General features: G+C 39.9%; 6 protein-coding genes across 7 annotated transcripts in view; 3 read left to right on the top strand and 3 right to left on the bottom strand.

Annotated features, from left to right (window-relative positions):
- wnt9a (wingless-type MMTV integration site family, member 9A) overlaps window positions 1-18,716 on the bottom strand; it is a 19,846-nt gene extending 1,130 nt beyond the window's left edge. Inside the window, exons 1-4 of the mRNA XM_030752355.1 lie at window positions 18,566-18,716; window positions 4,717-4,976; window positions 3,917-4,179; window positions 1-1,484 (exon numbers count right to left, since the gene is read on the bottom strand). The exon at window positions 1-1,484 is cut by the window's left edge and continues 1,130 nt beyond it. Of these exons, the coding sequence (XP_030608215.1) occupies window positions 984-1,484; window positions 3,917-4,179; window positions 4,717-4,976; window positions 18,566-18,657 (1,116 nt within the window). The 5' untranslated portion in view covers window positions 18,658-18,716 and the 3' untranslated portion in view covers window positions 1-983. The remainder of the gene's footprint in view (window positions 1,485-3,916; window positions 4,180-4,716; window positions 4,977-18,565) is intronic.
- A 10,728-nt stretch (window positions 18,717-29,444) lies between these two features.
- On the top strand, window positions 29,445-42,658 carry wnt3a (wingless-type MMTV integration site family, member 3A). The gene is made up of 4 exons (XM_030751828.1): window positions 29,445-29,572; window positions 34,289-34,530; window positions 40,619-40,884; window positions 41,010-42,658. The coding sequence occupies exons 1-4, from the start codon at window positions 29,451-29,453 to the stop codon at window positions 41,487-41,489; spliced, it is 1,110 nt and encodes a 369-aa protein (XP_030607688.1). The 5' UTR covers window positions 29,445-29,450; the 3' UTR covers window positions 41,490-42,658.
- Window positions 42,659-60,535: 17,877 nt separating this feature from the next.
- arf1 (ADP-ribosylation factor 1) lies at window positions 60,536-64,209 on the top strand. Its single transcript, XM_030751813.1, has 5 exons — window positions 60,536-60,630; window positions 62,033-62,233; window positions 62,327-62,437; window positions 62,553-62,677; window positions 62,787-64,209. Exons 2-5 carry the CDS (start codon window positions 62,089-62,091, stop codon window positions 62,943-62,945), a joined length of 540 nt encoding a protein of 179 aa, XP_030607673.1. The 5' UTR covers window positions 60,536-60,630; window positions 62,033-62,088; the 3' UTR covers window positions 62,946-64,209.
- Window positions 64,210-65,503: 1,294 nt separating this feature from the next.
- Window positions 65,504-70,599, bottom strand: c17h1orf35 (chromosome 17 C1orf35 homolog). Of its 2 annotated transcripts, XM_030751671.1 has the most exons (8): window positions 70,002-70,599; window positions 68,998-69,148; window positions 68,860-68,905; window positions 68,673-68,755; window positions 67,358-67,430; window positions 67,193-67,272; window positions 66,924-67,043; window positions 65,504-66,221 (listed from the first exon to the last, which is right to left on the bottom strand). In XM_030751671.1, exons 1-8 carry the CDS (start codon window positions 70,096-70,098, stop codon window positions 65,966-65,968), a joined length of 906 nt encoding a protein of 301 aa, XP_030607531.1. In that variant the 5' UTR covers window positions 70,099-70,599; the 3' UTR covers window positions 65,504-65,965. The 2 variants fall into 2 exon arrangements, with proteins under 2 accessions (XP_030607531.1, XP_030607532.1); XM_030751672.1 differs by lacking the exon at window positions 66,924-67,043 and having other exon boundaries at window positions 65,505-66,221.
- Window positions 70,600-70,609: 10 nt separating this feature from the next.
- guk1a (guanylate kinase 1a) lies at window positions 70,610-78,045 on the top strand. Its single transcript, XM_030751673.1, has 7 exons — window positions 70,610-70,767; window positions 74,629-74,742; window positions 74,929-74,970; window positions 75,066-75,301; window positions 75,499-75,583; window positions 75,668-75,753; window positions 76,050-78,045. The coding sequence occupies exons 1-7, from the start codon at window positions 70,740-70,742 to the stop codon at window positions 76,080-76,082; spliced, it is 624 nt and encodes a 207-aa protein (XP_030607533.1). The 5' UTR covers window positions 70,610-70,739; the 3' UTR covers window positions 76,083-78,045.
- A 1,032-nt stretch (window positions 78,046-79,077) lies between these two features.
- Window positions 79,078-143,531, bottom strand: obscnb (obscurin, cytoskeletal calmodulin and titin-interacting RhoGEF b). The gene is given in 85 exon segments (XM_030752564.1): window positions 79,078-80,769; window positions 81,494-81,536; window positions 81,744-81,837; window positions 82,323-82,452; window positions 82,571-82,673; window positions 82,810-82,977; window positions 83,072-83,185; window positions 83,282-83,459; window positions 83,556-83,714; window positions 83,796-83,960; window positions 84,104-84,220; window positions 84,412-84,571; window positions 84,653-84,823; window positions 84,907-84,983; window positions 85,076-85,276; window positions 85,664-85,803; window positions 86,486-86,542; window positions 87,550-87,648; window positions 87,765-87,817; window positions 87,923-87,956; window positions 88,069-88,287; window positions 88,390-88,488; window positions 88,572-88,604; window positions 88,712-88,909; window positions 88,983-89,104; window positions 89,212-89,293; window positions 90,413-90,694; window positions 90,876-92,213; window positions 92,659-92,688; window positions 94,449-94,739; window positions 96,074-96,346; window positions 96,468-96,743; window positions 96,975-97,241; window positions 99,739-100,011; window positions 100,167-100,433; window positions 100,638-100,895; window positions 101,378-101,656; window positions 102,088-102,354; window positions 103,286-103,555; window positions 103,978-104,244; window positions 104,500-104,766; window positions 104,907-105,173; window positions 109,143-109,238; window positions 110,101-110,166; window positions 111,949-112,215; window positions 112,381-112,647; window positions 113,812-114,078; window positions 115,243-115,509; window positions 115,663-115,929; window positions 116,068-116,334; window positions 116,477-116,743; window positions 119,016-119,282; window positions 119,472-119,741; window positions 119,818-120,087; window positions 120,180-120,446; window positions 120,530-120,796; window positions 121,608-121,874; window positions 121,982-122,251; window positions 123,248-123,514; window positions 124,729-124,833; window positions 124,971-125,132; window positions 125,232-125,385; window positions 125,464-125,576; window positions 125,665-125,931; window positions 126,469-126,735; window positions 126,830-127,099; window positions 127,183-127,449; window positions 127,563-127,835; window positions 127,921-128,196; window positions 128,379-128,660; window positions 129,775-130,032; window positions 130,477-130,788; window positions 130,881-131,162; window positions 131,303-131,578; window positions 131,670-131,951; window positions 132,275-132,556; window positions 132,646-132,921; window positions 134,898-135,066; window positions 135,980-136,086; window positions 136,205-136,471; window positions 136,565-136,870; window positions 137,203-137,463; window positions 137,720-137,989; window positions 140,581-141,676; window positions 143,290-143,531. Coding segments are annotated over 84 exon segments (20,334 nt in total). The 5' UTR covers window positions 141,668-141,676; window positions 143,290-143,531; the 3' UTR covers window positions 79,078-79,670.
- Window positions 143,532-144,179: the final 648 nt, after the last annotated feature.

The raw sequence follows: 144,179 nt of genomic DNA, 5'->3' as shown, positions 1-144,179 counted from the left end.
GTGGTTTAAGTTATTCCCTGAACACTGGCCGAGAATAGCCTAAACTGACTGGTTTAGTTATCTTCTGTTAATGTATTTACTAACAGCTTAATAATATAATATTACAAAAAAAAAAATTTTGTTCCTCCTCATGAAGGAGTAGTCCCAAAGGATCTATAAATTATCCACAGCAAAACAGTGGACACAAGCATGCTGCTTTCCAAAGGGCCTTGTCCACATGAATCAAGAAGAAAAATGAGCAAGAGCACACAAACAACAAAACATTTGTGTGGTTAGTGGTTTGTTTTAAACATAGTTAGATAAGTGGCTTATATAATATCATTACAATATAATTGAATTTATGTACATATATATGCAAACACACAATGTGTGTGAGTGTAAATATGTGCGTGTAGAGTAATTCTTACACCCTGTCTTTTTTTTTTCTTTTTTCAGTCTCTGAATATGGTTTTCATCGCCATAAAAAGTCGTCACAAAAATTCCGCTCCCCCCTCACTACCTACCTCATGCTCACATGCTTACAAATACTGTACACATATAAAAATTGACAAACTCTCTCTCTCTCACACACACACACACACACACACACACACAATTCCTCTTTGGGCAAAGTCCCAGAAATCAGTCTGTTGGTGTTAATGTCCTTGTGTTGCATCCTCATTAACTGGGTGTGAATCTGTTTTATTGTGAATGGAGGATAATTGATTTTTGATTTTTTTTAAGGAAAGTAAGAGCTGCTTTCTTCAAGGTCACGCTGTGATAAAAAGCTTGAGATGCCTGACCCAGTTGTCTGAGAAAGTTTTTATTCTGCAGGACCTCTGAAACCCAACCCACAGAAATCCCTCAAAGTGCTTATTGCTTCTTGGCTCGCTCCGTTTTGCTTGCAGAACACTGTTCCGACACTGAAAGCAGGACTTTGCATGAGAATAAAAACACTCCTCTTCAACACAACCACTGATAGAAGGGGCCGAAAGGTGCCCGGTTTACCCTTTGCAGGTGTAGACCTCCTCTCTCTGTGTGCACTGCTTGCATTCAACATAGCAGCACCAGCGCACCTGGCACTGACAGGGCCTGGTCACCTCCCTACTTTGAGTGTTGTGGCCTCGACCGCAACAGATAGCATCGCAGTTCTTGTCCTTGTAGCATTTGCGGGCTGCAGTGCCCGGTGAGTATTTGCTGGGTCTACAGAAACTGGGTGAATCCTCGATGTGGAGCAAGTCCATAGTGCGGGGGATTTGATCGTTCAGGCCGGGCAGAGGCTGTTGTTGCTGCTGCTGCTGCTGCTGGTTGCGGCCTGTGGAGATTTCTCCCTCTCCAGTGGCCTCATTGGTGGAGCTGCCGACCTTGACGGAGGTCTCATAACGCTGCTTCAGCTGCTTGCCGATCTCATGGAAGGGCAGGAGCTGCCTCCAACAGGTCTGGACCGTGCAGGAGCCAGAGACACCATGGCACTTGCAAGTGGTCTCCACTCCAGCCTTGATTACCTGGACCAGAGACAGAGCAATGCTGTTAGCCACTGTGAAACATTAAAGGCACATAATGAAAGGTATGTAATTTAACAAGCTTTTGTTTAGCAAGCAGCAGCTGAAAGAGCCAATTCACTAAAATATTCTCACAGCTAGATGAACTGGGTGGAGTACAGCAGTCTGGGAGGGATATAGACATATTTTACATCCATTGTTCTCTTTCATGTTATAATTAAAGGGGAAAATCAGCAACTTCAGTTATTGCTTGTGAACTAAAAGGAGGGGAACACTGTCTGAGGCATCACATAAAAGAAAAAAATTGAATTATAGTTTGTGGGAGGATTGATTTTGTTATGATAACCAGATGAAATTTTGATTAAACAGTTATGGTTATTATGATAAGTGAGGGGAGGTTATGGGCAAGAAGCAGCCACAAAACAGTTCATTCAGTCAGCCATGGGAACCTTTATTACCTCCTAGTATACTGGGCACTTTACTTAAATGCATTTTCTAAACCCAGAGATGATCAACTCAGCCTTCTAGTGTGGTAATTTTGGGATGACCCAGACAGAAGTCATGCAAACATTTGGAAAAAGAAAGAATACTGAAGAAACTTTTTTTCCTTGAACAAAATAACACATAATTGCAAGTGAAACCGAGAAATTATCAGCTAAAAAGACCACAACACGTTATTTTAATATCACTTGACCCCTTAGCAGTCAGCCAGAGTTCATTTCTGCATCAACCACAATGTTTAAAGCAGAGTGTGTGCGCGCGAGAATCAATGACAATAACATATTGTCTTATATGGGATTTGGAAACAATTTACAATTCTTTTCTCTGACTGTGAGAGAGATTGGGGAGCAGGAAGTGCATATTCATCACACCAGCAGGTCAAGAAAATTTGATAGGTCAGCCTTTAAAATGTCGGGGGGATGCAGAGGCTAGTGCATTCCAGTTTCGTCCTCGGTGTGGGAATTCATCCTGAGCGAATGCGATACACCTCACTACATGTGCAAATTACAAAAAAAAAAAAAGAGCCAAAACAACATTGTAAATCTTTTATCACAAATAAAATCTCCAAAGAGACTGGATTTAGGAGAGCCAAGTTGAAAAGGAAGAGCTTGCATTAGTTTGGAGGGGGGGAGGTTTTTATCTGTTAATATTTGGGAAGTGTGCTTCGGCCGTAATTCATTTTGAAACCAAAATGAAAAAGGCCACAACAGGCGCAAGGCACAGTAAAAGAAATATATTCCAGACCATTAGTTTGCTTTGGCTTGACATATTAGGACCATTTATTCTGCTATTAAAAACACTTCCAACATGAAAAACCCGTATTTGCTCACCACAAACAATCACTGCATTCTGCCAGAGCACAAACGAGACTCTAATCTGAGAGAGAAAAACAAATATTGACTAATGAACACTAAGACCTCACATAATTTACAGCAGCAATATTCCTGGTTTCTTTTAAACATGTTTGTCTTTTTTTTTTTAAACTGTACACTATTTTCAATTCATTTTACTCTCCCAAGGTATCCCAGTCAATATCATCATCCTGTGATGATATTCAGGTCCTCTCTGGTAATCATAAGTATGTATTTGGAGATAGTTAAGATGGAGCCCTTTGTATCAAACAGCAGCGCTGTAATGTTTAAAGTATGACAAAAGCAAAACTCAAGATATGGTAATACTATGTATCCGGGATAAGGCACAAAATGAAATGGTACTTCATGTTGATGTTTGCTGACACAAAGAACTCAGGCTATATTGTATTACTGCAGTTTTCCCATCATTTAAATGATTCATACAAGCAATTAGCCAACCCTTCTGTTTACATACTGTCTCTCCATATGAACTCTGACCCTCTTCAAACTGAAGTGTGTTTCCTAGTTAGATTCATGTGTGTCTGTGTGTGCATGTGTGTGTGTGTATTATAAGTCCGTAGAAATTATTACGTTAATAAAAGGCAACTGAAGCTGACACTTTGGTTAGATATACTTCTATGAAATGACTGTTTGATACATTTTTCTTTTCCTTTTAGTGTTACTCCTTAAAAGTTTTCTAACATTGCAGACATGTACATGAATAACTTTTCTGCCACAAATTAAAATTAAATTGAGTTTAACGTTTTGGATAAATTATTAGCTAATATTGTTGCTGATAAAGTCAGACAATCTGTGATAAAAAGCGAAGGAGTACATGGAAAATTCAATGAGGCCTTCAAGAGGCAACAATGTTGTAGGAGTTGGAGATCTGAAATGAAAGCAACAGATGTTGAGATATTCTCTTTTTTTTATTGCATTGGCTGACTTTTTGCTCGAAGCAAGTGTCAAGCTCCAAAAAGAATCCCCCCCATTTCCCATGGTCCAGCTAGATGGTGTCTTTGGTTAGACCAGTAAGTAAACAGTGCTATCAGTCAATACCTCATGTTTGTCTGACGCACTTACCTTCATGCCCACATTCGTGTTGTGCATGTCTACACGTGCACGTAGATCCTTGTTCGAGCGTTTGCCCAGGAAGTCCTTGACAAACTTGTTTGCGTATTTGAGGTTGTCTCCACAGCCTCCCCACTGCCACGCCTTACGGTTCTCCAGGTCAGGGGCCTCATCACATGTACAGCGCTCCATACGTCCTGCGCTGCAAGCTTTGGCCATTGCGTGAGTCAGACCCGCTGAGGAGATGGCATACAAGAAGGCTGTCTCTTTAAATCCTAGAGAAGCCCATTGGAGAGTGGCGAATGAGAGGCACGAAAATGACGTATTTTCAAAAGAGCTGCTCACTAACACACTTTCAGTTTTAAGTACACAAGAGTAAAATGCGCAATCAGGCAACTAACATTGTAACTGACAGCTCCCATGTTTTGCACACAGAGTATGCATTGTTGAACTCAGGTACTGTAGGAGGTACAGGGTGAACATACAAACACTCATTTGTACCTCCATCAATTGAACTCATCAATGAGTTAATGTGAAAGTACTTTTGGCTAATTTTGCAAAGCTTTTTACGAATGTATGTAATTTATGTATGTTGTTTTTTTTATTACTGATGTTTTGATTGTGTCTGTCTCACTGTATTTATTGGTCTGATTATTCTGAATGTTCTTATGCGTGCAGTGGTACCCTTCCCTCCCTTAAACCAAGTCAAATTTCTCCCAAGGGAGATAAATAAAGAATCTTAAATTGAATTGAATTAAAAAGAATTAACTCAAAAGGAAAGAAAAGAGTAGTAATAATTTATCTGCCCTTACCTCTTTTTAATATGTTGGCTCGGTGGCGCCCCTCTAAGGTGCAGTTCCACCTCTCAAAGCGGAATTGATACTGGCATTCTAGGGCGCTCATGGTGATGGCCTCTCTTAGGGTCTCCGCCACGCCCGGGTCTCGTCTGCACATCCTGCGCTGCTTCTTTTCCAGTTTGAGCCGGTCGCACAGCTTGTAGTGGGCCCTGCCTATGCTCTCCTCTGGTAAAGAGTTCAGTGGCAGGACAGACAACGGTTCATTACCTGTCAACCTGGAGAAAAATATCACAGACAAGCCATTTGGAAGCAGAAAGGGAATGGATAAGTCTTGATAAAGTATTCAAAAGCTCAGGATACTGATCTTCCTGTATAAACAATAAAAGTAGCAAAGATATACTACATAAACAGCACAGAAAGCACAGCTGCTCATATAATGCTCAAAAGTTTTGGTTAATGTTCAAATGAATTCAGCTGTTCGGTGGTTAATGTTCAGGGGAATTCAACATTTGCTGGAGATTGAGATCAACTCTCAGTGCAGGCGTGTCTGAGTAAAGAGCAACTTCTCTGCAGTGCTGGAAAAGTTAGGTTTACGATATAATTTTTCTGATGTAATTGTCGACCGAAGATCCTCTTGTCACTTGTAGGTACAGCAGAACACGAGAGTTATAATTGGCAGTTTTAAAGCAAAAGGGAAACAATATATTGTTAGCATTTTTGTAAGTAGTGGCTATCCACAGTATCAACAGGAATAAAAGTAATTATTTCTAGATACTGAAAAGTATTCTGTGAATTTTACTATCGTGCCACGTGCATGTAAAGCAGCAGCCAGCAAATGGTTAGTTAAATATTTATATCATATCTTGAAGGTGGGTAGTTGGATGTACATCATACAAATTTAAACATGACACACAGTATTTATTGCTCTTATTATAAAAGTCTTGAATATTGATTATCTATTTTATAATCAGTTTTAATCTGAGCCACAACCTAAGCAAAAAAAAAATTACATTAGTAGTTCTTAAAACACATTTCTTTAACTTAACTTATTATATCAGAAGATCAAAAAGTTCTATAGGGGGCGTAATGCACCAAGACTGTTGTGAACTTTTTAGTTTTGTCCTTTTGCCCTACTTCATTCATTACAGCAGCACCAAACTCCCAACCTGCTTCTTTGGCTTTGTTTGTGAACACACTTTTCAGTCCCTCAGTTATTCAGAGTTGCCAGATTTCATTCTCCTCTCCCCACACTGATCCTGTCTTTCAGAAAGTTTGCTTTCCTCTTTTGTCTTTCTTAGCTACCCCTGACTAAACCCTCATTTATGATGGCATCAAAGGACAGACTGGAACACTTTGATCAATATTATTGTACAACGAGTTTAGAAAATTTGAATGTCGGTGGCGAAAAACTTTGTATCTGCAAAAAATAAATAAATAGATAAAAATGCACAAAACCAACAACTAGAGAGTTATTGTGTTATTGACATGATACCACTATCTAATTTGATCAAATATCACTGTCATCATCTCTTCTGGTGTGTAGCAACACCCCCATCACTGAAACTGGTCCACTTTGGTGCGAGAGAGAGAAGTGCGCATCTGTCTTTGGGGTACGCGCTATGGTGCTGCGGACACCGTGGAGAGACCAGCAGTGACGGGTGTCTGACAGGTATGTCAGCTCATCCCTGCTTGCTATAATGTCACTGGTCAAGATGACTGTTCGAACCAGGACCCTCAGGGTACTGGGAAATGTCACGCTGCCCCAGACAGCCAGTCCACCACATGTGTCACTGGTCACTCCATAAACAAGCTTTAAAAAACTATGCTCACTACCATTTATGAATCAAACAAAGCCAAACCATCAGGCATGACCTCAAGACAAAGTTCAAGTGTGAATCTAAGAGCAGTTTTATAAATTAGGCACCTGTATTCACCCTAAAGCTGCAAAGCACTGGAAATATAACAAGTAGGAGTTTCTGTTCTAAACATGGTATGGAGAACATGTGGTGGACTTGCACTCCTTTCGTCAGTTTATTTAAGGGATGCGTATATAAAACACACAAAGCGGGGACTGCCACATAGCTGGCAAAACCTATAACCAGCGTTCTGAGGTTGTGATGGGGAGCACAGAGCATTACTTTCAAAAACACACACGGGGGACATGACTGTCAGCCTGTGACCATTTTGGTCACACCAACTGACAGGACTGGCACTGTAGTTGTTCATTATGTGTAATTTCTGACCTCCTTTACACTGTTAAAGTGAAACTGAAGAATAAATGGATTTACTGAACTCACAAAAGCGCAAGTCCTCTGGCCTGTGTGCTTTTGCAGCCGGACGTCAGACTTTTAAAGGATATTTGTGCATAAAGCGAAAAAAGTATTTATGAAGGACATTGTTTATCAGTGATTTGGACTTCGGTGAATTCGGTGTAGGCTGAATTTTCCAGACATGTAAAAAAAAAAAAGGTTTGCACTGAATATCTTACATAACACTTTACATACCTGAAAAAAGGTGTACTTGAGAGAGAGTAAGGAAATGTTTTATTTCGAAAAGAGGGCAGAGTGGCACATTTGAAATCAGAATTGTATTTAATTTTTTGGCATAAGCGGAAGTTTGATGTTTGTTGCTTTCAGCTGAGATTTCAAAAGACATTTAACATTTAAGATTATAATTAATACTTAAATCCTTCATATTTCCCATATCACAGCACTATGGTACCAGCAATCATAAATTGCTGGTACCATAGTGCATTCGGTCCCGGTTGCTAAAAGTATACATACAGCCAAAGCAATTAAAAGAAGTCCAACTTTATGACTGAAGCGTAACCACAGCAAATGGGAACACTGCCTCACAATTTTATACAGCCAAGTAGTTTAAAAAGAAAATGGAAATAAATTCTGCAATATTTTGGTAAAGGTGCAGAGCACCTGCTCACTGTCTACACCTGGTTAGTTAATGCACCAGAAGCGTTGATCGGTCATTTGCATTACTCACATTTTAGACTTCTTTATTATTTTTCAGAGAAAATTCTGTCACCACTCATAATCACTTGAGTCATGAACAGAAGGTCACAGGATTTATTCAACACAAGATTTGTTTTATTAAGTCCAATAACTGACTGAAATGTTTCCCCTTGAGTCCTCAGTTTAATATCAGTGAACTTAATAGTTCACAGATGTTATTTGATATTTTCTTTATAATAAATTCATAGTCTGGTTGAGAATCTGTGCAGTCAAATCAAAAAAGGAGTCCTCAGGGTTTGCTTTCAGAATGGGTCAAACAGTTTTCTTTTTGCAAAGTGTGTTTGCCTTTTCTTAACTTGTCTGACAGCGATTTCAAATGGAAACCTGGCAAGCTGTGTCTTGACAGAGACCGCTCTCCCAACACACTTAGAGAATTTTTTTTTTTCAAAAATGTATGGTTTGATGCATACAGAGCGTCTCTCTCCGAACAAGTGACATTTTAATCTAAACTGGTTCATGCTTTATTAAGTCACTCTGATTGCAATGTCAAGGAAACAAACATGAAGCCTCAAAACAAACAAATCCAGTGGGACCAGTATGTCACATATGACTGCCAACCTTTCCACAACATTTCTATGGCAAGCAAAGTTCAGGGATTGAATGACAGAGCTGAGTGGAGAACCTGTCGTATTAAAGAATATGTAAGAAATTTTTTTAGATCTGCACTACATTGTGCTCATGCAAAATTCTGCAAAAGAACTGATATCAATCAATTACGCGTGTATTGCTTTGAAAAGATGGCCAACTGCAAATGGTAGTTGAAATATACTAATACCACCAATATGCTGTGCACTCAGTGAGACATGCATAGTAACACGTATCAGCTCAGACCTTCCAAAAGCACACATGCCCGCAAGAGACCATTAGAATGACAGGCCTCGACTGTCTCTGTAACGTCTGCTTGTCTGAGACAAAACCGATGGTTCAAGTGAAGCTGGAGGGAAGCCAAAGATGATACAACACTGATCTCAGCACTGCTGTCTCTTTTTTAAAGAAAGGTATTTTTCTAGCTTGTTTTAAAGACAGCTTGAGGGCAAAGTGAGGAGGAGAGGGACATTAGAGCAGAGAAATAATTCTTCACATCTCTAGAGAAGAAACTACTGGCTGAAGCTCACTCTTGTGCAATGTTTCCACTCTGTGACAGACCAGAACACAGTCAAATAGTATCGCAGATGTACAGTTGTTTTTTATTTTTCTTTTATATTAAAAAAAAAAACAAAAACTGTTTACAAATGGATGCTCTTAATAATAACTTAGCAATTGCGTGGGGAGAGGTGAGAATTGTTCCTTTTAATCCGATTCAAATTTGCTGGATTCAAAATAATATTTTCCCTGGATGAAGGACGGTGACCCCTGCTATCACACAAAAGGGTTGCACATTCCAATAAGATGATCTGCAAAAAAAAAAAAATATCACTCTGCTGTTTGCTGAAGAATGAACTCATTCAACTCTTACTAAGAGGAAAAGAATTGGAAAACAGTTCACTGGTTCAATCATAAAGTCAAATCTGAAATTTGATAAACAGAAATTACTGGAGCTTTCCTGCAGCAGTGACAACAATCACTATGGCAATCGCTCACTCGATGAGAGTGTTTCTTTAAACCACTTGGGACCACTTTTACTTTAATAAATTGAATTCAAAGAAAAGTTTGAATGTGAATGAGAAAGAAAAACTTTAAATTTAGGGTGTCCTTGTTTAATAACTGCAAGTCAAATTTTTAAAAGTTATCTATATATAAACTGATAGGATCGGTGTTAAAATCAACACATCCAATAGCTTTGCCTTTGTGTTTGTGGGTTGAGCAGCAAGGTTGAGTATGTGGGTTGCACCCATGAAAAACTCTCTGTCAATTCCAAACAGTTTATTCTGCTATTGACTCTGGTTTGGAGCTTCTGGTACCCCAGGCGCTGACAACCAGGCTCGTCATCATTGGAGGTAATCTCAATGCAGAGAGATCTTGAGATGAGATTCTGCAACCAGTGGCAATCCCATATCTCCACAGTTGGGACTGTCTACTGACTACCTCTCGAATTTGGGAGTGGAGAGGATGGAATGGCCTGCCTGCAGTCCTGACCTCAACCCCACTGAACACTTGTGGGATCAGCTTGGGCACACTGTTCATGCCAGAGTGACCAACACAGCCACACTGGCTGACTTGTGACAAATGCTGGTTGAAGAATGGGATGCCATCCCTCAGCAGTGTGTGACCAAGCTGGTGACCAGCATGAGGAGGTGGTACCAAGCTGTTGTGGCTTTGTATGGTTCTACCACTTCCCACTGAGGCCCCCATTTGTTAAATGAATAAATTGTTAAATTGCCAATATGTCTTCTTTCTTTGGACTTCAATTATCCAATCCAATAAATGACAAAATATCAGAGTGAATAGCAGAATGAGCTGTTTGGCATTGCCAGAGAAGTTTATACCTAAGTTTGTTTTTTATAACATATCTTATAAAAGGAGATCCAGGTGATCATCATAAAACTTGCACAATTTAAAGCGATGCACATGCATCTTCACAGTATCTTCCCGACACGGAATAAGAAAGCACGAACATGTGTTTTCACATCACGCTCCATTTTCTGTAGGTGTTTTTGTTTGAGGTGTTGGCACAGCAACACCAATTACACACGGAATATAACACCAACATATAAAACTCATTATTATCCCATGTGAGGTGGGATTCCTGCTGATGTTTGCTCAGCTTTGCTTTTTCCATTCACACTCTTGCCTCTACACACTGTGCAGACATCGCTGACCTGCTCTCACGCTGCACCTCCTCCACTGTCTTTCACTTAGTAACAGTGGAGTTTGTTTAGTCCTTTCTCTTCACCTGTCAGCACCTCCCATTGCCTGTGACATTTACTTTATATACATTTTCCAATGCAGCAGGTTCAGCGAAAACGGCTCATTTCACGTGGCGGAGCCCAAGAGTCAATTCTTCAAGGAAATCATTGACTAGCTCTAAACTTTGCCATCATCACTCCCTCTCTGGTTTTACATTACACTCCTGGAAGTGACCCTCAGCTGGTAATTCTGCTCTCTCTTTATTAGTTTGGTATGTAAATAGTTAAGGAAGTGCAATGATACCTACTATCTATCATAGTCAAAAAAAAAAAACAGTTCCTGTTACTCCTGTTACTTGCTAGGTCTAAACAAATTATTTCTCAAACTACAAGTGCAGCTTGTTAATTGCTTGTTATTTATATACCCATATTAACAGAAACAGTTCAGTCTCTGTGTGTACATTAACCTCAAGTGTCTAAAGTTGAAAACTTTAGAAAAAATCTTCTGCTTTTTGTTAATGCGCTAGAGCAAACAAACATGCATGCTGATGATTAAAAAAAAAAAAAAGGAATACGCCTTCTTTTCTAGGGATGAGTCTTAAAGGGTTCATAAATTGTTTTGGGCTCAAGCTGTAGCTCTGTATGGATGTTTTCTATGTTCAAATCTACAACCTCTGTAGGAGGTCTGTAAACGTGATATTACACATCGCTGACCTAGTGTGCAATCTCCCCCTGGAGATAAGAAAACCACCTGTTGAGCAATATCAGTGTAAGAAAAACTTAAAACAAAACAACAAGTTAATACAGTTTTAAAAAAATGCTTTCAGTTTTCTGCTTTTTGTGGCAAGAATTCAAACAGTGAAGGGGAAAGTGTTTTGGTAATTACCAACCAATGTCTGTTTATCAACCGCAAAAGTCTAGGACATAATTGTGTATGCAGTTACATGCATGGATCTATGTGCACGTGGATATGGAGGCTTACAAACCTTAAGTCAGCACCTACAAGCCGTGGTTAAATGCACCCAGACAGAGAAAAAAAAATGCACAAAAGCCACAATTTCTCCATCAGCCTGAACTTGCAGGTTGTGTGGTCTAGTGTCTCCTAGATCACAACCAACCCCCCTCCTTTTTTCCCCCTTTTTCTCCAAACTTCCCCTATTCCCACTGGTCAATTACTCTAAACGAATGTCAATCATTCCACCCAGCTGTTGCCTCAAAACAAAACCTTCTCTAGACAAAACTATTGCCGTCTACGACCTTAACCTACACAAGCCAATGATAGACGTGAACATGTGTCCTGGAAAACTGCAACTGTGACGAAGACAAACTGCCATGCTCACTTGATATTAATCTATGCAAAATAAATACAAAATAAAACATATTACTGTGAAAATCTGAGTTTTGTAGGACATTAAGCTCGCCACTGGTGATCTCTTTTTTTTTTTCCTCTTTCACTTTTTCCTCCTGTCTTAACAGCATTTAAAACGCTCCTTTTGGGGGGGAGAAGTTGTGTGCTTTTCTCAGAAATGTTGGATGAACTTCAGACCACCCTGCCCAAGTCCCATCTGGTGTATCCCAGGCCATGCCAGAGGTAGTAGGAATGTGAGCGTGTGTAGTGTTTTCCCACTGGCCCTCTCTAACCATTGCTGACAATGTGCTCCACAGCTTAGACATGAATAATTGGAGAAACCATGAATCAGTGTCAAATGACTCTCTGGTTGCTATTGTCCACCTCCAAAAAGAAGTGTAAGGGAAGAAATTCTGCACTGAACGCAGACATTTTCTCCATGGGGAAACCGTTCATTCCCTGAAACATTAAAACCAAAAATGGGGGAAAGAGTAAATGACTGTGTATATGGCTAAGATAAGATAAGTCCCTGGTTGAAAGCACTGGGTGTTGTGATTACTTCTAACAAGCTGTGACTGACACAGTACAGTAACATGACAAAACAAAGTGGTACTGGCCTGGGACTTAGTAAGTCATTATTAGTTGAGTAATGAGCCTTTCTGCGTAGTGGGAACGTCGTGCAATGTCTAGAAGTGCTGCTGTTCACAATGTGAGGGGGGAAAGTCCGCTATCTTGTATGACTTAACAGGATATGACCCAAAGTTATGTCATCTGCTGTCCTTTCTGGTCATTTACAGCCCACAGAGGGTATGTCAGACTACTCCCATAAACTGTCTGAAAGGAACAGGATTCTGTTTATGTGGTCTTGATCTATATGACACTATGCATGGGTAAAAAGTTGTACTAGAAAATATTTTTCTTTTGCAGTTCATAAAATAGGAAACTATAGTGTCCAGCCTAATTTTTTAAATAAACTACAGTGAATGTGAAAACCAGTAGCCAAGCAGCAGCACTATAGGATCTGGTCTTGGGAATGGGAGTGCGGGGCATGGTAAGAGGTTTAACTGCTATGTGAGAACTCGAGGCTTCTAAGGTCAGCAGCTCAGTTATAGTCACTGTGTGACTGGCACAGATTGGGCGCGCAGCAGTGTCCGCATGACTCCCCAGTTCTAGCCCACACCATGGCACAGAGTAGCCCTGTACCAGCGCACCGACACACCAAACACACTCAGGCACACTCAGGCACACATACTGTACTCTCACCGATTCCACGTGCCGAGCCAGACTGTGCCTATTTGGTTAGAGAACAAGCCAATTTCACTCTAAGGTCAGAGAAATTCAATAAAGCAGATTCAAATTAATTTAACAATTTTAATGTCACATTTTCTTAAAAGGCCTTCAGAATTCACGCATACATGTTATTCCTTTAAATCTAAGCTCAAATCGTTTTTGTCACAGTATTTTTCAAAGTTAAAAACACAAAGTGTTGACTCACCACATCTGACAAATATTTCCTAGGATTTTTTTTTCCTGGTGTTTTTGTGCACGTCACATATCGTATATCAACAGGAGTGAAGAAAGTTTGAGTCTTGACAACTGCCTGATGAATAAAACAGCAGCTGAAAGTCATACAAATGGGTCACTTTCAATGTGAAATAAAATCTGCTCCAAGGTTAATCGCAGAACGTCTTAGGTGGTTTGGCCCATTCATGTTAGTGTGTGTTTGACTCTGTCCATTCTCAAACTAATACTCAGGCTTTATGGATAAATAGGCCTTTTGGGAAAAGCTTAGAGAATATAGCACCCATTTAGCAAGCACACCCATCCCAGTGGCATATCTGAGTGCACATCAGGTCAGTATAGGACTGAGTTTATGCAAGATAAACTCAGGTTAGAATGCAGTACCCTGCAAACAGGTGGATGAATCTGAAAAAGGATTTACGCTGACTGCTGCAGAAATAATCTGTTTGGTATTAAAAAAAAAGAAAAAAAAAAGTTGAAATCTCCATTTCTTGAATGTGAGGAAAGCATATATTCTCTGAAAGACCAAAGCCTTAAGTGAGGGTTTTGACAGTCTGCTAACTTTGGCACGTGTGAAGTGCCATGTCTCTTCTATCCCCACAAACTAGGCAGAGAAAACTCGCCTGTGGTCAAGGATGGAAAACACAGGACATAGCGGTCACACTAAGTAGCATCATCTCATCAATGCCTGGCCACTAAAAGTATCTTGAGTCTATATTAGTTTTCCTGTTTTGCAAATTGCCCATGTCTCCAGCTCCATCTGCAAAGATCATCATGTGTTTGCATTTTGACCAACAAGATTTTCCTCCCCGTATCTTTGAACTATTCATCAATGAAATGCACAGCTGACTGGTGGAACTGCCCTGGAGCTGCTGTCCTTTTATAATCAGACATCTCTTAATTGTGGTCTATTCGGCATGCTGATGACACAAGAACTGTACCGCTTTCAAAATGTGAGCATGCCAAAAAAGCCTCACCAAACCATGCAATCTTCAAAAATATCCAGTACAACCATGTTATTATACAGTATGAGCCCCATAACAGCCCACTGCAGAGACCACTAAAACCTTCATAACAAAGGTGAGTACCAAGCTCTGTAATTATTGATGATTCAAACCAAAAAATAAAAATCAGCAGCTAAGCTATGCATCTTTCAGTTTAAAGAAATATAAATCTGTGTACACTTTTGCTCCATAACCACAAGTTAGAAGATGTTTTGAACACATCATGCAGGATTACCATAAATCAGAGGCCATAAATCAAGTAATTTTTGCATTATGTTTACATTTTATGTTTTCACATTTCATTTCCTATTTTTACACAAGAAAGAGCTGATTAAGGACCATCCTGCACTCTCAGACAATACTGCACCACCATGTGGTACCCACTGACATAGCAGGCCTTTCCAGATGGATGTAATAGGACACAGAACTCAAAGCAAAGCCTGGCTTAGCTCAAATCTGGATGTATCAAACAGAAAAATAAAGAAAACAAAGCTCTCTCTTTTAAGAAGGACATGCGGTCAGCTATCTGAGCTTCCAGGTTTGTGTGATCTCACTACACTACACTGTCAAGAGAATCCTATCTTCTTGGCTCATGCTAAAGTGATACCCTTTGAGGTGTGGCTATACTGTAGCCACAGGATATCCTATGAAGTTGGGAAATCCCTCTATCAACGGCGCTCTCCGCCCTGCTGCACGTCAGGGCTAATCAGTCCTTAAGGCCTGGTAATGAGACGCCTGCCGCCACTGTCTGCCAGGCAACGCCAGCCTGAGCCCGTACTAACTCTGCTCCTTCTAATGAGTGGTAATCACCCAGAAGCTCCCCACAAACCACTGCAGGGATGCCAGCACGCACATAAGGCAGGCAATCCGGAAGACAGGAGGGGGAGGCAGAAGAGGGAACCAAAGGAAATGGTTAGAATGGAGCTGCTTAAAAAACAAAATTTTTACATTTTTGCGCTGTGCTCAAGAAGTGAGGCTCCTTTGAAACTTTAAAACACACTGCTGTTTGATGCCCACCAAGGACCAAGTCAGCAAAGTGATAAAATCCACTTACAGGCTGCATAATGAAGAAATCACTCCTTTTCAATAAATTTACATGCATCCCATTTGTTATCCTGTTGTTTTTGGCTCACTGCCTCACTTAATGGAGCACTGAAAACAATAACTGCATCTGAAAGGACATCAGCTCTGCTTCAGGAACAAACTGATGATAGAGATTTTAATGATATCACAGCAATTAAATAGCAACCACTATATTTGCTGCTTCCGGATGCTGCAGTGCATCTGTGATTGGTAAATCCCAGCTGCATGACTGTGGGCAGCCTTCCTGTATATGTCGCATGTGAACTAAATAAAAACAAACCCTTGACTCAGTGTAAGAACTCACATCCAGCACAGTTTACAAGACCGCAGAATGGCATGCCTTTTACCAAAACTTAAATTTAAACCAACAGAGCTGTCTCAGAGAGCACTCTAAGCCCTAGCAGGGTCACCTGAGCAAACAAATCACCTCCTGTGCTGACAGTTAACACCATATCTGATCAAGGTGCTGTAACCTTAAAGTAAGGAAAGCTCAGCGAGCATCTCCAATTCAAGTTCTAATGATAACGGATTTAGCAGAACCAGCACCTGCCACAACAGGCTTAGGGAAAGAAAATGAGTGTTCACATTCTTGTGGCAAAAGATGACAATTTAAGCGGGTGCTTTGCTACGCCTGGAATCCCACCCCACCCTCAGCTAAGCAGACTACACGCAGGAGAGATTGTGTTTATGTTACACTTATGCTCCACCACACTTTGGAAATTGGGTATGCAACATTGACCCTCTATTTTGAGTAAATCAGTACCCAGGGGGCCCTAAGATGCCTCGTGCTCATAGAATATTTATTTGAACAGGTTTGTGTTAGTATGTCCCCCGGTCAAAGCTGAGCAACACTGTGCTGGAGTGTCACCGGTGTCGAGTTTCTGGGAAGCCGGCCACAGGGCAGTCACATTTTGTATCAGTGTCACCTGTGCAGGCTCTTTCAGTATGTTTCATGTTCCTCAGCAGCAAGGCTAAATCATTCACTGACATTCATTCATATTCCCTTCTCCCTGGACCACAGAATAATAAATCTGGAGAATTGTAATACCACATGTCTCTCTGCACTGCACATGCCATAGATAGAGAACAGACTGACAGAGCAAATTGAAAACAAGTGTTAACTGAATAAGTAAATATGCATTGCCATTAGAACCATTAGGGGTGATTTTGATGCCAATTTGGCATGTCATCTTGAATACAACTGCCTGCCAAAGGGCGACACTGCAACAGGAGGGGAGATAGAAACAGAGAGCAGTATTACATTTGTCCTTCTAATGCAATTTTAGAAATGAATTGAAACCAAAGACCAAGAGAGACAGAGAAACTACTTGATACGTGCATGAGTATTAAACATGATGATGCTTTGCTCAGAGGGGCTGAGATATTTCCATCACACAGACCTGCTGCAGGTGTCATACAACTTGCTTGCATCACCCAGTTTCCAAAATTAGTGCCAACACTTTGGGCAGCACACCCTCAAAAAAAAAAAAAAAGAAAAAAAAAAAAAAAAGTTACCCAGAGATCTGAAAAACTGTCTGCAAGTAATCCAGTTTAGACAGATAGGTTTGACAGAGTGTTTTAGTACTTCCAAAACTGATGACCCTGTATAATTTTTTCCCCTTTTGCCTTTTCTCAAAAGCCAATACATATTATTCAGGGTAACCTTTGCCTCCAGGAGAATGTAAAACCCACTTCAACAGGTCGGCAGGTCTGACATACTAGGCTAATGGGCCCTTAGGGGACACTTCTTGTGCTCTTGCAGATTCACAACAGTTCCCAGATCGCCTAACACTGCTGGATCCTGCACAACACCCATACCTACCATAAATTTGACTCTGCTGGCAAGGCTTCAAGTGTCATCACTCCACAGTCTACAACCGTTTGTCTCTGTGTGTGTTTCTACACTATAGGAGAGCACTAACAGCACCCATCAACATAGATATTTGTAGATACTACAGAAAAGCGCTGAGATTGTGCTCGTGTTTCATGTGCATTGCCACTTTGACAGGTAGATTTCGCTTTGCCGGTTTCTTTTCGAATTAAAACTCTTCAGTTCCAGGTGAAACGTGGCTGCAGTCCCACCTGACATGCTGACCTCATTTGAATGACCTTGGCTTCCCAGCACTGTTAATGTTCTTCTGTAACTAAGACAGAAAAGGAAGTTCATATGAGCAAACAAAGTGCAGCATGAGTGCAGCCACTCTGAAGTGGAGATCATAGTGGGCTACACCTAAAATCCAAGGCGTTCCCTGTGAATGACTTGCTTTGAAATATACACCCTTATTCTCTTTCTAAATTAAACAATGTTATATATATACATGATTCATGAAACACTAAAAGTTTCAGATTAATTTCCTGACACGTGTTCCAGCTGTTTTCTTTATTATTATTATTATTTTATTTTAATCTGATGGAGGTAGAAGGGGGGAAAAAAACTGCCAGAGTTGTGTGATGTTTTTGCTGGATGGGGGAATTTTTCTGTGCAAGCTGAGCAGACGTTTCGGCCACCAGTTCAGTCAGATCGCTTTATTGTTACCAGCTGTTGAGTCAGAGGCATCTACACTCACCTTTCGCTCCGCGGCTGTTTTCAGAGTCGAGTAAGGATATGACTTTACAAGTGTTTCAGCAAAACAACCCCTTGACCGCTACCTGCCATTCAAACGCGCCAGTACAGTGGGCGCTGGCTCAATTGTCAGGGAAAGAATGGGGAGGGTGGGGGGAGACACTGCCCGGCCAAAATTATTCCGCGGGTACATGCATCCACCTATAATCGATGATGCGTTGCCTTGTTCAGTTTCATTCTAAGATACTCCCGACACTGCAACTTTTTTTAATTGCCCGCACCTTCAATGAGGTAAATCCTTGCGCAGACAACCTGCCGCAGACACCAGCTGTGAGGCCTCCAGGTGACACCGCTGACCCGCAGATATCAGTGCGTTTAAAAACAACAAAAACAACAACTTCGTTTTTGCATACTTTCTCAACTCACTTCGCACTTTTCAGTGACTTACGATACTTAAGAAAAAGTTACCAGTTTTGAACCAATCAAATCAATGAAAGTAGCATCATGGACTTACAGTGTCTGTCAGCTCTTACCCGAAATATGCAGTGGTGGGTCCAGGCAAGTTGAGAAGATACACTATAACTGTGAACGATAACCATCCCAGGAGTAGGTGTCCATCCAGCATTTTGCTGCGGCTCCAGGGCAGATCATTTCGTTTCTCCTGAGTAGCTGTGTAAAATCCCTTGTTGAACGTTCAACACTTCTTATACAGAGAGGAGCTGCTCTCTGCTCCTCCCATCAGCAGAGCGAGAGAGAGAGAGAGAGAGAGAAGGGGGGGAGAGCGAGAAAGAGCAGCATACATACAATACATACAGTACAGCCCAACTGATTCACAATTCCCCTCTCATGTTTCAGAAAGATTATTCATCTCAGTGCGTCTTAATTTATGATTGGTGTGACAGCTTCGCCTCTGTGGGCGTTTTGAGCACCATGCAGTCAGTGTTTGTGCAGACTGAGATCAGTCTGAGCTGGACTGGACGGTATGATAAAATACCTGCACTCAGTGACTGTTTATTTCCAGAATGGCAAACCAAGTATTGGGTTTAATGCAGCACAAGTAACATATTGCAGAAACACTATTCTAGCCTATATACTGCTTTACATAGAAGTCCAGATGGGCTTTGTTTTGGAGTCAGTGTTTTAAAATAGCTTACCTATGCACATGTGTTGGAAACTAACTATATATTATTATTAAAAGTACTGTGCTCAGATAATATTCTATAAGTATACTTAAGCATGCACAGCTGATGAAACTGTCCCACCACAAGGGCGACTCCAGGGCATCAGAACAGCTTCTGGAGTAGTTTTTATCATGAGTGCACTTTGTCTGGAAATTGTTTTGTGAACTGTTGTTTCATTCTTGTAGATCAAGAATGAACTAACCACTAACTGAATAAGTTAGCGGGTTTATATTGTTGTTATAGAAAATTAATTGTAATGCATCAGTATTCACAATCACTCACAGGGACTGACACTTCACAAGTTTAAGTTTACTCAGAATATTCCTGTTCAGTAGATTTTGGCTAAAGACCGTCTATTGAAGTTAAATATCAGTCGGGTCTTGCCTTTTGCAAGACACAGTGATCAGTTCTCCTAAACCAGCTGCGCTGAGGTGAGTTCATCCGCAGTTCACAATGAAGTAAATTTGTCCACAAATATAACTGTAGGCGATTTCACAAGAAATCTGAAAGCAGAGGATGAAACCTTTAATCACTTTGCAAAATATCATATTGAGCACCATAAATCAATTGGCAAGCTATCAATCATTCAGGGAAGTAATGTGAACCCTTTGGCAGGCCTGCTCCTGAAAAATATTTACTCTTCCTACGCATTGATTGCTTAAGATCTGGAGATTACCAAAAGTTTTAGCTATTGTCACAGAATGGCTTTTTTTAACATGCAATCCCTACTGTCTCAGTGAGTATTTGAAACATGTATGTTTGTAGAGCAAATACTGTGCACGGACAAATAAGACTGCAGAGCTTTATTTAATGAAAACACATTTTGTCTTCTAATAATACATGATTACATTATTGTTTTTTTCCAGGAACACTTGACTGGCATGACAACAATGCTGACCGATTTCTACACATTCATTGCAATTACAGTATGAGTGAGAAGCAGTATTGGTTGACAGAGCTGACCTCTTGATTTGTAAATAATATCCACTGACTGTTTGCCAGCTGAGAATGTCTTTAGGCATTGACAACCCTACTTAACTCCTGTGTAAACACCTTTCAATGGCTCAGCTACCAACTAACATCTTTTGTGTCCACACACACCTTGATTTCTGGCACGTAAACAGAGAGAGGTATCTGAACTTGGGAAGGGTCCAGGTTTTCCTCAGCTACACCTGGGGAGCGCTCCTGCCAGGATTCGAGATGAAGTCTATTCATTCCCAATCTCATACAATATCCAGCCCATTCACTGCAGATGGGCCAAGTGACTTCAATGAGCCAAGTTTCTGCTAACTGTGTGTAAACACAATGGCACCTCAAATTAAAGATTAAAGTGAGCAAGCTCAAAAATTATAGCTGCATGCTTCAGGTGATGTTGGATCTCTGCTGATCACTTCCCAAAAAAAACCCACATCAGTAGTTATTAATCTTTTGCACAGTTTATAAGTTTAGAGGTTTTAAGTGCTGACTGAACTAATGTGGAAAAATATTTATGAGCAGACATTTGGCATTTTGGGTGAAATGCTTATTAGTTTTCTGGGAAAGATAAATGAGAAAACAAATGCTACTCTCAAATCTGTCTGTTGAATATGCAGCTGTTACCTTAGCTTAACAGAATACCAACTTAGCTTTCAATTTGGCTGTTTAAAGGTAATAAATATTCTTAAATCCATCTACCAGCACCTTGAAATTTCATATATTGGTTTAATAATCCATAGAAAAACCAAGACAGATTGACATTTTACATGGATTTATGCATTGGACTATTTCTTTGCTCAGAAAAGCAAGAGCATGATGAATGAGTCCAGCACGTAATCCACATAAAAATGGACTGTTGATGTTTTTACACTCTGGATTGTGCATGGGTTGAACAAACAGTAAAAGCTTCAGATAGAAAAGAGGATTCTGTTAAATTTAAATACCAAGGCGAGCTCGAACCCTCTGCTCCCACCCTTTGTGCTTAGCAGCTGCTGAATAAAGCTTCATGTATATAGACAAAAACAGAGAGGAGCATCTTGCTGTTCACCAGAATGCATATTTTCATAGAAGTGATGATGCATATTTCTAGTCAGTTTGTAAAAAACAGATTAAACAAGACAGCTCAGGTTATAATTCTTATGAATTTACCTTTTCGGACCATTTCTCTTTCAGCTTAGACAATGCTCAATATAATCTGAAAATTCGCACAGGTGAGCACATGAAAGCACAGGAATGCACTTTTTTTTTTTTATCATTATAAGCTTGTCAGTCATTCCTAAAGGGCAGTTATTCAAAAGCCTATAGGCCCCCTGTAAGGGCCTTCTTAATAACACCTGGTGTTAAGGAGATCAGCGGGAGGGTTTGTCAGTACATGACAAGAATGGACACTAATCCCAAGCAATACCCACTGGTCCTGCATGTCTCTTGAGTGGGATAATTGATTCCCACACCCTTCTTAAAACATGCTCACCCCCTCTTCTCAGACCCAGCAACCGAGAAAACAGAGCTTGTTTCATTCTGGTGTCGAGGGAACACTGCCATGAGGACAAAAGCGTGTATTTTTTTTCCTTTCTTTTTTCTTTTTTTCTTTTTTTGACTGGAGCTCCTATGAGAGTTGAACTGAAGACTGTCATAAGTGCTGTAGGTGGTAGTAGAAATTTGTTTGGTAATGGACACTAATCTCTTCAGGTTGTCAGGAGTATTCCTCTCTCTTCTGTTGCAGATTCTGCTGCTCTGCCTTCCCCTGCTTCGATGACCCTCTTTCAGAGGATAACGTGTGTGTATAAGTGAACTAAACGCATTTTTACAGATTTCTACCTGAAAAACAGATGTATCGAATTTCCACGAGAGTCACAAGCAACACAGTTTAAAAAAACGTCAACTTTCAGCTCCAAGTGTGACTAGAATACTCATTTCAGATTAGAGTGTTAGACTGCAGTGTTACATTTCTTTGCAATTACAATGAGGTTCCCTTTGGGCTTTGAGGTTAGTCTGTACACCGACTATTGAAATGAGCTGGAATGTACTGTAGGATGTAAATCAAGTTTGGGGTATTTCCTTGAAAAGGCAAATGCATCCAAAGCATCTCAGTGTTACAGTACATATTTTAAGAAACACAGTATACAAGACAAATTAGACAAGGGAAGGGGTCTAGAGGTAATTAGTTTAATCAAGGCAGATTGCATCTCATAAAAGGTACGCAAAGTTTACTCAGAAATACAGTATTGTATTCTATGTGAAACGTCATTTTGAGTAAAGAGCAAAGATTAGATTCCTCCTCCCTCTCCTCTGTGACTTGTGTATTAGCCTTGGTCTGACCTTGTCTTGATATCACATCCCTGGAGAGGAATGTAAATCGTATCCGTCCAATCCCAACCCAGTTACCACCAAACTCCTCGTTCTCACCACCTCTACTCCGCTGCAGGGCCACATGATCTTTTCCATGTACCAGACATAATTTGTGGCTTAGGTTTGGAGGCTGACGGTGCGTCTGCGCCACTCTGCTGTTTCAGACAACGGGCGCACCATCTGCAGCAGTTCTCAGGATTCAGGATACGTACAGGAGGAGTCCGTCTTCATGGGCCGGAGAGCTCTCGAAACCTCTAATCGCATCTGAGACAACAATAGATCAGGGATTACTGATTAAATAAATTTACAAATTAATTTAAATGATAAAGGAGCAAAACATAATACTAAAAACATGCCCCCTCATCTTAAAATACACCAAGATTGTTGTCTAATTCTGTCTTCTGGATTTCTTGTGCGAGAAAACAAGACAGTAGCTGCTCTCTCTGTTGTGGATCGTAATCCTGGTGCTTCATTTGTGGCAGTTAACCTATCATCCATGCACATTTTCTAGTGAAGTGTTATGACACACCTGAGCCAAATTGTATGCGAGCGTGTGGTGGCCTGTCCTCTCCTGAAAATGTTTAAGTATGCACATCTACGCTGCTGCTGTGTAACTGTGTAGTAGATATTAGCCTTCAAAGGCATATTTTGGATTATTTTATTGGATAATAAATCTGTTGTGTAACAATTGTATTAAAACAGTTTTGCTCATGCAAGCATACGTTATACTTTCTTGTAAACAATGACATTAATATCAGATCACAGACTGTTATTGCCCAAGCAGCTTGAAACAATCCACTCATGGTTTTCCAGCCACGTGTGAAACACCCAGCCTGAGAGGTGTTTGCAGAATTGCAGCTTTCTATTTGCCCTTGAACAAGCATGGCTATTCATACAGGTTGACTTCATTCCACTGAAGAGAGCACCTACAATGACACAAAGCAGTCTCAACAGCAAAAGTCATGACATGTCAGCAGGCTGTGCCAGGAAACTACAGGTTGCTGTACATAGACAGACGAGATGGTAAATGTATAGTGAATGGGTTGCGGTCCTGACCGGCAGGTGTTGTTGATGGAATGGTATGATCTGCTTTGCTTAGCATTAATGAAACGAGACAGAGTCCAGCTGAGCAGCTGCAGCCAGTGCAGTCTCCCTCGCTGCTGATTGTGACCTGGGATGACCCAAGGAAAAACTGTCATTGTGTGGAAAAGACCAGAGAAGAAGAGACTAAAAGAAAGTGAAGAAGTGAAAAACTTTCTCTCTTTCTCAGCAGCTGATAGAAAACAGCGCTCCCTGATATGACATGCTAGGCTGTTCCTGTAATGAAAGCTGTTTTGTCTGTTCGTGCTTTCTGGCCCCCAGAGCTTCATCTCACTGCCCTAATGTGTGACTTCAGCGCTAAGACAATTATCTGAGTCACTCTGAGGAAAAATGTTATGGCCAAAGACCTCCACAAAGACTGTTTGAGACCTACTGTGACCCACGCGGAGAGGCAGTCATGTATTTTGTTCTCAAGGTTTCAGATTGTGACCTCTTTAAAGGATTAAAATCAACTAGAAAGCACTTTTATTACTTTTACATGTGACTGAGCTTGACTTTATGTCTACATGTGTGTGTAATAGGAAACTGTAAATCCTCCATTAACATTTCACTCATTTTGCATTGATCCGTCCTACAGGTCCTTAATTATTCTGGCAATTTCAACTGAATATTTCTAAAGCATTAGATAAGTTTCCATTTTATGCAAACACTTCTCAGCACTACTTCTTTTTAAGTATCCACTAATGACTCTTAGATAAAGTTATAGAGTTAATATCAGATTTTGTCCTTGCAGTGTGAACATGCAGTGGTGGCATCTGATAACAAGAGTCATTTTAAATCACGTGAAAGTGCTTTTCCAGTTTTCTCCAATTTGCATTTGCATTTCTATTTTTTTATTTGCAAAGAAGATTGCTCCATCTTCATATTTATAAGTCGATTCTAGGTTAAGATCTGGTGACTGAAGGCCATAGCATATGACCCACATCATTTTCTCACTCATCTTGCTTTCATTATGTTCCTCCACTTATCTTTTCAAACATTTCTTTTAAATTTTTTGTTGCATCTGCGTGGCCGTCTACTCTACTGATCAGCTAAGATGCCATGTCATATGACGTGTTTTAGGTGTGAGGTTAAACACAGCAAATATGACGTCAAAGTGAGTTTGAAGTTGGTTATTTCCCTTATCAGAAGGCTTTTTACACCCTGTATTGCCAAGAGGCAAGCAGGCGCGATAGAAACGTCAACGCCTGTGGTAATGCCCATCCTGGTGATAAAGTCAAAGCAGGGGCAGAGCCTTTGCTTTGTTCTCCATGTCTGGAGACTGTCAGAGAAGCACAAGGGAAAGCGATGAGTTGTTTTCAGGTGTGAGCTCGTGGGGCGTGTCACATCTTATTGGGGCAGCACATCCCACAGCAAACATATGGTATTGTTTTTAATGATCATTTACGGGAAAGGATATTTATGGTTGCAACACAGCAGAACAGATGAGAAAGCAGATGATGAAAGAGATCAGTGCAGTTTGTCCCAAATGCTCAGCTTCCATTGTTTTTTTTAGTTTTCTTACACGGCTGCCTGAACAAACAGAAAACATTATCAAAATAAACCACCACAGATCAAGTCTGACTTGATAGAAATATTTATTAATCTAAACAATGTAGTTATATAGATCATTAATTCCTGCTGTTTAATGGGTGTTTTTGTCTTTTACTGCATTTCCAGTCAATTGGATCCCTAACTCTGACCCTTTTTTATATTTTAACTCACAAAAGCTACCAAAATTTCTCCATGCAGGCTTCAAGCTGAGATTTTTATTTTTTTCTATTAACAGCAGTGACAAAAGAAATTACATTTCCACTACAAGGCTGACATCTAGTGGTGCTGTCTAATTTGCACACAGCACAGACCTTCAGTAGTTGGGTGCAGTAGCTGCTCTAAATCCATAAAATCCTTGTTGTATATTTGTTACTCTTATGAAGACACTTTAATGTACGAATTAGCATTACCAGCATCATGTTACACCAGGAACATTTTTGTGGAAAACTGAGTGAAGTCATGAAAATGTGATTAGTTCAGATATTTTTCTATTGCATGATGTTAGCGCATCTGTGTTTTGTCAAACAGAGGGAGGCCAATGATGCAGACCAATGACAAGACTCACTTGTCAGACGTGACTCGCTGCTAAGGGTGCTTTTCTAAATGTCATCAACATTAGAGTGAGGTCACCATGGGCGCACAGAGGTGCCCTGATGCCCTTCTGTTTGCTCGGGGGGAAAACCTGACTAGATGAGCTGCAGAGAATGAAGGAGAGCTGTGAAAAAATGGAGAAAATAAACTGAACATGAGCCAGTTTACATTTTGCTACTGAACTGATTATTTTAGGAACACGTGTTGATTGTGTGACTAGTTGTATGTAGAAATGGCAACACTTTGCACTAGAATCTTTAGGAACTATTGCCACTTCCCAGTAAGTCTTCTACAAAGTATATTTGGGTGCCATAAGCTTAGCAGGCATCACATTTTTCTCATGCATTTAGCGTTCACTGACTTGGCCTCTGTACCAGCGTTGACAGCTACTGGGAAAAAGAAAGCCTCCGTTCATGGCTGCTCTTACTTCCAGGTTTTCCCCTCTGCGGTTACCTAAAAACTCTGGCTTTGCTGTGCATTTTCCCAGTTGTTTTAGTTTACCAAACACGTATGTAAATGATATCAATCAACAGTGGCCACAGCAAACAATTATCTTTATAGTAGTATCTGCGTTATTTGAAGCAGCAACAACAGCATTAGCATCAGCAGCAGTTATGCATGGGCTTCCATTGTAGAAGTTAGTAATAGTAATAATATAATGCTAATAATACTAAATTAGGCTGTGGTGTTTAAATGATGTTCAGGTGGTACTAAGGGGCCCAAGTCTGCCACAAAAATATCCCCCATACCATTACACCAGCAGCAGCCTGAACCTTTGATACAAGGCAGGATGGATCCATGCTTTTATGTTGTTTACGCCAAATTGTGACCCTAACATGCAAATGTTGCAGCAGAAATTGAGACTCATCAGACCGGGCCAAGTTTTTCCAATCTTCTATTCTCCCAGTTTCCTGTTCTTAGCTGACAGGAGTGTCACCCGGTGTGGTTTTCTGCTGCTGTAGCTCATCTACTTCAACATTCAACGTGTTGTGCATTCAGAGAATCTTTGGTTGGTTGAAATGGGGAGTTATTTGAGCTGCTGTTGCCATTCACTGGATAGTTTCTGTAAACCTTAGAGATTGTTATGTGGGAAAATCCCAGCAGATCAGCAGTTTCTGAAATACTCAGACCAGCCCATCTGGCACCAACAACCATGCCACGTTCAAAGTCACTTGAATCACCTTTCTTCCTTATTCTGATGCTCAATTTGAACTTCAGCACATCAACTTGACAACGTCTACATGCATTTAGTTGCTGCCAGGGAGCAGGCTGATTTGCATTAAAGAGCAGTTACCTAACAAAGGGGGCAGTGAGTGTATTCTGTAGACTATAGCTATTATCATGGCTATGATTAGATAATAATAATAATCATCATTTCTACCATCTGAAATTTGAGTCAGGTTTTAATGGAATAATATATTTCAATTAATAACCGAAAAAATATGTGATCTTCTGTTTGGAGATGTTAGCTGTGGAAAATACATCTTCTGCTCCTGTTTAAGTTTAAGTTTAAGTAAATACAGGCTGAGCAATACTGCCATGAGAATTTTCTCCTGTAGTTTATTAGCAAGTGCATACAATACTCAAAGCAACAACAACAAAAAGCTACTTCTGCAAAATTGCGACTGTTTTGATTATATTATTGCATGTTATGATTCTGCATATTATTAAGAATCCATAAGTCTGTAAGCAGCATGTTTACACTGAAGGATATCTGGGATATAGGTCAGTGTAACATGTAACAGTGATAAAATGACCACAGGTTGTTTTGTTTAGTAATACAGATGTGGCTGAAAAGTAACTGTTTTATATGAAAGGAGGGTTTTGCCCTTGGCTTGATTTGCGCTGTATAAGTATGTCAACTAGATGGCGCTAACAACTAGTCTTCACACCACTGTGAAAGGGTTTTTTTTTTTTTTTTGCCTGCCATGTTCTTTGCGTTTGGTTTGCCATGAGCATGAGGAAATTAGAAAATAATGACAGGTTTGGCCGAGTGGCCACTGTCAGTGGACAGACGAGAGAACGACAAAGCGAAAGCAGCAGGTATAATTCTGTTGCAGCAGCCCAAACATCACAGTGTGGAGTCTGTAAGAAACTGTGCAAGAGGAACATCTGAATCTACGCAATAAAGCAAATAAAAGTTATTTGGCAAACTGCATGATCGGGCATGCGACGTTAAATATTATACGAATGATGATGAAGATCATTCGTTCTGGTAAAGTGTGGTAAAGTTACTACACATTACACCGGCTTCATGAGCGAGTTTTCCAGCTTTTGGAAATTTTCCCCCACAGAAAGCAATAAAAGTGCACTGGAGGTTTACAGAAATCATTACTCTCATATTTATTGAAAAGCAATCGGAACGTTCGCGATCATCTTCATAACAACAACAGGTGCTGACTAAAACACTGAAGTGATGCAAAACTTGAAGCTGAACATGAGATGTGAGGGATTGTTGTGACTGTGCACTGAAAAAAAATATTGCACAATTTTTTTTTTTTTTTTTTTAACTCTAAAGACAAACATCACTGCCTGTAGATAAAAGACTGGTCCACCTCACATCAGCTATCAACAGCTACTTGACATTGAGAAAGGAAAAACCGACAGTCAGCTATTCAGAGTCAGTGCTGCGGCCGGGTTTATCGGATATTTTCGTTGGAATAGTAGCCTGACAGCTTATCATGCACACAGTAATGTTCTTAAGTGTACAGTCGTAGAAGTTCATGAGGTAATAACTTTTGAGAGAAAAAAATAAATAAATTCCTAATCAGTGTGTGAGTGTGACTGACGTATTAACATGCGTCTAATTTATAGGATAATGGGGAAAGAATTAAAATGATACCACCGTTTTGACATTTTACAATTTTAGAACATATTTAAAATATACTGAGGTTTTGTTAATTTTTTTCACACTTTAAAGTATAAATATAACAAATAATGATTATTATTATTAAATGTATTATACTCAGTCAACCCTTCATCTTGTCAGAAGCACCTCCAAACCTCTAATTTTACATTCACGACAAAGAGGCGCACATAAAGGACTCTAGGGCTTAATAATGGTCTGAAGCAATTCACACATATTTATTTCTGCATTTTAGAAGCTTCAAGCCAGGGAGTGAAATCCGGACAGGTTGTTATAGCTACGCAATCCACAGGGGTTCCGATGTCTATTTAAAATCCTTCAGACCCTCCCTCTCTCCTTTAAACAACATTATATATCACACACACGCTGCATGCTAATGCGACTGATTCCCAGTGAGCACTAAAACACATCTTAAAATTAGCTCATTCTGGTGTTTGAGTTCAAGCTGCCTGACAAGCCAACAGAGGGAACATATCATCAGAATTCCCCCTTTGGCAATACCTGCTGATTGGGTCCCAAAAAAAGGAGTTAAAAAAAAAGCGGCTTTTAACTTTTAATATTTGGCTCCGAGAGTTCTGCCAGGATTACTCGCGAAAGAGATTTACCTCTGCTTTTTTGTTTTTTGTTGTTTTTTGTTGTTGTTGTTGTTGTTTTTCTTTTTTCTTTTTTCTTTTTTTTTCTTTTTTTATTTTTTTTTTTTGGGAGGATAGAAATTTAAAAAAAATCATCAGCGCTGTTTTTTTTTTCTTTCCTTTCTTTTCCTTTCTTTTCTTTTCTTTTTTTTTTTTTTTTTTTACCGCTTCGGTTAAAATCGGTACGCGGATGAGTGCGTATGTAGGCATTCTGCTGGAGATGTTTTACGAAACTTTAAGGATGATATGCCTTGGATGTTTCCTGTTGCTCTGTGGGCTTACGCATGTCATGGCAAGCTATCCCATCTGGTGGTAAGCTTTATTTACATTATTTCCCGGACAAATGGAGGCACATTTTAAAAAGGTGTGGGGAGTGTGATTGAACTGGCATTTTGAGTGGTTATAGTTCTGATACGTCTTCTGTCAGCTGCCCGGCATCGGTACGCGCTGATGATAATGTTTTAACGTCACTTTTTTTTTTTTTTTTAATTGTAACAAATGTACAGCTTGACTTGATAATTAGGTCTTTTCTTAAAGATAAAAGACCCTTAGAAACGCACGGAAACCAAAAGTAACAGGCGAATAGACGGGGCTATCTCTGGCTGATTTTAATACTAATGGCGCAGATGAACGAAACATGCAACCTGCAAATCAGGAGCAATTTTGATTTCCAGAATGCAACAGGTGTCTGTGTGCGTGCCTGCGTGAGTCCTGTGTGTGTGTGTGTGTGTGTAGATGGTGGTGTCTGGTGGTGTGCTGTCATTGTCATTTTCATACTCCACTCCTGACTACATTTTTCAATCTTGTTGCCTTCTAAATGCGTGACACTGACATTAATAAGTCGTCCTTCAAATATGTTTCATTCGTCAGATTGGACAGGAAGCAGCGAAGTGTTAATGGAAGTATAATTAGTCTGTAGTTACAAACAGTGGGATAACTGTACTTTGGTATCTTCTGCATGACGATGTGCTGTTTTATAATGTTCAAGCTTCATCCATCAATCTCAGCTGTTATCACAGCCCATAAATAATACTTTTTCTTTTGCCTGATTTCTAATAAATCATTCAATATTTGGTGAATACCTAATCTACTTTCCTTAATGGGTCCCCTGGTGGTAAGACTGATGAGAAACTAATTACATGCTCAGCTGGAAGGAAATCCTGATATAAAAGTTGGCCCTCTCGATAGAGAGATGTGGGAGAAAAACTTGACCTAAATCAGTAAACTGTTGTTATTATTATTATTATTATTATTATTATTATTATTATTATTATTATTATTATTCAGCTTATTTTCATCTTTGGTGTAGTTATAGAACATTATGTGTATCACCAAATGTGAGCATCTTCATTACTTTTTTGCTCAATGCCAGTGCAAGACAAAGTTATGTTTTGTTCTTATGCTATTTTTTTTTCTTAGTGCTCTGGCAAAGACAGCCAGGGAGGACCTTTTTTTTTTTTTTTTGTGGAGCTTGAATGGCACAATGGAAGGCCAGTTTTCCATTCTGTCATAGCTGAAACCCTGCAGCAAGTCAAGAACTAACTTCTGTGTTGATTGTTTGACTTTGGAGGGTGCCAGGTCAGTGATTGAAGAGTCTAACTACAGAGGCAACAAGTAAACATAATGGGAGCAATTCTGCTGCATCACTCGCCCTTATAAAAACAATCTCTAACTGCAAAAGTAGCTCGTGAAATCACCTTTCAGTTCTGTCGTCTTGGCACAATACTGAACCTTGTTTTTTTTTTACTTGAAAGATTACTGAGTGATTTTTCTGTTTCATGGCAACTCATCCTAAGTCAAATAATGTGGATCTTTTGGGATTGCACTCGGTATGCCTGCATTGTCTCTCCGTTTGCTAACAGCATGCCAGTCATCTATGATCTAGAACTTCTGTGAAAAGCAGCTCGGGATGTTTTGCTGACAGAAACTGACGAACTTGCCTTGAAGCAGCCATCAGAGCTGCATCACACTCAAACCCTGCACCATAGTAGTTCTTGGGGATACGGCTCTGCACTAAGACAGGTTCATGTCTGTCTCTTCTCAACCTGCCATGACATAGCCTGGCTGCACCCGCCACTCCACCGCCTTCTTCACTAGTCCACCCCACCTTAGAAGATAAATACCTGGAGGTGAAAACTTGCCGCACATTCCTTTTCCCAAACATATTCTCTTGATGTCAAAGTTGGCTCCAAGGCCTCAGGGCCCACAAGTAAAGTGGTAATTCTAAAGCACCTTGCTTGGGCTTGCTGAAATATGCATTAAACCTGTGCTGGATACACTTAGATGAGTGGGGGAAACTTTGTACTGAGACAAAAATTGAATGTCAAATATATTTTTGCTTAAGTATTTATATGTAACAGTTTTCACTGTTACATAGAAAACATAAACTTCAACAACTTGGGTGAATCCTGTGTTCCTTATTAGTTATATCGAGCATCACAAATGCAGCATCTCTGCAAAGCAGCTGCTCTGAAGAAATCATTGGAATTTTTATTAAGAATTAAAGAGATTAAAGTTGCATGGATTCAGTAAATACCTAAAATCTAAATAATGCAGCAAGTATTTTTCAATAGTTGTTGGAATTAGTATCCAACAACACTGTCTTTTGTGCAATAGCTTCTTAAAACAATCATAAATCATCCATGGTGAAACATGCCCTGCCGCCTCTCATGGGCCATTTCCTAACACAGGAAAGAGGTGGCAGAGATTACTCAGCCCCACTTAGACAGGCATAGAGACACTTGAGCTGAGCAGCCTAAGCACACTGACTCATGATGATCTTGTGGGACACAGTTCAAGGACATGACCTGGCAGAAATGCCTCCAACCTGACCCTCACAAGATCCTTAAAGCTGCTGTTTTTGCTGAGATAATATGACCATTGACCTCCATGATTTCCTGCTGCTGGGATGCACTTGGCATTCACTCAGTGACATGTGCAAAATATTTTTAAAATTTGCAGTTGCCAAATGCAGAAAGATGCATATTTGTCTTCTATGTAGAGGAAATGAATGCTGAGGAGTTTCGAGAATAGAAAGAGAAAGTACTATGACTGACATGTCCCTTCATATCCATTAAAATGAGAGACCTCTGCTTGCCATTCCCCTTCCGTGTGTTTGGGACAACCCAAGCTCAAACCAGTGCTTCTTGGTTGATGAACTAACAACAGTCAAAAAGAGGTTAATTGTAGTAGGAACCTGCCTTGTATACTGATGGTTGTAGCACACAAAATGTAGACAAATGTGATTTCTTCTGGAGCAATTTTCAACTTGTCATTGCTGACATACTAGATGTCTCATTTATGATGAATTGGAGTAGCCTAGTCTATAGAATTTAGGCAAGAAATTCTGTTGAAACCAGTGTGACTCATTGCTTTGGTGTTTGCTTGGGAGAAATAACAAGAGTAACTCATCAGGTCAACTCATGGCTCAGAAGATCCTTTCACACCTGACAGACAACCTTAATAATGAAAGAGAGCTAAAAATCAACCTTTAAATGTAAAACCTAATTGGGGTATTAAAGGTCAACATGATGAAAGCCACCAGAAACCAACAGCATGGGGTCATTGGGCTGAGGGGATCTTTTTTGGGGTTAAAAAAAAAAAAAACCCTGCCTGAGGGCCAAATTCAGGAATTTGGTAATCTTGTTTTGATCAGGGATTAGTCCTTGAACAGTGAACAGGTCGGTAGATAGTGAGCTAACTGCAAAACAAAACACTGCACACCTGCTCTGAGGCTGCATTTATAGAGAATCTACATCAACCATTATGAATCCAGTATAGCTTCGGGGAGGATCAACAGAGTGCTTCTTAAAGCATTTAGTCTTTAATAGACAGTTGATGTAAATTAAGGGCTTGTCTTGATTGCCAACAAGCTACTTTGTAGCTACTCCACAAGGTATTTGCCAAAGATAACAGGAACTCTGCTATTAAATAATTTGGATCTTCTGTGACATTACGAAAGAGTCAAAGTACTGATTTTGATAGCTTACCACAGAGTACAAGCACTTAAGGTCAGTGATTCATGAATTCATAGGAAAAATGTCATTTACTGATCCATCCATTCTCTTACATCTGTCCTTCCATACGGCCTTCAGGCAAGAGGCAGGGTCCACTTTGAACAGGTTGCCAGTCTATCTTAGGTCTAATACAGACACACAGACAATAATCAGGGCTCTTGCTGTTTTTATGGCTAAAGACAGATCAAATCAGCCTCCCCACTGATGGTATTACTAAAATCTTAACAAAATTATGTACAACTTTAAACTAATTAATATAAATAAATATGCCTTTCTGTAGTGTGGAAATTCCAAAACATAGACATACAAGCATAGTACAGCAAAGTCGTTTTTAAAAATGGCCCAGATAAATATTCATTCATACAGTGGATATCCAATATCTATGATTGCTATGTGCTAAAAGTCTTAATTGAGAGGCCGAGAAAATAAAGACAGAGAGAAAGCAATACAAGCATGAAGAGAGAGAGATGTAATCAGTGGACCAAGTTTGCACTTGTTGTATCCCAGAATACCTTCCTCAAAGGAAAAAAGGAGGGGAGGATCAGTGTTACTCTTAATACACTCTCTGAAGTTTCAGCGTAGGGTTTGCACTCTTATTACCCTAAGCTGAAGGCCTGTTAAGTGTGCGGACAGTTAATAACAAGGTGCAGTTTCCCAAGTTGTCAGCTTAAGGTCTATGAAGACCTCTGGATGCATTACGGACTTTCATCTTATACAGAAACACTGCCTGCTTCTGAGTTTGCAGGGCTGCAATTTCAATACACACAAAAGCCAGGTGCCTGCAGAGAGGGTAGTTGAAGGGATAAAGAATGGACGCCTAATGGTAGCATCTGATACAGCAAATAAACACACACAATCAAACATACTCAGACATAAAATTACACTGCACCAGGAGGGAAATTAGTCTCCCACTTGAGTGGTGTTATATCAATAGATAAAGGTGCAGACAGATAAGCACATAAGATATAATTATGAAAATACACTGACAACGTGACTTCCTCTCTTCTTGTAGGTCACTAGCAGTTGGCCACCAGTACTCATCACTGGGTACTCAACCTATCCTTTGTGGCAGCATACCGGGTCTGGTGCCGAAGCAGCTGCGTTTCTGCCGGAACTATGTGGAAATCATGCCAAGTGTGGCTGAGGGGGTGAAGATTGGCATCCAGGAGTGCCAGCACCAGTTCAGAGGCAGACGCTGGAACTGCACCACAATCAATGACAGTCTGGCCATTTTTGGGCCAGTGTTAGATAAAGGTACTGTTACACAGCACACTGGTGTGGATTCTGATGCAGATTGTTCTTTCCTGCTACTTTTCTGTCAGAAAACATTAGGCTCGTTGCAAAGTTTAAACTTTCAAGGGTTCCTAGTGGGGGTTTGTAACCATCCCTGCCTAAGGTGTGCTGAATCCAAATGCTCACAAACATGAGCAGTCAGACTATGCAAGACCAGAATTCAGACAACTCTTGTGGATTTGTAGAGTCCTTAGTTGACAAAAAAAAGTCTCTTAAAGAAATGAACATTATCAGCATTATCAGTGAAAAGTAGGCAATACCTTCTGCAGAAACAAAGAATAACTATGCCTCTCTGACAGGAAAAGATGACTGTAGTAAAGCAGTGGCTTATGATGACTCCACTGCCTTTAAATGTGTTTGAGAACGTCTTATCACTACAAAGTTCTTGGAAACGTTTAGTTCTTCAAACCACCTAAAAAGAAAAAAGCAATAAAAGTGACTTATTGTGTCTCTCTGCTGATTAAGTCTGCCATTAACAATTCTGTATCCCCTTTGTCTCATATTAGCATTAGCAGAGCCGCACTCCCTGCATGCATCATTCATTATGCTTATTCAAATCCTTGTTTAAATAGACTTTAGACTGAACAAGTCTGAGGGGCCCTGTGTGCATGAAACAATGTACACAATTAGCCTAAGTCGAGTAAGTTCTGTCTTGTTGGAGTTTTCTTTAGGAGGGGATCCCCTGTGATTGCTGGTATTTTCCTCTGATGTACCTTACCCAAGATTCTGACCTGAGGCATAGAGGTATTTCAAAATAAATTTTTAGCTTATGTGCAGATGGCTCTCAGGTATGTGTCTAATCATGAGCTCAGGCAAGAGAAATCCCCACTGTCCAGAAAACTGGCCAAAAAACAAGAAGAAAAGATGATTTTATATTTAACAGTAAATGCAGTTGATTATAACTAAGTCTTTAAAAAGGGAATATTACTTAGTAATTTGTGAGGGGCTAGTGCCAGTTAAGAATATTATAACGAGATATTTTGCCACAGACAAGTTTCCGGTCTTTGCACTAAGCTAAAATAACTTGTTCTTGACTGCATATTTAGTGTACAGACATTCACTTCATTCCATCCCCCTGCAAGAAAGCAAATGAGACCAAAATATCTAGTTCATATTTCAGTTGGATAATTTATTGCTTCTTCCTGATTTCTGAAATGAAATGAGTTATGGGCTTCAAATTAAAGAATGCATGGAAGACACAGTGGCTGAGGTCATGATCTAAACTCATCATCTAGTTTACAGAAGATTGATGTAAACACCAGGGGCCGGAGGTCAGTTAGGGCAATTGCTTTTAATAAACTCTTGAGCCAGTTGGTAGAAAAGGCTTGAGTTGAAGTTGGTGGCTGATAGGGGTGCTCAATCGCAGGGCTATTGTGGTGCAAAACGCCACTACATCTTTCCTTTTGCATCCCCTCCCAGGCCTAAATTGCAGGGGTACTGACTGGAAAGAGAAGGCGGCTATTGGGCTCTAGTAAATCATTTTGATTGGATTAGGGTCACTCAGGCCCTTAATAATGTGAGAGGTCAAAGTGGCTGGATTAAGTGCCTTTGTCAAAGGCCGAGGAGAGTGGCTCAGGGGCTCACAGGCCTTTGATAGGGCTTAGTAGGAGAGAGCTTCCATTTCATTGGATTTGATTGATGCTAGTGTTTGTCCATGCAACCCTGCCATTGTCCTCACTGGTGTCAGTTTGTCTGAAATTCAGACTCTTGTTTCCTCCTGCCTTTTTGTGGCCAGATCTGAAAGGAAGAGCGGGCACCTTTATTTGCTACAGAGGCTTAGCTACTGTCAGTTCAGTGCATCACTGTCCATGTTCACTTCAGTTCCACCAAGAACAGAAGTTTGTTTTAAAGAAGTGGATTAAGATGGACTAAAGGAATAAAGCCTTTACAAAAGAAAAAAAAAAATAAAGGAAATTGTGTGAATTGAGTTGAGGGTACTGCGAAGAGGCAAAGAATTGATTGAAATAAATAGGTTTCACTTGTGGAAAACCAATTTAATGAGTTGTACTACTTTAAGCTACATACACATAAAAATGCTGTTGCTCAATGTTACTATGCATTGATTGACAATACAAACACTTATCTAAGAGTAACATTACTTAAAAAAAAACAGACATATCTTTTAGCATGTTCTTTCCTTATACATGTTCTAAACCTCTTTTTCTCCACACCCCAAATCATGAGCCATACCTCTGGGCTATGTCTGCGTCAGCACTCATTAATTTACATTAACTAAAGTGTCAAAACATGCACTGCTGGAATCTACCTGTGATGAAAGGTAATAGAAAGCTGCGCAGGTGTTCCTCAGTCCACAGAGCCGATCCCAGAGTTATTTTGGTATTCTTGGTATTTAAAGAACACCTACCTACTATATGGATATGATCAGTCTCCATATGATAAAATTAGTAAAGGTTACTTACTTTGCTACAAAAGATGGACAATTACAGTTTCAAGTGTTAACACCTATACAGGAAGAGACAAGCACAGCTACTTTTGTTCTTGAAGCCCATCCATCCATCCATCCATCCATCCATTCGCTTCCGCACATCCTGTTAAGGGTCGCGGGGGGGCTGGAGCCTATCCCAGCTGTCATAGGGCGAGAGGCAGGGTACACCCTGAACAAGTCGCCAGCCTGTTGCAGGGCCAACACAGAGGGACAGACGACCTTTCACACTCACATTCATGCTCTCATTCACACCTATGGGCAATTTAGAGTAGCCAATTAACCTAACCCCAGTAAGTGCATGTCTTTGGACTGTGGGAGGAAACCGGAGGACCCGGAGGAAACCCACGCAAGCACGGGGAGAACATGCAAACTCCACACAGAGAGAGGGAGAGGCCTGGGCCAAGGTGGAATCGAACCCAGGCCTTCCAGATGGTATTCTAACTGTGAGGCAGCAGTGCTAACCACTACGCCACCGTGCTGCCTGTTCTTGAAGCCATTAAATTAAAATGAAATTCATTGGAAAATCTTATTGTGTAATATGTAAATTACACTGAAAGGTTTGACACTACTGTAGCTCTAGCATGCCTTTATTCACTGTGGGTGCTTTTGCACTGCCCAAGCTACTTTGTCTGCCAGGAAATACACCTAAATAAATGGATCTAAATGTATCAAGTCCAATCTAAACTAACCAGGAAAAGGCCAGGGGATGTGGATTATGACCTATGACCTAAGGATGAGAAAGTGTAACTATTTAGGATGAGCCAAGAGGTCTCTGCATTTCATGAGACGTATGTCTCTCCATGCTGGGGGAGGGAAGCTGGCTCACCAGTATATCATTAACTCTGGGCAAGAAAGAAAGACGGGATGTGGTAAATGGAGTTGATGGGGGGACCTTAGCCCCACTCCCTGCTGGGCACTGCTCAGAGCACAATATCTTCGCAACCATGAGATTAAGCAGGAGAAAAAGTGCTTTTCCCCATTCACACGCCCTTTAGATTGTTTTATTAAACCATTTGAATAGGGATTTCCCTGTCTGCCGACAAGCGGGGTCCAGCCAATGCATAGTTCTCTGTTGCTATGACTTAACTTGGTCCCCACTAATCACTAGCCAGGGCAAATTTCATATAAAATATCTTGGGCTATTGTGGGACTAACACAGCGTGACAGTGGCAACACAATAGGGGATTCAACCCCCCAGCAGGTTGTAGGGACCACTTGGCCTGCCAGAGTCTGGCAAAGTTTGGTGGAAAAGCATTGTCTGAGAAGAAATACCACAAATTGGTCATAAAACTAAGGAAAAGTAGTGGAGCTAATGGCAGAGGTGTGTCTGTGTAGATTCTCAGTCATCCAGGTCATGATAGTCTCATGAGCTTGAAAAAAGCCGACTGGACTTCTTTCAGTTTCTTTGAAGACATTTCACCTCTTATCCAAGAGGCTTCTTCAATGAAGAAGACTTCTTCAGTTTCTTTCAGAAAGTTCTTTCTTCTTCAGTTGCCTCTTGGATAAGTGGTCTTCAAACTTGAACAAAGTCCAGTCACTTTTTTTCAAGCTCTTGCGAATGTCAGAGGTGGAGTTTCCAGGTGAAGAAAATGCCAGCGCAGGTGGATTAAATTCCAGAATTTAACTCCACCTTGACAATGTGCAACAAAAAAGAAAACACAAGACATGAAATATGAGTTCTAGTCAGATCATGTTTTTATTAGCATCTTTTTACTATCATATATAAATGGACCACACACATACCATATTAAAATTATGTTGAAATATTGAAACTAAGTTTACAATGTGAGATAATGTCTCGTGTCTGCAAAGTGAAAAAGACTTTTAGAGCTTTGTGACAGCAGCATTTCTTGGCACAGATATTTGTATTTTCTTGAATGCAGTCATCTTGTTATATGATGACTGCATTGAAGTTATAAAACCAGGCTTTGTAATGATATTGTAAAGCAGTTTGTTGAAAGCTGTAGACTTATTACAAGAAATCTATGACTTTAGATATTTGTTAGCCCCTCTGGTCACACAGAACTGCCAGGACATTTTTTTCCATTTGCTTCAATCCTTCTCCTTTGGCTATTTTATCCCAGGATAATCCCATTTTTCCCATTTCACTCCCCCACCCATTCTGTGACAAGCTCACAGAATAACTATACTGATGATATTGCGTTTTTTATTGTAGGAAAGAATCAAACTAAACTAAAATCCAAATATTGGTTCAAAGTTATGTTTCCCAAGTTAGACAACTGTTAGCTCCAAATCCCTTTTCAGCATGTATTTTCCCTTTTTGAAATTGAATCCGAGTCTTTTAAGTCACTTCAGATATAATATAAATCATTTCTTAAACAGTTTAAACAGTTTTTAAACAGTTTAACAGTTTAAACAGTTTCTTCAGGCCACCGTCTTTGGCTGCTTTGATTTTTCATGAAAATAAGACAACACCAAATAAAAAGAAATGTGTTGGATTCACAAAGCGAGATTTGAGGAAGGAGAGCATTAGTTCAAATGTATTTGAACATTAGTAGCCTCGTGTGTATACAGTAGCAGTAATGAAATGGGTGGTGAAGGATGCCAGTAGGCCTTTTTTCTTGCATCATTGTTTCTAATGCCCTTTAGTCCTCAAACTGGTTGGAACCTGCTGAAAGGGAGGAGCTCCTGCTTCCCTTAGCTTTATATGTCTTGCTTTTTTCTTTTCTTTCTTTTCTTTCTTTCCCTCTATCATTTTTTGTTCTTCAGACACATGCACACACATACACACACATGCACACAGGCCATGCTAGATTTCATTATTGATCTTCATATTTCTTTTGCTTTTTTTTTTTTTTAACTGTGTTCAGTTCATGTTTACTCATAAAGTTTCCACTTCATGCTCTCTCTTTTCTTTCTCTTTGTCTTTGCTTGTGTTTGTGCAAGACCATACAAGTACATATATTCAAAGCAACCTCTCCGTCTTAATGATTCATGTTAAAGCAGTTGACAGGGAAAGGATACATGGAAAGTCTCTCCCTTTTTGGAATGGTATATCTGATTTCTAAAGACCCATATCTATGTTGTGTCTATGAGCTTTCCCCTCAGTGTGAGGCTGTTTCCTAACCTTTCAAAAGCTTAATTGAGTCTCTTAATTATAGACCTGTCAGGTCCGTCTCTTCCTCTCATCTCTCTGGAAGATCCTGATCCCTCTGACTCATCAGTTAGCTATGTTAGACAGAGACGCAGAGGCCTTGCTGGCCTTATTTAGAGACAGGACGATTGATGTCTGCGCTGATTTAACCCACACACTGGTGCACTGTGGTAAATACAACCTAAACACAAGCAACAGACAGGAGCAATGGGCTACTTAGTTTGTTTGATGTTTCCTTGTTTGCTTTGGTTGAAAAACTTTGCTGATGAGATTATACAAGCATATATTCATACAATGAATACATGTGCTGATAGCTGATTAAATATATATAATTATATAAATTATTATATATATTAAAGCTATAACTTTCTTAGGAATGTAATCCTGGAAATACATTAGATATACAAGTGATACATTATCCAAGTGATCCTTCCAGAAGCTTTCTGATATACAGTATGTGTTACAGATGTCTGTCTTTGTCTTTCCAGCCACTCGAGAGTCAGCTTTTGTTCACGCTATTGCCTCAGCGGGAGTGGCATTTGCGGTGACCCGTGCCTGTGCTGAGGGTTCAGCCACCATCTGTGGATGTGATACACGTCACAAAGGCCCCCCTGGTGAGGGCTGGAAGTGGGGTGGCTGCAGCGAGGATGTGGAGTTTGGGAGTATGGTATCTCGGGAGTTTGCTGATGCGAGAGAGAATCGTCCTGATGCACGCTCAGCAATGAACCGCCATAACAACGAAGCAGGGAGAATGGTTAGTTTACCTATATAGAAAGATATATACATTACTAGTTGTGTTGTACCAGTTCTACTTTTAGAAGATGAATTAACTTTTTTTTTTTTTGTTTTGTTTTGTTTTGCTTTGTTTTTAATCTGTAGTCTCTCAACGACAACATGTTTCTGAAGTGTAAGTGCCATGGACTCTCCGGCAGCTGCGAGGTCAAGACATGCTGGTGGTCTCAGCCTGACTTCCGAGTTGTTGGCGACTACATGAAGGACAAGTATGACAGCGCTTCTGAGATGGTGGTTGAGAAACATAAGGAGTCCCGTGGATGGGTGGAGACCCTCAGACCCAAATACAACTACTTCAAACCCCCTACAGAGCGTGACCTGGTTTACTATGAAAGTTCACCCAATTTCTGTGACCCCAATCCTGAGACTGGCTCCTTTGGCACCCGGGATCGCATCTGCAACCTGACGTCCCATGGCATAGATGGGTGTGACCTCTTGTGCTGCGGCAGAGGTCACAACACACGGACTGAGAAAAGAAAGGAGAAGTGTCACTGTATTTTCCACTGGTGCTGCTATGTCAGCTGTCAGGAGTGTGTGAGGGTGTACGACGTGCACACCTGCAAATAGAGATGTTCTCATTTTTTCTCACCAAAACATAGTGACTTCAGTAGGCTGAAGAACAAATGCAGATTCTTACCTACAAGACCTGAGAGACTGTAATGCTCTCTGACATGTCCACGATCAAAGACACAACTGCCTTGTGTTTTTTGATGCTGCAAAGAGTGAGTCTCTGCATAAATTAACTGAAACAACCAAGTAGATGTCAAAGTCTGCGAGCATCACCCTTATGGACTGACAGTTGTGATGATGGCCATAATGTTGATATCTGTAGCGAGTACAAAAAAAAGTGTTGATGTAGGAAAGGAGAATTCTTGGCTAATTGACAAACACCATATTGGTGATTTTTTTTTTTTTTTTTTTTGTCTCAGTGTAGTTACTTTTGTCGAGAGTAGTCCAGCACTGCCAATGCTTTCAAGTCTGTGAGGCAAAAAAAAAGACATTTCATTGAAAGTGAACGTTTCCTTCAATGTTTAATCATCACTTGTTCTTGCAGTGAAACGTAACAAGAGTTGTGAGCAGTTGACACGATCAGACACTCAGCAGCATGTATTCACCTCCTCAATATGACTACTTTATGTGTGTATTTCCGAAAACTAACACTATCGTTGTGTGTGTGAGTATTTCTTTTCAAAGTGTTATATGTTTCTGATGTTTGGGTAAGAATGCACTTGCACCTGAGTGAATGTAGTCGTTTGCTGTGTTTACATTCTCAAATTCGTAAGCTAACCAGTTAATATCTGCTTTAAACCACTAATCTTATTTGAGAGTAGACAGGAAGCCACATCCGCTGAACATCAGCAAAACGAGAGTACACGCAGTCTGCACACTTCCTGAAACGCCAGAAAACACCTGGATCAAAACGTCACCAAGAGTTATGACCAAAGATGAGAAAAGAAACCCCCTGCTTGAGGCTGTGATAGTCAGAGAGCCGTAACTGAGAGTGAAAGGTCAGCACTTGTGTCCCTTTAATAAATATGAAGCATGTTCTCCTTGTTTTTAACAGTATTAGCAATGTGCCACGTGACTCGGTGTGGGGAAAGTTGTTATTTATGAAAGGTGTAGTCCCTTTTTCTCATATAATATTCTTTTACTTTGATATTTAATCAAATGAAAGTGTACTCCCTGGTAAACAAAACAGAAATGGTAAATTAAAAAAAAAAAAAAAAAAAAAAAAAGCAGGCAAAGCTGTATTTTATAAGCTGTATATTGCAGTGTAATTTGCAGTCACTGTAATGTGATGACCAAAACCTGTGTATGTGATCATCCTCAGCTGTGGCTTTTTGTTCCTAAACTAAACAAACAAGCAGCATCACTGAAACTATCAATACTTCCTTTGTTTTAATGCTGCTAAGATAATATGTGTACGTGTTTAGGTCCGTATATAGTTTGTCTTCGTCTGTATGTTTCATATGTATATTCTTGGCATGTATTGATTCTTTCTGTGAAAGAAATCTATTATAAGTAGTTTGGTTTAGAATAAATAAATAAATAAAAAATTTAAAAATGTGAAGTTTTACTAATTTTTGCGTACAGTTTAACCAAATAGACCAAAATAGAGTTTAACATGTTATTATAGTCACCTGTTACCTTGTAGTCATGCTGAACATCAGGGCAAAGAATAATCATGTTGCTCTCCCTTAATTTGAGAAGAAATAACAAGAAAAAACAGCTTTTTATTTATTTGGAAAATGTAAAACTACTGAAAGCTGAGACAGAAAGTTACATAAAGTTTTTGGGAAAAGTGTGTTTACAGCTAATGTAATGCTACATCTCAGGCGTGTGCGTTTTATTCAAAAATGCCCACCCAGGAATGCATAATGTCATGACTGAAACAGCCATAACCAGTTTCACATTTTAGGCCATTTTTTTAGCGAACTACACAGCAGCCAGCATTTGCAGTACAAGACCTGTTACAGTACACTTTTTTTGTGAGTGATCACCTGTATGGATAATTTGGTTATGTTCTAATTTGTTTTTGTTACGTTTTTAAATCCAAAGCTTTGTACAAAGTAGTTCTTGTGTTTTTATGAATTTCTAAAAGTTGATGTTTTTTATAATTATTTATTTTATGCTATGTACATATTAGTAATTAAAAGTATATATTTGCCGAAATACATGTTTTGAAATGGTGTTGAGTGACTTGTAACTTGTAGCCCTTTTACCTCATCTCTGTTTTTCCACTGACTGCACACAGGTGTTGTTTTGTCCTACTGCCTGTAGTAGATTTCTAAACGCTAACTCTGTAACACCAAAATTTAAAAAAATATAATTAAAAAAAAGAGTCAATGTTTATTTTCTGTGATTGAGCTTCTTTATATATTTTTTATGTCAAAATTCATCATTCATGAGAGCCAAGAAATGATTAAAGCCAAGGATGCATCAGTGACCAGACTGACCATGAGTGCTCAATTTCAATTCAATTTTATTTATATAGTGCCAAATCACAACAAACAGTCATCTCAAGGCCCTTTATATTGTCAGTTAAAGACCATACAATAATTATAGAGGAAACTGAACTGTCAAAATGACCCCCTGTGAGCAAGCACTTGGCAACAGTGGGAAGGAAAACCTCCCTTCCAACAGGAAGAAACTTCCAGCAGAACCAGGCTCAGGGAGGTGATGGGTTGGGAGTATGCATGTAAAACTGGGGTGGGCCATTAATGAGAAACAGTAAGCTGAACTCAGTTCTATTCTATATGAATTTTATCTCTTTGTAAGTTTGTTGCAACACTCCACAACAGTCCCCGTTTCTTATGTGGCCCTTTTGGAAAATCAGTTTCACACTCCTGATGTAGAAAATAAATTTAGCATTTAAATCTGAGTTGAAAGTACAATGTAAAATAAATAACACTGTCAAAAAGAAGCTGTTAAAATAAGCTCTAAAAGGAAGCAAGTTTTTATTAGTAGAAGGGCTGCTTTGCCATTTTGGATATAGGTTATAAAAGACAAAAAAAATTTTGTATGTTTTCCTCAACCAAAGTAAAACTGAAAAGCCAAAGCTGATAAGTGAGAGGGGGGCAATAATGTGAAACAAAGATCTTCAACCCTAACTGTGGCAGATAGCCACTGCAAATGGAAGTGTAAGGAATCAGTAAGTCTGCATGGTGTCAATGTACTTGTTCGTAGAAAAGGAAAATTTGAGTCGTCTTTATGTATGTCCATATAGTTCCCTTCCAAAACTTTTTTCAAGCATGTTTTTGTGGTTTTAAATGAAAAAAAAATCCTTTGAATTAGGCACGTTTCCTGTCTCCAGACTGAGAAAATGCTATCTCTCACCCTATTCCAAACAATAAATGTGCATTTCATGTGCTTTTTAAGCAGAAAATGAAAAACCTAATCACGGTCACATACTTGGTATGTGGAGGTAGCCATGAACACCAATAGATTCAGATCCTAATGCCCAAACATAGGCTTTGGATTTGTCATGGGACAAAAGAAGAAAAAATACTGCAGAGGCCAGCTGTGCTTTTTGAGAAACAATAATGACAAAAAAAAAAAAAATCTTAGTAATGAGAGTTTAGAATAAGATAGAGCTTTGTTGAGGAGAAAGACCTGATTTCAAGATAGATTAGGGGTTGGGTGTGAATAGAGCCCACCAGTGCTCCAGCTCAGTTGCTGGACCCCTGATAGTCTTTGAGCCCTGCAACAATGTCACCACCAGAGGCCAGGTCTCAGTGCTATCTAACCCCATTCTCACACAGAAAGATTGATACGCACCCCCTCCAGAGTGGAAGCACCACAAAAAGTGATACCCTTCCGTTGTCATTCATGTGGATTCATTAGTGCGCTCACCTCCACATCAAGCGATAGTTTAAGCCGTCTGTCATGAGTTGAACTCATTACGTGAGTGCACTCATTCTCCCAGACATTCGTAACAGTGTTGCAGCTTCTAAACCCCTCCTTATGACCGGAAATGAATAAAGACATGTTGAAAACTCCATTGTGTAGGAAGTTCTGGGAGCCAACCAGGTTCAGATTTGGTTTAGTGACTCAGAGGGTGTCAGCAGTTCATTCCACACTGCGACCTTTGACACTTTTCACACCAGCTCAATGGGAGAATAGGTAGAAAACATGAAACAGATCACAGGATGGACAGAAACTCGGGCCCTGCAGCAACAGTGTGCTTTAGTTTAAGGAAATGGCCCCTTCGGCCAGACCCTCCTTGCTGCTTTGTCACCCAAGTGAGATGAACATTGTTAGCAGATAGTTGCCAGAGGAGGCTGCAGAAGCTGCAGTGAGAGAGATGGCATCCTGACTGTGAGAACTTTGACGTGACCAGACTGCAAGTGCCATCACCCAATAACCATATAAATGGAAGACAATGGGCCTAATTGCAATCAATGTCCTCTTTTTACTTTTTGTCCTGAGTTTCACCCTGGCATTCAGTCGTGACCACTGCATGCATTTCAATAAAGCTATGTTCTTGTGAGGAGACCAGAGCGACATATATGCAGTGGAGCGGTGCAAAGGCCCACACTCTCATGACACAATGCAAATACGCCTACAGAAGTCACACTTTGGTTGCAGCCAGATTGTCTTGAATCCTTTTGATGTTCATTCCGATACAAAAATCCCCAATGACAAGCTAACAAGCCTGGATTACTATTGATTATCGTGATATTTTTGACCTGTGTGGAAAAATATTTAAAGGCAAATTTAAATCTAAGAAACACAGCTGACAATTAACATTTCACCCTGAAATGTTTTGGGGCAATGCTTGTAGCTTTAAAGAAGGATTCTCAAAGCTGTTCTTTGTAGGCCGTACACAGCAGAGGTGACAGAGCAAAACTGAAGTACAGAGAAGAGTGAAGTGTGTGGGCGCTTCATTATGTAACTGACTTTGAAGCCAGTCTTTTGATGTCTGGGTGTTCTTCTCTCTGGATTCAGATCACTCCGTTGGATTCAGTACACCTCTTTTAACACATTTCACACAGCAGTGTGTCCAGATGTAGAATAGAAGTTAAACTGTTTTATAATATATTGATATTATAACCTTTTGCTTTATACTGCCACAGTCTAACATCCAATGAATGAATTGGAGACAAACATTACAATCTTGTGTTGATATCACAGAATATTAAAATGTATATTAAATAATGTATTTATATGCCTTCTAGGTGATAATGGCTCTCACTTCTGTTTTCTAAATAAATAAACCTTGACAGCACTCACACCTCATCCAACACCTCGCCCACTAAATTCTAGATTTAACGTGTTGCTTATCACACAGTACCAGTCACTTTTTGCCACTTTTGCATAAATATTAGAATCACGGGAAGAGGAGACCAATATTTTACAGAAAACTAATCACAGTTGTACAAAATCATTTTTGTTCTCCCGCATCCATGTTGAAACATCCTAACATCTGTAACATTTGTGTTAGCGCATTTTTTCCCTTTTGCAGACCCGGGAGGGGAATGTGTAAAGTATGTCACCTGCATTGGATGAGGATGATGGCTCATCTGAAAGATTTCTAAAGAGGACAGCCTTCACGAGAAGAGACGTGACAGCTGTAAAGCAGCCTCATCCCCTTTTGAAGTGCCTGTTTGTATTGTTGAAGCCGACAAAGGAATTTTGTCACCTCTGTACTTACAAGAGGACATTAGTCAAGCTGGGCTGATAACGCTGGGGGGGAGGGTGATATGGGGAGACTAATGCACTACAGGTGAGTGTGTGTATGCGATATCAGTGCTGATCACTTTAAACTCTTTAGTGTTTATTGCAAAAAAAAACGCATGCATTTGGATATGCTGCGGTGAGGTGCAATGCACCGGTAACTGAGTGCTGAGCATGTTGGTTAACAAGGGGTCCAGATCAGGAGGCAGACACAATCACTCATTAGTCAACCTTTCACCTCTTTGTAGCTCAGAACAGTTCAGCAGGTAGGATGAGGGTCACCAGCTGCAGCCTCTCAGTCTGTCAGTCTGCCTCACTAACAATCGTTTCTTTCTGATGGATCACATTTTAATATTTATCGCTGGATAGAATTCATGGCAGCATCAGGCTTTATACTGTCACTGTACAGTTACAAAGCTGTGATTTTAAAGAATTATATTTTGTAGTTGGTAGTGTGCCAGTCTTTTCGTTGACAAGTAAATGTTATTTTCTAACAATTTTTATTGTAAAACAGCAGAAAATGTCCATTGTTCCTGTGAAACTTCGCTTTTGAGGAATTTGGAATGATTATTTTTGCCCCAATATACACAAATACATCAATTTATTATTTTTTCTTTTAATTGAACATTTTTACCTTTTTTTTAGGCAATATTTGAAGAGAAAACAGCTTGAAAAAAGGTTAAAGTGGGGTTTTTTTTATGTTCAATCAGCATGGTAAACACTGACAATGTAAACTGCATTTTCAGTCAGACAGTCTCTTATATGTACTCTTGTGTTTTCACAGCAATGGCAGCAAAGCAGAGTATTTTATTGCAACTACAAACCTTAACTGAACCAATTGGCTTTGCCGTCTTTGTTTTCAGAGCATGCAAGCAGTTTAAGTCAGTTCCTTTCTGTGTTGTGGTTCTAAACACCTGCTTCAAAAGTCTTTGAAATGAATGTAAATTTCCAGTATAGAGTGGCATTGCTATCAGTACTGGAAAAGTAAAACTTGTTAAACTATTTCCAGGTTACAAGTAAAACTGAGTGTAATAATATATAAATGTAAATCATTTTAAACAAAGCACTGCCCTGTTTTCTTGTGTTTCCCATTTGACTTCCTTGCATCTTTCCATGCAGCAGCTCAGCCTCCGTTGCAGATGCTGACAAAATCAGATTAATGAAAATTAAACTGATACATTTTTGGTAATCATCATTTCATCCCCCAGACATGCTCACATTGGGGGTTGAAGATTTGTTGAGTGCAGTTTGAAGCAAAAATGAATAAAAATACCCAAATTTATCTGCATCATTGTGGACATGTCCTGAGTAAGTGAGATTGGGTATATCAATTACGAGGTGACCAGCGGGGGGAGATGAGAGGGGTTATCATTAGCAGGGGTTGGTGCTGGCCCCTGGTAGTTCCAGTAATTACCTCACAAAGGGTGGTGCTTGCCTTCCCACTGCTTTTCCCACACTGCACTGCAGGCTCAGAATTCCTGTCGGCCCCAGACCTGCAATCTCCTCAGTTTTAGACAGCAAATTACTGACAAGTCCCATTCTTCACAGCACTGTAATTGCTTTTTAGTGCAGTTTTTATTGAGGCAGCCACAACCCCCTCACCCTTCCCTCAATAAAGAAAAGTCAGGGAGGGGGGGCAGAGGGTTAATATAGATGACATTAGTCCCTAATTGGAAGGTCTCAAAGCTGAGGAAAGTTTCATACAATTCGTGTCTTTTTTTTTTTAAAGATCTCTTCACATTTCTTGAGAGCATTCATCTGTGGGTCTGTATTGAGCCTATTTTGTAGCAATTAACACAAGCTTTTTATAATTTAAGACACCGAGTTCCACATTTATTGCAAACTCTGTAATAATGCTTCTTTGAGTGTTTGCTCCACAGAAGTGACATTATTAAGGTTCTTCACATCCCATACAAAGAAAGGAGCTGAGCATCTTGGCTACTCTACGACTTAAATCACTTCGTGTTGTCTTTCCCACCCCTGCGCATTACTCTCTCAATCTATTACTTTGTGGAAATCATTAGTCTCCATGTCAATACAAGCTCCAAGCAGAGAAAACATCTCATTATGGGACTTAAAGAGATCCGTAGCATTCTTGGCTCTGTCAAGCTGTTCTTCCTTTCTTCAGTATAGTTACTTTCCTTTCACTGAGAGGACAAATTCTCAACGTTCCAATGCCGGACAACCAAACAGTTGCCATTTGAAATGAGAAAAAGAGAAAGAATGGAAAATGGCTGAGGGATTAGAGGATCTAAACAGGATAAAGGGATAGGAGATTCTTGGTGTGATCCAGTTTAGTTTGAAAGATGGAGGGTCTTAACAAGGATTTGAGACTTTAGAATTCATTGTGCCATTATTTCCATCCTGTGCAGTTTCAGCTAAATTGTTTGCCGTTTTGTGGCCTTTACAAGCCTGCAGTTCTTCACATCTTTGCATGCAAGTGTACACACAATATTTAACATTACTGGATAGAATGTGTTGTTTTGTGTTGTGCATTTTTTTTCCATGTTTGCTGAGGAAACGTGCATTTCAGAGAAAAACTGTCTAATGTCATTATGCACTAAACTCGGAACCTTCACAGATTGTGATACTGCCAAAATTGTGCAATAGCTATTAAATATAATCATGAAGCTATGATTATTTAGAGTTTACTTGCCAAAACATGATCAACTTTTGTCCTATTTTTTTATAAATCAAACACGAATGCATTTAAAGCAAAGTACCCTAGGGCGACAACCTCCAGTTGACTCAGGCAGAAACCTGCGCCCTCATGTGACCATTTCCCTGTCAGTCTGAGCAGGTTGACACCTCTGAATCTGTCAAGAGTGTCAAATTGCTTGTCAGCGGCCTTCACTAAAGCACAATGACAAGCCCTCTAATGTATTACCACACTAGTGCCAGCCAGAAATGAGAGGCTGTATCTTTGCAGCCTCAGGGCAGACAGGTGCGCCGTCAAGCAGCACACACACCAAGCATACACACACAAGAAAGCCCTATCTATCAAAACAATGACCAGACAAATGGCACAATGGTAAGAGTCTGTATGTATGAGGAAGTGTCTCGGTTGTAAAAAATATTAATTATGTTTCACACAACTTCATTAATTTATAGTGCCCACGCTTGAAGGCTGGGTTAGAAATAACTCAAAGATCATTATTCAGTCAGTTAAAGATGATCTTTGATCTTTGCAAAACCATTGTCAAAACACGCTGTTTGGACCACCTTGGTAGCATGTTAGGCCAAAGGGCCACTCATAATCAACTTGTCAAAGTCACAGCTGAATGCTGGAGAACTACAAATAGTTTAGGATCAACATGACAAGTTAAAAAAAAAAATCCTATTTTCCAAATTTGGAAACTGCCTTGGTTCTGATGCCACAGATTTTGGTTGTTGCTGGTTGTCCTTCAGGCCCTGCTACAACATGCTGTGCATTCCAACCAATTATCTACCCTAAGGTGCAACAGGTTCACACTCTAATCTTTGATGCCTCCTCACATGGGATATAGCTGGATTTAAACAGGGAACAGGGGTGGGACAACCCTTAAAAACTTGTATACAAAGCAAACATGAATCAACTTCAAACCAATCCACTGAGGGAAACAAAAAAGTCTTTCAAAGAACTACTTTTATCCTCACTATTGTTTCATCTTGCAATGGCTCGTCATAGCCCATGTGGAAGTCGAGTTTCAAAGAGAGCAGAAGAGGCAACTTCAGCTATTACCCCAGTCAAACTTCCCTTTGAGTTCACTGAAAGTGATGAAATGTCTGGTTCGATGTAGGTCATCAGAAGGTGCTTAGAATTAAAAAAAAAAAAAGGACCATGGTAACCTCACGTCTGACCAAGTCATCCTTAACCAGGAAATCCAGTTTCCTGGCATGGACGTTCTGTTCTATGTGTACCCTTACACCTTGCCAGTATACCCACATACTCAAGCCAGCCATTTCCATTCTTATTACACCACTGCTCCCACGCCAGAGGACCCATGTCCTTTCCGAGGAAGTGTGTCTTTGAAGAGCTTGTCTCAACCATCTGTCACGGATGTCACAGAACATCTCCCATCAACACCAGTGGCTCCCACATATCCTGCACCAATAGTAACTGAATGAATTAAAGGGTCACAATGGAAGCATAAAAAACAACTAGAAATAATTTGTGGCATCAAGGAAGAAAAATTCTGTATTGGGTAAGTAGGTTTTTGGAAAAAAAAAAAAATCTGATGTTTTCCAAACCTGAGCTTTGATGCATTTCAGCCAAGCTACCTCATTACCTTTGTTTCCAGAAACTGTGCTGTGAAATACTTAAACAACCTTCAAGTAGTATTGACTCAATATTGAATCGAACATTTACGTACATGCCCAGGGCGGAGTGCAAAATTTTATGTAAATCCCCTTAACGACCTTTTCAGACCGCCGACAATCGCCATACAAAGGTGACTGGCAGGCGACACTGGTGCACATTTATCCTTTTGCCCCGGCCTGTCTCTCTCTGTGGCGCCCCCTACTGTGATAGGCGTGGGGTAAGGTGCCCAGTAGTACTTGTTGCCAATGGAAGAGGCCAGCATGGACCCTCTCATGGCAACGATGCTGGTCGTTGTAATAATGTTCGGTTTGTTTCCTGCTTCACACCCCCGTAATCCAGTACATGAGACGCAGAGGGAGGTATCCCATGCCTGTCCATCCGAGTTCCAGCACTGCTTAGCCCAAACCAGCTCTTTTGTACAACTCACACAGCAGTCTATTGGTTGCCCCCGAGCCATTTCATAATGTGCGACTATTATCACAATTATTAAGATTAATGAAAGCCCACAACACAAAACCCCATGTCCAAAATAAGTTAGTTAACGTAAGGCGAAAGCTCATGAGACTACAAATGAAACATCTCTTGTGCATAGAAATGTATGCATGCTCACGCACATTCTTTTTTTTCTGCCTCTGTTTCATACACACACACACACACACACACACACACACACTAGATCAGCGTTCCCAAGCCCCTTACTGAGCGTTTTTATCCTTGCTAGGCCTCGTCTCAGAGGGGAGTCAGGCCCCTACTGAGATCCTTACCCACTTCCTTGTGCAAAGCCTGTTTTGCCCCTTGGCAGCCATTTTCCATTCACAAACAGCAGACGAGCTTTGCTTTCTGTCTCATCAGCTTTAAATTACTTTGATTTGGGCATGACTGACTCAGGTGGTGATGGCCACAGTGCTTCATTGGTGAAGACATAGTCCATATTTCATCACAGAAATAAACATAAAGCACATTTCCTTCCAGAGAGATGCCGCTTCTTCAAGTTCTACTGTATCTATCCCATCTGAGGCTGTGGCCACCCAGGTGGGCATAAGTCTTCTAGGGACACTTTAACATGAATAAAGAGGAGATTTCTTTTTTTAGAGGGCTATTAAAATGAAAAAAAGAAGAGTGCACATGTGTGTCTGTGTGTGCACAAGTTTGTGTATGTGTTGGAGAAGCTGTTAAGCGTGATGATGCCATCAAAATTTGTTTGCGATTGCGTGTTTGTGTGTGTGCTTTCAGGGAGGGGGTGTAATATATAAACCCCCTACTGTCCTATTTCTAGTCGTCTGCCCACACATCACAACTGTCAGTATCCAGTGAGATATGAAGACGAAAAGGAATACAGAGAAGAGTCTTTCAAATGGATATTACCGTTGGCTTTCCCCGGGGAGTATGTTGGTTTTAGCATTTGCCTCTGGGATCTTTACTGTACCTTCGACTCACTACATGGTATGTTGTAAATGTATATTATGATCAACCCAAGAAATTCTGATATTTTTTGTTAAAATCTTCATTCAATAAAAGATAACATCATAATGATGATTATCTCAGTCCAGATATGTGACTTGGCTAAGTCATGTAGCAGTATATATATATATATATATATATATATATATATATATATATATATATATATGTGTGTAAAATTCATATTTTATCACTATATATATATATATAGTGATAAAATATGAATTTTACAGGTTTCATTGCAACTGTTTGTCTTAATCTCAGTTGTCACAACTCAACACCTGCACCTGCGCTCTGATTCTGTGCAAACAGAAGAACTGGGACCTGATTTGGTGGGTTTTTTGTTTGTTTGGTTTTTTTTGTTTGGTTTGGTTTGGGTTTTTTCAGGTTTTGGGGCTGCAATTAAAAGAAACAAAGGTTTAATTCTACTTTTTTTTCCTTTTTTTTTTTTTTTTAACTTCTGAACTTAGCAAAGTGTCCTATTTTTGTGGGGTGAGATGCAACATTTTTCACAGTGAAAATGTAGAGAACAGTTAACAGATGAAGCTGGCAGACTCATTGCACAGATGAAGCCTTGTTTTCTGCTCTCTTTTCTCTTTTTTTCTTTACTTTACTTTGATTTAGCTATCGTAGTTTATCTCGGTCCAGACGGGCCAGTAAACCTAAAAGGAAAGCCATTCACATGGCTGCTCAGTGGCTTAACAGTCTCAATGGTTACCTCAGATTTGAATGTCAGGGTTTTGCACAGGTTTTGAAATTAATGCACAGCTCTTTATGAATGCAGCAAAAATTATTTAAATGCTGATTTCTGTGAGAGAAAAATGTTAACAGCAGCCAACTGTTCAGTCTTCACGCATGGCACATTATTCTTCTTTTTCATATCTTACTCTGTTGCCTCTAACACATCTGGGCAAATCAGTTTGCATCAAGTCTCTCAAAAAGTAGTTGTAAAAGTTGTATTGCTGGAATTCAAGGAGGTGGTCACTCAGATAAAGGACAGTTCTGTACTGGTGGGTGCGCAGTTTATGTTCAAGGAATGTTGTAATGCTTAGACTTTGACTTTTATGAATGTGTGCTAAAGTTTCCAGCATTTGTATGTCGATCGTTGTGTTAGCTAGCAGAGGGCCACCATGAGGAAACAACTGTAGCGATTAATCACCTCTGGTCAGGGTTCATTTTCAGCACGGTTCATAAAATGTTGAATGCAGGAATACACCTGTAACCATGCAGTTCAAGGGAACCACAACAAAGCACATATCTGATTATGCTTCAACAAATCAAAGAAATGTTAGTCAGGATACGGTAAAAGTCAAAAGTTTGTAGATTCCTTGAGGTACGGATGTTTCTCATTATCTGAGACAAATATGTTTATTAAAAAAAAACAAAAAACTGACGGCCAGATGCACAAAATGAAACTCCTTGAAATGAAATTCTTTATTCATGTAAAGCATTTATTAAAATGTATGTTTCTTAAAAATTTGTGTTAAACAAATAAAATTCATAACAAAACATCAGTGATGTCTGGAAGTGAGAAATTTTAAAGTGAAATCTTGAAATCATCCTGATCACTCTCTGGGTGCATTTGTGATTTAGTTTTTCTCTCACTGGGCTGTTGATGATTTATCCTAAACAATTATTTAGCAGCAAAGTAAACTGGAACCAAAACACATATTTGTCAGAAGGCACAATTTCCTGGCTTAGTATAACAAAGAAAGCTCAACTTACTGAGGTCACTGAAGAGCTCTGTTGATGTTGTTTTGTTTCTGTGGAAATGTGTCAGATGGGCAAAATAATGGGAAATTAAAAGAATAAAGTACTGTGCAAAAGTCTTGAGTCAAACCTCATTTCTTTCTATTTTTGCTAGGAATGGGAAATGGGTACAGCAAACTACCGAAACACGCAAACACACATAGAAATATAATATGTATTGCAAAAACAGAGTTTCTTGAAAGTCAATATTTAATATGACCACCTTTATTCTTCAACACAGTCTGAACTTGCTTAGGCAGCTTTCTTATAATAATTTCTTTAAGCAGTCTTCAGGAACAGTTCTCCAGGCTTCTTGAAGGACATTCAAAGCTCTTCTCTGAGTGTTGGCCGCCTTTTGTTCTGCTCTCTGTCAAGATGATCCCACACTGCTTCAATAATGTTGAGATCCAGGCTCTGGGAAGTCCAATAAATGACTGATAGTGTTCCACTGTATGATTTTCTATCCATGTGTGCATTTGCTGCACTGGCAGAGTGTTTGGGATCACTGTCATGCTGAAAAAGTACTTTTCTTTGTTTATAATTCCATCAATGTTCACAAGTTCCCCAGCACCACTGGCTGAAATGCAGCCCCGCCATGTTTTACAGATGGCCGTAGAAACTCACTGACTGACAATGACTTGAAACCAAACATTTAAAATTTGGATTCATCACTTCATACGACCTGTTGGCACTGATTTTCAGTCCAGTTCTTGTGTAGTTTGGCATATGGTAAATGGACTGGTTCTTATTCAGTGCTTTTTTACTCTACTTGAGCACTCAAAGCACTTTATACAACATACCTAATTCACCTCATTCACACATTCACTTTTTTTCTACACCTAAGTGCTTTCTGTCTGACATTCATACACATTCACACTCCAATATAACACATCGGAGAACAACTTGGGATTCATTATCTTACCCAAGGATACTTTGGCATACAGACTGGAGCAGCCAGAAATCAAACCCCCAACCTTCCAATTAGAAGATGACCTCCTGCGCTACAGCCACCCCATATCTCAGCCTTTTCTCCCTGCTTCTGTTTTTTGACAGCCACCCATCTGCTGAGCCCATTTCTGATGAGGCTTTGGTGAATAGTAGATGGATGAACTGAAAGGCCACATGTGTCAGGTCTATTTCTTAAGGTTATGCCTTTCAGATACTGTTCATCTGTTGTAGATGTTTTATTTGTAGTCCTGCCAGTTCTTCTTTTGTCCTCCACTTATCAAGTTTCCTCAGTTTTTTTAAGGACACACTGCACACCATGCTGAGATATGCCAAGATTTTGGCTAATAGCTCTTTGCGAATCACCTTGTTGGTGCAAAAATACTATTTCATGCCTGTCAGTCTCTGTTATCTTTTTTTTTTTAATCACAGACTCAGCTAAAAAAAATGGAAACAAATTATGTGTTTTTTGTTAATTTGTTTTGTTTATTTGCGACAGACTGCTACTAACAATGTGCCCAAAGATACAATTTAAAATTGGTTCTTTTCTAAGTTGTCTTTTATGTGTAGATACAACACTGGTTCATCCCTTGTGTTAGGTGCCTTTTTATGCTTGAATGATTCCTAGGTCAGTGTTAAGTGGTTCAACAAACAATCAACCAATCAAACAAACAAACAAACAAACAAAAATTCCTCTGAAGGACTGGATAAAATAATAATAATAAATTCAGTCTCCTTGGAAGTAAAATATAAAGAAATTAGGAATACCTCAAGACTTTTCACTCCCTGTGACCAACTATGTCCAAAGTTTTGGCTGGTACTGTACATGAAAACATTTAGATTTTAGATAGAAACCCTGTTTAGCAAAACAAATCATGATTTTAGATCTAGAGCTTTCATTCTACATAATATGCATATATATAAAAATTCCCCACTCGCCTTGTGTGAAGTCTTTTTTGTCCTCCAAGCTCGGGTCCTCTACCAGAGGCCTGGGAGCTTGAGGATCCTGTGCAGTATCTTAGCTGTTCCTAGGACTGCGCTCTTCTGGACAGAGACCTCAGATGTCATTCCTGGAATCTGCTGGAGCCACTTGCCTAGTTTGGGGGTCTTGCCTTGTGTGGTAGACCCCAGCCTCTATTAATCTTGTGATTAGTGCCTCCGTGCTATCCTTCAGCCCAGCTTTGTCCAGCCATTGTTAGGATTTTTCAATATCAGCCACTTCTTCTATCTGCCGGTAGTACATGCCGTGCAGAGGCCTGTCCTTCCATGATGGTTACTGTTCTTCCTCCTCTTCTTTCTCGGGTTTCTGCTGCCTGAGGTATTCACTAAGCTCATGATCATTTGTGACCATGGATCTTTGTTGTCTCATCTAGGATAGTGGTTCTGACACTCACTAGTCCTCGGCCTCCTTCCCTCCACTTAGCGTACATCCTGTGGGATTTCCAGATACAGACAGACAAACTGGTAATGGCTAACCAACCAGACATAGTAGTGGTGGACAAGAAGAGCAATACCAAGAGATGGCAACGTCAAGAAGAAGGAACACAAGAAGCTTGATAAATACCAAGGGCTGAGAGAAGGAGCTAGAGCGGATGTGGAAGGTGAAGATGAAGGTAACAGTGGTCCCCATGGTAATCGAAACACTCGGGGCAATGACCCCCAAACTGGGTGAGTGACTCCAGCAGATTCCAGGAATGACATCCGAGATCTCTGTCCAGAAGAGCGCAGTCCTGGGAACAGCTAAGATACTGCGCAGGACCTTCAAGCTCCCCAGCCCGAGCTTGGAGGACAAAAAAGACTGCCCACAGGGCAAGTGGGGAATTATATGCTGTTATATATACCAGCATAGCAGCCAAACATCAAACAGTAAAAAAAAAGCTGCACAGTTCATATTCTATACACATGACATTATCAGAATATTTCAGTAAGAAACGGCTCTGTGAACTAACAGTTCAGTGCTGCCAACTCTGGTTCACAGTATTTTATTGTATTTTAACGTGGAAATTTGCAACAGTTTAAGCTTGTTTTAGGATTATAAAAGGAGCCCTCTGTTATGGCATTAGATATCAATATTTTAATTGCACTCACTTCAGATGTTCATAATGACAGTACAGTGGGGAGAATGAAATGCTCTGTTATGCTTTCTAATCTTGTTAGTACTACACAAACGTGGACAAACCTCTAATTTACTCTACTAACTACAGTTAATAACAGACTGTACTGGTGTTCATTCTTCAACAGAAAGGCATCCACAATGTGAGCACAGATGTTGTGGATACAAATGAGCATGGCAACTGTTATAATACAAATCATGTATCCTTTGGTCTTTAAAATGCTCTAGAAGTAAGAACACCAGTTTTAGCATCAGATTTACATCATCAGTTTTCCTGATTTTTTTTTTTTTTTTTTTTTGTATTATGAATTTGTCTTTAAAAGGTTTTTATAAAAGCACAGATCACGTAATCTTTACATATCAGAGAAGAGCATGTTATCCAAAGCATGACAGTCACGCAAACTGGCACATGTCAGGATTTGTTTTTGAAGACAGTGAAGCTCTTGGCCTTTTTTGTCACTTAGCAGCGAGTTTACTTTGACAGAAACAGTTTGCGGTATACGCTCTGGCAACATGCGCCCCCCGCCATGACTGTTTCAACAAAGTTCTTTGTGTTTTCTCTATATTTAAAAGAAAATAAACAGAAAGAGAGTGTGTATTTTAAAAAGGCTGTTTTTTTTTTTTAACCAAACTGGGATTTAAATATATTTATTTTTTGTTTATTTTTTACAGCAAATTTGATTCCAAATGAGCAACAGCTGCTTATTGATAAATGACAGCCAAACTAAAAAGACAGTACAACTTTGTTGTATCTCTAACTCCTGCTATTAAACACCTTCCACAACCTTACAAAAGGACAACTGTTGCTTGGAAAATATCCAGAAAGCAATCTCTAAGGCATTCTGCATTGGCAAAACCACAAATTATGGTGGCAGAGTGAATGGCATTATGAGCTTTCAGTGTGTGGTCCATCACCCATCTTCCCTCCTGCTGTTGTCTCCTGGCCTTCTCCCCTCCTGCTGCCCCCTCTGCTGGGGTTAGCAGGCATAGTTGACCCTGGTTAAAATTCAACTGTCCCGGTAATAACATGGTTAGACATTTTGTCATGGGACAAAAGGAAGTGGAAACTGCAAAATTTTTAAATACATTCAAACATTCAGTCAGACTATGGGTCATCACCAGGATGACCCTGTAGCAAATGACAGACTATAGAAAATTAGTTGCTCATGTTGCAAAAAACTTGTGGATGTGTTTACAGTTTACATACCCACCAGTGAATCGTTTACTTGCTAGAAGGATTTGTTTACATTCATCTGTGTTTTTCATCTGTTACTAAATATGACTACATAGCAAAGATTGTTAGACAGCAAAAATATGTGTTTTGCTATATGTATTGAAAAAAATAAACACAAATCTTGGATTTGGTGACACCATGGGAGGTCAAATACTCATATGTCAACTGGATCTATGCAGTCAGATCGCTGTAAAAAAAAACAAAAAAAGAAGTTAGCTGTAGATAGAGATAGATAGATACTTTATTGATCGCAAAGGAAATTAAGGAGCATGTAGCTATTGTGTAGCTATTGTGAAGTTACCCATTAGTTTGTGAAGTCCCTTTTTTAAGTCTTAACTTGTCCACTGGCCATCGCAGACCTGTTTTTGTTTTTTGCCAGATGCCCAAGAGAGGGGTGGATCTGACAACCAGCATGCTCCTTTAATGATAACCGGATCACCATAATTCAATTCAATTTTATTTACATAGCCCCACAACATCAATCACCTCAATGTGCTTTATATTGTAAGTTAAAGACCCCACAATAATAGGTAGAAAACCCCAACAATCGGATGACCCCCTATGAGCAAACACTTGGCAACAGTGGGAAGGGAAAACTCCTTTTTAACAGCCCTATGCAGCTGTGGGTGAGGGTAGGGAGATAGGACAAAAGACACTGTGAAAGAGAGGCAGAGTCACTAATTAAATAATTTAGTAAAAATAAATAATTTACTTAAGTACCCCATGCTGCATAAAATAAGTCTTGAAACTATTGATTGAGAACATAATTTCATCAGGAAAGTGTTTACCAAGGTCAGTGGGAAGTATTTACTGAGTGGGAAGTACGGCTGGCTTCAGATAGACTTCTATACAGACTTCATTTTGCAGTCAGAAGAACTGCCCACTCTGGTCATCAGAAGTAATCCAGGCCTAAGGCACTTTTGTACTGGCTTTACTTTACAGATGTGGAGGACATGTGTTTAAAAATATATATGGTCAATGATTTTAAATTGTCAAAACCATTTGTTCTTTATTGCCAATCTGCAGCTGGTTAATGTTTTCACTCCAATATTGGTACAGACTTGGCACCTTCCTGGGGATGTCAACAAACAAATAAACAAACAGGATTTTTACGACTGGAATGCACTTCAAGTCTAAATAATCTGTTAGCTTTTAGAAAACTTTCCAACAATCACGAGTAAGGGATGGATCAGATTTTCTTATTTAATCCTAACCTAAAAGATGGAAACTCCAAAATGAATTATATATCTAACTTGCTCCACATGTAACTCATACACTCCAAAATATGAAGTGTTTCAAGTTTTGATAAGTGAGGTTGGACAGCCTTCAGCAACTACTAAGCTGCTCATGGGAACTTTAGGGGTTTCTCACAGTAGTTAATGGGTCTTTAGTGTAGGCTGAAAATTTAATAATAATTTAACATCACAAGGTCATTCTCAAGTCCAGCTACTGAAAAATGAGGACCCTGCATGCTCATATAGGGTTAATACTCTTACTCTGCTATCATCTAAAGAGTGCCATAACTGTAATTAAGGGTTACAGTGAACCGAATAACTAATATTCAGTAGTGGAGACTGACAGGTGTGCGTGTAATTCTCCCCTCAGCCACGGGGGGCGACTCTCCCCAGCACGGTGAACACTGGAGTTTTGCAGGAACCTCCGACGTGTCAAACTGTCGCCATTTTCCTGAGGAAGGAAACGCCTTGAGGGAACAAAACATTTCAACTGAGTAAGTGTGGAAGGGAGACTTAGAAAAGCAAATGTAATGCATTTTTCACAATATTTAAATGTAGTTGTAAAACCCCCCTATATATGTTTACAAGGAAAACTGTCTTTTTTGTGTGCGATTACGGTCACCATAGTCAGAGAAATAGTGACTTGCAGCCGATTAGCGGAATTATCTGAATCGACGAGTCTCTCCTTCCCTTTGTATGTTTTTACTCTCTTGCTCATGTCCCCACATCCACTGCAGCTGTGTAACACGTAAAGTGAATGCATTTTGTTTGGTTTGGTTTTTTTGTTTGTTTCGTTTTTTTCAAAATTTAATACTATCCTAAAATTTGAGCGGGTCGGACGACTATTGGCGTTGCACCGTAACAAGCTAACGCCAGTGTTTACCTAATCTCAAAACTTTTTGCTCCGAGCTAAATATTCAAAGTGCTCCAAGCCACCTTGAGGCTTCAAGAATAATCGGTTCCAAGCATATTGCTAAACTTAAGAAGGCATTTACTGTTACAGTGTGACGGCTAGTGAGTTTATATTTTTATTTTCGCCTAGTAGCTGCCAGGTCAGGAATCAAATCAGGCTGATGAATCATGGGAGTGTAATAATAGATAACTGCTAATGGCTTGGGATTCCGTCAATTTCAGCCTACTGGTTTTTTTGTTTGTTTGTTTGTTTGTTTCAGCAGCTTTTCTCCAATAATATGGATGGACAGCTTATATGTGTAATTAATTAATCATAATACCTTGGACCTGTTACTTAGTATCATATGCGATCATATTTGGTGACCATATTTCCATTTTCCACATTTGCAGACATTTGTGTTTGTGTGTGTTCCTTTTGTTGATATGTTAAACAAGCCATGGAAAAACATTAACATAAACCAATGAAACTAATAATAACATATTTAGTTCACGTTATACAAAATGATCAAGAATATAGTTGTTTTACAGCTATAATTTATGGTGTATTAGGAGTAAACAAAATTTTTTTTTCCTCCTGTCCAGCACACAGGGAAAACACACAAGGAAAGGCATTATTTATTAGCAGCAAAATTTCCAGTATTCACCTTCAGTATTTCAACACAAGCAAATGCAGCCATCTGTAAGCTGGTACTGTCATTCAATAAGATCCATGTAACTCTACAGATGAGGCTGTGCAGTGAGGTTGCACACATCTAATATTTTTTAAATGTATGAAGAAATTACATTTCTTCACATAAATTTTAACTGAACATCCTTATCTAGTTTGGATTATGTAACCAACACAAACGTCATGCTTTCGGTTTGCTATCACATAAGGCATTGAGAAGCATTTGGGAGTTTGGAACAAGCAGTTTGGTCTTTTCTTATGTTTATCATCTGCAATGTTGTACATTGGAGCTTAACAACTGCTCTCTTTCTTCACAGGTATTTTTATTTTATTTTATTTTTTTGTGCTTTTTTGCCTCCTGTCACCAGCCACTATGGGGAATATGTTTGCAGGACTGTTCAAAATGTTCGGGAAGAAGGAAATGAGGATACTCATGGTGGGTCTGGATGCTGCTGGAAAGACAACAATTTTGTACAAGCTTAAACTTGGAGAGATTGTGACTACCATTCCCACAATAGGTAAGACAAAAACTGTGTTTCACGTGACACAGAAAGGAAACCTAAAATCTTTTTTTTTTTTTTTTTTATGTGAACATTTGTTTTCCCCTCCAGGTTTTAATGTGGAGACGGTAGAGTACAAGAACATCAGTTTCACAGTATGGGATGTTGGTGGTCAAGACAAAATCAGACCGCTGTGGCGTCATTACTTCCAAAATACTCAGGGTATGCTTTTCCTCATCATCTGACATTTGATGGCTCAAATCAGTCTCTTTGAAAAATGTCCTCTGCTTCATATTTGGAAAATTTGCACTCACTCATTTGTTTGCTCGTGCTCCAGGTCTCATTTTTGTAGTGGACAGCAACGACAGAGAGCGGTGTGCAGAGGCTCGTGAAGAGCTCTTGAGAATGTTGGCAGAGGATGAGCTGCGTGATGCCGTGCTGCTAGTGTTTGCCAACAAACAAGTAAGTCATCAAGTCTTTTATATAAGCAGGTGTAGATCATAAACACTTTTCACATTTCCTTTATCCGCAGGGTAGATGTCTAATGATTTCTCACCTTTTTTTTTTATAGGACCTCCCAAATGCTATGAATGCAGCAGAGCTCACAGACAAGTTGAATCTTCATTCCCTGCGCAACCGACAGTGGTACATCCAGGCAACCTGCGCCACCACTGGAGATGGTCTCTATGAAGGACTAGATTGGTTGTCTAATCAGCTCAAGAACCATTAATGATTACATTTTAAAATCCAGTCTACTCCACCCAATCTCTGACCTTGCTCTTTACTCTTAAGGTGTTGCTAAACTGAGTTAGCCTATACTGAAAGCTGCTCTTATGTCAGCTATTATTATTATTATCACAAATGTGCCGCCCAGTGGCAGGGGTGAGCTATTCTTGGAAATCAGTTTTATTTTTTCTTATTTTATGTGAGTGTAAATAAATTTGGTAATGGGGCAGCTTATTGCATGCTTTAAAATCCTACTGTGGTGATTTCTGGCTGTTGGGCAGCCATGTGTGCATTGAATAGGAAAAAGAAGGCAGGGAATTTACCAGCACATATTGGCCTGCGAAATCAATGCAGTTGAGGTCACACGTACTGTAAGGACTGATTTAACGTTTTATTAAAAAAAAAAAAAAAAAAGAGAGAAACACTGATGCACTACTTGCAACTACTACTGGTAGCTTTTACCAGTAACTACAAGTACCAGCTCCTCAAAATAAGTGTAAACACTGGCTTTGGCTATGTACTGATGTCACATTGTCTGTGAACACTTACCAGCCTTTAAGTTGGTTTAAACTGAGACATGTTGCCATGACCTCACATCTACCTGCTCTAGGATAGCTGGGGGAGCCAGCCTGTTGAGTCTGCATTAATTTGATTTGATTTTCTTGTATTTTAGCGTCTCAGGTTGATTATGTGTTGCCTTTGCACTGTACTTTTAGAAAAAATTCATGATGTAGTCTGTTGATCTTTAAGGGCATACATATACTGGGTGTTGACATCATTCGGCTGCAAAGGAACTCTTAGCCCACTGATTACTATAGCCATACAGTTTAATTTGTTGTAAGGAGCTGCTTAGTGTCATCACTAAAGGCTCTAGCCACATATGCCTTTTTATTGAACTGAACCTGGGAATTTGCATTGTACTGCTTTGACATTACTGCCAATGTTTTCCTTTGCAGCACGCTGTTTTGGAGGTTAAACAGACAGTACACAGAATGCCTTTTTTTTTTTATTTAAGACGATCACCTTTTTTCTTTCTTTTTTTTTCCAAGACTTATTTGTAAAGGGTGTGGGTGTTTTTAATTGTGGTTGCATCTTTGGATTTTTAGCTGCCTAAATGTAATATTAATCTCTTAAAGTTGTCTGTGTTCTTATGTAAAGCTTCTGTTTTGTGAGGGGGAAAAAGCACTGTAATTAAAGTGGATACAAAATGTTGATGCAACTTATTTTCATTGTTTCACACCGTGTAATAAAATCTAATTTTATGCTGCTTTTGTAGTTTGTCTCCTGATAGAAATGATTGCGTTCAGCAACTGAGAAATTCTCAATACACTAAAGTTTTAGACTTTTTGGACAAAGCCATTAGGCATCACCTTGGCTTTTTTTTTCTACTTAGTCCCTCAATCCAAAACGTAATATGAGAACATGTATGTGCAACAAGCAAATCATAACTGATGTTCATTGCAGCATTCGTAAAGTAGAATTACTATTACAAAGCCCCCAAACTGGTGTCAGTGACCTCTTAAGGGTATCACCCCCTGACCTAGGAAGAAATATGTTGCCCCAAGGTGATGAAACCACCCAGTGCTTAGGTTAAAGCAGTTATGTGGAGAGCACACCCTCTTTCACATTGTGTAAGGGTGGCAATCTAGGACCACATTCTTGCAGGTTGATTAGGCTGCTATGGTTAATGCAGCCAAGCCTGTAAAACGTGGCAGGAGAATATGGTAGTGGTGGAAGAGGAGGTAGTTTGAGTCTTGGGTCCTTCATAGGGTGGCTTTGTCTAGCCTTCTCTCCTGCTGCTTCATCAGCTCGGTTTGTGTGTGGCGGTCTAATGGTACTCAGCCATATAAAAAGGGCCAGGCTGGTTTTTTGCACTCTTCTTTATGAATGCCTTGCTCTTTTTTTTTAGTGTACCCCCCCAAGGTGCCAGTATGCAGAATACCCTCTTTCAGACCAAGGCAAATGCAAACACTACACTCTATTATGACCAGTAAAGAGAATTCCAATGGTATCGCACCAGTCAGTGAGCTGAATCTAGAATGACAAGGGATTACTTGGGAAAATGACCAGTGTCTAAGTAGTGCAAGAGGTACAGTGGGATGGAGATGTGCAAATGAGAGAAGAAAAAAAAAAAGGTGTCAAGAAGCATCTTAGAGGACTTCGTTAAACAATTGTTAATACAGTTACTCAACAAAAAGCTTAATTAAGTGATAGCTTTTCAAAATCTTTAGGTTTCCCAATATGAAAAAGTAGCCAGACATTTGTGTTGAGGGTTTTCTGCCAGAAATTGCTTAGGGATTCAGGTGAGTCAGGTTATGCTGGAAGACTGGCTCAAACAGAACTTTCACTCAGGAGAAAGAGGTTCAAGTTAAGATGTTTTTTTTTTTTTTTTTTTAAAGTCACTGGTTTAGCACAACTGCATGCTTAGATTTAAGAAAAGATCACCTCTGCCTCTGTGGCAGCAAGCCTTTAAATGTTCATACACAACAAAAGTGCCAGTTGTATATACACCAGGCCTTTATGGTAACTGTAGAATAATAAGACATGTTCATGTAAAGACTGCGTGAGTCATGAGTGTCATGTAAGTTTCCATGAAGGGTTTTTTTTTCCTGCTTGCAGCAACAATGGTCAGGGTTGAAGTAATCTTCTTAAATTTCCTGAACCGTAAAAGCTTTGAGGATGAGAAAGAAAACCATTCCATTTGCTTTGGAAAAAAGTTTATCTGTATTTGACTAAGATAACCAAAAAAATACACACTTTATAGCAATACGGATTATGTGACATCTGATGATTAAATTACTCAAGGTGATCAAAAATTGTCAAACCAAACACCAGTGTCACATGACCAACCTTTTGAATGAAGGAGTTAAAACCTGAGACTAAAGTCTGTTACACTGATTAGCATCCATCCACAGTCTGTTTAGCTGTTCAAGTAAATAAGGTCTTGAGGGTCGGTCAAGCTGCTGTAGAGCACTCTGTCCGCATTATGCATGTTTGAATCAGGGGTGGGGGGTGGGCAGGACATTAGTCGTCCGAGTCTGTGTCGTGGCGCCGCCTGTGGCTTTGTGTGGCACCAGCAGGAGCCTTCTTGAGGCTGGCAGGGCTACGAGAGACAGGAGAGCCTCCATCAGAGGAGTCTGTGTCATGCCGCTGCCGTCGATGATGGGGGTCGGAGGGCTGTCGCTCGGCCTTTGCTCCCCCCCTTGAGTGGCTGTCATGGGGTCTGGCTCCACTCTGACTATGGTATGATGGATTATGATGATGGTGGTCCTTTCTGTGTCTGAAAAGTAAAAGGGAACAAACACTCAGTGATCGGGGCCTGTTTAAATGTTGTGAGGATAGGGAAGAATAAACTGCCATTAGCTTTAGGCATCTGAAAAGAAAAAAAAAACACCAAACAGCACCTGCAAGTGAAAATAACTGGCTGTTCACCTTGTATCACAAACACTATACAAGTTTATTGTGATTCCTTTCTTACCACACAAATTGCTGAAACACATAAAAGACGTCATTTAATCTGCTGTCCCTTTCAATTAAAACATAAAGATCAAATGTAAAGTTTATACATGTACCCCACATCTAAAACAAAAAGTGAAGTTGCTGTATGTAAGATAGTGCCTCACTGCCCTCTAGTGCTGACAGTTTTGTAGCAAATGTTGAGGCCTCTTAACATGTAGTTTAAAAAATGTAAGGGTACTTTTAGCTGTTCCCTTATTTCCCAAGTTGTCAGATGAACCCGCATTTTTAATTTGGCACAGATTTTATACCAGCAGCCCTTGAGGCTGGGTTTGTATCTCCCAATCACTAACTGGGGATCTTTGGCTTGTAACATGAATATAGTTTAATAAAATACAATACTGCAAATGAATGACAAAATGCCTGAAACTGGTTCTGAACAAAGATGATTATTTGCTTTAAGACGTAGTGTGAGTTTGGTCCAAACTCACACCAGGTGACAGCAAATGTCCAGAAATAAACCGACCTCTTTCTGTTGTCCTCAGACTCGGAGGAGGATGAGTCTCTCCTTTGTCTTTTCTTCTTTTTCTCCTTCTTTTTCTCCTTTTTGTTCTTTTTCTCTTTCTTTTTCTTTTTGCTCTCATGCCTTCAGAGAGGAAAAGATTACATGTCAAATCTATTATTATTATTATTATTGCATTCCCATTCATTCACTGGCTATTATTACAGCAAACATGGGTAAGTGTTTGTCGGTATGAAACATTTTCCAAGTAGTAATTAACACTAAGCACTCACCTCTGTTCCTCCTCTTGTTTTACTTCACTCTCAGCTGTTCTTGTTGCTGAAGTTTCTGTACGACCCTCAGTCTTGTGGTGCTTGACAGAAAGCATTTCTCAATTACTGCACAGACTGTGAAACACCCTTTATCCAAAAAAAGAAAAAAGAATAAAACAAACTTACTGTAAAAACTGGCAAGCCCATTTTAGCAGCTTCCTTTTCTTTTTGGGACAGGACCATTTTCCGTGACCCTGCACTGCGGATGGAATAATCAGAGAGAGAGAGAATAAAACACTTTGCAGTCAGAGCATTCAGTGGTACCACTTTTTCATGACAGAGGCACAAACAGATGTTGCCATTTTTGTTAAATTATCACCCACTGGCCACTTTGTTAGGTACACTGTTCAACCGCTTCTTAATGCTTCTAATTAGCCAGTCACCATAGGAGCAACTCAATGCATTTAGACATGCAGACATGGTTGAGACAACCTGTTGAAATTCAAACTGAGCATCAGAATGGGGAAGAAATGTGATTTAGGAGACTTTGAATGTGGCACGGCTGTTGGTGCCAGGCAGGTTGGTCTGAGTACTTCAGAAACTGCTGAGCTACTGGGACACTGGGAAACTGATGCTGCAATTCACACAGAACCACCAAAATTGACAGAATATTGGAAAAATGTTTCCTGGTCTAATGAGTTGATTTTTGCTGCAACATTTAAATGGGTCAGAATTTGGCATAAACAACATGAAAGCATGGATTCATCCTGCCTTGTAACAACAGTTCAGGCTGGTGGTGGTCTACTGGTGTCAGGGATATTTTTACTTGCCACTAGTACCAACTGAGTATCATTTAAACACCACAGCCCACCTGAGTATTGTTGCTGCACACGTCTCTCTCTTTATGACCAATGTACTCATCTTCTGTTGGCTGCTTCTAGCAGTACCATGTCACAAAGCTCAAATCATCTCAAACTGGTTTCTTGAAACATGTATGGAGTTCACTGTTCTCAGATGGCCTCCACAGTCACTACATCTCAATGCAAAAGAGCACTTTTTGGATGTGATGGAACAGGAGATTCTCATCATGGATGAGTCTGTTCTGTGTGACGCTATCATTGTCAATATGGACCAGAATCTCTGAGGAATGTTTCCAGCACATTCCTTAGAGATTCTATGCCACACAGGATTAAGGCAGTTCTAAAGGCAAAGGGGGGCCAAGCCAGTACCAGCAAGATGTACCTAATAAGGTGTCCAGTGAGGTTAACGTAAGACTGACAAAAATTCAAGTCAGGACCTTTGTAGATCCATACAGTGGCAGACATATTAATGAAATGACACATTTACAGGGTCAAGATGTTGATGATGATCAATGTTCAGAACTACTTTGCAGAATTTCTTCTATTATTACATCAAACATCTAAAACACTTTTGAACACCACTGCTTTAAATAAAGTTGAAAAAAAAAGAGAGAAAGTAAAAAAACAAAAAAAAAACTCACCTGGAGCTTCCCAAACCAGAGATGCGGTCAACATTTCTCTCATCACCATCAGCCTCCTCCCTCCTGCAAACCTCTACAAGGTCCTGCCATTGAAAGTCAAATAAAAATTTAAGACACTAGGCTTTTTAGTGACAACAGATTTTTATTTTATTTTTTTTAAAAGATGTTCATAAGTTAAGTCACATACCTCTTTGGTCAGACCGGTCGGTTGTCTCTTTATATTCTTGTGGCCTCTAAGTTGATAATGGAAAATGAGAAATTATTACATTGTTCTGTCTAAACTTGCAGTTTTATAGGAGTCTTTTTTATGGCAAGTTACACGTACAGTGCAGCCATCAATGCCTCTTCCTCTGCTGCCTTGACAGCAGCAAGTTCCTCCTGCCTGGACAAAGCTGCGCCACCTTTTTTGTCTTTTGCATACCAGGTCAAATCTTTGCCTTTTTGCCATCGTCCTACTGGTGCCATTAAAGAGTTACCTGGAAACAACATAGAGGAATTGACGTTGGGTGTTAAAGATGTCAGAGTAGATCTAGGAGGAGATGTCAGAATATGTAACTTTTACATATTAAGTCAGTCAGTCCCTTCCCGTAGAGGTATTATAACATTTGTAACATTTTTGGCCAACAAGGATGTTTAAAATAACAATTTGGCCAATGGCTGACATCTTTTTAATTTTTAATTTTGAAAACCAAGAAAATCTTTAGAATAAAAATCTTTACTTAGTTATTAACTCTTCATCAGACAGTTTAAACATTAGGTAGGGCAAAACGTGTATATATATGTGTGTTTGTGTGTGAGTGAGTGAGAGATGTACCACATGGATAAAGGTAACATCCTCCCCTCCATAGTCACGTTTAAACAAGACATGTTATACATCTGCTGCTAACAGGGTGTATAATGAGTCATTTACTGAACATTAATATTATTATGATGTGTTTACTTCAGTGCTTTCCCAAAATGTAACTTTCTGAATCATTTGAGCAGGGTTACTTTTGTCTTCTGTGTTACAACAACGGTGGTCGCTACGTAGGCTAGCTGCTGTTGGCGCGCTGGCATGCTGGCAGCTGTGCGGGCTCACATAACGGAGAGGCTACGTGTCTGTGTTCAGGGGGGAGCAATGAAAGCTAGACTCTGCTTTGTATAGACTGAAAGACTAGGCAAAAACCAAGCGATTAGACCCGTCCAGACTCCGTGTAATGAGGGACACGACAACAAAAGGTATGGGGAAAGTGGCATGTATGTAGTTTAACACCTGTTAAGATATATTAGCTAGCAGCAACGCAGCTGGCTGGCGCTGATAACAGGCAGATTGCTACTATCTCTACTTACCCAGATAATTTTCTCTGTGTTTATCGACTTTGACGTCATCCCAGTTGAACTGATCCTGACCTCCCCGTACTCCTCCAGATCTCGAGGAACCAAACATTTTAGTAGGGTATCTCCAGAAGTTAAGACAAAAACAGTGTGCCGTTGACGCAAACAGCTAGCTTTGCCACGTTAGCACATGAACTACGCGACTGGCTAAGGCCTTCAGCTAACACTCATCCGGGGAATCTCTCTGGTAAGTTTAACTTCCCTGTGGTGAGCCTGTTTCTTAGTGGTAGCGCTTCCTTTGCCCACTGGCATTACTTTCAGTGCTTATTCCTAAATGTCCACAGAGCGCAGGGGAAAGCTTAAGATCGTTACTCTCTGCGTCTTCAAAGTTAGAGTAAAAGGACTGCCAGACCGCGCACACGTCGGTGCTGCTGCTTAGGAAGAAACTGACTGTTTCTAGTCGAATGCATACACATTTTCTAAAATAATAATATAATTTAAAAAACAAACAAACAGCGTTTTCGGTACTATTTGTTTGACTAATGTTGCTGAAACCCCCGCTTTTTCAGCATTGTCTCGCGCGCATTCTTGACACGCGTGCACGTCACTTGTTTTGTGTTTTGGCCCGTGGTGATGACGTAGACAGCACGGTTTTCTGTAGTGGTTCTCACGGCGAAGACGCAGAGCAGAGAAGGGAGAAGATACTCAGGAGACGGTGCTTAAAGTTGTGGATAACGTTACTCCAGACGCATAATGAGACATTTTTCCAGGCTGTTTTCAGGTAGGAATGGGTGCGTTTTGGGGTTTTTTTTCTGTCCTCTGTCCACTTTGTTTGCTGTATCTCGATATCTGGGCGCGTCATTCATTCCTGGAGTCAAAACAGGGGCGAAGATGGTTCTTGTTCCTGAGTGTTTTAAATTAACATGGCTGACACAGTGTTACCTGTGATTTAATTATCAGTAAGTCAGGTTAGGGAAATGTGATGCAGGCATGGAGCAGTGTATGAAGTGTATTTAAGCTTAATTATACTGTATTCCAACAACTTTAACTCACTCATTTAAATAATGTTAGTTTTTATATGATTATAACACACTCCCTTTGCAGTATCTGTGTGCTATATTTTAACATAAAATATATATGAAAAAGATTGAAGAGATCTTACTATGTGAAAAAGATAAGAACCTTTTGTCCTCATAATCGGAAAACTAACACTGTTGTCCTGATATTACTTACTACTGGGGTGATGTTAATAGATGTCCCTCTGTAAGTGGGACTGCACACAATCTTTATTCCCTGTCCCCCTGTCCCACATCTTGAGACAATGTCCCACAATTTGATTGGCTCTGAAGGATATGCACTTTTCTGAAGTCTGGCTCTTACCCAATGAAGATTAGCCCATCTAATGCTATGCCCATCAGTGAGAGTTACAAATTACTAAAAAAAAAAAAGAAAGCTATAAGCTTTTCAGATTTTGGTGAATATAATGGAAGCTACCACAAAGAAAATGAAGCAGCAGTAGAGTATAGGGGGGTAGAGTTGTTTTTCAGTTTTCCACAGGAGAAAATTAGGTGCTAAGTGACACAGTATGTGTGTTTAATAATTGGCTAAATGGACCCCTACAGAAAACCAAAGACTATTACCAGACAGAACAGCAACTGCAATAATTAAGAATACAGGAGTGTATGAAGACTATTGCATAAGACTGTAAGAACAAACCTTGGCTTCCTTTTATCTCTGTTGTATTTACTTAGCAAGATATTTGGAAAAGCTGCATTGAGATGCAATATATTGGGATATAATAGACCCCCACACAGATGCTGTGTTTCATTTATTTTGCTGGGATTTAGTCAGCCTACATACTACATGTTGTATTGTCACGGACTGCACCAAAGTTTTATCACCAATTAGCCCTTCTGTGTGAATCATTAATGCACTTTCTCTGTTGTTTAAAAAGAAAAACTCAACAGATAGCATGTGATTTTTTTTAAAATCTGGCTTCAGGGTATTATTGCATTACATGCAATTTAGTGCGCGTGGTTAAAGTCAGGCACAGTGCTGCTTCCAATAAATGTTGGGTGCTGATTTTAAACTCACATGGCACTCATTTCCTGTCATGCAGCTCTATTTATGTGGGAATGGTGTTCTGTGAGTATGATTTTTTTATATAGGAGGAAAACTGCCTTTCTATGTTGTACTGATGCTGTTTTAGATTTAGGCTGCAACTGTTTTTTTTTTTAAATCGGTTCATTATTATGTATGTTGCTTCAATAAATGTCAGAAAAGGAGGATAAAGAAAAAGAAATCTGCCTGTTATTCATAGTGATGGCAAAAAGCATATTTTGTTTGATTAACAGAAGAACCCAAATGATGGCAACCATGATGTAAATCTACATTTTTAATTATTTGAATATTCAGTTTTCAATTAATTTTTATTTATGCAGCACCAAATCACAATAACAGTCACATCAAGGTGCTTTAATTTCCTGTTTTCTTACTTAAAGGGACCTACTTTGCCCTTTCACAGTTTGACATTTTTATGCTTGGTCTCTTCTAGAGTAGCTTTGCATGAGTCACAGTTCAAGCCAGTCCTTTTTAGCCTTATGCTGGGCCTCAGTCCAGCCTCGCAGTTCATCCACAGCTCCAAACAAGCTGTTAAATTTCCCCTCCCCACCCCTTTATGCCAACTCTTTTATTTTGTTATTTTTCAGTAAAAATAAAAATAAGAAGACATCTTCATGCAAAAAGTTTTATATACTTGCCACTCTTCATTCATTTGGTTGAAGCAGCTATTAGCTGGGTGGGTTTTCTGTGCTTGCAGCCAGAGCTGTGTGCCTGACATGAGCATTATGATGTGCATTATGAGTGTTGCACTCTGCAACTTCTGTTTTTAAATGCCATTGTTATGCTAATAAGGACTCAGATAACCACACATAGCAAATGTTAGGGAAGTATGTTTATGTTTCATGTATCTGAAAGAAAAAATTATCAGCTGATAAATCAGTATATTTGATTTAAAAATTTTAAAAATCTGGTATCACTTGGGCTCTACATTTATTTATTTCATAAGAAAAAATGTCTACACTGGGATTAGCTATGCTGAGTTTTCCATGATTGTAAATTAAATATCTCTGGGATTGAAGACATCTTCTTGGCCTCTGGAAATTTGTAATGCACATTTTCTAGACTGAATGATGAGGTAAAAGTACTAAAACAATTAATCAAATACTAAACATAAAAATCGTACAAATTAGGATATCATGACAGGAAAAGGTCTTTTAAAAGCTAAAAGCCACACTTTTTCAGAAAAAGGAACTTGTGCACCTTTAATTAGCCACGTTGCTGTTTATGGGAAGCATTCGAGAGGTGATGGAGGACGACTCTTGTCATTTGCACCTGCAAAGATGAGCTTGCTTGGAAACCAGAAGGCTCATAATGCTGTGCTGCTTTTATTCTCAGCTATTAAAAGATCACATGGGTGTCCCAACGTGCAGGACGATTTACTTTTGCTTTCATTTTTAAAGATTGCTTAGAGTTAGCAGATATTTTTGATTGTTGATTCAGTGCATATATCATGTCATATGGAATAACTTACTTTTGGATTAACTGCCAACCCGTCTGATACCTGACACTGATGTAAGTAATAGTGTAGTTACAACTGGTGTTTTAATACGTTTCATTATACTGTGTTGTCTTCTTCATTAGGTTAAATGTTTTTCCAGACTCTTAAGTAATTGTAGACTGAGAGGTTGTTTGAGCCTCAGGACTGAAACCAAATTGCACACAAGTGTGCACTATATCAGGTCACTAGCAGTTAATAAGATATTAAAACTGAGTTTTAAGATGGGACATTAAAAAAAAAAAACTAGCAGAGTGAAAGAGTGGCCCTGCCCTCTCCCTTTCTCTCCACCCATCTGCTTTTAAACACAGACTGCCAACACAGTCGCTCCCTTCCTGCTATTTGATTTTCCTGTCTGCGTCAGCTCTGTGTGTTTTGCGGAAAGGTAAGGAGGAACGTGACAGGGATAGCTCAGTTCTTTGCTTGACTATTTTAACCAGTGAAAGAAATGCTATGTAACAGGGAAGAAAAGGAGCAATGTAGAGAAACAAGGAACTCTTATTCTGTCTGCCCACAAGCTTTTGGGATGTTAGATGCTGCGTGCACACTTTAGCTTGAGATACTTTTAAGCTCTAGTTTAAGTAGAAATCTGTGTTAATTAAATGCAGTTTCTTTTTATTCTCAAGTCTCCTGTATTTCGTAGCTCTTCACTTCTTTCCAGCACTCACAAGCAAAATGGGGCTCTCTAATTAGTGAGTAATTGTTCCTCGAGAGCACCATGGTAACTTCACGGCTTGCTTACTAGTTGATTGCCTCAGCACTCCTGAGGGATGTTTTGCTCTCGTCTTGTTTGTTTTTTTAATTGCTGGCATATAATTTTATGGGGTTTCTTCCACTGGACCGAGACTTGTCTTTGCCTGTAAAGAGAAAAAAAAAACCGTATGTATGCACAGACTCATGTTGGTCTTGTTGGTCCCGTTGGTCCCGTGATGACTCATATAAGATTGTGTGGTTGCGTGTCTTCTCTACAGCCTCGCCCATTTGTTTCCTATAACAAATTGCACTCTTTTTCCACTTCTCTTTCAGCTATGGCTGGACCCAGGCCTGTGGTGTGTAGTGGCCCATCAGGGGTGGGAAAGAGCACTCTGTTAAAGAAGCTCATGAAGGAATATGAAGGTGTTTTTGGCTTCAGCATCTCACGTAAGTGTGCCAGTCTATGTCCTCATTAATAATTTGGCATTAATGTAGCATTAATTAATGTTATTAATTTGGTGGTGAGGTTTGTTTTTGGTAAGTTTTGATTTTCTGCCTAGTAGATTAACAGATTGTTGCAGCGTTAGGTTTTTAAAGTTAAGAATATGACTGAAATGTCTTATCTGTTCTCAGATACAACAAGAAAACCTCGACCTGGAGAAAAGGACGGCACAGGTGCAGTATATCACTCCTCTTTCACAACCAACAAAACATCTGAAAGCACCCTGACTGAACAGTTTGTTGTTTCTTTTTCCCCTCCGGGGTTTCAGATTACCATTATGTTACACGGGAGGTGATGCAGGCAGGCATCGACAATGGCGATTTTATTGAGAGTGCGGAGTTTTCCGGGAACCTGTATGGGACGAGTAAAGCTGCTGTCCAAGAGGTGCAGTCCAAGAACCTCATCTGTTTATTAGACATTGATATGCAGGGTGTGAAGAATATCAAAAAGACAGACCTCAATCCAATGTTCATTTCCATCCAGCCGCCATCCATGGAAATCCTGGTAAGTACACTAGGAAACCTAGTTTAATTTGAATTGTGCTGAGCATGTGTCTGCAGGTTCCCATTTTTCCACCAAACAAGTGGGTCTTATCTCCAGTTTAAATTGCATTGCAGGAACCTGGTAATACAGGTTTTGGCTGCTCTGCTCTGAATATTTCTGAAAACCTTCTGGAGGTTGAACCCACTTTGTTGTTTCAGGAAAAACGTCTGAGAGGCAGAAAAACGGAGTCGGAGGAGAGCCTCCAAAAGCGTTTACAGACGGCCAAAATAGAGATGGAGTTTAGTAAGTAGCTGTGGTTTGCTCTCAACAGTTCACAGTTTAAAACCGCAAACCTTCATATCATAACTGAACATATCTTTCTTCTAGGCAAAGAACCTGGTGTATTTGATGTCATAATCGTCAATGATAATTTGGACGATGCTTACGTGAAGTTGAAAGAAACTCTGAAGGATGTGAGTTACCATTCCACAACACACTTTTTTATAGTCGACATTGTTTTAATGTATCAAGAAGAAATGGAAAAAGGTTTGCTCAGAGAATGAACTTAGTGGCATTTCAAAGGAACACCTTAAAATTATTTCAAGACTAATATGTGCGCTTTTTTAAAAAAAAACAAAAAACCCACACATATTAGTCTTAGTGATTACTGTTCAGCAAAAGTTGCACAGACTTGCTTTCATGTTCTTGGTCTATTGCGGCAGGTTTATCTGTACTTCCTGACTAATTATGAATAAAATTTTCTCTGCAGGAAATTGATAAAGTCAAGAAAATGTCCTCATAGGAGACATCAGCATCCAGACACCTTTTGGTCCCCGTCCAGCCACTCCTCACAGCACCACAGACCTCCATTCTAGTCAGCTCAGACAATTTCCCTCTCCAGATAGTCAAACACTTTTTGTTTAGAAGTAGTTACTAATAAATAACTTAGTGTAAAGTGGAACTTTTTTTAAAAAATTTTTACAGACAGGAAGTGCTTTCATTGTTTTCATTTTTATCTTGAAGAGAACACACCCCAGTAACTCTTACTTGAAGTATAACTGACATGGTAAGGAGGTATTTCTCTGTTGGACGCAATTTGATGCACAGAGATAATATTACGTGCAACTTCATTCTTTTACTGAGGGCGTACTAATATGACTCATTCCATCATCTGGACAAACTGGTGTTTCAAGGACTTAAAAAAGCACATTCTGGTATCTAGATTTTTTGGTTTGTGGCACTGAATTCAACTTTTATCAGTTGAGGATTGTTTTTTTTTTTTTTTTGGTTTTTGGGCAACCAGCTACACTGTGTTGATGTTAGATGTTTTAGAGACAGTGAAATGTATAGGTTATGGACATTGTGAGAGATTAAAACCAGCACTCAGGGCTCTGCAAGTTCAGCAGGTAGGCTTGGGCAGTATCCTAGTATCATGCTACCTCGGAGTATATAGATGGAGTACTTCCTATACTGTTAAAATACAGACACTCCTTTCTGTTTAACATGTATGATGTATTTAGGTCATATATTGTAGTGTCTTCACAGCACATGCCATCAGAGGGCAGAGTTGCAACTGACTAACAGACAGCTGAGCTCAGTGAGCTGTGAAACATGGCAATTACAACTGTTAGGGATTATTTCGAGTTTAGTTCCAACTCCCTAGAGGTTAACTATTTGGTAAAGCTGCAGTCAGCAGCATAAATTTGCAGGGCTGGATAATGACAGACAGCCGCTTAATCTAACAGTGAACCAGTAATAGTCTAAACTAATATTTCTGGTGCTAGCTATCAGCTAATCTCTCACCCTCTCATCTAAAGTGTCATCTGTCAGCTTTTAATTTATTTATACAAATGCCGTCATATACCTGGTGACATGTGAGGAAGGTATGAAAGACTAGATATCGCCCAAGTCTATCAGAAGGTAAACTCATCCCTGGAAAACACAGTGGCTGTTTACTTTCAGGGCGTATATACTAGTCAGCCATACTTTTGAAATAGTAACATTGGTCCAGTGCTGGTAAATGTTTTTCTTTTAAAACTTTTTTTAATATACAGTACCAGTCAAAAGGTTGGACACACTTACGCAAGAGTGTCCAAACTCCTTTACACTCTTTGTTGGAAAACCATAAATACTGCTGTGCTCTCGTAAAAGTAAATCCCATCACAGGTAGAAACAGTACAGCTACATATTAGTCTTTTATAACAAGTGTTTATTTTAATGTTGTAAATTTGTGAAACTTATTTTGTGTAAGTTTTCAGCTTTACCTGTACAGTAAAATGAGTGAATTGTTTGTTTTATTGCTTAGAATTAAGCAAATCTTTTACTTGAAAACTAGGGAAAAATATAATCAGTTCAAAATTGCCATTTTTAGATTGGATATTCAATTATGCCTCAACCAGTATATTCAGGTACCTTGTAACATTCATTCCTTTGCGCAGAAAGCTTTGTGTTCTTGATACTTAAATACAAGTCTTGCAAATGTTACATCATACTGAATAAATGCATGAAGGCATCTTTAAGACTAAACCAGTTATTATAGAAATGTGCTTCTTGTAAAAATGTACTAATTTAATTTCCAGCACTAAGACTTTGTTATACATTGAAACATCAGTAAACATGTTACCATACAACAGTGCATAATTTGTGTGCTATATAAAGAAATTATGAAAGAAGCTGGTTATGTGGCATATTGCAGTACTTTTATTTAATTGAACACTTTTGTACTCAACCATGTTTTGTCCAAAACTACACATGTACAATACAAGCAAGTACAACCAGTTTGTGATTCAAAATTATTACATAACATAATCCCTGTATCTGACACCTTTAAACAACACAAACACCACACGTTTTAAATAGGAAGTTACTCTAATTACTTTTAAATTGCACTGAAAAGGTAGTAAATTCTGTCAGCTCAAGTACTTTGCACAAATATCTGCGCTTATCAAATATAAGATGATGTTCTGGTTATTCTAGAGAAACACATCTGTCTTGGAGAAGCAAATGCATGCAGTCACTCATCTACATATGTCACTTGCATATGAATATTCCTGTAATAGCCTGTGTTTGCAGGTAGTTTCACTGCACTAGCAGACACAACAATGTCCAAAAAGTTGCGTAAAAAATTCAGTTGCTTGATGGTAGAATCACCTACTGAATGATTTACTGATAGAAGTGTCATGTTTATATATGCTGCTCACTAAGGAATCATTCACAACACCACAAAACAATGTAGTAGACACTAATGATTCTCCAATTTGATTACACAAGTCTGATTAAATTACAGCCCCTGAAACACAAAAGTCCCCAAGTTTATCCTAAGTTTGTATTCAGTGTTGCTCACTTGAAACATGCATCTCATTACCTCCAATATTTCCAACTCCAGGATTCCAAAGTGCCAAAACATGGCCTAAGCGGTACAAAAGTAAAACTTGAAGTATTATAAATGTTTAATTATTTATGTATGTAGCAACAAACCTACTAAGTAAGATGTCTGGATCAGTTAATACTGGCAAGTAAAGTTCATGATCCAGCAAAGCTGCGGTGCTTAAATTTATTAGACCGCCTAACATAAAAACAAGAAAACACACAGTTTAGAATTCTTTCAAAAACCTGTTTAAAACAAACAAAAAAATTATTTATTTGGCAAATAAAACAAATTAATGTTTTTATACCCAAATTTGAGCCGGCACACTGGACTTCTCTGAGGGGGAAATGAATCGAGCATAACATTCAACCACTACAACTAAATAACTAATCAAAAAATAATAATGTGCTTTAATATTTTTTTGTAAAACTACATTTGAAAATTCATGTATAGCAACAATAATTATATTTTGATTAAAGAGCTTGCACATACTGGCGGATTAATCACTACAGAAACATAAAAATGATTTTTGATAATTACCAGTACTATTAATTTAGGCATAAACCTTACATTGGGTGGTGGTCTAATACATTTGTTAAGCACTGTATGTATAACTGAAAATGTTCAACATTTATTTTCTTTAAAGACTTCACCTCACAATTATGATGAAATATTTAATCACTAAAATGTCAGACCTTACTTAGCTACTGTCCATCATATATTTTGTACATAACACAAAATGTTGATGTCATATAGCAGAACAGTAGGAGACTGAAATCTGCCAACAGTGATATATTTATTCCTACATTGTCCAACTCGTATGTAAGAGACATTCGAGTCAAATGATTTGTCAAGAAAACAACTCTAAGGATGATCCTATGTGATTGGCAGCCTAAAAATGGAATGGTCTGTCAAATGCAATAAATGTACCTCAGGTTAGGATTTGTTTTTCTTATCTTGTAAATTAAATGTCCCCATTTAAGACTAAGAGGGTTTGTGACACCAAATTAAATTTGTTTGATTTCACTGGTTCTGATAAAGATTATCTCTAATTTGAAGAGTGACAGGATTACCAACTGATGTGTAACCATAGGTCTGAGTTGACACTTTGGTTTTAAAACTCTGCTGCTTGCCCTCGACTCTCTGCACCTCTGAGCAGTATGAAGGCTTCACTTCCAGCTTTGCATGGCTCACTTGGATAGGCACGAGTCTCTCCGCCCTGGACTGGGCTTCCCTGGCTTGTGGTGGGACAGCAGATGAGAAAAGGCTGCTGGAGAGATTTTCCCTGAACCGACTAAAGAAGCCAGTCCTTTGCCGCGGCACTACATCAGGCCGCCCCACATTTAGAAGCACTGGCTGTCCCACTGTAGACCCACCAATCTCCCTCTGGAGCACAGAGATCTCGCAGGGCTTGTCATCAGGAACATGGTGAGTGTGGGAGGAGCCATAAGTCTCGCCTCCTTCTGGGATGTAATCCTCCAAGTCCTCAAGGGTCAAAACACGATCTCCTTGTTTCAGGAACACAGGCTCTTGATTTCTGGCAGATTTATCATCTTCATCATCGGGTTCAAAAATGATAGTTTGTTGATCATCCAGATCGCTGGTGTTTTCTCCAGCTGCAGCAAGGACAGATGAGAGCTCATGTGGCTCCCCAGATGCAGCGTCAGTCACATCTTCCTCCCAGGAGAGCGGCTGGCTGCTGATGTCTCCCTGCAGCTGGGCCTGTGCTTGTTCCACAAGCTTGTTGTTGGAATTGTTAGCATTTGGGTTTTCCACTGAAGACCTTTTTGGTCTTGAGGGAGTGCCTGCACGATCAGACCCTGCTGGTGAAATACCTCTCCTCCTGGGCAGCCTGGGAGACTTATTGACCTTATACTCGATGACCTCTTCTACTTCAACCCACCTGGGCTTGCTCTCTGGTCCCCTGGCTTCAGCTCCCTGGGGCTCAGTAACATAGAGAGTTGGGATAGTGGTCTTTCTTGGAGTAGGCATCCTCCGTGTTCTGGCTGTAGGAGGCTCGGGGGTGGAAGTCTCAGAGCGGTGGGCACCAGCCAGAGTCAAGCCGGGGGATCTGTGCCTTCTCATACGAGGATTCTTCACCACAGTGGTTATTGTCTCCTCACTGAAACAGGAAGGACATTAGGGCTATATAAATAAAACCAGCTTGATCAACTGGCAGTAATAAGGTTGGCAGCACCCTGATGAGAACAGCCCACCCTTTCATCATCCTTGTGATAGATTCCTTTTGCATGGAGGCTGTAAATACTACACAATGCATACATGGGGCCAGAGAAAGACACAAAAAAAATGCTCCAAAGTCCCTTTGATGGGTAATGTTATCTACTAGTAAGCAAAATCTACACAACTATATGAACCCAACAACTGCAGTGGAATTTTATCTTAAAACAACCCCCTTAACCTCCTGAGACCTCAGCTCCTGTTTATGATGCATTTTTAATTTCTCCTAGATATATGTGATTAGATAGACCTGATATGTATACAAGCTTTCTTCAAAAAGGGAGTTTTATTTTGTTACATAGTTGTTACATACTTTTGGGGGAAAAAATGTCCTCAGATGCGGACAATGGGTTTATTTTATAGCATAATACAACAAAGTCCACATGGCTTAACAAAGTATGAAACACTATTGAGCAGAATGAAGTATAAGGTGCAGCAAAGCCAAAATGTAATGTCCTCATATGTATATTATTTCACTGTGAAATATGCAGAAATAATTTTAATAATATATACTGCAGATAGGTTTTTAAAAAAAAAAAGTCTGCAGTATTTTTCAGTGTCTAACTAGTCGCACATGACAGCATTCATTTTACTTTGACAGCACTTACATGATGATGGTTTTCTTTGGTATTTTCGTCTCCTGCTCGGTAACTATGGGAGAAACATGGACAGAGCAAGATGATTAGTCTTAAAACTAGGCCTGAAAAAATGCCATCAAATTTGCTTCAACTTTCCATTGTTAAAGCTGCACTAAAAGCATTTTCTGCTTATCAAAAACCAGAAAAAAGTAGAATTATTAAAAAAAAAAAAAAAAATCTACAAAGAGTAAGACTGCATGGATAAAGTCAGACTCCCTACCTTCAATGGTAATGGCCTGCTCACCAGCGCGAGCCACAGCAGAGGGGAGGACTAAGTCAGCAGCACACTTGGTACTGCCCAGACGGTTCGACAACTGAAATACAACAGGGATATATTTTTAGAGTCCTAAATGTGACTAGCTGCTGCTAATTGATACCAGCTTTCTTGAAAGCAATTCTTAGGTGCAAAGACAATTATATGACCAGCATGAAATCTCCCCTCACTGACCCTTAATGATAAAGGAAAAATAACCTTTGTAAACATCTGAGATCTTTTAAAGATATTTAGGGATAGTCTGAAGAAGGGCATGGATGCCCGAAACGTTACTTCACCTTGAAGGCAATTAAATATTTTTCTAGGAGCATTCCGGTGTGCGGACTGTCTTTTTCCAAAGATATTCAGGCCCTTTACTGTGGATCTTCGAATGGATCCTGATTGCTTTAATAATCCTGTACTGTACTGTACTGTACTGTACTGTAAGGTCTTGGCGTTCCTAACTGAATTTCCCAGAGATTACTTATGCTGTGAAATGGCACAAAACTAATACAATTAAACTGAAATGTATTAGTCTAGACCAACCTCACACTCATAGTGCCCAAGGTCTCTTTCTGTCAGGTTTTTTATAACCAGAACCAGAACTCCACTGCGGAGCTCACTGTAGGTCTGATACTTCTCCTGGTCAGTCAGCAGCCTGCCATCCTTGAACCACCTTGAACAGTAACACAGAGACAGACAGCAGAGATTAAAAGACAGGGCTAATATTCAAAAAAGTTGTGAAACTGGATCAAAATGATGGAAAGCAGAAAATATATTGAAAGTATTCATACCTGACTTTGGGTCTGGGGGCACTTTGTATTACACAGGTGAACTGAGCATCCTCACCGGCAACAAAGATGGCATTCCTTATTTTATTTACAAAACGAGGAGGTACTAAAAGAAACACATCACATCACATGTTTTTCATTATTCACGGTTATTCATGAGAAAAGTGTACTGAAGCAGCAGAAAAGACTATTGTTAGGATCATCCTATAAGTATATTTAGGACATTATCATGTGTCACTTACCCTGAACAGTGATCTTTCCAAGAGTACTGGCATTTCCAGCTGGGCTTGTAGCAAAGCACATGTACTGACCAGAATCATCTGCAGTCATATTGTCCAGGATTAGTGTGCAGGAACCATCGGGGTCTTCGATGATGATGTGATGAGGATCTGCCTCCACTGCGCGTCCATCTGTATCACAGTAAGTAAATAAGTAAACAAATCCATTCATGAAAGATTCTATGATGGCTCCAGATGGCTAAAAACCACAGAGGAAATGCTTTACCCTTGTACCAGGTGACCACAGGTTTGGGTACTCCAGTAACTTTGCAGGCCAGTTTAACTGTCTGGCCCAGCTCTGCTGTGCAGTTTGCCAGTATTTCATCAAAATCAGGCGGACCTGGAAAATAGTTTGACATAAAATGCTGTGTGAAATTGCAAGCAATACAACAGGGAGATAAAGAAAAACTGTGATCGGTGCGTGTGTCCCCCTTACTCCATGCAGGCATGCTGTATCTCTGCTGCAGTTCTCTGAGGTCTCTCAGCCACGAGTTCTTGATGGTGACAGTTCGGGCCTGTAAGGTGTACTTCCTCACAGAGTCCTCACGCTCATGCCAGATCTCAAAGGCACGGTCATCACCCTCCACTGTTTCATTCACATCAATGTTATTCAACTGCAACAGGATAAAGGAACCAGCAAACATCATTCAGGCTGAAGACCGTGGGAAGAAATATGATAGTAAAAGGAGTAAATATGTTAAAACACTCACCTTCATCATGTTTTTAAAAATATATGCTTGTGTATCAGTGTTGCTGTCTCTCTTGGGTTTGCAGATTATGCAGTAGTTCTTAAAGAGGAAGACGTGGCGGTGGTGACCTCTAGAGGAAGTTCGAATTCCAGGAGCACCCTCCCACACTTGGAAAGGCCCCTGGTGTGAGATAGTAAACATATACAAACAATCAAATACATATGTCAAATCAAGACACCACAGTCAGCAGCTACACAGTACCTGTCTGATTGGTTCTCCAAGAACTTCTAGGGTGGCAGGATAGTTCTCAATCATGGAGACATGGTGGGTATTCTCAGAACGCTGAGGGAGTGCAGACACCATTGCAAAAGCCTCTTCCAGCAGGCAGCAGTTCTGACCATTTCTTGCCTTGTTTCGAATGAGCTCCTGAAGATGTTGCAGTGGAAATTTCAGCAAAACTGCAGTTACATTGATTCTGGACACAGTTTAAAAGCTCTAAAAGCAAATGCCTGACTCGTGAGAGAAATAACTGATTCTAACATGATGCATGTACACATTCTGTCTGTTACCTTGAGAAAAACCTTGTACTTCTGAATCCTCTCCAGTGGTTGTTGGAGGTAGCCACTGATGCTTCTTACTGGTGGATCTGCAGGGTCTGCATTAGCCTGTGCCGTTTCAGTGTACTCCTGTAAAGAAAAGGAAAAAAATGGTGATTTTAACAGTTCAATTAGTTTAATTAACAAGAACACAATAGTAAGTAATTAAAGACCTACTGCAGCCACTGACTCAGATAAAATAAATGTTATTTTGTGTGTAATACATTTCCGTGCAACACATTTTGTAATGCATAGTACAGCACTAACACTTCTGCTGTTACCTTAAAGAAGCTGTGGACAGTCTTGTCACTGATGGCAGATTCAGCCTGACTCTGACCTACAAAATACTGAAGGTACTTCTCAAAGCCCTCCTTGTTCTTCAGGAAACACATGGCTATGTCGTCATCGGTGTCACAGTCATTCAACTTTGGAAGGAATCCCCTACAAAGAAAATTGTTGAGAGCAATTTTCTTCATAGTCAAAAACAGCTGAAAATAATTAGTATTCTAGAGGTGAGCTCACTTGCTGTGGAAGGACTTGATATCATCAATGTTCCTGAAAATAGCCTCTTTCTGGCTGGTGACATCAGGCGGTGCATCAGAACTGTCTGCATGCTTCAGGTGATGGGAGGTGAAGAATTCCACCTCCTTGACAAACTCTGATTCTCCATTTATCAGTTCCTGGATCAACTGGCTAGAAACATGAATTAATAGTTCGTTATGGTGCTTCCTTTGGTTGCACTGTTTGTTTTGTGACAACACATATGCTTTACTTACAATAATTTTCTCTTGTATTCTCCTTCAGACACCTCTTCTACACTTGTTTCTGGAAGGTCGCCCGTATCAGCAGAGAGCTGTAATACACATTTTTTTTTACATTTCAAAACAAGTACCTAATGCGCGTAACATGCAGTGGCAGTTCGGCAGCAATGGTCTTGAGACATACTTTGAGTTTTTTGTCCAGGTAGGCAGGTGAGACCCAGCCTTGGCGGGATGGTGTCGTTTTGGTGGGTTTGGTCCGAACTAACCACTTGAGTGGATGAGCCGAGTCCAAAACCTCAACATACTGTCCCTCCTTTAGAGAGATGGAATCTTTGCTCGCTACAATGGGGTTGTAGTCAGCTGTTGCCACATAGATGTCAAACATCTACAAAAATATGCATATGAATACCTGGTATTAATATATATTAATACATGACATGTATTGTGTACATGGAGTTTTAAGAAATGCTGTAATGATTACAAATCATGAGCACTTTAACAGGATGCTATTAAGTTGCCTATCCAGCACAACCTCAATTCTATTTCCACCTCCCAGTGATCCAGACATACAAAACTGGCTCTTAATAAGATTTTCCCTTAATTCTTAAAATAAAATTTTGTTTTGCAAATGAGAAATTGCTGCATTAAAACTTTCCCTTCATTGATGTATTTTGTATTCTGTTATAATGTGTCATTCCAGTCTTCAATTGATGAAATTCTGATATAAACCTTTTGTTTTCCAAATAATTATGCATAAATTCTTATATCTCACCTCTCCCCTGGCATCTCCTTCATCAGACTCAGAGGAGGAGTCAGCAATAAGGGAGGGAGGACGGGAGCGCCCGTGATGAGGTGATGGAGAAGGTGTCTTGGTCTCATCGTCACTGTCGCCACCTGGTACACGTAATGAAGCTGGGGCAGTAAGGACGAAGGAGGGCGATAGGTAAGTTGTGAGAAAATGCCCGTTATTATAATCTATCCTTTAAATCTGTGCAGCAGTTATTAGTACCTACACCACTCAGTTTGTCAAAGCTAAGCTGAAGCAGGTCCATCAGCTTACATTCAAATTTAAAGCCATTACTTGCGTGTACCAGTGCTGTATTTACCTGCTCAATTTTCAGTTTTACTGTATACTGAGGTAACTGCATATTTTTTAAAGATGCAAAGTAAACAGAGGGAAAAGAATCCACAGTGGTTATTCATTCTAATGCTCTACCATGTATAACTACTGTATTAGTATCATGACAACATGCAGCAAGACTTTATCTGAACTCTCCACATACATGTCTGCCAGTGAGCATGTATTCCACCTACACAGAGACTTCACATATTATTGCAAAAATTATTTTAGTAACAAAAGAACAAAGGAGAAGCCTTGTTGAAGATGAGTGAGGAGATATAAAGGGCACTAACAGAAAGAAAAGGGAATGGCTGAACTGTTATAAAGCTGACACTGAAATAGAGCTGTTATGACATTAACTAAATATTTCTTGTATGTAAAAGAAAATGTAAGGCAAACTGTTTTATCCAGTCATCTAATGCTACAAAAATATCTGTATAGGATCTGTGATGCTGATGCACTTGGGATACATACTGGTAGATTTGGGCCAAGATTTCATCCACTGGAGCACTTCATGATTCTGTAAACTGTCTGAATAACAAATTAATCATTTAATGAGTATTTATTTGGTGGGACCGATAAACTAATGGGTGTAAAGGTGGTTAGGAAATGAGTCTGTATGAAAGAATGGGAGATTTTAAGTCATATATGCATAAACAAACCAAACCATGCACTAGACAAGCAGTAATGTAGCACTAAGGAACGCTCCTCAGTCAGGTTTGGTGTTCAGAAACACAGGAAAGTGATACCCAACGAAGCAATTAAGTATTAAAGCATTCAGATTAAACACTTCTTAAACAGCCAGAATGAATTCAAAGAATTCAACCAAACCTGACTAAAAAATATCAGAAAAATGCAAAAGAAGCACTGTATGCAACATTGCATCATTATTTTCATACCTTCTCAATCTTTAGTATTAGTAACAAGCAAAGACAGTCATTGCAGAGAGAAATGGGATATGTAACCTGCAGATTTTTATTCCAACCACAGATGAAACCAGGCGATTTAAGAGACTTAAGATGTTGTGAGCATTGAATTCATATGGTTTGTTTGGCTGGAATGAAAACCTATAATCTTTTTGTGGGTCAGTGGATTTTGGTTAGGTATATCTCACTTAAACTTGGTTATCTTGTTAGTTTGCTTGGTGCAGGTATGATATTGGAATTACCCAAGTCACAATTAATAAAATAATATGTGATTAATTTTTATCACATCTTAACTCTGGACATTATTTTTCATGCAGGTTGAGTGTTTCTTGGCTGGTCTCTGGAGGTGAAGCATCTTTTGGTTTATTGTAACCATAAACTAAACCGTTTATCAACAGTAAAGGCTTCTTGAGAGAGCTGCAGTAACTAACTAACTAACTAACTTATTTGACATGAGGGAACTGATTTAATGTCCAATTAGATCAATTCCCTACTGAAATGTCTCATGTCCATATAATGACACAGATCAAGACTTATTTTACAAAGAACTATGAACTCATCAATCTCTGAATATTTATTGCAGAGCCATAATGGTCCATAGTATGCACTTACCTTGTGTGATCTTGGCTGATACCATTTCAGTGATCTGAGAGGTGAGTTTCATGAGGAATTCCTCTGAACCTACTTCACCTAGGAAGGGTATTTTCCCCTCTTAAGAGTACACAAAAAGTAAAGAAAGCCATAAATATTTTAATATTTATTACTTACTATTTATCTTGTCAAAAATATAGCATTACTGTGCCAGAGTATTAGTTGATATATCTTACCTTTCCCTCTGCTAGCATCTTCCTCTGGAGGACTAACTGTAATCCCAAGAACCCTGCGTGGATTTCAGCGTTACATTTTATTCTCATGTATTTACATTAAATGTACTTACTACAGACATCTTTTTGTGTGCAATACATGGGTTTCAAAAAGAACTTACTCTGAGACTGCTGTCTCTTTCTTGGGTTGAGGAGCTAGAGAGAGCAGGGAGGAAGGGTGGGGAGTGGGGCAGGTGGTTGAAAAATGTATAAATACACTCAAACTCTAAGTCAAAATAAACTGTCCTGATAACTTTGTTCTTCTTACTCTCATCCACTTCCAGGTGAGCAGTGAAGATGGACTGTCCTGCTTTATTTGTTGCAATGCATGTGTAGGCACCAGTGTACTCTGTGCCCACGTCCATCAAGATGAGACTGTGCTGGCGCCCAGAGCTTGCTATTTTGTATCCCTTGGTGTCAGGCTTGATCCACAGAACATCCTCCAAAGATTCCTCCTTTAACCAGGAGACCGTGGGAGTAGGAGATCCTAAGAGAGAATAAGGGTGATTATGAAGACTGAATTAAATGCCGCATGACAGATAGCCAGAAACTAGGCTTTTTTCTTGTCTAGTAAATTGTACTAACAAACCTTCTACTTTCACAGACAGAGTGATACTTGTTCCTTGTTTCACCTTCCTATTGCTGAACCTCTCGATAAAGCGAGGTGGCACCAGGGGCTCCTTAGGATCTGTGAGAATAAAGTATGTAATATATTGAATATATTAAAATGCCTGTACTTTGCCCTGGTTTGCAGGATAAATGTTAAATTACCTTTTTTCTCTTGTGGCATAATCTCCCCTGGTCCTGTTGGGGGGAAAAAAAAAAAAAAGTCTTACAAATGTCGTATAACAGTATATCTCATCTTTTCATTTGAGCTATTGTATTTTCTATTCAGGCATTTGCATACGTACTCAATACTATCATTCTAGCAGAGGAGTAAGCAGATCCAGCTGCATTGCTGATATAGGCAGAATACTCCCCCATATCCTCTTTTTTAACCTCCATGATCTCCACGCCATGAACATCTCTCTCCGCTAACAAGCGAATTCTTTCCGAAGGTCGTAGAGGCTGGCCATCTTTGAACCAGTATATTCTGGGTTTGGGGAAACCTGCAAAACAATAGATATTTCAGAAACATATGTACAACGCTACTGGAAAATTGGGACAGATTAATAAGCTTACCCTTTACTTTAAGCTGCATCTTTGCAATAGGTGAACCTGGACAGACATGAACATCATGAAGCTCCTCCACAACCTGTGGTAGCTGATCATCTTCAGCTACAGACTCAAAGGTCTCAGTTTCCCTGTTTGAGGAGAGTGGAACACAGTAACTCCAGTATATCTATAACATTATGTGATGGCATCAATGTGTTTTGAAAACATTATAAAACATTTTTCATAATAAATTCACCTGGACACATATCCTTTGGCACTGACGTAGGAAGATGTCTCAGTGGCATCAGCAGCAGTGTCATAATCTGAGCTGCAAGACACTGATGGAGCAATTGACATACAGTATTATACAATGCTTAGGAAGAACAGGGACAGTAAGCATTCTGCTTTTGTAAGATGCTGACATATGGTTATATGATATATGGAAATTAGTTTCATGTTTCTTAAAAGCTAGCTGTAGGTTTCATTTGGAGAGTGGAGCAGTAAAACATATGGAAATAGTTAAAGTGTCTGTGTGAGTGCCAGGCAAAATAAAAAAGCCTTGCCTTCATATTAGGGGAGAGTGATCTGGTCAAAAGATCATATTACAACCCTTTAGGGTAAACCACAATTTTCCCCCCAGATTTAGTGGAACATATGTTATTACATAATGAGTTGTGGGATTTCCTCAATACAAAGCCATTCACTCACTTTAACTCAGGACTAAAGGGCCAACTCACATATTCTGCATCCTATTTTTGCTCTAATTTGATTTGATTTGAGTTGTCTTCTGTTTATAAAAACAAGTGATATCGCTATGTGTAGTGTGTCCAGTGAGTGTAATGGTCAGTTACACTATTATTTTATGTAAAGTAGAGAAGTTTGGACTGTTACTTATTTAATGATGTGGTCTGTGCAATTCTTCTGAAAAGCACATCATGCCAAATTAAGACTGTCTGCAATATAAAACCATTAAATTACACATCCCTACTTGCATCCCTTAACTGCTTAAGTTTGTACTGTTTAAACTCCTGCTGGGTATTCCCCAACTAGCCAGCAGTGGCTCCTGGAGGTCGCTGGCTCTTGCTGGGTGAAATGGGTTGCAATAAAATGCTACACCAAAAACCTCCTAGTGATTGAGAAAGTGCGACACAAATCGGAAAATGCAGAAGATTCGACTTCCAAGTAAAAATTGTACTTCAGAGCTGAAGCCAGCATGTTTCAAAAAGGCAAACCTTTTCCTCTGAAGGTAATTGTCCCCTGTTTTTTGGTTTCAGTTTTACTACAGTTTGGAGAGTATCTGGACAATGTCTGCAAACAGTTCCATGTAAATTATGAGTGGCAGCAGCCGTATGCTAGCAACCAAAGCAATCAGAAGGAGATGTTTACCAACCAGTTGGAGAATACACATTTTTTCCCTAGTGCCAAGTGCAAGAGTGTGTTTCTTATTGTTCACTTACTGTCAACCCTGAGCTCAGCTTTAGTGGATGCAATGCCACTGCTGTTTTCAGCTGTGCAGCGATACACCCCCATATCAGTGGGCAACACAGTGGTGATGATAAGTTGGTGGCAGCCCTCCTGATCTTCATTGATCATGTAATGGTCATTCTCCTCCAGCAGCTTGCCATCCTTATACCAGCGAACAGTTGGAGGTGGCTTGCCGATCACAACACAGTCAAAGCTGACTGGATAACCATCTGGAACATCCTGACTTTGTAACTCGGTTAAGAAGACCGGAGCAGCTGAGAAACAAGAGCAAACAGAAAGAAAAAAATCCCAGTCCTCACAGAGAAGCTATTCTTGATGTACTGCTCATTACTAAGTATACAAAATATGTGTAAGAAAGATATTTGATATTTATAATGTAGACTGTGTATGAACAACTGTACTGTGATCATTAACAGAGAACAACCTGCTTCTTACCTGGAGCTCCAGTCAATAAAGCAGGAGGCTGTCTATCTTGAGTGGGGGTCTGTGTACCATCTTGTATGTAGCCTATCTTTTTAATTCGCAGCTCCACTTTTGGAGGCCCTGCAGGTAAGATGGTAGTCTCCACAGGAACACCATGGACTGTAAACATTTCCTGAAACCTCTTAGAGGCAACTTCAGCCTCTGTCTGTGAATCAAAACGAATGTAGATATAATTGTCATCTTCACGGTAAGAGTGTGGATCAGGGGGACGCAAGTCTCCCTCATCTGCACTGACAAATGGTTCTTCCTCAACATCTGGTGGGAGACGTGTGCGCAACAGGCGCCGGAGGCGTCTGCTCGCCTGTCTCAGTGACTCATCCATCTCACTGCCTGAGGAGCTCTCGGGCTCACTGTCAGCACTGTAACCTACTGTAAGTGGCCGTCGGCCCGATGACTCTCTCACCATACCTACAGTCACCTTACCGCTGTGAGAAGCTACTCCAAATTTGTTGGTGGCTTCACATGTGTAAACCCCAGTGTCCTTGGTGGTGATTGCAGTAATGACCAGTGAGCATGTGCCATCATTGTAGATATCAATATGATGATGCTTGCCATCTGTCAGTGGTTCTCCATCTTTCAACCAGCGGACCTTATCGGGTTTACCCTCTGTCACACATTCCAGATGTATGGTGCCATTAGGTTCTTTGGTCTGGTCTTTGAAGGTTTCTTTAAAAACAGGACGCATGTCCTTGCGGGCTTTGTAGCCCTTGAAGGCAGCTTGAATCTTAACAGCAGCCTCTCTGAGCTCAGGGTCATCCTCTTTACTGATCTCCATGATGCTAGTCTCCTCCGTAGACACATGCTTTTCATGCGTTTGCTGAACTACAGTTGCTTTCACTTCTGTCTGCTGCACTGTCGTCTGTTCTGACATCTGGAAATGTGCAAAGAACCTCTCAGCAGCCAGAGTCTCTGCTTCATTTGTTGCTGTCTCAGCAGTCTTGCTGCTCTTTTTGAGGTAGGACACAAGTGTTGAACCCCCAGAAACAGACTCATCCTCAGAGCTGGTGCACAGGCTGGTTTCTATCTGCTTCTTAGATACAATGACCTGCTCCTTCTCTGCTGATTTGACTTCCACTTTCTCAGATGGTTGAAGCTGATTCTGCCCTAATTTGCTTTGCGCACTTTTGCCATCCTCCTCGGGTTGTTCAGAGATGGAGTCCAGAGTGGGCTCCCGACTCATACGTCGTTTCTTGGCCGATGCTTCCCACAGCTCATGGAGATCACCTTCTTCAGCAGCTTCAGGAGGAAGACTGGGCTGTCCCAGTACCTCAGTCTCTTCCTGTTTTGCATCTATACATACAACCACAATGGAGTTACTGTTAGGGTCCATACACCACCACCCCCGTTTAACTGGTACTTGATCCTAAGTGTTAACACTTATTCTAACTTCGCAAGATGGATAAAAATTTGACTTGAGGAGTGTGTATTAGGGTTATCCCCGTGAAAGATCTTGATGACCAGAGTGGTTGCAAATAGCTTACTAATTGATGTAATATCTACCTTTTGTTCCCCATGAATGCATTGAATCAGTATTATCACTATTCCTGGATTCATATCAAATTTAATCTGCCTCAATATAGTCTAACTTTGGCATATCTGCATATAACTGACACTTGAGACATAAATGTGTGCATGTATGGTCAGGTTATGGCAAAGGTCGCCCAACCCTTGAGTGAAGGGTTGTTCAATTACAACAGAGCTTGTGGCATGAATACAAAAGCATACAGTGGCTTACCTGGGCTAATCAGTGGCTGAGTAGGTGCTTCTGTGTTACAATTAAAAGAAAAAAATACAAATGATATTAATGTTTAAAAAACATCTAAATTCCTTGCTTTCTAGAACCATGTAATTGGCTAGAATGGTGCAATTATGTAAAGCTAGCTCTTACAGTCATGGCCGAAAATGGTGGCACCCCTGAAATTTTTACAGAAAATGAAGTATTTCTCCCAGAAAATTATTGCAATTACACATCATTTGTTATGCACATGTCTATTTCCTTTGTGTGTGTTGGAACAACACAAAAAACAGAAAAAAAAAGCCAAAATTCATATAATTCTACGCAAAAATCCAAAAATGGGCTGGACAAATTTACTGGCACCCTCAACTTAATATCTGGTTGGAAAAAATAACTGAAATCAACTGCTTCCTGTAACTGTCAACAAGATTCTTACACCTCTCAACTGGAATTTTGGACCACTTTTCTTTTTCAAACTGCTCCAGGTCTCTTATATTTGAAGGGTGCCTTCTCCCAACAGCAATTTTAAGATCTCTCCACAGGTGTTCAATGTAATTTAGAGCTGGACACATTGCTGGCCACTTCAGAACTCTCCAGCACTTTGTATCCATTTCTTTGTGCTTTTTGAAGTATGTTTGGGGTCATTGTCCTGCTGGAAGACCCATGACCTTGGACACAAACCCAGCTTTCTGACACTGGGCCCTATATTGTGATCCAAAATCCTTTGGTAATCTTCAGATTTCATGATGCCTTGCACACAGTCAAGGAATCCATTGTCAAAGGCAGCAGAAAAACCCCAAAACATCTTTGAACCTCCACCATATTTGACTCTAGATACTGTGTTCTTTTCTTTGTAGGCCTCGTTCTGTTTTCCATAAACAGCAGAAAGATGTCCTTTACCAGAAAGCTCTATCTTGGTCTCATCTGTCCACAAGACATTGTACCAGAAGGATTTTGGCTTACTCATGTACATTTTGGCAAACTGCAGTCTAGCTTTTTTATGTCTCTTTGTCAGAAGTGGGGTCCTCCTGGGTCTCCTGCCATAGCGTTTCCTTTCATTCAAATTTCAATGGATAGTTCAGGCTGACACTGATGATGATGATGAACTTGATTGGGGCTGCTTATTCACCATCCGGACTATCCTGCGTTGCAACCTTTCATCAATTTTTCTCTTCCGTCCACATCCAGGAAGATTAGCTACAGTGCCATGGGCTGTAAAATTCTTGAACAAAGGAATATCAAGATCTCTGGAGATGGATTTGTAACCTTGAGATTGTTTATATTTTTCCACAATTTTGGTTCTCAAGTCCTCAGACAGTTCTCTTCTCTTTCTGTTCTCCATATTTAGTGTGGCACACACAGACACACAATGCAAAGATTCTCTCCGTTTTATCTGGTTTCAGCTGTGAATTTTTATATTGCCCGCACCTGTTACTTGCCACAGCTGAGTTTAAACAAGCATCAAATGCTTGAAACAAAGTTTTTTTACCCACAATTTTGAAAAGGTGCCAACAATTCTGTCCAGCCCATTTTTGAAGTTTAGCATGAAATTATATGGATTTTGGCTTTTTTTCCTTCTTTTTTGTGTGTTTTTCCAATACACACAAAGGAAATAAACATGTGCATAACAAAACATGTGTGATTGCAATAATTTTCTGGGATGCCAACATTTTCAGCCATGACTGTATATCTCCATGTCATGTAACACATTAACAATAAATGCAATAATACGCAAAATGCCACAGAAAAAAACTGATACACTGTTGCATTAAGGAAAGTATTTCACTCACCAAGCTGAACAGTCTGAGGCAGCTCGACAGGCTCCCCTATCCCTGCTCTGTTGATGGCCGCCACTCTAAACCTGTAGCCACTCCCTGTCATGAGATTTTCAACCACAAATTCTGTGTTACGCACAGGCTCAGAGTGACATGGAAGCCAGAGGGCACTGTCTACCAGTCGCATCTCCACTCTGTAGCCCAGAATGGGACTTCCTCCATCATGTAAAGGTGTGAACCAAGAGAGGGTGACAGATTTTTTAGTCTTACTGAGGACCTCTGGGTCCTCTGGAGGATCAGGTACAGCTATCAGGAAGGAACAAAAGAAAACAACCATTAGATGCTTTTATACTAATTAAGAACTAAATACACAACAATATTAAGCTATTACTGCTCTCTCCAGATGTTTTTTTTCCCCCAAACATTTCTTTAGTCATTGTTTTGAAGATAACAACACTGAACAAGGAACATACAAATAGGCACTCCTGTACAGAAGTAAGTTCAGGTCTTCCTTCCACCCATCTTTCAATATTATTCTTCAGGAAGTTATGGAAGGTGTTCCAGATGCCCCAGAACTTTTCAAGTTTTTTTTTTTTTTTTTTTTTTATGTAGCTTATCTTTTCTAAACCAGGAGGATACGTTATTTCGTTAAGCTACTGTAAATTTGAACAGGTTGTTTGCTTCTTCCAAGTGCAAGCTATACACTGTTTGGCTTCTAAAAAGCAGAAGTTGAGTAAAGACCTGAGATTACAAATTCATCTGGGTAAATATCTAATGGGCATAATTTAGGATTAAGAGGAACCTCTTCCTCAGAAATTTGGCTACATATATCCTGCACCCTTTTCCAAAAAGAGAGTATCAGAGGGCATTCCCACATACACTGCAATCGAGATCCTTTATCCATTTACATTGCAGTAATTTATTATATGTATTTTTAATTTGTTTTTGAACTAAAGAGCATGACTGGGATCATTATTACTCGTGTAAATCATATTTTAAGTCTGTTCTCCTTGCCTGTAGTATTTTATGGAATTGCACCTACTAGGAAATAGGTTGTATAAGAGAGACGCCAGCCCTCTAGAGTGTAAATATAAAGCTTCACAGTTGGAGGTATTAAAAAAAAAGCTTAATGGTATGTCATACTTGGTCCAAAGTTCTTCAAAAGACAAACAGTTTTTGTCATTATAGAGATCGGACATTTTAGCTATACCCTAAAATCTCCAAGATTTAAATCCTGGGTCCACTCTGCCTGGCCAAAACTCCAAAATTGAAAACTAGGATACTTCTGTAGTCCAAGTACACATCAGTGTTTTAGCAGACCAAGAAGGGGTTTTTAGTCTTTCTGATTGTTTTTTTTATCTTACCTATATATACTGTAGGTTTAAAGGGATACTTCTTAATATTTCTATAGACTTGACAAATGGATTACACAACTGGAATACATAAATATGTAGAGATATTCTACTAACTTAAAGAGCCATGGTTACAAGAGTGCATTTATGATTTTTCATTTAGGAGAACTGTAACAACTGCAATCTAAAAACAAAAAATCAGAAAACTCAAAGATTTTTTTTTTTTTTTTAACTGTAATTACAACAAGCTAAAAGCAATCTTAGCAGTGCTGTCCATCAAACACTTACTGATGATGGTGAGCTTGGCCAGAGAGATAGCATCTCTAGCAGCAAATGTAATTTCCTGCTGGGGCAAAAGAGGCGCCTGTCTCAGGACAAGGCGGTAAGAACGACCATCAGCCCTCATAGCCCAGAGATCACTGGGTTTAAGCTCAACTCCATTAGCATACCAGGCCACTTCTGCCACAGGGACAGGCTCAGTGAGCTCAACGCAAAACTCAACTTTCTCTCCCACTGCAGCCACTCTGTCCTCCAAACCCTTCACAATGTCCAGCTGCCAACCTTATATGGGAAAAATCCACATAAATTCCATGTAAAATTTCTTAATTCACAATTGACTAAACTTAAGAGTATAATACTACCACAGCTTCACAGTCTTATGGTCTTGATTTTGATGACTTACCTTTAACAGTGAGCTGGGCAGATGTGGAAGCTGTTCCAGCTCTGAAAGTCACCGTGCAGCTGTCTTTAACACGCAGCTCTTTCAGCAGGAGCAGATGGCGACGGCCACTCTCGAATGATACAACCTCAGCATTAGGGGATTCTTTCAGTGGTTTCCCATCCAGGAGCCACTGACAGTCTTTGTTCTCAGGGCGAGACAGGGCACACTCAAACAGCGCTTCGCCGCCATCAAAGGTTTCCATATTCTCCAGACCCTGAACAATGTTAATAGGCTTGGCTGTAGAAAGCAAATGAAGAAACAAAGGCAACTTCATTAAAATAGATTTTTTTTAAAAATGCAATTCTCAAAGCCAAAAGTTAAATATTTAAGTCTTTGTCAACAAAGGGCACAAATGTTGTGACAATCAGTAAGTTTTTTTTTTTTTTTTGAGCTAAAGACGTTTTTGTGGGAAGAAGCAGAGTAGACCCCCTAAAGCCTGGTGATCTTTCCATGTGGAGGGAAGCTCACCTTCCACATGAAGTGAAGCGACCACGCAGGTCCCCTCTGCCTCACAGGAGTACGCGCCCCTGTCCTCAGCGGACACACGGCTAATGTACAAGCGAGCAACATTCCAGTCCTGCTCCACTACCACCCTTAGGCCATCAGACTGCAAAGGTTGCCCATCTTTCTTCCAACGAGCTTTCACCGGCCTTGAGTATTGGCAGATGAACTCGGCCGGTTGGTTTTCAACCACCCAAAGGTCCTCCATCTCGCTCACCACTTCAACTGTGGGATCTGAGGTTGGGGGGTCAGGGCATCATAAGATCAGATCCTGGCCATGAGATGTAAGGATAGAAGCAGGCCATGCCGACTGACATAAGGGCTTTGTAACCCCCCCAAAACCATATCTGAGTGTAAATATGTGAATGGCATTATTTTGGTATTGTTGACTGTAATGTCCTAACATTATGTGTGTTTGTTGTTGTTTTATTTAATGTGTATTTTTATTTGTCCAATGCTCTCAGGGGGTGAAAAAGTCCAACAGTCAAAGGTTTACAACCAAGGGCCAAGACTTACTGGCAGCTAACAGAGGAGAAGGGAGTGATACGTGGATAGAGATGCCAAACTCAAGGTAGATATACAAGAGTTAGACATTTTAATGCTGGAAGGTTAGAAGAAGGGTTTGGTAGGATGGGACAGTGGAGATGAATGGAGCATGACTATTTGAGCAGCCGGCCTGTATGGATGGGTGGAGCAGCACTTTCTTTACCAAGCATTTCACTATAGTATGATTGGTTTTTTTGCTGAATCCAAACACCAAATGAGAAAGGCTCATTATTTATTTTACCAGAGGATACTTACAGTTAGGGCTGCACAGTTAACCATATAATAATCACGATCATGCTTTTGACACTTTAAGAGTGCCAAGCTTAAAATAAATCAAGAAATCCCAGATTGATGATGCTTGTTTTCAGCATTCTTGTATTAATTGGTCTTCCTTTCCCTGTTGTTGAAGGCACAGTTTAAAGAAACTGCTCACAATTTTATTATATATTATAGTTGTTTGGCTACAGATACATTTGTAGTCAGAATATGTCATATACTGTATAGATAAGAGGGTAAATAAGTCTTAAACAAGCAACCTTAAATTCACCATCAAAAAAAAAAAAAACATCAGCAAAATGTTAGAGCAGCAGCATTAAACACAGGATGTCACAGGATGTGGACCAGAAACACCTCCCAACTTAGCCAACAGGACAGTTAGCCTAAAAGGTAGGCTGACAAAGCCATCAGGGAATGATGATAAAGACTACAGTAATGAAGTTAAAAGTGCTCATCACCTGAGCCAAGCAAGTTTTAGTACAGAGCTTCACTCTAAATCAGTCATTTTGGGTCCTGTCTTGGACAAAGCTCAAAGGGAGTTCTGCCTACTGCAGCTTAAAGGTGAACAACATAAAACTGTTAAGTAATGTTTCATGTACTGAATGTTTTATATTAATAGCAGTTTGACAGAAGTCTAATACATTTTATAATACACATTATAATACAAGTATTATAATTATTTTTGCACTCTATTTTTTATCAGTTATATTAAAGTGTAGCAGAAGTTCTTGATTGTTTGCTAATATTTACAGGTAGCTGTCAGTGTCCCAAGAATCAAAAACACTTTAGCAAGTATTAATATGTCTGTCTGTGAATGACTTGGTCAGCCTTGCAAGATGCAGTCACAACACTTTACAGGTCTGTAGGTCCAACGCTTGACTATAAAAAACTCCTGTAAAAATGTAGTCATGATTACTGAGCAGCCTGCTTATTGGTCAGAACATAGATGTGCTGACAGAGCCTGGCTCTGCCAAAGGTTTCTTCCTATTAAAGGGGTGTTTTTCCTTCCCACTGTCACCAAGTGCTTGCTCATAGGGGGTCATCTGATTGTTGGGGATTCTCTCTATTATTGCATGGTCTTTACCTTACAATATAAAGAACCTTGAGGCAACTGTTATTGTGATTTGGTGCTATATAAATAAAATTGAATTGAATTGAACAGGTGTGGGGGCTGGTGTGATCTCACTGGAAGTTGGTCTCTAATTGTACTTTTTACTATTGTGTAAACATATGAATTTTTTTAAGAATGCAAATTAATTTATGTCTCAAGTGTAATGATGCAACAGAAAGTACTATTAAAGATATAACAGTTACTGTAGTCCACAAAATGAGTCAGTGCTTCTGATTGTGATCATAAAAGTGAGAAACATAACCGTGATTATTATTTCTTATTATTTCAGCAGCCCTATGTACAAAAGAAGAGCACCATTTTTTAATACTAGCTCATTTAGCCAAAAAGGTTAATAAAAATTACTGTGGTGCTGCACCCAGTTGTATATTTGGATTATATTAAAGCATATTGCATAAAACATGACTTATTATTCTTAATGAAATGCAAACTGCTCCTATTCATGCATGCTGGCATATTAATATCCCAAATAGCTACAATCAACCTATTTACACACTTCAAACTTCAAATGGAACCCTGCAGTAAAATCATATATACTCATATTCTTCAGAAAGAATTGCACACTCTTTTTTTTGGTAAATGCTACTCATAAATAAAAAAGCAAGAATATCTTAGTTTCCTGTTCCTATTCAAAGTAATAAGAAATATAGCAGTTGCAAAACTGTCAACTGTAGTGAGTGTAATCTATAAATAGGTTTAAAACAAGATTTTAGATGTAGAATTTAAACACTGCAGGGTCCTTAAGAGACTGCTTATCTCACTCTGCATTTTTTAAGATACCTTTGACCAAGAGCTTGGCTGTTGATGTTAAACTGCCAGCTTTGAAGGTGACAGTGCCAGAGTCATCTGTGGCCAGGTTCTTTAAGGTGAGTGTGTGGATGTGGCTCTGGGCCAGCCCTATCTCGCTAAAGGGGCTGTTCTCTAGCAAGGTGCCATCCAGCCACCACTGCACCTTGCCATGGGCCCTACCAGACAGCTGGCAGGAGAAAGTTGCCCATTCACCAACAAAAACATCAGTGGACTTAAGACCAGAAACAAAGAAGACTTCTTTTGCTGTTGAAAGGAAAATATGAAGAAGCTGAGCCTTAAATGTACTTAATATCAGCATGATGCCAACTCTAAAAAAATAAATTAAATAAAATAAAGCAAGACAGACATAATTTTCACAATTAAGAAAAAAAACGCAGCAGTAGTGAATGGGAGGCTACCTTGCACTACCAAAGAACCTGTTGTGAGCTGGTCTCCTGTATCGCAGGTGTAGTACCCACTGTCTTCAGGCTCCAGATTCCATATACAGAGTTCTTGGATACACCCTGACTGCCTCATCTTATACTTTGTGCCATGCTGGAGGACTATTCCTCCTTTCCTCCACTCAACACGAACACCTGGCTTAGAAAGCTCACAGTGCAGAGTAATATCATCACCCTCTATGGCATCCTGGTTCTTGAGCTCTTCCTGGAAGAACACTGGGGCACCTGGTGAAAGTTTAGAATGGGAAAGGTTGATATAAGATATTGAGATGGCGAGTTTGATGTCAGATAGCTGAGATAGTGAGAGAAACATCTGTGAAGACTTCAGACAAAAGCTGTGCTGTGATGCTAGACTGGGCTTGTGGTTGAAGGAGGTGGACGTTCAAGAACATTTTAGCTGTCCATCCAACAGGAAAAGATTGCTTTTACCTTCCACGGTCAGCGTGACATCACACTGTGCATCCCCAGTGTCACAGGTGTACGTTCCTGAGTCCTCAGGCACCAAGTTGTGGATATAAAGCTGATAAAATGCTGCATTCTTCCTCAGGTCATACTTGAGACCTGGTTGGAGGGCCACATTGTTTTTGATCCAGGTAACCGTGCCATTGGGATCAGAGATGGTGCAGGCCAGAGTGACAGTTTCACCTTCTAATGCAACAGTGTTGTGTGGCTTCTCTAATATTAGCACTGCAAATAAATGAAAAGTAGCATTTTATATGCAGTCTTTTCCCTTCCACACTGGCAGTAATTATTTTATCAACTACATTCTCCATTCTTGAAGGCATGCACTGATTTCTGTACACGATTTACTTATATTTTACACAGAATAACATGACAGTTTAAAAGAAACTAGAATTACTGCTTTGTGTTTGTATGCCTCTGCCAAGCAGTCAAGTTATACTTTATTATAAATATTATGATGTCAGAGTGATGTTTTTAATGTAAGACGCTTTCCCATTTCATCCTACCTGTGATTTAACTAAAGGTTTCCATATGAATTTTTGAGTTACGACCAAAAAGAAAAGAAACTATGTTGCTAGAGTGATGATGATGATGGTGATGATGACAAAGATGCCAGTGGATTTTCATTTGAAAAAACAAATGTTTGTTTTTTGATGACGATGGCTCCAAGGATTAAAAATCTCAAATGACCATCGCATCTGCTTTACCTTTGGGTTTCTCCTCCACCAGAAGACAGGCCACACTCTTCTCTTCTCCCACTACGAAGGCAACATCTCCTGATTCATCCGTGGTTACCATCTTGAGGACCAAACGGTGCACTCTGCCTTTAACGCTCATTTGATTCAGATCATTATTTTGAAGCAGGTTGTCTGAAAGCCACCATTCCCCATTAGTGACACCAGAGTGTGATAGCTCAACCTCAAAGACGGCATCTTGCCCAGTGGCCACAGTAATGTCGCAGAGTTCTCGAATGATTCGCACATGCTCTGAGGGTGAATAGGATGATGAGAGATCAGAGATCAGTTCGGTGCAGAGCTTCCAGACAATATCGCTATGAGGGTGTAACCTTACTTAACACTTCATTCCCAGATTTCATGAACATGGATGCAGCGGCATTTTTTTTAACACCCTAGAGCTACCAGGATAATTATCAACAATCTGTCATAGTTCCACATACAAACAAATAAAATCAGATAAATTCCAGTAAAGCAGTAAAGTTTAAATTTTATTGCAACTAGGACATCGGACTCTCTAAGTTTGTAACTTGTGAATCCAAGAGGATTAGTTGCAAGTAGAGGTTCCCCCTTTTTCCAGTACTTGATAATGGGATGAATATGAAATGAACTTCAGGAAGGATGAAGACAAGAGAGAAGATGAGAGACACAGACAGATGATAGATGAAGATGTGCTCCGTTACCTTTCAGAGTCAGGGCAGCAGTGCTTTTCTGGTCTCCTGTATCACAGGTATATTCTCCACTATCCTCCATGATCAGCTTGTGTATGATCAGGATGTGAGTGGTTGCTCTTTGCTCCATGGTGTATTTCTCTCCCTGTGTGAGAGCAGTTGAGCCCTTCCACCAGGTCACCTTGCAATCAGGACTGGATGTCTCACAGGACAGAGAGGCTTCACCTCCTTCTTTGGCTTCCTGACTTTTCAGCTCCTTCTTGAATACTACAGGTGCAGCTGCCAGAAAGACCAATTTAATTACGTTGAAAGACTTCATAACTTTCAGAAGTGAACACAGATACCACAAACACACTGTAATCCATGGCGAGATTGGACAGTACTTCCACCTAAACACCTAAAATCAGCCCAAGTAAAACTAATCAGAAAAAAACCCTCAATAATCAGCTCATGAACAAGTTACCTGTTTATTTATAATATAACAGAATGTGGGAAATAATAAAATATCTGGCTTTTACTTAATGGTACTTATTTTTTTGTCTATGAGCAGCATAAAAAGATTAACTATACAAATTCACATTTCAAATCCTTTACTGAAGAGAAGGCGATATATGCCTGGTAGGAAGTAAAGAGAAGGAAGTTATTCAGAGAGTCATTTGAGGGATGTTGCAATAAATAACATTATGCATGTCTGAAATCCCTCAACCAGGCATCCCCAAACAAGAACACATTGTAATAAGCAGTAAGTCAAAGACTCAACATTTCCAGTTGAGTCTTTGACTTACTTGAGTTTCTTCCAGTTGAAGAAAAGTGAATCAACAGTAATGACAGCATTCAGCGCTGTATAAATACTAAAATGAAAAATAAAGAGAGTATTAGAGAGAGTATTAGTTCCAAGTTCAATAGAAAGTATGGCAAACATGCATGTACTTTAGAAATATGAATAGAATGGAAAGTGAGAATTTTCTCCAAATACTATAGTGAGATGAAAGGATAACAAGTCAGTAAGTGAAGATATAGTTAAAATAAAAGAACATCATGAAATCCCACGAATCAAAATTTTGTTGTTTTTGAGAACCTTTGAAAACATGGAGGCAGCGCGTCCGACAACAAGAAGACAGAGAAGAAATGAGCAGAAGAATTCCCAAAGTTACTGTGGAAGCAAACTGGCAAAACTCCCAAGAAATACAATGCCTGCTAATTCCCTTACCTCTGACTGTCAGAGAAGCTGTGGAAGTGTGGTTTCCCACAGTGAAAGTTACTGTCCCTGAATCAGCTGTAGTGGCACCTCTGAGTGTGAGGCTGTGCAGCCGACCCTCAGCCTTGATCAGGTTCATTTCATTATTCTGCAGAGGGACATCCTGGAGTTTCCACAGGGCCAGGGGTGCCTCGTCATGAGAAACCAGACACTCAAAGCGGACATCTTCACCCTCATATACAACGCAGCTCTCCAAGAATTTCAGTATTTTAACCTCGACCTCTGTTTGACAAATACAGTTTAGAAGCACACAAAGTTTGGTGAAGTTCAAGTTGTGCAGATTTTCATCATTTATGAAGATTTCTGCTGAGCGATAATTATGAGTGCCCAGTGAAGAAAATGGAGTAGTGTGAGTTAATATTTGTGAAGACAGAAAAGTGAAAAGGTGAGATCAGTGATCAAGCGCAAATAACAAGAAGTGCACAAAACGGTGAACTGCTAAAGTATATGAGACAAGAAACTTTTCTTGAACAATAAAGTGAAGTTAGGAAGGAACAAAATAAAAAATTAATGAACTTCATGCTCAAGTGTTGTTTTGTGAAAAGAAGGTCAATAAGGGGGAGAGATGTAGGACATGACGTAAGACTGGACTCCAGCTCAAGAGACTGCATGGAAGTAAGAGTCTTAAATAGAAAAAGTCCTACCCTTCACAGCGAGGACAGCTGTAGTCTTCTGGCTGCCTGTATCACAGGAGTACTCTCCTGAGTCAGTCCCTTGCAGTTTGTAGATGACAAGTTCAACTACAGTTCCTTCCTGTTTCAGGTGATACTTGCTGCTGGATGTCAGCACCTGATCACCACGCCTCCAGACCACACTGACTCCCGGCTTTGTGATCTCACAACGAAGACAAGTGCTCTCTCCTGCCTGTCCTTCAAGGTTCTGCAGCTGGGCTTTGAAAAGGACAGGTTTGGCTGCAGAAAATTGGGGGGGGGGAAATGTTTAGGAGAAATGAGAACATGAATACTTTTAATCCAAGTTTTAGGCTTTGACCCACACAAAAATACTCTATGTAAAGACGTAAGTAGCAGAAGTTGGACTCAAATCTACATATTTATTTTATGGTTTAGAGTATTAACCCCAAGGTCAAGTCAAACATTCTGAGCAATATTTTAACAAAGCTAAACCAAAATGCCACCACTGTACTTAAAATGCAAGCAATAGCATACCCTTCACAGCTAATTGTGCGGTGCTATGTTGGTCACCAGCATCACATGTATAACTCCCAGAATCCTCTGGGTCAACATCATGGATTACTAGTGTGGCCAGGAGTCCTTTTTGTCTAATTTCATACTTGGCACAAGGACAAAGACCAAGTTCTCCCTTCCTCCACTCCAAAGGAACACCAGGTTTAGAAAGTTCACAGTTCAGGGTGACACTGTCCCCCTCATCAGCCGTTTGGTTTTCCAGCTCTCTTATGAAAATAACTGGGAGAGCTGATGTGCAAGAAAAAGGAAAACAAAGTAAGTATGAAAAAAGGAATAGAAATGAAGAAATAAGTGGAGTAAGGAGAAATTAAGTAACAAATAAAGGACTTGATGGAAGATGAAGACAACATGAGACAGATCCATCCTACCATTTACAACCAGAGATGCTGAGCTTATTGCATCCTCTAAACAGCACGAATAGCTTCCAGTGTCTCCAGGTCTCAAATCAAGAATATGAATCTCATGGCAGAATCCTGTTTGTTTTATCAGGTATTTTTCTCCAGAGTTCAGGATTTCTGAGCCTTTCTTCCACTCTACATGGACTCCAGGTTTCGAGAGCTCACAGTGCAGAGTGACACTACCCCCCTCTTCAGCTACTTGGCTCTCCAGGTCTTGATTGAATATGACTGGAAGAACTTGGGATTGAATGGATAAAATAATGTGTTGATATGTATAGTGGTAACCCACGGGATTTTATAAAAGATAAAGATTTAGTTTGCTATATTTTTTTAACCTACATGACTAAGCTATAATTCTTCATTCAACTAAATACAAAAACAGAAAATACAAAAAGACTCCACACAAAACAACAACACTGATCCGCAGTCATGGCTGGGACCCCTGTGCCTATTCAAAACACAGCATTTCAAAGTCTGTCAAAAACAGGCCTCAACTATTCCTGTTTGAAAAGAACAACAAAGCAATTCCACAAATATGGCATTCAAAGGTAAAATTGAGTGAGCAACATCCACTCAGGCTGAATTCAAACAAAATAAGGAGAATAAAGAATGCACAGGTGCCAATTTCTTGCCAGTGCTCTGGTATCCAGCTGTGGCAGTGGGATGAATTCAAAACCAGCAGATTTATATTCACAGTGATAAACACAGTGCAAAACAAACACAAGAACATAAAAAAGTGGAGTTTCAGACGAATGAGAAACAAAGCATGTTAATAAACTAGTAAAATACGCAAATTCACAAATTGCCAATGTGCAACTTCAAACTTGTCAGCCAACAAAAAAAAATGAGCCAAATACTCAATGATGTCTGGACATTTAACCTGTGCTATCGCAGCATGTTACTTGGCAAAGCCCAACAAGCCCGAGGGTGCTCTTTGAATTTTTCTAAAACACCAGCTGTAAAGTTATTTCTATTTAATGCTTAATATCAGTAAATATGAAATATATATCCAAGCACGTTGTTCATGCTTGAATGTTATAGTTTATGATGTAAAGTGTGGTAAGGATTATGTTTGTCCTTTTAAAAGTTTGAGGTGTTTTTCCTTCTGATTAAAACTAACTAGGCTGCAAAGTAAAAGGTTTTTGTAATATTCATATACCCCCAGTTGCCTATTGTGAGAGGGTTGAGTGTCTTTCATGGCTGGAAGGCCGCCCATTGCATCCTTTTTGTCTCTGCTGGGAGTTGGGAAGGTGGTGACGGGAACCACAAAGTTGAAATGTGACTTTTTTCTGTCTCTTTTATATTTGTAGACTGCATTCAGACAGACTTTAAAAGTCAAGAGCTTCCTTGGAATTCACTTCCACACCACCAGCACATACCTTCACTTTCTTTGGGAGTCTCGCTTTGGAACTTCAACTTGCAAGGTCACTGCTGAGGTCTCTGCTGTAATTGTATTTATTTGTAGAAATACACAAGTGTAGACTTTAATTCAACTTACATTAACTAGAACATCACCTTCACCAACAGACTGAATGATGCAACAAATCAAAAGCAACATGCTGCGCACATTTTTACATCCAGAATGCCCAAGACATCACAGCACCATCTACACTTGATTCCTAACCCTGACAGTGACTGACAGTGGAAAAGCTCCTAGCTTTCATTTTTAAAATAATACACACACTCATGCAATGCTTCGGAAATGCAGTATCTTAAAATAGCACTGGCAGTGCCATATCAAATAGCAACCAACATCACCACATGAAAACAATGAACACTGCATTATTGGAAGGAGCGTTTGATAAAGTAGAGCTCTTATAAGACTGTATTATTCAACTTTGTTTTCCATATTCCATCAAGTCAATGGGATCACAATTAAGGTAATTATAATTACTGTAAATATAAGCTGAACTTTTCAATTAATTGCACAGGACAATACACAGAGCCAGGCCCAAGCACATGACCACAAGCTTACAATATACTGTATGTCTCACAGACCTTAGTACCAGAGTAAGAGACAGAGACTGCTATGCAATCAGTACAGACATCCATTATTTGAAATAAACCTAATTACAGACAGACTTTGCAACAATCCCTATGACAACTACAAGAAGCACAGTGAACAAAACACTGAACTGCAGCGCGTGGGATACAAAAAAAATTGCATAGCAGAGAAAGGTGAGGTGAAAATATTCAGTATAATTTAATGTGATAAAATCTCTTTCATATTGTGTTAGAATTCTCTGAGGTGAGTAAATTTTATTTATTTTAGTTTTTGTTACTGTGTAAGTCTGTTTTTTTGTTTGTTTTGTTAGTTTTTTCTGTTGTTGTCGATTGTTTTCTGGGACCACAATGGAAATAAGTGTTTACACTTTTGTTGTGCAATCCTGGTTTCTTATGCTGTGCAATATACATACATATGTGTGTGTGTGTGTGTGTGTGTGTGTGTGTGTGTTTATATATATATATATATATATATATATATATATATATATATATTTGTAAGGCATGATTAACTGAATAAACTAAAGTAAGCAAAAACTTCAGTGAAATACTGTTGTGCTGTAAAACCCAGTATTCAAGAGGAAGTAAAAATAGTCAAAATAATAACTTGTGTACGAAAGTATCTAATAAAAAAAACATATGTAATATAATGTAATTAAGTACTTCATAAGTAATTAGGTTTGATTACAGACATTCTTCCTCAAGTGAAAATTGGTATTAGTGGTCATCATGAATGAGTGAATTGTAATGAAATGTCAAATTACCATTACTTCATTAAATAAATATTCAACATTCTGCCAGGTGAGTAATATTACAGTGTAATAGGAACCAATAAGTTCAATCATTACATTTTTATTAGTGGTCTCTGATGCTACATTTTTTTCAGGCATATAAACCAGTAAACTGGATGTGCATGGACCATGTCTTTTATGGTCCCGTTATCAAGCACAGAACTGATGGAAACCCACCAAATCCAGTTTTGAAGTGTGATGTGGGTTTAGGGTTTAAAATGGCATCAAATGTGTTACAGAATATCATAAACACAATAGGCAAACTTGTACTGAACTGAAACTGAACTAAATCATGAAATAATGAGGTCACAAATGCTCTGCAGGTCTCTGTACTTCATTATTCTGCTATGAACAGAGTCGTGAGGGGAGTGGCTGTCATAGCATAACAAAGCACCGGTAGCCCTGGGAACACCAAATCACCCTCTTAGTGGAATGTACATGAAAGCATAAGATGATATTGATGAATATGTCAAAACATGAAAGAGTAAAAGCATTGATTGTTCTACAAATCTTTTCTCCTAAAAAGTATGCTACATAAAATCCTAAAAAAAAAAGAGAGCGTAAATTAAAATTGCTACTACTCACCTCTGCAAAGCTCAATTAAAAACCTCAGAGAATATCACGTTCTTTGCTTTTGCATTAACGTAACCTTGGAAATAAATTTAACTACTTTAAATCAGTCACACAAACAAGCTACACTCAAACATGTCTCAATGCATCATTAGATGTGCCAAAAACTAGTAGACAAAACGCATGCATGTAGCAAAACAAAGACTGAGTGTAATGTGGGAGTAAAGTGAACTATAGAGCAAGAAACCTGCTGTCAATACAGAGATCAAATCCTTGCGCACCTTCCCCCTGTTGTTTGGTCCTCTGTCTCTGGGTAGCTGGTCTGTCAGCTGTTCCAGTAACAGGCTTATCAGCTGGGTTAAAACACAATAACCTCACAATCAGAGTTGTAACATGACTTAAATACAAGAGCCAGAACCAGCCAAACATAGATACAAACACAAATGTTCTTCTATCACCTGCTTACAAGTTAATTGAACTGAAAGCAACAACAGTAGGGTAGGTAAGAGAACATGAAGCAGCTACAAGCAAAAAAAAAAAAAGCCTCAGATATCAGCTCAGTGATCCAACATGTAAAAACAATACAAAATACCACTAACAACGTGCCACAAATAGAGCAACAAAACATTTCCTGGTTAGCACAGAACATAGCACAAAAAGAAAACAAAAGCCAGCTTCATTATGTATTTTAGTCATTTGCCTTACAATAGATATAGATGAAGAGACCCTGAAGCCCTCCCAACATATTACAAGCCTGAACCTGGACATTCACTCTGCACTGGTAGATGTCAGAGTATCCAAAAAAAAAAAAAAAAAATCCATGCAGCATGTACTGAATTACCTTCAATTCCCACTTTAAGCTCTCTTGGACCTCCCTGAATCTCCTGTTTGAGAATCTGCTGTTTAGGAGTTTGCTCAGAATTTGGCAGTGGCACAGCTAAAATGATTGACACAACATTGGGCCCACAATTTGAATTTACCATACTAAAGCAGCACATGTAATTCAAGTCTCATCAAGACTAAAAACATGACTGGAAACAAAGGCATCTTCATATCTTCATACTAAGCCAGTCCCCATGCAACAAAATAATACAGTGACCACAAATCCACATGTTGAAGCTGAAAATTTTGCTGTTTTTCTGCAACAGCACCTTAAACCACTACAAACATGACGTAGATCGAGACATTTACTCGGTGAGTGCAAATCACAACACTTTTCAGCAGTCCAACAGGAAAGCTAAGGCAAGCCAAATACAAATGAAGCCAGAAAGCAACAAGGCAATTTAAGCCAAGTCATGACCCAACAACTTTCTCCCTCTAACAAAGGTCAGCAGCCGAACAGCCAAAGTCATGAATATCTTTATGAATCCTTTCAACAAAGAGTTGCATTGCACACACTGATTCAGTGCAAAGACATGATGAAAACAGGCTGAACCAACAAACAACGTGAGAATCTATTGAAAATTACCTTCTACCATATCATTTATCTCTTGCCTCTTGTGCTTGTCTTTATCAGCTACATAGTGAGATTCAGGCATGTTGGCTGAAATGTAAATATGATATGGATATAGAAATATTACATGTTGCAGCATCAAGGAAAAAGACATACATGCATACCCTATTGTATAACAGAAAGAATATTTGGCACATCAAAAATACAGAAAATAGCATACTGACAAATATATCATGCATTTTATAGACCACAATTTAAAAGAGGATTCCACATGGCAACACAGATAAGTATAAAGTTAGAAATAAGAGACAATTATTACTATTACATCACCATCATCCCTTCATACCTTTTCCTTTGGCCTCCTGCCTCTTAGATTCTGTAGCAGCTGAAGGAGGAGCTGTCAGCTTCACAGCTGAGAGGAAATAATTTTAATTCAGATTGCTGTACATCGTCATTTACCTCACCAATATCAACTCAAAACTAAATATCATCTGACAAAACAGTTCAAAATGGAGTTTCTGGTAAAATAAAATGGAACCAGTGACTGCAATACAACAATAATGAGGATCAGTTGACTTGTAGACAAGAGAAGTTTACAGACCAAGAGAAATTAAAGGTCCAGTGCTGAGACTGCCACCAATGAAAACTACCAAAATACATAAAAAAAAGCAGCAATTCAATTCAATTTTATTTATATAGCACCAAATCCTAACAACAGTCGCTTCAAGGTGCTTTAAACTGTAAGGTAAAGACCCTCCAATAATACAAAGCAACAAACAAGACTGGCTAAAAAATGTGAAGTGAAAAAAAAGACCTTTTGCTTTATAATCTCAAATGCTCCGTAAGGAAAAGTCTAGACAGTGAGGCAAAATCTTCTCAAGAAAAGTCAAACCGTAAAAAAACGCAGAGCACGCTGCAGAAAAGCAATTCAAGGAAAGACCGGTTTCATCCTGCTGATGTGAAGGACGATGTAACACCCACAAGAATGACATTTCATTGCCCAACAAACAGAAACAAAACAAGTAAAAAATAAATACTCAGAGAAATTTCCACAATACAAGCACTTCAATCCAGACAAAACCAGAAAAAATCATTCAGTTTAATCTATTAAATATAGTTGTTATGTCTGCAGTTGAATGTGAACACACAACAGCTGTAGTGACAAAAAAGGTATAGTCTAAACAAAAAGTGAGAAATATTTCTATATTACAAAGAAAATATTTATATACCATAGCAGAATTAAATCACAAATCCTACCCTTGATCTTGAGGCTGGCTGTGGTCTTCTGGTCTCCACACACACAGCTGTAGTCTCCACTGTCTTCAGGCACCACCTTGTTGATCACAAGTTCATTCACAGCGACCTTCTGCTTCATCTGATACTTTTCTCCAGACTTCAGGATCTGTGTTCCCTTCTTCCACTCTACTGGGACTCCAGCTTTAGAGAGCTCACAGCGCAGAATAATGTCAGCTCCCTCCTCAGCCTGCTGGCGCTCCAACTTCTGTATGAAGGTCACTGGTAGGGCTGAGTGATTATTAGTTGATTAACAGTCAGTGGCATGCCATGACATAAAATATTGAAATCAGATTATTTAAGTAAAATAAGCAAAAAGAAAACACAAAAGACAAACACTGACAGTTTGCAATCATGATCAAATACAGACGGTACAATAAATATGTCTAAATATGTGTATATACAAAGCTTTTCTATACAGTAAAAAGACAACAACTAGCTTTTTGAAAAATTTCATCCTACCCTTTATATTTAGACTGGCTGTGGTCTTCTGGTCTCCACACACACAGCTGTAGTCTCCACTGTCTTCAGGCACCACCTTGTTGATCACAAGTTCATTCACAGAGGTCTTCTGCTTCATTTGATACTTTTCTCCAGACTTCAGGACCTGTGTTCCCTTCTTCCACTCTACTGGCACTCCAGCTTTAGAGAGCTCACAGCGCAGAATAATGTCAGCTCCCTCCTCAGCCTGCTGGCTCTCCAACTTCTGTTTGAAGGTCACTGGTTGGGCTGAGCATGAATTAGTTTATTAATAGTAAGTGGCATGCCACAACATAACCTATAATTTTATTGATTTATTGTTTGACAAGAATGGTATAAAACATAGAACACAAAGACAAGCACTGACCGCTTGCAATTAAAAAAAATACAAACAGAAAAAAAACAATAAATCTCCTCCTACCCTTAATGTTAAGAGTAGCTGAGGTCTTCTGGTCTCCACACACACAGCTGTAGTCTCCACTGTCTTCAGGCACCACCTTGTTGATCACAAGTTCATTCACAGCGACCTTCTGCTTCATTTGGTACTTTTCTCCAGACTTCAGGACCTGTGTTCCCTTCTTCCACTCTACTGGGACTCCAGCTTTAGAGAGCTCACAGTGCAAAGTAACACTCCCTCCCTCCTCAGCCTCCAGGCTCTCCAACTTCTTTTTGAAGGTCACTGGTTGAGCTGAGCATGTTTTAGTGGATTAGAAACTGTGCCAGTATAATCCATAAAACATAAAAATACATACAAAAAAAAATACAAAGTAACAAATTCCTAGGAACAGTGATCTGCACTGACATACAAACTTAAAAACAGTCTACCGACTAACTGTGAAAATCCTCCTCCTACCCTTTACACTAAGGCTGGCTGTGGTCTTCTGGTCTCCACACACGCAGCTGTAGTCTCCACTGTCCTCCGGCACCACTTTGTTGATTACAAGTTCATTCACAGAGGTCTTCTGCTTTATCTGATACTTTTCTCCAGACTTCAGGACCTGTGTTCCCTTCTTCCACTCTACTGGGACTCCAGCTTTAGAGAGCTCACAGCGTAGAATAATGTCAGCTCCCTCCTCAGCCTGCTGGCTCTCCAACTTCTGTTTGAAGGTCACTGGTTGGGCTGAGCGATTATTAGTGGGTTAGTAACCAGTGGGAGGCCATTACATAAAACATAAATAACAGATAACAAAAATATAAAATAACAAATACTGAGAAACAAGAATCCCCAGTAACATCCATCCATCCATCCATTCTCTTCCGCTTATCCGTGGGCCAGGTCGCGGGGGCAGGAGCCTAAGCAGAGAAGCCCAGGCTTCCCTCTCCCCAGCCACCTCCTCCAGCTCATCAGGAGGGACCCCAAAGCGTTCCCAGCCCAGCTGAGAGATATAATCTCCCCAGCGTTTCCTGGGTCTACCACAGGGCCTCCTCCCGGTGGGACATGCCCGGAACACCTCACCCAAGAGCCGTCAGGAGGCATCCTAATCAGATCCCCGAGCCACCTCAACTGGCTCCTTTCAGTGTGGAGGAGCAGCGGCTCTACTCTGAGCCCCTCCCGGATGGCCGCACTCCTCACCTTATCTCTAAGGGAGAGGCCAGCCACCCTTCGAAGGAAACTCATTTCTGCCGCTTGTATTCGCAATCTTATTCTTTCGGTCACTACCCAAAGCTCGTGACCATAGGTGAGGGTAGGAACGTAGATCGACCAGTAAATCGACAGCTTCGCTTTTACACTAAGCTCCCTCTTCACCACGACAGACCGGTGCAGCGTCCGCATCACTGCAGAAGCTGCCCCGATCCGTCTGTCGATCTCCCACTCCCTTCTCCCGTCACTCGTGAAAAAGACCCCGAGATACTTGAACTCCTCCACTTGGGGCAGGAACTCGTCCCTGAGCCGGAGAGGGCACTCCACCATTTTCCGGCTGAGGACCATGGCCTTAGACTTAGAGGTGCTGATTCTCATGATTCTCATGCTGATTCTCACGCCAGCCGCTTCACACTCGGCTGCGAACCGATCCACTGCAAGCTGGAGGCCACCACACGATGAAGCCAACAGGACCGCATCATCCGCAAAAAGCAGAGATGAGACTCTGAGGCCACCTGGCTATGCCTAGAAATTCTGTCCATAAAAATTATGAACAGAATCGGTGACAAAGGGCAGCCCTGACGGAGTACAACACCCACAGGAAACGAGTCCGACTTATTACCGGCTATACGGTAACATACAAACAGTAACATACAAACTTAAATCCACTATGCCAGCCAACTGCAAAAATGCTCTTCCTACCCTTTATATTTAGACTAGTTGTGGTCTTCTGGTCTCCACACACACAGCTGTAGTCTCCACTGTCTTCAGGCACCACCTTGTTGATCACAAGTTCATTCACAGAGGTCTTCTGCTTCATCTGATATTTTTCTCCAGACTTCAGGACCTGTGTTCCCTTCTTCCACTCTACTGGGACTTCAGCTTTAGAGAGCTCACAGCGCAGAATAATGTCAGCTCCCTCCTCAGCCTGCTGGCTCTCCAACTTCTGTTTGAAGGTCACTGGTTGGGCTGAGCGATTATTAGTGGGTTAGTAACCAGTGGGAGGCCATTACATAAAACATAAATAACAGATAACAAAAATATAAAATAACAAATACTGAGAAACAAGAATCCCCAGTAACATCCATCCATCCATCCATTCTCTTCCGCTTATCCGTGGGCCAGGTCGCGGGGGCAGGAGCCTAAGCAGAGAAGCCCAGGCTTCCCTCTCCCCAGCCACCTCCTCCAGCTCATCAGGAGGGACCCCAAAGCGTTCCCAGCCCAGCTGAGAGATATAATCTCTCCAGCGTGTCCTGGGTCTACCACAGGGCCTCCTTCCGGTGGGACATGCCCGGAACACCTCACCCAAGAGCCGTCAGGAGGCATCCTAATCAGATCCCCGAGCCACCTCAACTGGCTCCTTTCAGTGTGGAGGAGCAGCAGCTCTACTCTGAGCCCCTCCCAGATGGCCGCACTCCTCACCTTATCTCTAAAGGAGAGGCCAGCCACCCTTCGAAGGAAACTCATTTCTGCCGCTTGTATTCGCAATCTTATTCTTTCGGTCACTACCCAAAGCTCGTGACCATAGATGAGGGTAGGAACATAGATTGACCAGTAAATCGACAGCTTCGCTTTTACACTAAGCTCCCTCTTCACCACGACAGACCGGTGCAGCGTCCGCATCACTGCAGAAGCTGCCCCGATCCGTCTGTCGATCTCCCACTCCCTTCTCCCGTCACTCGTGAAAAAGACCCCGAGATACTTGAACTCCTCCACTTGGGGCAGGAACTCGTCCCTGAGCCGGAGAGGGCACTCCACCATTTTCCGGCTGAGGACCATGGCCTTAGACTTAGAGGTGCTGATTCTCATGATTCTCATGCTGATTCTCACGCCAGCCGCTTCACACTCGGCTGCGAACCGATCCACTGCAAGCTGGAGGCCACCACACGATGAAGCCAACAGGACCGCATCATCCGCAAAAAGCAGAGATGAGACTCTGAGGCCACCTGGCTATGCCTAGAAATTCTGTCCATAAAAATTATGAACAGAATCGGTGACAAAGGGCAGCCCTGACGGAGTACAACACCCACAGGAAACGAGTCCGACTTATTACCGGCTATACGGTAACATACAAACAGTAACATACAAACTTAAATCCACTATGCCAGCCAACTGCAAAAATGCTCTTCCTACCCTTTATATTTAGACTAGTTGTGGTCTTCTGGTCTCCACACACACAGCTGTAGTCTCCACTGTCTTCAGGCACCACCTTGTTGATCACAAGTTCATTCACAGAGGTCTTCTGCTTCATCTGATATTTTTCTCCAGACTTCAGGACCTGTGTTCCCTTCTTCCACTCTACTGGGACTTCAGCTTTAGAGAGCTCACAGCGCAGAATAATGTCAGCTCCCTCCTCAGCCTGCTGGCGCTCCAACTTCTGTATGAAGGTCACTGGTTGGGCTGAGCCATTTTTAGTTCATTAGTAAACAGTGACGGGCCACACCACAAGATACAAAAACACATATATAAAACATACTGAGAAACTGCATTCAATCACGGCATACTGACATAAACAAACTATATGGAGTAACTGTGCAGAAATGCTCTTCCTACCCTTTATATTTAGACTAGCTGTGGTCTTCTGGTCTCCACATAAACAGCTGTAGTCTCCACTGTCTTCAGGCACCACCTTGTTGATCACAAGTTCATTCACAGAGGCCTTCTGCTTCATCTGATACTTTTCTCCAGACTTCAGGACCTGTGTTCCCTTCTTCCACTCTACTAGGACTTCAGCTTTAGAGAGCTCACAGTGCAAAGTAACACTCCCTCCCTCCTCAGCCTCCAGGCTCTCCAACTTCAGTTTGAAGGTCACTGGTTGGGCTGAGCATGTTTTAGTGGATTAAAAACAAGGCCAGTGTAAACCATAAAATCTAAAAACAAATTCTGAGAAACAGCAATCTGCCATGACATGCAAACTTAAAAATGCCCCATTACTAACTGTGAAAATCCTCCTCCTACCCTTGATCTTGAGGCTGGCTGTGGTCTTCTGGTCTCCACACACACAGCTGTAGTCTCCACTGTCTTCAGGCACCACCTTGTTGATCACAAGTTCATTCACAGAGGCCTTCTGCTTCATCTGATACTTTTCTCCAGACTTCAGGACCTGTGTTCCCTTCTTCCACTCTACTGGGACTCCAGCTTTAGAGAGCTCACAGCGCAGAATAATGTCAGCTCCCTCCTCAGCCTGCTGGCTCTCCAACTTCTGTTTAAAGGTTGGTGGCAATGCTGCACAAGCAAGTTTTCATTACTCATTAAAGTTTGGTGACATAAATAGTTTAAGAAAAGTTTTAACAAGGCCACAGAAGTTTGAAAATTAGCACACAAATGTTTCCAAAACTGTACTGGAAAAGACATGATGAATCCATACCATTGACTTTCAAGGTAGCAGATGTCTTCTGGTTCCCACAAATGCAAGTATACTCTCCGCTATCTTCTAGCTTCAAATTCATAATCTGAAGTATACAAGAGCCCTCTTCCTGCTCCATGTTGTACTTCTCTCCAGGTTTGAGAATTTCAGAGTCTTTTTTCCACTGAATAATGGCTGCAGGTTTTGATAACTCACATCGAAGTGTCACACTCTCCCCTTCTTTTTTCTCCTGGTTTTTGAGCTTCTCAATAAAACTGGTGGGCAGGGCTAAAATAAAATGAAAATGACTTGATTCTAGAGCATTTGGGTTTTGTTGGGTTATGAAATAGAATGAATAATGAGAAGCTAGGATGACGGATGATTTGAGGTGTTCCAGTTGTCCAACATTAGTCTTTGGAACCATCCACAGTGAAGTTGATTTTGAACAGTGGACTAAATCTATCAGCAAAATCTAAATTATACTGCACTAAAACAAATTAATAATTTCTTAAATTAAAAGTATAACAAGACATTATCTTTGGGCACTGGTCACATCAACACATGCTAATGAATGTCATTCATAGTTTGTGGATGTATAGACAATACCAGTCACACATACACTAGACAAAGATATAATTGCCACTTAACACAAAAGCAAAAGCACATCTTGCAGTAGCCTAAATAATGCAAAGGACTGAAAACTGAAAAGTTTGCTCATACGTTAGATAGTATCACTTGGTTTGGCACCAAATGATGCATATGTGCTCTTCTCTCCTGTAACTCCTCCTGAATGACTGTCTGAGTCCACTCTAGAAACATCAAATAGCCCCAGAGTGGGCTTCCTGCGCTAGAGCCTTGAGGAGACTTGACTACAGATGAGTATGCTCTAGTAATACTGACATAGTAAGAAAGTATCTCCAAAATACTAAACATCCTTTGTTTTGTTTTGTTTCTACTACAGGCACAGTCTTTAAACCAAATCCAAACCATACAATAAGCAATATGAACATGAAAGTACTAAACAGCAAACTCAAACAGGCAAATGAAAAACTTAGTACAAAAAGTAAGGAAATTTGTGTTTGGTCAACAATTTCTTTGTTGTAACAATGCTTCTTGGCAATAAATCTTATACTGTTAGAAAGCCTGTTTATTTCAACTTAAATGGTGCCACATTTATAAGGAAAATGCATTTGTGGGTTGAGCAGCAGAGTTGAGTATGTCTGTTGCACCCATGAAAAACTTGCCAAATCTTCTCTGCCAATGCCAAACAGCTTATTCTGCTATTGACTCTGGTTTGGTGTCATTTATTGGATTGGATGATTGAAGTCTGAAGAAACAAGACATATTGGCAATTTAACAATTTATTCATTTAACAAACAGTTAGCATGTGGAAAAACCATACACAGCCACAACAGCCCGGCACCTTCTCCTTAAGCTAGTCACCAGCTTGGACACACACTGGTGAAGGATGGCATCCCATTCTTCAACCAGCAAGTCAGTCAGTGTGGTTGTGTTGGTCATTCTGGCACAACAGCACGCCCAAGCTGATCCCACAAGTATTCAATGGGGTTGAGGTCAGGACTGCAAGCAGGTCATTCCATCCTTTCCAGTCCAAAATTCTGGAGGTAGTCTCTGATAAAACCCATTTTGTGGGGGCGAGCATTATCATCTTGGAGGATAGAGTTTGGTCCCAGACTGTTTGCAGAATTTCATCTCAATATCTGAGATTGCCTCCAATGAAGACAAGCCTTTTTTTTTCAGAGAGGGAGCTACTGCCCAACACCCTCACACTGCCTCCACCAAAAGCTGTTACTGTATTGGTGCAGCAGTCAGCATAGCAGTCTCTGCATCTTCTCCACACTTTGACCCTACGATCCAACCGCCATAGGCCAAATCTGGACTCATCGCTGAACATAATGTTCCTGCACATGTTCAGGTACCAATCAAGTACCTAATTTTCAGGACCTGGGGTACCATAAGCTCAAAACAACAGCCAACAACAGAATAAGCTGTTTGCCATTGGCAGAGAAGATTTGGCAAGTTTTTCATGGGCGTAACCAACATACATATATATAAATATATAAGATTTATTTCCAAGAAGCATTGTCACAACAAAGAATTAATCAACCAAAGAATTTCCTTACTTTATGTGCTAGGTTTATTAATTTAATTGTTAAAAAATATTCAGTCTTACAAATCTGAGACTTGAGGGGATCCATCCTTAGTTACTTACAAACTAAAAAGTTTCCAAATTTTCTTCTTTTAAACAGAAAAAAAAAATTGTGTCACCAAAATAATAAAAGGTATTCTCAGCTGCCTTATTATTTCCACACACACACACACACACACACACACAATGTAGCCACTAGCAATTATAATCTTCCATATCTTATGAGAACATACATGCAACATTGTGACTTTTATGCCGAATTTATAAAAATAATAAGACCAAGATAAAAAAAAAATAAATAAAAATCCCAGCTCAAACCTTTCTGCAGTGCAGCAAGATGAAAGTAAGAACAAAATGTTGTCTTACCTTCATACACGCTTAAGATCTCACCTTTAACGGTCACCTTGGCCATGCTCTTGGCAGTGCCCACGTCACAAGTGTAGATATCAGTATCTTTCTCCTCCAGCTGTTTGATGGTGAGAGTTAAGACACCATCTTTCTGAGACATCGCATATCGACCTCCAGGTTTGAGCTCTGCGTGGCCTTTAAGCCATACTACCGTGGATGGGATTTGTGCCGTCTCACACTGCAGCGTTACAGAGCTCTTCTCATCTGCTTCACTGTCCTTTAGCGCTTTAGTGAATTTATGGATTGGTTCTGTAAAAAGAAAACTTCACTGTTACAATTTTAAGCACAGCATGAAACAGTGCAGCACTATCCCAGAATATATTCCATATCTAGTAAAGATATCATTTTTTTAAGATGTTGAAGTCATAAGTAAGGCTCTTCCATCAAAGATGAAAAGTGAAATTAGAACAAAACTATTTTTCAATCTTCTAGTCTTACCCTTGATTTCTAGCTTGGCTCTGGTGGTTGCACCTCCAATAACTTCACAACTGTACTCTCCAGAGTCTTGAGCAGACACATTATGGATGGTCAGTTTCATGACTTTATCCTGCTGGCTGATCTCAAATTTCTGGCTCTTTTTGATTACTTTGCCATCCTTGGCCCACTTTACAGTGGAACTAGCCTGTATCACCTCACAAGTAAATACGGCATCTTCCCCTTGAACAGCACAAATATTCTGCAGTCCTTTTGATACAGATGAAGCTTTTCCTGCGACATAAGAGGATAAAATGTTAATTTTACCAATTTACTCTTTATCAGAGCTGATTAAAGATATCAAGCTTACCTTCAACTGTTAATGTTGCTTTGGAGCTCAAGTCTTTGATATTGAAGACTACCTCACCAGCATCAGCAGGGGTAACGTCTTTAATAGTGAGTATGTATTTGCGTCCTTTAGCGGAAATGCTGAAACGGCCTCTGTTTGTAACAGCTTGGCCATTAACAGTCCAGGAGGACTCATCTGTGCTCTCACGAGACAGGATGCACTCAAAGCTGCATGCCTCTCCCTCATTCACTTCAACTGATTTCAGGTATTTAGTAATTCCAATACCAATTTCTATGATAGAAACCATAATATGTATCATTTAACTGTATATATGAAAAGCAGTGTGTAAAAATAAATATACAAAATTAAAGAGAAATACATACCTCTGACAGTAACCTTTGCCTTAGATACCTCAGTGCCAAGGTCACAACTGTACTCTCCAGCATCTTCTCTGGTGACATCCTTGATGATCAGTCCCAAAGACTTGCCTGTGTGAAGGAACTCATATTTTGGCCCAGCTTTTAAGACTTTTCCCTCTTTTTTCCATATGGGGGAAACTCTTGGCTTGGATGCCTCACATGCCAGAGTGATCATGCCTTTCTCTTCTCCAATAACATCATCCAGTGACTTAAGGAACACAGCGCGCTTCTCTGCAGGTAGAAAGCAAAAAATGACTGAGGGATATATAAAAGCTTCATTTGTGAAACTGTGAAAATTGATCAAATCTTCTCACCTTTAACCTTGAGTGTGACAGACTCTTTGACCTTGCGGACTCGAAAGGTGATCGTTCCTCCATCTTGAGGTGCCAGGTTCTTCAGTCTGAGTTTGTGAACCTTTCCCTCGTGAGTGATGGTGTTTACCTCATTTGTGAAGAGCACCTTGTCATTCAGAAGCCACTGGGCCTCTTCATCAGCATAGTTAATCTCACAGGTGAATACTGCATCGCTGTCTTCATCAACTTCTGTGTTGGCCAAGTGCTTGGTGATTTTAATTTCACGTACTAGGCAAAAGAATCAGGACAGCAATTTCAGTGTGAAGCGCAATCACAAAATATTCTAAAATTACTTTATGTTAACGTTTGAATTTTCTGTTATTCAAAAAGACTGTATAAAAGATGGATGCAGCTTCTCAGTCTGAAATATGAAGCAAATATGGAAGAACCTGCATTTTTTTTTTTTTACTGGCTGCAAAGAGAAAGTCAGGTGTCATAGATGTCTTTTGTAAAATCAGCTCAATCACTAATATCAAGTTAAATAAACTATTACTGAGAATCATTATCCAAAGAACATGTCCTTGGTTTCTCAGTTAGAGCCACTCCTCACTCCTCCATCCATTCACTTATCCTGTTCAGGGTTGCCGGGGGAGGGGGGGGCAGGCAGAGTGTACAGGTCGCCAGCCTGTCGCAGGGCCAACACAGAGAAACAGACAACATCCACATTGACACCTTTGGCCAATTTAGAGTTTCCAATTAACCTAACCCCAGTAAGTGCATGTCTTTGGGAGGAAACCACACAGACATGGGGAGAACATGCAAACTCCACAGAGAGAGAGAGGGAGGGAGGGGCCCGGGCCAAGGTGGAATCGAACCCAGGACTTCCAGATGGTATTCTAACTGTGAGGCACAGTGCTAACCACCGCGCCACCGTGCTGTTCGCTCCTCACATCTGGTTTCAAAAAAACGAGATGGATGGCGATGAAAACGCTGAGCTTGCTGCTTCACAACAGGACTTCACTAACCAGTGGCTGATGTCACAGTGGTTTCATCCATATTTTATATGCAGTCTTTGGATATTCAAATGAGGGAATTCTACCTTCAACAGTAAGTGTGCCTTTGGTCTCAGCAGGTCCAGACTGACAGCGGTACTCTCCGCTGTCATCCTCAGCCAACCTGTGGATGGTAATTTGTGCTCGTGTACCATCTTGCTTCATGTTGTACTTGTCTGATGCTGCCAGAGGTACCTGACCTTTGAACCAATTAACCTCTTTGGGTGGAACAGAGAACTTGCAGCTGAGTATGGCTGAGCTTTTCTCCTTTGCTTTAACATCTTTAATGGCTTCTGCAATCTCAAGTGGGCGCTCTGAATGTGAGAAACAATGCCTGATTAGACTCAGCTCAAATATAATGGAAATGTTCTGTGTACATCTAGAAAATATGCTGTGCGAACATAAAACTCAAAACGTTTACCTTTAACTGTGAGCTGGGCTAAAGATTTGCTCTTCCCAGCTGTAAACTGCACAGGTCCTGTCATTGATGCTTTGGTCTTTTTGAAAGTGAGACGGTGCATCGTGCCTTCTTTCTCCATCTCAACATCAGGCCCCTCTTGCAGAGCAACTCCATTCAAAGTCCATATGGGAGGTTTCACTAGTTCCATACTGATTTCCACTTCAAAAAGAGCTGCAAAGGGTTCTGTGACTTCTACTGAACTAAGTTCCCGCACTATGCTGATGGACTGCTCTGGAGGGATCATAAAAAGAGAATGGAATGGTTAAAAGTCAGTGACAAGAATTCATGAAACCAAACTGCAAATACTTTACATTATTTACAGAAATCAATAAATCATACACATTTTTTGTATGACTATAAATGTGAACTTACAAGAACTAAAGGGTGAGATTAACACAGGGTGACTTTTTTTCTTGTATTTTATAAGGTTGTTGAAATATTTTAAACTTATCAAGTGTTGCCTGAGAGTTAAAGGAATTTTAAGGCTGATAATGGTATCTGGGAGTTTAGAGGTCAACACAAAATGTAAACAAATAATTTTGACAGCGATCCCACAGATTTTTATTGTTTTTTGGTTTATTTTTAATTATATATTGAGAGAGGCATTTTACATGGTAAAGTATAAATTCATCAGTACTCTCTAGTAACACTATTTCTTTATTGCATGTTCTTCTAATGCTGTTATATGTATTTCCCTAAATGATCTATTGGTTTAACCCTACAAATTGTGTACTTAATGAGCTAAAATATGCACAACCACCTACTTATATGGCTGCCCATATAACAAATATAACACATATGCATTGTAAAATTCCTTGTATAAGCTATAGCTCATAAAAGGAATTTATTTTTGTAATGCTGCATGCCACTACTTTTCCATAATGCCATAAAATTCCCAACATAAAACATTAACACATCAGCAAAACTAAAAATGGGTTATTTCTCCAGCAGTTGCACCAAAGTTTAGTTTTTCATTTAGATTCAGAAAAATCTTAAAATTACAAGTTCAGTGTTAATTAATTCAGTAGGTCAGGTTGTTACAGAGCTGCCGAGAAATAAATCAACATATTACACACATATTTCCCATTAGTACAATATTTCAGATGTATTATGACATATACCTCATTGAACTGGAGACTGATGGCTTGCCTTGTGAGAATAGTACGAAAAAGTGTTTACTGTGACAATAAGTTTAAAATGAACTTTTGTCATAATCCACTGTTTTACCTTCCACAAGCAGTTTACAGGATGTCTTGTCATCAGTGGCATCACAGGTATACGTGTCTTCATCCCCAGAGTCCACATCATTAATGGTGAGCTTCCGGTACACGTCTTCGCTTTTGATCTCGTACTTCTTGCCGGGTTTGATCTCCTTCTTGTTTTTGTACCACTTCACATTTGCACTGGCACGTGACACTTGACATTCAAGATGGCCACGGTGCTTATACATCGCTATCTTATCCCTGAGTTTCTTCACAAACTTGACAGGCAGCTCTACAGTAACAATAACACTGCATCAATGAAAGCTATTATGTGTGCCACAAAGGGACAGTAAAGAGCATTACTGCAAACGGTTTGCCCGGATGGTACATTAAGGCCTTTGACAATATATTAATGCTTGCATCTTGATATCAACATGTTTTGCAGAAGCTAAAGCAAATTGCACAATGCTTTAAATAGGAATCAGCACAACACTAACACAGAAATTAGACAGCATATGCAGCAACTTACAGCAACTTATAATAAACTGACAGCACACAGCTAATCTGTTTTCATAATTAAATAATCCTCTGCAGGAGATTTTTAATGGACTAATTATGCCATCTTACTGTAACACACAAAATCTGTTTGTTTGCCCACAGTCTTGATCTACATGATCAAGAGATAAGCAATCAAAATTAATACAGAGATGCATCTTAGGCCCCTGACGATTCTTATCTATACCACACATCATGTTGCTAGGAAACCACCTACAAACGGGCTAAGTGACTCACTTGAATTATGCATGGTATGTTATGATGCCTAGAAACCACATAACAATGGACTAAAATCGCTGATGATACAATACTGTAGCATTGGCATCTGTTTCATAATTAAATCACTTTCCTATACTTCTGGAGATTTTCAAATGCACTAATTATGCCATCTTCATAAACCATCACACTTTCATTCAAAAAAAAATGAATGATTTTCCTCTGAAAAAAAAAAGATAAACCTCAGCTATTAAAACACCGAGCTGTGTTGTTGTTGAGAGGTGCTTGTTTTGCCATCAAGCTTCAATGAGGAATAACAATGCAAATGTAAGTTACAAATGGATTTTATGTCTTACCAGAATAAATATTTTCAGAATGACACACTGTGGTAACTCTTTTAGAAAGACATTAACATTGTCATAAAGTTTTACATTTGTATCAGTAAACTGACATTTTCACAAATCAGCCAGGATATCAGCTTACATGCAAGCATATTCTGGCTTCTCCGTGGCACAATAACTGATTTACAGAAGCCATCATGTTCATCATGTTTCAAATTTAAATACGTGTTTTATTATTTGCAACTTTCTAAGAACTTTTAACACAGTGGGAAGAAATAATCCATTTGCAACTGCATTAAACATTGTAACAAACACTGTATTAATTAGCTATTCCCATGCAACAATGCATTCAGAGTTAAATAACTTTTAGCACATAGCACACACATTTGTTTACCTTTCACTTTAAGTTTTGCAGCTGAAGACGCTTTCTCCGCTGTAAATTTTATTTCACCTATATCTTCTCGGGTAACAGACTTAAAAAGCAGAACATGGGTTCTGCCTAGAATTAGAAATAGACAGCATGTTTTAACAAAACATCTTTAATAGTCCTAATTATTATTCAGGCAAATCCTGGAACATCATATGATCATGCATCTGGTTTCATTAAAATGGCCTTCTAATTTCTTGAGGCCTTACCCTCTTGTCTCATCTTGATGTTGTCAGTGGCTTTGAGTTTTGTATTTCCTTTGTACCACTGGCAGTCCACTTCATCGTGTGAGATTTCACAAACAAATGTAGCACTCTCCTTCTCCATTACCTCTACGTCTTCCAGCTTCCTAACAATCTTGATATCTCTGGCTGTGGGAAATAGAAGCCAAGTCCAGAATTTTTTTTTTTTTACCCCAGATTAATAGTACCCTACTGATTTGCTTACGTTTTGATATAATTAGTAATTACCATGAACAGTGAGCTTGGCAGAGGTGTTATCATCAGTAGTGCGACAGACATAAGTGCCTCCATCTTCAGGGGTGCATTTGTTGATGACCAAAGTGCGCTTTCGGCCCAATGAATGAATACCAAAGTTCCTTCCCGGTTTTAGTTCCATATCATCCTGCAGATTCATTGTTTTTTCAAATTGTTACACATGAACTACATACTTTAAAATCACCAGACAGTAATAATTTCTCACCTTGAACCATCTGACATCTGCATTCGCTCTGGACACTTCACATTCAAAAGTAACCTTCTCCTTCTCAGGAACACTGATATCCATAATGGGTTTGGAGATCATAGCAGGAGGTTCTGTAGAATTAGCACACGAGACTACTTTAGATTGGATTTGTTTTAGGGAACCTCTACCTTATCAGGACTAACGTAAGCTCGCTGTTACCTGTGACAATCAGTTTAGCTGAAGTATGGACTTCCTCTGCTTGGAAGGAAATACGTCCTGCATCCTCCCTCTTTAGATTGGACAGTGTCAGGGTGTGCTTAGTTCCCAGAGCTGTGATGTGGCAGTTTAGCCCTGACTTTAACTTGACCCTGTCTCTGTTCCAGGAGCCTTCAACATTGGCCTGACTGAGTTCTACCTCAAGTGTTACTGTCTCTGTTTCATGGGCTGTGGTTTCAGTTAGACCCTTTATTACCTGAATCTTCTTCACTGAAGGGAAAAGGAAAAAAAATGTTAACATGTAGGACTGATTTTGTGATAGTATGAGTTCACTTGTAAATCAGACTTTCTATTCCATAACAATAACATTCTATTTCTTATCAAGGGCTTGGAGCCATAGGGGTGTAAGTGACATTTTGGTCAAAATTGAGATATATATATCAAATAAAAGCTCTTGATGTGCTCTCAAAATTACAGGAGTAAAATATTAATAGAAATAGAGTTATTCAACAAAAACCAAAAGGCTTAAATCTGAATGCACAGAAGCAGTTGGTGCCAAAAGGGCATAAGTGCATTTACAACAAAGACAATATTGTTCATTAAGCATTGTGTCATCAATTTGCAAAAAGAAACATGCTTAAAAAAAACTAAAATCAGTATACAAATTAAGAGCAAACTATGGTCATTTTTTTTTGTTTTGTTTTGGCACTCCTGTAAAGTTGGCGAAATGTCACTTAGTCCCCTTTGGCTCCAAGCCCTCGTTATGTTATCCTCAGAATATGCACATTATGTATTTAAAAGTCTTACTCTCCACACTAAGCTTGGCCTGGGTCTTGTCATCCAGAGTTTCACAGGAGTAGAAGCCACGGTCAGCATAAGTCACACTCTTGAAGACCAGAGCCTGCTTAGCGCCCTCTACCCGAATCTCCATGTTTCCCACAGGTTGCAGCACTACGCTGTTCTTCATCCACCTGACTTCATCTGATGCCTTACTGAGCTCCACTTCCATTTTCACTTCACTTTGCTCCTCCACTGTCAGGTTTTCTAGCTTTTTCTTAAAAGTCACAGGTTCATCTTGGAAGGGGCACAAAGAATGTTTAAAATCACGAGTAAACAGAAGTATTGGTTCACAAACAGAAATAGCTGAACAATATATCCCCATTCTTACGTTGCACTTGTAGGGTAGCTTTGCAGCTTTTGCCTTCTGCATCAACACTAATCTCTCCTGCATCTTTTTGAGTGACTGAGGTGATGGTAAGTGAATGGCTGCCACCACCTTTCTCAAGCTTGTACTTCTGCCCAGCAGTGATGGGTATACTGTTGTGGAACCATCTAACACTGACGTCTGCAGGGCTGACGGCACACTTGAAAATGGCATCTTTCCCCTCCATTGCAGCCACGTTGTTCAGTTTAGTGATCAGCCTCACTAATCTCGGTGCTGAAAGGAATAAAACATACTTACATGAAAGACATGGTTTCCATCCCTAAAAGATGAATTTTTGAGTTAATCTGGTTAATTACCTTTAGACGAGACTTTAGCAGATGTCTTGTCATTTCTACACTCACAGCTGTATTCTCCTTCATCTTCCTTAGTCATGACAGTCACAGTGAGAATTCGCTTGGTACCATCTGTTCTGACACAGTACCTGCCTCCAGGTTTAATCTCACGGCCATTATGGTGCCATACAGCATCCCCTGAAGCTTGATTTAGTTCGCAAATCAGGCTAAGCGTACCTCCCAATTCCACTGTTGCAGGTTTTAAAGGGACAACAAACTTCAAAGCTGAATCTGAAAAGAAAGCATGAGACCAAAAGTTCAAAGCAAAAATCTGGTATCTGCAGAAGATACCAGATTTGCATACATCAACTGTAAGTTGTGCTTTAGACTTTCCTATGACCTACCTTTAACTTGAACTTTGAACTCCAGCTTATCATCAGCAGTTTGACAGGAGTACATTCCACTGTCTTTCATTTCTGCAGATTTCACAGTCAGAGTACGAGAAAGGCCTTCTTTTTTCATTTCATACTTGCTGCTCTCCTTGAGCTCCACACCATCTCTAAACCATTTCACACTGCCACTCTCTGCGGTCAGCTCAGTGGATAAAACAATGCTTTCACTTGCTTGAATAACATATGCATCCTTGACTGCTTTCTTCTGGAACTTGACGGCTACATCTAGAAAGAAGAATTTATTTTCAGTACTTTGTGCACCTAAATATTAATCCAATTCAGTGGCAACATATATTTAAAATAAAGTTACCTGTCAGTTGCAACTTAAATACCAGCTTCTCTGTTCCAGCCTCACAAGTGTATTCTCCAGCATCCTTTTTCTCCACTTTTTCTATCACCAGCTCACGAGTTTTCCCCTTAGAATCCATGTGGACTCCTTTGCTGGAAGTCAGCAACTTGCCATCCTTGTACCATTTTACCTCTGTCTTGGAATCTGACACCTCACAACTTAGCGTGGCTCTCTGGGAGAGATTAGCTTTCACTTCCTTCTGGACCGACTCCTTGTTAGAGAAGCCAACAGCAGCTTCTGACCAGCAAAAAAAATAAAACCATCAATCCATCTGAAATTTCAAAAAACTTTAAGCAAATATGACTGATGACTTATTGGATGTAAACAAGACAACATGACAGAAAAAAAACAATACAGCAAGACTAATTCAACACACATTAATATACAGAAAAGTCTTAGCAACGCCTTATTCGGCTCACCTGCCACCTGTATCTTAAAGGCCAGCTTCTCAGTCCCAGCCTCACAGATGTACTCCCCAGCATCCTTCTTCTCAACACTGTTGATCACCAGCTGCCGACTCCTGCCTTTCGATTCTACATTAACTGCCTTGCTGGTGGTCAGCAGTTTGCCATCTTTGTACCATTTTACCTCTGTCTTGGTATCACATACCTCACAGCTCAGGGTGGCTTTCTGGGAGAGATTGGCTTTCACTTCCTTTTGGATAGACTCTTTGTTGGAAAAGACAGATTTGGCTTGGATCTCTGCAGAAGAAACAGTGAAAAATATCACAGCAGTGCAACATTTTCATTTAGAAAAAATAAAAAACACATTAAATCTACAATTTAAGAGACAAAACCCTCCAAGAAAATCAAATATAACATCATAGCAACAAAGTGGAAAAATATGTAGCATAGCCAAAACTGGGGAACAAAACAGCTAAAATCCAAAAGGATCACAGTATTTGCAAATATGTGTTACTCCTGTAACACATTGCAAAATTCACAATTCAGCCAATCAAAAACAAAAAAAATCTTCCATTGAGCTTCTATTCTAATTTTTCCAATTCAGTCATCAGGTAAACAAACCTAAACAAAGTGTGCCCAAAGTATGTAACAATAATATAAATGACAGGTCTAAGCCATTAAATGATTTCCATCTTTTAATTACAGTTTTGACATTCAAAGATTATTATTAGACAGACAGACAGACACTTTATTAATCCCCACTGGGGAAATGAATTAAATTAATGCATTCCATATCACAAAAATGCTCCTGTTTTGTTTTCCAGCATGATCCTTTTCAATGTTTACAATGCTCCAAACTTCATGCCCACCAGGCTGAATTCAGCTGAACTCAAGGCGACACAAAAAGAGCCTTTGGCCAAAAAGAAAGGTAAAACCAAGGCATCTGTGTTCCTGTGTCCATTTTCCTCAGTGTGTCTGTCTCCCTGTGTCTTGGCCCCTTGTCCCATGTTTTGTGTTTAGATTTTCGTCTTATCATGTTCACTTCCTGTTTTATTTATGCATTGTCCTGTGTGCTTTGTGTTTGGTTTTACTTCCTTCGTGTCAGTGTCATTTTGTTCACCTGTGCCTTGTCTTCCCCAGCTGTCTCTCTTTTCCCTGATTACTTAGTGTGTGTATTTAAGTCTCGGTGTTGTTTAATTCTTCATTTGTGTGGTCATCTGTGTTCTAGCTGTGTGTTCCTCTGTTTAGTGTTTTTTTCCCCTTTTTCTCCCAGGCTTGTTATTTTGCCTTTTGTACAGCCTTGGTTGAGATTAGGATTTTGAGTTGAGTTTTGTATCCTGTGAGAAGTTTTCAGCATTAAAGCTGCCTCAAAATTTAGTTTTGTCTCATGTGTCCTGCATTTGGGTCCAACCCTGCCTGTCACACAAGCACGCATGACATGGCAATTGTTCACTTCTAGCGTCACAGATATACCCCCCAGCTTCTTTCTTTTCCACATTGTCAATCACCAGTTGATAAATTCTGCCCTTTGAGACCATGTGATCTGCTCTGCTGGGACGTAGCAGCTTGTCATCCATGTACCATTTCACCTCTGTCTTGTTATCAGCTACTTCACAGCTCAGGGTTGCTTTCTGAGAAAGAGCAGCTTTAACTTCCTTCTGGCTTTACTCTTTGAGTAAAGCAGATTTAGCCTGGATTTAAGCAGAAGTAACTATAAAGGAATAAGGTGGCAGTACAATTATGAATACAGAAACAGCAGTTACACTGAAACCTGCCACAGAGATGCACAGCAAGTACATGAAAGCTGTTTAAAAAGACCAAATAACCAGAACCTGACAAATAACCAGCCACAAGACACCAGAGCTGCATGAGCTAACAAAAGTTACAAGAAACCAAAAAGTGAAGCTCAGCAGTCCATTCAAACAACAAAACTCAGTTTAACAATTTTATTTATCACCTAATAACAAAACTCCAAGCCAAGATTGGAACCATTCATTTTTTAATTAAATCAAATCAAATATTACATCCCATAACTAAATCACCCTACATTATTTTTAAGTTTGAGAGACATACCAATGAGTAACAACCACAAATGGCACTTATGTAAGCCTGCTATTCATTAAAAGAAACTGCAACTCCTTACCTTCCACCTGTATCTTAAAGGACAGCTTTTCAGTCCCAGCCTCACAGATGTACTCTCCCGCATCCTTCCTATCCACACTGTCAATCACTAGCTGGCGATTCTTGCCCTTTGATTCAGTATGGATTGTCTTGCTGGAAGTTAGCAGCTTGCCATCCTTGTACCATTTCACCTCTGTCTTGCTATCAGATACCTCACAGCTCAGAATAGCTTTCTGTGACAGGGTGGCTTTTACCTGCTTTTGGATTGACTCCTCATTAGAGAAAGCTGACTGGACCTGTGTGTCTGGGGAGACCATGAATATGGATGATACATTTCTCTCTCTCTGCAGTGCCTGCAAGCCCTATGAATCAAACCAATTAGGTCATTTCCCCTACCTGCCACCTGCAGCTTGAAGGTAAGCTTTTCATTCCCAGCCTCACAGCTGTACTCTCCAGCATCATTCTTCCCCACACTGTCAATCACCAGCTGGCGAGTCTTGCCCTTTGATTCAGTATGGATTATCTTGCTGGAAGTTAGAAGCTTGCCATCCTTGTACCATTTCACTTCTGTCTTGGTGTCAGCTACTTCACAGCTCAGGACAGCCTTCTGGGAGAGGGTGGCTTTCACTTCCTTCTGAACTGACTCCTTGTTAAAGAAAGCTGACTGGACCTGTGTGTCTGTAGAACACACACACACACACACACACACACACATATAAATTCTAATTGTTCCCTTTCCATTAACAGGTATCGACAATATCTGTAAGGCAACTAGATCAAGAGGAAAAACTACAAACCAGTTAGATCACTGTCTTTACCTGCCACCTGCAGTTTGAAGGAAAGCTTTTCATTCCCAGCCACACAGCTGTACTCTCCAGCATCCTTTTTCTCCACACTGTCTATCAAGAGCTGACGACTTCTGCCCTTAGACTCTGTGTGTATTGTCTTGCTGGAAGACAGGAGCTTCCCATCTTTGTACCATTTCACCTCTGTCTTGGAATCAGACACCTCACAGCTCAAAATGGCCTTCTGGGACAAAGTGACTTTCACCTCCTTTTGAATGGAGCCTTTGTTAGAGAAAGCTGACTGGGCCTCTGAATGATGAGTTATGAAAGGGTAAACATCAGGTGAGATGATTTATTCAAAATTTAGGAACTAAGTGATGCAATAATTCCAAAAATCCACCCTTACCTGCCACCTGCAGCTTGAAGGCAAGCTTTTCAGTCCCAGCCTCACAGATGAACTCTCCCGCATCCTTCTTCTCCACACAGTCAATCACCAGCTGGCGATTCTTGCCCTTTGTTTCAGTATGGATTGTCTTGCTGGAAGTCAGCAACTTGCCATCCTTGTACCATTTCACCTCTGTCTTGGTGTCGGCCACGTCACAGCTCAGGGTGGCTTTCTGTGAGAGAGTGGCTTTCACTTCCTTTTGGACAGACTCTGTGTTGATGAAAGCTGACTGGGATTCTGAGGGTTACACAAATGAGAAGAGCAGTGCTGTCACAAGTTTTAAGATCACAGATGTCTGAAACAATTAGGAGGCAAAAACCAGGATGCATTTCTTCAGGGAATCTTCATAAGCACATGACATGATGATATGATCTAAATACATAGTACTGGCACTTTGACATAGTGGACAAAGACAGTTAAATGTGTGAACATTTCTATAAACCTTAACTGAAAGTACATTCATCCATTAACTCACAGACCAAGATGAAATTTCATAGGTTTATAAAGATGAAAATAATTGTTACATTTTATATATCAGTTAATCAATCAAGCAGTCCTACCTGACACAATTATCTTGAAGACTAGTTTATCCAATCCAGCTTCACAGGTATACTCTCCAGCATCACTCTTCTCCACTTTTTCAAAAACCAGCTGACGACTGTTGCCTTTTGCTTCTGAGTATATCGTCCTACTGGATATCAGCAGCTTGCCATCTTTGTACCATTTCACCTCTGTTTTGCTATCTGACACATTACAACTAAGAGTTGCTTTTTGGGAGAGAGTGGCCCTCACTTCCTTCTGGACTGACTCCTTGTTGGAAAAGGCAGCTACAGCTGGAGTTTCTGAGAGTTAAAAAAAAAAGGTTTCTGTGATGTGCCATCAAGTATTTTCAAGGCAACATAAAAAAAGAGCCACATGCCATCACGCATACCTTTTATCTTAACCTGGAATGTGACTTTGTCAGCTGCTGTCGCACAGGAGTAATGTCCTTCATCACTCTTTTTGGCATTCTTGATAATGAGTTTCCTTTGAGTCCCTTTGGAGATGATGGTAGTTCTTTGGTCCTCGGTGATCTCCACTTGATCTTTTCTCCACACAACAGCAGCACTGGCAGATGAAACCTCACAGGTCAGCTCAAGATCTCCTTTGAGGGTCGATGACAATCCCATGGTACCTCTGGCTTTGTTTAGAAATTTGGCAGGTTCATCTTAGGGAAAAAAAAAGAGATAGGAAATTACTTAAATTACTGCGTTAGCTTATTAAAAGCAGTTTAGTACATGTGACTTAAGTTTGGTTAGGTTGTTAACAGGGGAGCTTATGTTTAGGAAGAGGGTGCTACTGTGGCAGGGCCTAAGGGGCCAAGGCCACCCAAGAATGGGGTCATCCTGGCTGCCCATGAGAAACAGTTTCTTTTGCTTTATTCTCAATTAATTCAAAAATAAATATTTAAATAAACAACAAATAAATGTGTTTTCCTTTCTAAAAAAGTAAAAGCCAATATTTATTACCGTATTTTCCGGAGTATAAGTCGCACTTTTTTTCATAGTTTGGCTGGGGGTGCGACCTATACTCCGGAGCGACGTATATGTGACATTTATAACACATGAACCAAAATACTCCAGCCACTTGACATCTCCGTGAACTGCAGCTTTAAGGCAGTCTTGCGTAACCTGTGGGCACAGTGGATGGTGGATGGAGAGCACAGCTTAACGGCAACTGGGAGAATGCGCCACCCAACTTTCCTGGAAGTCATTGGATGGATCAAGAAAACATGGGCTTCAGTGACAACCAAACCATCCTGTTGGGATTCAGAAAGGCTGGAATAATTGGAACTGCAGCTGACGACGAGTCTGACTAACGCGACACAGAAGAGGAAGCGGCGCTTCGTCTACGGAGGGTACGGAAGTGTTTAGTGACACCGAGGATGAAGAATTCAATGGATTGATGGTTTGGTTAACTTGTTAGTATGTTCTTTATGCTATGGTTATCTGAATAACTTAATGTTACGTTAACATACCGAACACGTGTTCGTTGTGCGTCATGTAGCTGAATGTGCTACGTTAGCATAACGTAGGCGTAACCGTGTTCGTCCTGTTCTTTAATCCATTATTATTTTAAATTGCCGTTCAAGATGGAATTTCTGCTCTGGGTCTCGGATTCTATCAACCCCCCCCCCCCCCAAAAAAAGTGCGACTTATAGTCCAGTGCGACCTATATATGTTTTTTTCTTCTTTATTATGCATTTTTTGGCTGGTGCGACCTATACTCCGGAGCGACGTATAGTCCGAAAAATACGGTAAGTTTTTTATTGTGTGTATTGCATACTGCCATGGATGCCAAATTGTATAAATGGTAAATGGACTGGTACAGTACTTAAATAGCACCTTTCTACTCAGTTGAGCACTCAAAGTACTTTATACTACAAGTCTCATTCACCCAATATCACACACACACACACACACAGATGCAAACACATGCATTCATACAATACTTTTGTCTATGACTATGCACTTCCTAACATTTGCACACACGCTCACTCTAATGGATGAATCGAGAGCAACTGGGGGTTCAGTATCTTGCCCAAGGATATTTGATCAGGCATCAATACACTGACCTTCTGATTGGAAAAGAACCCAATCTATGACCTGATCCACAGCCACCTCTAAAAAAGGCCCATCTTGTGACATGGGCATGCTGTTTGACTCCGTTTGAGTGTGGGGTTTTGTTTACACTGAACCTGCACAGTTTTCTCAAAAAATAGGCAGAAATACTCCTTTTGGTTCTGACTTCACAGAATCTGGTTAACAGGTTAGAGTGAGGATGAAGTCACTAAATGCAGCAAATACATTTTCCATTGAAAGCAGAAAAATAAATAGTGAACAGACCTGAGTTAGAGCTGACCAGTTCTGCCTATTTTCTTCTTCAAAGCATGGGCTGTTTCTCTTGAGATAAGCTAATGAATCTGTTTGATGCCTCAAAGCTAAACGCGATCAGAGCAGCTCACGTTCCAGTAAATCATTTGAGGTCTTATGCACCCTAAGCCCAGTTCCCATTATAAAATCATCTCTGAGAATATCCTATTGTGTGATCTATAGCAATACTTGACAGGCAGACTACTGTCTCCACTCTGCTGAAAAGTTAAACTTTAAAAATGTAGTTGAGAGCTTCGATTTTTATATATACCTCTAAGAGTCAGTTGCATGGACATCTTGTCATCAGGTAACACACACTCATAAATGCCCACATCTTCCTCAGTGACATTGTGTACCATCAGGATCCTCTTGCGGTCATTAATCACATATTCGTACTTTTTGCCCATTTTTAGCTCCCGACCATTGTTCATCCAAACCACCTAAACAAAGAAATACAAAAGTGTTTTCCAAATTAGACAATATGAAGTGTTAGAATTACACAAGTACTTTAATATGCTACACAAGAAACTGCTACAAAGCGTGTCTCCTTTGCAGATTATTCGGAGACGGGGGTATTTGCTATTTTTTAAATAGCATGGCACAAGAAGACCAAAAAGAAGGAAATCTGAATATTTAATATTACGAGAAGAAATAATGTATTCAAACTTTTTGCTAAAGTAAAAGTTATAATATTATTAAGTAGCTTAATAGTGTACAAGTTTTATAGTTGAAATATATTTGAAGTACCTAAAGTAAACATACATTATATTACTGGTTATTGCAGCTGTTGGTGATTTTAATTACTTAAGATTTTTTTTTTTTTTTTTTTTTTTGGGGGGGGGGGGGGGGTAGCTTGATCTATAGTAATACAATTCATCTGCAAAATAGTAAATAACTAGAGCTTTAAAATAAATAGTATGGAGCACAAAGTACAATAGTTGGACTCAAAATATAGTAAAGTACATGAGCAAATGTACTTTACTAAAGTGGAGTACATGAGCAAATGTAACATGTAACTGTATCATGCAGTTAACAGGTAAATGTGATATGATTATGCCACTAATTTCAGTCTGACTGCAAACAACTTATTTATTATTGTAGGGCCACTATCTCACAATATAAAGCACCTTGAGGCAGCTGTTGTTGTGATTTGGTGCTATATAAAAATATTGAATTAACTACAGTGCACAAAGAGTGTCACAGTGATTTGAATATTCTACTGATGTATCTATAAATTTGATTGAAGAAGAACTTAAATAGTTTTATTTACATTTATTCACAGATAAAGATGCATTAATATAATCTGTAAAAGCAAAAACTAAAACAGGTTAATGACATGTTTCTATTACTCACCTGCGTCTCATAATCTGACACCTCAGCAGTCAGCTGAGCAGTGGCTTGGGCACTGCAGGTCACCACCTCCAGATGATCTGATTTGTTGGTGAACCTAACAGAAGGGGCTGAAAACACAGTTGCCCTGTAAGAAGGTATCACTGATTGAAGAAAAACACTAAATATAGAAAAGCAATAAATAAACTACAAATTAATATGATTAAGATATTTTTTTCTCATGTATACCCTTCACGGAGAGGATGCAACTGCTTTGTGAGCCTCCACCCACAAACTTGACTTCGGCTCCATTCATTTCCATGGTCACAACTCGGATGAGCAATGTGTGTATGTTTTTTGACCTGGTGATGAGGTAGTCAGCTCCACTGCGCAGAAGACGCCCATTTAGGGACCAGAAGCCTGAGCAAACGGCAGACACCTCAACAGAGATAGCGAATTCCTCACCAGAGACTGCAGTGCTGTTAATCAGACCTTTTCTGATTTCTGCAGTGGGTTCTGAAAGGAGACAAGCAAGCAAGACGTTAAGAAAGAAGAACAAAAACAAAGCATAAGCAGGAATGACAAAAATCACAGAGACATTGGTCTTACCAAGGTAGAAGTTTCCAGGCACCTCCAGGTAAGCACTCTGTCCAAAGTCGTTAATGGCCGAGATACGGAACTGGTAGCTAGCTTCCTCAGTGAAGCTGCAGATTGTAATCTCTGTTGAAACAATGGTTTCTTCAGCATTGCACCTCTGCCACATTTGGGCACCAACCTTCCTTCGCTCCACAATGTAGCCTTTGATGGGAACAGGACGGTCACTGTCAGGAGGAGACCACTGAATGGTGATGGATGACTCCGTTTTGTTCTGCACCACAGCATCGACTGGGGGATCGGGAGGATGCTTCCGTGCAGCTAGAGAAATATAAGATCATAGCTTTTATTTGAAGTGCTAGTTTCGGTTCTTCTTTTGTATTTAATAAATGTTGATATTTGGCCAAACAACATAACAGATATCAAGAACATCAAAATATTAGTTCAGAGTTAGTTGAGCTCCATGGGATGCTTACACTGTTTTGTTTAATTCATCAAACGTTTAGTTGATAAATGTACCAAAGGGAAAGATTAAAGGAGCACCAGAATTAAATGACAAACAAACAAAAAAAGAATCATAAATAATTACCATGAAGCATTTTGTATGTTTAATACAGATATCATCAGAATGCATCAAATGGTATTTAACTCACCAGTAACAGAGAATCGTGTGGATGTTTTGCAGTCTCCAGCCACAAAGGCCACTTCTCCAGAGTCCTCTGCCTGGCAATCTCTAATTGTGAGTGTGTACTGTCTAAGCATGCAGGCAATGGAAATACGCGAATCCTCTTTTAACTTCTCGCCATTCCGAGTCCAGTAGGCATCTGGACAGGGATGCTCCAGCTCCACGCAGAAGATGACAGTGTCACTGACGGGAACCACTGTCCTCCGAGGAAGCTTCTTAGTGATGTTGCCTAAGACACAGGAAGAAATTGATTTTACATGAAGAAAACAGGACTGAAAACTGCATTTTCCACATGGACATAGCTTTAAATACTGATCCAAACATAGTTAACGTTTATGGATCAGGTCATGTCGCTTGAAGTATCCACATGAAATGTATGTAATATTTACATTAACACTGTATAGATACTTGTAATTACATTTATCAGCAACAGCACAAACAATGAAGAAGAAGGAGCGTAGAAGGCAAAAAAGTCTCTACTATACCCAGGACAGTGAGCTCAGCTACAGTGCGACTGCCCTCTTTCATCTCGCAGATATAAACTCCATCATCGTTGGTGGTTACGTTGTGTATGGTGAGACGACGGAGGGTGCCTTCCTCCTCCATGCGATATTTTGTATTGTGCTGCAGCCGCGTTTCCTCCATGAACCAGTTGGTATGAGTGGAAATAAGAGGAACCTCACACATGAGTGTGGCTGAGGTTTTCTCCTGTACCTCCACATCCTGCAGCTTTCTCCTGAATGGCACCTTGGGTTCTGACACAACCAAAAATGACAGAATCTTCAACCAAAGCTGAAACTGCAGCATTGCATTTTCTTTATCACACGTTCAACTTCTACATTTATTTACTCATACTCTCAACTATATTTCTAGCTAATGCAAGAATATTCAAGTGAGAGAAACCAGAAAATTGCTTAATGTGAAGTAAATTCATCCATGTATTCACTACACCCACAGTTTCCAAGGACATTGAAGACTACGCCTTGTAATTTTCAACTATTTCTCTGCTCTCACTTTTCTCCCTCCACTCTGTACTGCAGACATGTTCTGTTCACTCTCACTATATTCCTAATTTGGATCTAAGGCAGCAGTTAAAATTCAGGAATCAAGCATAGAAAATCTGATTTAAGTTATGGAAAAAGTCAGATAAGTTGAGCCTCAGGACTCAGTATATCCATATACAGTACTTAATATTTGCATTTGCTAAAAAATATCAGACAGTTGGGGCGCCTGGGTGGCTTAGTGGTGAAGCCGGCGACCACATACATATGCCGTGTTGCGGCGCGGGTTCGAGTCCTGGCCCGTCGCCAATTTGCCTGCGTGTCTTCCCCTGTATCTTTCCCCCATTTCCTGTCTTTCTCCACTGCCAATAAAAGCTGCTGTGGCAAAAATGCCAAAAAAAAATATATATATATATCAGACAGTTATTTGTTTCTTTTCTATTTACTATACTTTTGTTATATTCAGTTCTGTATTTTGAAGCCGTATGTAGTTAAAATAATTTCCATTTCAAAGCTTTCTGCAAAACTCCAACAAAATAACAGGGGAAACATCACACAACTTTCAATTAAGCTGGTACATTAGTGGCTTGTGGACTCGTTTTCGGACGGACGGGAAATTAATATCTGAAATAAAATCTACAGTTTCATATGCTCACCAATGTCTTCCCGAGGGAAGTCACACTAACAGTGTGCCAAAGTGGTCTACTGACAGAATGACCATCTTAGCAACTGTGAACCACTCATCACCAGCAGAAAATAGCTGCAACACAACACCTTACTTTAGAGGATGAGCCAGAATTCAGTCTTGTTGTAAAAAGCCAAACACATTTTAAGAGATTCAAATGAGACTTTAGTGGAGTAATTGCAATGAGTAGCAAAGCACTGTTCTTGATCTGTTACTATTAAGACATACAAACTAGACACATTGCAGCATGGGTGACATGATACCTAAGTACAATGAATACTGTAGATTACTCATACATCATCACAGTGTTATAAACAGTGTAATGAGTGAATCTGCAGCTCAGACAACTCCCCAGCAAATAAACCACTTGCTTCTTATAGGTAATACTTTATAATATGGTCCGTGACTAAAGGTGTAATTACCCTATAATTACATAGAATTTCACTGTGTTTTATTCAAAATTACATTTAACTACAAATATTTAAAGGTAGGCACATTAGAATAATGGGGTAACAAGTCAGGCTTTTACAGGAAACAAATAATTATACTGTAATTAAATTTAAGTACTGCATAAGTCATTTTAAGCAGGATGCAATTTCATGGTAATTTTGCAGAAAAACAAACAATATTTCCCATCTTACATCATTAACACAGAGCGTGGGCTGTATTATGGAGTGCCATTTTACATCTTTATTTTTTTAACATTTTTATTTAATATTAATCATGTTGATGTGTATGATGGATTTTCTGTTATTCAATTGTCCTTTTTATTTTACCAATATAAATGTGATAAGGACCAATTTACAAGAAAAAATAAATACCATATAAATTTGCAGGCCTATGTGACCTTATAATAGTGGAGCTTAACTTAAAGGGTTTGACTTATATTTTTTTTTTCTTTCACAATCACTATTCAAACAAAACTTTCACAATTTACACAAAAATACCTGTAAAATACCTGGAAGTTAGGCAAGGTTAAGCCACTCCATAATACGACCCGTGCCCTGAAAAGTACAGTGTACTTATAATGTAAGATGGAGAAATATTGTTTTTTTTCTGCCAAATTTCCAAGAAATTATGCAGTGCTTATAAATACTTACAGAATAATTTGTCTCCTTTCCTGTAAATACCTGAAGTTATGCAATACTTACAATAACTCATGCACTACCTAAAATTACTTAGCATTACTTAAAAAAGACTTGCAGACTGTAAAAACCTGACTTGTTCCCCAATTATTCTAGTGTAACTACCTTTAAAGATTTGTAGGTAAATATAATTACATTGTAATTTCAATTGAACTACATTGAAATTCCATTTAATTACGTGGGAATTATGCCTTTAGTTGCAGGCCATATGACTTATATTTAAAGAGGCTTGGGGTCTTTGACCTCAGTACCCTAAGTACTTACATATTCTTCCTAAGTACCCCCAGTGACTAGGAATTTGTTGGCTTTAACAAAAATATAAAACAAAGCCAACCTTAATATTTCCCTGCATACATACTAGCAATATGCTGTTAGTACTTTACACATTATGCATTTACAAATGTATCTTTTCTAAAAACTCACTTTGAGAAGGTTTTCTCAATTGTGATTGCTCAAAAATGGTAAAAATGGTCTGCTTTAGCGGCAGGTAAGATTTAACCATTTTAAAGGCTTACCTTTGACTGTTACCAACACAGCACTGTAGGTTTGCCCAGCCATGTTGGTTGCATTGCAGGTGTAGAGGCCATTATCGTTCTGCTTGCAGTACAGGATTTTGAGGATGAAGTTCTCAGCTTGGTCCTCATAAATGACATGTCTGCGGCCCTCACTGATGTTTGTCCCATCCTTCCTCCAGATAATGTGGGGTTTGGGGTGACCGGTCACAAAGCAGCTGAGTTTGGCATGTTTCCCCTCAGTCACTGTGCAGGTACGAGTGAATACACCTTTGGGAAGCTTCGCCAGCGCAGATGCCCTCAACTCATGTTCCAGACTCAAAGAACTGAAAGCATCCGTGATTTTGGCTGTGGAGGAGGAAGAAACCGAGGTGCTGCTTTCTTCAGTGCGATAGATGGAGATGTCTTTCTTCATCTCCTCTTTGCGCTTCTGTAGGTGAGAGAGGAGGGAGTTGCTCTTATCTGCAACTTGGTGATGAGAATCCTGAGCGTCTACAACGAGTGCCGCTGCAGCTTGTGCACGGCCAACAGTGTTCTGGGCCCTGCAGGTGTAGGCGCCGCTGTCCAGGTTTCGTACACTTTGGATCTTTAAAGTGCTGCTGTTGCTGTCAGAAACAATCTTGATGCGGTTAGTCTCGCCCAGGTAGCGCCCATCCTTTTCCCATTCAAAGTTGGCCTCAGGGTGAGCTGCAACCCGACAGTGGAAAACAACATCACCGCCCAAACCGACACGTGCAGAGTTAGGCTTGATCATGAAAACAGGGGCCTTCTGAGACATCTCTGTCGGCAGCGCCACTTTGAGGGTTACTGCGGCGTAAGCTTCACCGACGCTGTTCTTGGCTCTGCACATGTACTGCCCACTGTCCTCCAGAGTTAAGTCATAGATGGTCAGGCGATAAACATCTCCATCTTCCACAGTCTTGAAGCGGCCCCCGGACGTCAGCTTCAGCTTGTCTTTTTCCCAGGTTATCAGTGGAGTCGGGCTGCCCACAATAGTGCAGCTGAGTGTAGCATCCTTGCCTACACACACTGAGAACGCTTTCGGGCGAGTGAGAAACCTGGGGGCTCCTCCAAACAAGTTTTGATCCATTGTTTGTTCCTGTGATCAAACAAATGGCAAATATTACACATCTTATAAGCCTTATAAATATCTTGGAACAGTTATTGACGCTAAACTGAACTTTGAAGCAACCTGTGAAGCTGTACAAAAGGGCACCAGCATCTGTCATGTTTGAGGAAATACTTTAATTTCCACATTGATAAAAACCATTTATTTCATTGTGGTTTTATTTAGTGTGTTTTATCCCTTTCCTTGGTGTTATGGTTCAGATATTTATCCGTAATGAACCAAAACTCACTCAGGATCTAATAGGCTGATTAATGAGCCACAGTTAAACCCCACAACTAAGCCCAGCATCCCCATACACCAGACAGTTGTCACTGGTTTGATTCTGCTTAACAGCTCACACCCTTTGCATAGTTAATTCCAGTTTCTTCCTTCTGGATGAAGGTTTCTGGTCCCAAAGTGCAGAAGTTAGTAAAAGTTAGTAAAAAAAATCATAGCTTTGCTATCCTCCATGATGCTGAGTGAATTCTCTGTATCATTATTTACTGATTTCTTCAGTATTTTGTATGGTTTATCTGTTGTCTGTGTTTGTATTGAAAATGTGTGCATATATGGATGGATGGATGGATGGATGGATGACTCTCTACTGCAGACCAAATCTGCCTGTGGGTACAAATAAAGTAGCCCGAACCTATTACATAAGAAAATAAATAAAATGTAAAACTGGCATTACATTTGTAAAAGTTTAATAGTTTTTTTAATACACCAATATTCAACTGTGAGTTTAAGCTAATAAGGTCAAAAATATGTTAAAATATATGAAGCAGAATAAAAAAAATCCTTGCTCTAACAAAACTTGTGTCAGTGATTTTATATCACTTCCTGTAAATGATATTCCTCCATATACACCTGTCAAAGTCATAGAAACCACTGTAAAATCTGGCATTTTGTTATGTGTTCTCTACAAATACGTTATGCTATGAAAATAGACATAAATCCAGAGTTAGGGTGGCATATTTATAGCTGGCAGTTACAGTAGCTATGTACTGTATCAGTCAACATATCCTTGTCCTGCCTGTAGACAGTCATCAATACAAATTCAATGGGAAAGAAGGTAAACAGCACAGCAAATGAATTCCCCCATAACAAGGTCAGAAAGAGCACTTATGCGTCTTTCAAACAGTGACATTTACCAGCTTTGTCACCTCTGCCGCTTTAACTGCGTGTCCCAAAAATAACCTCAGCTGTCATACTCCGTCTCTGTCCATTGCCATTTGTAGAAGCGAAAGGGACATCAGCTGTTTGATAAAGCTCCCACTTCACAAACATACTTCATTTCTAGCGCTGTCCGTTTTCTACCAGCCAACCTCTTAAAAATTACACTGAAAATTAACGAATGATTTCTGGATAGTTATAATTTATAAAAAAAAAAAAAAAATCGTCAAAGGAGCGTGTAATTACATTTAAAGAATGTAAACTGAATGATGCAGGCAGCTAATTAGCTGTCACAGCAGTCACAGGTGGAAAATTTAGAATGCTATCTATTCCAATTTAAGCTCAAATGAATACAAATATTTCTAACTACGGTAAAGTTTCCGTGTATAGGTAAAGAAAATTAGTTAATTGTTCTATTTTTGCTTTTTCACCTTGAGTCTTCAGCCGCTCGGGAAATTCAGGCGCTGATTCATGTGGGCCAAACAGTCAGCGGGCCCTCAAGATTACCGGATGATGGCCCTCTCCAGCGGCGTTCAGAGGCTCCAAAGAGGGGAGGGGAAAAAACTTCTTTGACCTCAAATATCTTTCAAAATGGCTGTAAATCCAGGATAGTGAAGCATCCCCCAGTCTCCTGCAGTGGGCGGTTAAGCAGACTTACTTTTTCTTTCTTCTCTGGTGCCTCATGATGCCAAATAGCTGACGTGCCTATTTTGGCGCAGCCTCCTTTCCAAAATAGACCTGTCATTTGCGGCGGAGATAGGAGATAGCCTGTTGGTGGGAGAGCAGACTGCCCTGGCCGCTGCTGGGCCGCTGCTGGTGCAGGCTGCAGACCACAATACGGACACAAGTCGTAAACAACTCGTACTAGCTGTAAACGTGTTTTACACCTGTAGAGTGGACGCTTCGTGTAGGTGCAATTTTATGTATATTTATGATGTTGTTTAATTGCATTTTTTTCCTAGTGTTGCCTGTATTTAGAGCCCACCGTCGCCACACACACACACACACACACACACACTTATTCGTTTATTTATTTATTTAGAACAGACCCCGGAAAAAAATGCAAAATTACTTTTCTGTAAAATGTATCCTACTACAGTGTATATTGTGCCCCCAAAATACTGTGACACAAATTTGTACTATGAATAATTTCAACTGTTTCAACTGAAATATGTGATATACCTCCAATATTCCCCCAAAGCATCTGGTTGTGAGTGGAAAATACCGTGTTTATGACCCCGGTGTCTGCGGTGTTACAGTAGGCCCTGCCTTTGGCTAGTTTCCATTCTTATTTAGGCCAGGCTCTAAAATGTCTCCTGAT

This window comes from Archocentrus centrarchus, chromosome 17, assembly GCF_007364275.1.
Source record: "Archocentrus centrarchus isolate MPI-CPG fArcCen1 chromosome 17, fArcCen1, whole genome shotgun sequence".
NCBI classification, from domain to species: domain Eukaryota; kingdom Metazoa; phylum Chordata; class Actinopteri; order Cichliformes; family Cichlidae; genus Archocentrus; species Archocentrus centrarchus.
The sequence above is the reverse complement of the archived record's forward strand: the minus strand, read 5'-3'. Positions and strand labels throughout refer to the sequence as shown.

Excerpts from the sequence above, each read along its gene's own strand:
- wnt3a (XM_030751828.1), top strand. The coding sequence starts at position 29,451 with ATGAGTGCGTATGTAGGCATTCTGCTGGAGATGTTTTACGAAACTTTA. Across the intron at positions 34,531-40,618 it reads TGGGCCAGTGTTAGATAAAG|CCACTCGAGAGTCAGCTTTT; the intron begins GTACTGTTACAC and ends TTGTCTTTCCAG. Across the intron at positions 40,885-41,009 it reads ACAACGAAGCAGGGAGAATG|TCTCTCAACGACAACATGTT; the intron begins GTTAGTTTACCT and ends TTTAATCTGTAG.
- arf1 (XM_030751813.1), top strand. The coding sequence starts at position 62,089 with ATGGGGAATATGTTTGCAGGACTGTTCAAAATGTTCGGGAAGAAGGAA. Across the intron at positions 62,234-62,326 it reads GACTACCATTCCCACAATAG|GTTTTAATGTGGAGACGGTA; the intron begins GTAAGACAAAAA and ends TTTCCCCTCCAG. Across the intron at positions 62,438-62,552 it reads TTACTTCCAAAATACTCAGG|GTCTCATTTTTGTAGTGGAC; the intron begins GTATGCTTTTCC and ends CTCGTGCTCCAG.
- c17h1orf35 (XM_030751671.1), bottom strand. The coding sequence starts at position 70,098 with ATGTTTGGTTCCTCGAGATCTGGAGGAGTACGGGGAGGTCAGGATCAG. Across the intron at positions 69,149-70,001 it reads ACACAGAGAAAATTATCTGG|GTAACTCTTTAATGGCACCA; the intron begins GTAAGTAGAGAT and ends TGTTGTTTCCAG. Across the intron at positions 67,273-67,357 it reads TGGGCTTGCCAGTTTTTACA|CACCACAAGACTGAGGGTCG; the intron begins GTAAGTTTGTTT and ends CTTTCTGTCAAG.
- guk1a (XM_030751673.1), top strand. The coding sequence starts at position 70,740 with ATGAGACATTTTTCCAGGCTGTTTTCAG. Across the intron at positions 74,743-74,928 it reads TTTTGGCTTCAGCATCTCAC|ATACAACAAGAAAACCTCGA; the intron begins GTAAGTGTGCCA and ends ATCTGTTCTCAG. Across the intron at positions 75,584-75,667 it reads CAAAATAGAGATGGAGTTTA|GCAAAGAACCTGGTGTATTT; the intron begins GTAAGTAGCTGT and ends TCTTTCTTCTAG.